At 49.8% G+C, this 142,230-nt stretch overlaps 1 protein-coding gene, 1 long non-coding RNA gene and 2 pseudogenes across 14 annotated transcripts; 1 reads left to right on the top strand and 3 right to left on the bottom strand.

Moving 5' to 3' along the window:
- The first annotated feature begins 7 nt into the window (after positions 1-7).
- Positions 8-103,716, top strand: LOC119623507 (uncharacterized). Of its 13 annotated transcripts, XR_012092450.1 has the most exons (10): positions 8-6,893; positions 8,296-8,447; positions 8,773-8,894; positions 9,046-9,163; positions 14,773-15,002; positions 43,334-43,418; positions 45,213-50,762; positions 51,696-51,813; positions 59,103-68,715; positions 88,276-96,869. It is a non-coding gene; the product is annotated as an uncharacterized lncRNA (long non-coding RNA). The 13 variants fall into 13 exon arrangements; XR_012092448.1 differs by lacking the exon at positions 88,276-96,869 and having other exon boundaries at positions 59,103-80,606; XR_012092449.1 differs by lacking the exon at positions 88,276-96,869 and having other exon boundaries at positions 61,367-80,606.
- Positions 14,742-18,816, bottom strand: LOC140711293 (uncharacterized). Its single transcript, XM_073014236.1, has 5 exons — positions 18,632-18,816; positions 17,517-17,680; positions 16,781-17,266; positions 15,749-16,028; positions 14,742-15,629 (listed from the first exon to the last, which is right to left on the bottom strand). The coding sequence occupies exons 1-5, from the start codon at positions 18,814-18,816 to the stop codon at positions 15,149-15,151; spliced, it is 1,596 nt and encodes a 531-aa protein (XP_072870337.1). The 3' UTR covers positions 14,742-15,148.
- Positions 103,717-137,033: 33,317 nt separating the features above from the next.
- LOC140711295 (SH3 domain and tetratricopeptide repeat-containing protein 1 pseudogene) lies at positions 137,034-140,097 on the bottom strand (annotated as a pseudogene).
- LOC140711294 (SH3 domain and tetratricopeptide repeat-containing protein 1-like) overlaps positions 137,034-142,230 on the bottom strand; it is a 13,061-nt pseudogene continuing 7,864 nt past the window's right edge.

The following is a 142,230-nucleotide window of genomic DNA, read 5'->3' on the forward strand; positions in this document are numbered from 1 at the left end:
AGCATTTGTGAAATCCTGCAAAGTGAGGGCAAAGACACCTCACTCTGGGTGAGGCCCTTATTAATAGTAGCCAGTACTATAAACTCACTCCTTTATTTTTCAAATTTTATAGAAATGTACTTATTTTTGAGACTGGGACTCACCATGTCACCCAGGCTGGAGTGCAGTGGGATGATCTGGGCTCACTGCAGCCTCAAACTTCTGGGCTCAAGCGATCCTCTCACCTCAGTCTCCCAAGTAACTGGGACAAGGTGCCCCCACGCCTGGCTCATTGTGTGTGTGTGTGTGTGTGTTTGTGTGTAGGTGGAAACTTGCTTTGTTGTCTAGGCTGGTCTCAAACTCCTGGGTTCAAGTAATCCCCTTGTCTTGTGTATTAGTCTAATCTCACACTGCTATGAAGAAATACCCAAGACTGGGTAATTTATAAAGAATGACCTAAAGAGTAAAGAGGTTTAATTGACTCACAGTTCTGCATGGCTGGGGAGGCCTCAGGAAACTTACAATCGTGGTGGAAGGCACCTCTTCACAGGGTGGCAGGGAAGAGAATGACAAGTGAAGGGGAAAGCCCCTTATAAAACTGTCAGATCTCGTGAGAGCGTACTCACTGTCACGAGAATAATATGGGGGGAACCGCTCTCATGATTCAATCACCTCCTACCAGGTCCCTCCCACAACATGTGGGGATTATGGGAACTACAATTCAAGATGAGATTTGGGTGGGGACGCAGCCAAACCATATCACCTTGGTTTTCCAAAGTGCTGGGATTAAAGGTGTGAGCCACTGTGTCCAGCCATAGAAACTTACGATAAGTCATGTTTCTTGTTTGAGAAATAGCTACCATGAGCGCTATTATTATTAAAGCTATATATTGTTAGAAAGCAGACATCTCACTGTATCTGCTGATTTTAAATGCATTGATCATCTGTTACAAAGTACGGTAAGCTTGGAAACGAGTAATTTAACAGCGGTAGATGATGCAGGTCGTAGTGGGCCACTTATGCATGGTGGTTGGATGGCAGGCTCCCTAGATTGGGCTGAGGAGACCCGAGGTCTCACCTCTGCCAGCGACTTGCTGTGTGTGCTTGGCCAGGTGACTCATGGCACCCGGACGGAGTGGGTGGCAAGTGTTGTGATCACAGGGACGTGGTATGTGATTGAGGGAGAGGGCCGGCTGGCATGACTGAAAGAGAAGACAGTTTCTTTCATACCGAAAAGTATGGACACTTACCAGGAGGCTTACCTAAAGTAAGGTCGGGGGCCAGAGTATGGAGCCACTGCCCCATCTCAAGAATAGCTACAACTTACTGTCCTAGGACAAAGGGGAAATGAGGCTTGAGACTCAATAATTTTAGTAGAAATCTGTTATATTTTACAATTTCACTTTTCATTTGTACCCAGCTAGTGATTATACTCTGTATCCATTTTCCACACAAAATCCCAAGGACCTTCAGAATCTCCTCTCGGTGTATTTGGACGCCACCTTTTTCCCATGTTTACACGAGCTGGATTTCTGGTATGTCATGAGTGATTAACTAGTTGATGCAGACTTTAGTATTTGAGTCACTGTCAGCTTATAATTATTTGTCCTCAGGCAGGAAGGATGGCGGCTGGAACACGAGAATCCTAGCGACCCCAGACACCCTTGGTCTTTAAAGGAGTCGTCTTTAGTGAGATGAAGGGAGGGTTTGTAAGTTTTCTTTCTTTTTAATGTTGTGTTCAGCTTACCTTACCCATGTACAGAACCATGATACAGACACATCTGTAAGGTGGTTGATTTTTATATAATATTCTCATTATAGGTGACATGTTCTTGGATTAGCTAGGTCAGTGCTGTGAGCAGAAGCCAGGGGATTAGCGGGGCCAGGATGCTGTCTCAGACCATGTCTGACGACCCCCGTGTATGATCTGCAGCGAGAGAAAAGCTCTTTTCATACCACTATCAACACATTGTCTTTTTCACTCATTCTTGCCCAAGTACATGGTGTACTTTCTAGAGGCTGCGTGGCGAGGTGTGTGACACGCACCAAGCTGCATACAGAGCAGATGGGGGAGTCCAGCTTCACCTCTGACCCAGACACTACAGAGGTTTGCAAAAAAGGCAACACAGCATCACTCTAAGTAGTCAGTTTTTTACTTTGTTATGAGAAATATTTTTCAAACATATTTATATTATCATGTAATGATGGCTTACCTTAATGCATAAGTAGTTTGTAAATGTCTCAGCTTTAATTTAGAATATAGAAAAATTATATAAACACACACAGGCACCTACACAGGCAAAAAAGCCCACATAATCAAAAGCTGCTTGGGTCCTCATTAAAACCCTTTTATGCCTCGTGTTCCATTATTGGAATCCTAAGCTTGTGGGAGTTATTTGTATCCTACAGCTCAAGGTCATTGCCAAGGTCTGAATTTTTACAAAAAAAATTGCAACCTCAGGCATAAATGGGTTAATTTTTCAGAGTGTAAAGGAGCCTTGAGACCATTCTGGATTAAGAGCTGCTGTCCTGGGCCCGTGTCTTCATGTCCCCTTGTGACTTTGACAACCTGCCTGTGCTGGTGTCCCTGGGGCTCGTGGGTGGCCTGCTCTCTGACTCCCGTAGCCCCCCTCAGCTGGTGAACTATTTCTTACCTTTCATTCTCAATTTGGTGGTCTTTTCTTCCAAGGAGCCTTCTTAAAACTCAAGTTAGGGTGAGAGCTTCTCCCCACTTCCCTCCTGGCTGGTGGGCAGACCTGGTGATCCCTCCAATTTGCAACACACATCAAAAAGTCCATTGTTCTCAATCCTTGGGTCCTGTGCATGGGTGATGAGTGATTGAATACGGTGTTAAACAATGCCTGCAGGGGTGTCTTTTTTTTTTTTTTTTTTGTTACCATTAGAACAGTTTTATTTGCAAAGTATTACAGGCATATGCACCAGAATGTGATCAATTGGCTATATTGTAAGTAATGTAGTATGTGTGTATTATTTTAAATGTATATATTCTTATTTATTTCACATTTCAAGACAGACAATGAGAGGATATTCCCCCAGCACCTTCAAAATAGACTTCTTCCCGACCACACGTACTCAGTGGTCTCCAGGGGTGACCCACTGTGCATCCCGGAGCTTATGTGGGAGAAGCTTAAGCAATTTCATACCACTCACTATCACCCAAGCAATGCTAGCTAATATTTTGTTGGAAAAGTTTGATGGTGGATTGTGGAAAGTTAACTTGTTTGTGTTCTTCCAATTTCATGACATGGCGTCTCTCACATTTAGCAATGCTTAGCTTCGAGCCTCTCCTTGGCATGGAGAAGTGCTCTTCCGATAGTGGATGCAGTCACAGAACCTTCATCACATCCTCACTTTCTGATATATCGCTTGTTTCTTATGTCACTAGTATAAGGTCATTATAGTAATAATATAGTTATACGTATCCTATAAAACACTAATAATTTACATATAAATGCTAATGTAAAAACATATTTGCAAGGTTAGTTTATATAAAAACAATTATGAAAACTTTCAAGTATACAGAAAAGTAGACTAGGATAATGAGCCCCTAAACACTTATCACATAATAGATATCCTTTTCCTTGTGAAGTTTTTGGAAGTAAATTATAAATGTCATCATTTACCACTAAATATTTGAATTTGTGACCTGAAAACATGATTTTTTCTTACATGAGCTAATGCCATTTTCAGTTTTAATAGAATAAAACATACTTTCATAAAACTGCCTATTTCTTATTCCATATTCACATTTTCTAGTTGGCCCCAAAGTGTTTGCTGCACAGGGTCCCACAGATCACACCTGATCAGCCCGGGTCTCTCCTGGGCACCCTCTCGGGGACGGCAGAGGAGTGTGCAGGCCGGGTTTCCTCCAGGCGCTCTCACTTTCCAGGTGTCCTGGCTGCTCCTGTGTGGTGTTGGGTGCCATGTTCCTGTGTTTCCTGAGAACTGGAACTTAGATCCAAAGCCTTAGTTTGAGTCAGGCTGCGCCTTTTTAAGCAGAGTCCCTCGTGGGGAGTTCTGCATTGATGGCCACATCCTACCATCGTGTGAGGCCTGCTTGCCTCCACCGGGGGGTCTCACACCAGCAGGGTGCATGCTGAGAGTCGGCCACCGTCTTGTGAAGATCTGCTTTCTCCCTTCAGCCACAGACCATCTGGTGCACTTGAGTTTCTGGTGTCCTGTGATAATTCCTCATCAACCTATTAATGGTTTTCATATTCATTGAGGATTATTGCCTGAATCATTTATTAGAGTTTGTGAAGTTTTCAAATTCTGTAATTCTTCATTCGTTTGCTGGACTTCTTCAAAGAAGAGTTCCACATCAGCTGGGGCTCTTGGGTTATCTTGAAATATGGTTCTGTGGAAAAGGCAGGGGCGGCTGCTCTCCCTGGGAAGTCCAGTTTGAGGAGGAGGGGTGGTGCAGGAACTACCTCTAATGTTGACAGAAGAAGCTGTCTTTTTTTTTTTTTAAAGACAGGGTCTGGTTCTGTCCCCCAGGCTGGACTACAATAGCATGGTCTTAGCTTACTGCAGCCTCAGCCTCCTGGGCCACCTCAGCCACCTGAGTAGCTGGGACTACAGATGTGCACCCCCATGCCCAGCTAGTGCTTATGTTTTTTTGTAGAGACAGAGTCTCGCCGTGGTGCCCAGGCTGGTCTCGATCTCCTGAGTTCAAACAGTCTGCCCACCTTGACCTCCCAAAGTGCTGGGATTACAGGTGTGAGCCACTGCGCCCAACATGGAGAAAAGAGTTCTTTCTTTTCTTCTTTTTTTCCCCCCAGTCGTCTTTGTTTTGTTTTTTAGTACCACTGTGACCTCACAAATATTTCTGTATATGTATATATTTGAGACCATGTGATCAGATGGAATTTATTTATTTTTATGCCGACATTTGCCACAGCTGTTGGCCCATTTTGGTCTCACTTCTTTGGTTTGTATGCCCCCATCCCCACCTCCCTAACGCAGGCACAGCCAGGCCTTCCTCCTCCAGAGGCTCAACTGTCTGTTTCCCAGGGAGCTCTGATTTCTGTGGCTAGTGGGGAAGGGCCTTTGGAGAGTAGCATCGGGACACTAGGGGTGGTGATTGCTCCTGGATTCTCTCAACCCCAAGAGTGTAAAATTTGTTTCTAAATTCTAGAATGAGAAATTTCTGAAGGTTCTTTAAGATACTAGTTCCCCAAACCTTAACCATAGCTCAGACAACATAGTAAAGAAAAAGATAAATTCTGTCATTGTACCCTTTTTCTTCTGGTTGAATAAATGTGTTATCTTTATTAACATGTATAACCTTGAACTTGTTGCCAAAAATTGACTTTTGTGAAATTGTCAGTTGGATTACTCTATTACTGTACCTAGGGTTATAAAGTATTTTAACAAATACTTCGTTTGGTTTTTGTCACATCTCTAGATGAAGTTTAAAATGAAAGATCAATTTCTGGCTAGGTGTGTTGGCTCATGCCTGCAAATTCAAGCACTTTGGGAGGCTAAGATGGGAGAATTGCTTGAGGCCAGGAGTTTGAGACCAGCAAGAGTAACCGTGAGAACCCATCTCTAAAACTTAAAAATTAGCCCACTGGGCATGGTAGCTCAAACCTGTAATTCTAGCACTTTGGGAGGCCGAGGCGGGGAGATCACCTGAGGTCAGGAGTTCAAGACCAGCCTAACCAACGTGGTGAAACCCTATCTCTACTAAAAGTACAAAAATTAGCTGGGTGTGGTGGCAGGCGCCTGTAGTCCCAGCGACTCAGGAGGCTGAGGCAGGAGAATGCTGTGAACCCGGGAGGAGGAGCTTGCAGTGAGTGGAGATGGCGCCATCGCACTCCAGCCTGGACGACAGAGCGAGACACTGTCTCAAAAAAAAAAAAAAAAAAAAAAGCTGGACATGATACACAAGGTGACCCCAGGAGACTCCTGTGCAGAGTAGAAACACACCCCAGCACTAAACTCAGTCCCTGAAGTCCCTGCGGGATTCTCCCCACCCCCCACCCCTGGGTCCACCTGTACCCACCTGGAAAGAACAGTGACACCGCCCCACAGCAGGAGCACCATCAGCGGCCACGGCACCCCAGGTAGCTGGGCCACCCCCAGGGTTTCACAGGTGGAGAGGGAGCCTGGGAACGTGCATTTCTAGCAATTTCCAGGTGACGGGGCACTACACTTTTAAAAATACACAATACTAGGTCTTGAAAGGACTTCTATTCACTTGCACGTTGGTGGGATGGAGCCCTACATTGCAAAGGGCTTTTCTTCACGTGTCCTCCTTGAGCTCAGGGGCTGGCAGCACTTGGTGGGACCTAGTAGGGCGTCCCTTGCTGACTGCACACCCACAGCCAGAGCCCAGGCCCGGATGATTCTCACAGGAAGCCCGCAGAGCTCCTGACACCTCCCTGGAGGTATGAGAAAGCTGAGGCTCTGAGGGGGATAAACTGATTACTGGAAGGTAACGACCTTAGTGAAGTGGTGAAGCTACAGGGTAAACCCTAGTTTTATTTCCTTTTAACTTTCAAGACTTCCTGATTTCCTCTATTACGATACCTGTGCCTTAGAGTCACCAATGGGAACTTGAAGGAAAATAATGCCTGCTGAGGCCAGATGCTCATTTAATTGCCTGGGGGTGGAGCCTGTTTGGTTCTAAGCCCTCCCTCTGAACTTCTGAATGGTGAGGACTGCAAATCAGCTGCCTCCTGCTGGGCCCTGCAGGGTGAAACCTGATGAAGCCCCAGGAACATTCAGTGAGGGGTTAGGAGGGAGGAGAACACGGGTGGATGAAAAGCAAGAAGGAAATGCACCAGCATTCACTGGCAGGCTCTGTCACCCACAGGACAGGGATAAAGACGTGCACACCTGCAGTGCGGACTTTCACAGCCTGGCAATGAGGGCTTTCAGCCTCACAGGTAAATGTCACCTGTTTCACCACCTCCTTAGGGCTGTTCTAGGGCCCCGGCACACAGCCATTTGGGACAAAGGGCAGTTTCAGTGTCTTTCACTCCACGCTCAAGCTACAGATTGTCCTTATAGCTCAGGTATCCTGGGGATAATCCATCTTGTTTTGTTTTGGTTTTGGGAGCCCAACCCAAGAATCAAATAACTTTCCTAAGGATTTCCAGGAGAAAACATCTTCCCACCAAAGAAGAACCTTACCATTTGGAAAAACACCTCCTGGTAATTTGCAAAAAAACCCAGTTTTCTGGGAAGTGATAATCTTGTCATGAGAACCAAAGATAAAGTTGGAGATAATGAGGGAGTGGTTACATAGGAAATATGTGGTCATTACTCTGATCAATTAGTAAATCACTTTCTTCATATGATATACTTTTTAACAGCTTCTTCCTTGAGTCAGTCATCCCCGGCCCACACCAGGGCCTAGCAAGAATGACTTAGGTCACCTGGCTTATTTCCTGGCTACTTGGAGGAGATGGATTTCCCAGTTTACAAATCTCAGCTTCCTGGGATTCTATTCTGATAAAATCTAAATTGTATTTTTTTAAAAAAAGGAATAGGCTGGACACGATGGCTCACGCCTGTAATCCCAGCGCTTTAGGAGGCCAAGGCAGGCAGATCACGAGGTCAGGAGATTGAGACCATCCTGGCTAACAGGGTGAAACTCCTCTCTGCTGAAAATACAAAGAAAACTGAGCCGGCCGTGGTGGCATGCGCCTGTAGTCCTAGCTACTTGGGAGGCTGAGGCAAGAGAATCGCTTGAACCCGGGAGGCGGAGGTTGCAGTGAGCCGAGATTGCGCCACTGCACTCCAGCCTGGGTAACAGAGCGAGATTCCCTCTCAAAAAAAAAAAAAAAAAGAATAGATGAACTCTAGTGAAATAATCTAGGTCTATCCTTTTACCTCCTCCGTTGTCTGGAGTAATAAAGCTCCCTGCCTCGCCCTCTCTCACAGCACTGAACTGCTTTTCCTGAATTTTCCCACACTGCTGATCACTCACTTGCTAATTTCGATGCATACATTCTTTTTGAGAAAGTCAGTTTGCCAACTCCTCCCACTGGTTTGTCAGAAAATGAGCTTACACTGCGCTGATCTCACTCCTGCTGCCAAACCTCCTTCTAGGGGTCTCTCCTTTGATAATGCAGGGATTATGTAGGCATGGGGAGGTGGGATACCAAGGGGGGTTTCTGTCGACGGTGCTGTTCCCCCCTCCCCACCCCCGCCGGTTCAAAGTCATCGAGCCGGGGGGCCTCTCTGACTATCTGGACTGTGCAGACCACCGTGTCTTCCGGTAGGGTCAGGGGAGGGCTTGAGATAAATCTGTAGGGCTCAACCACCAGCCACTGTCCACCTCAGGTGCCCCAAGCGCCATCTCTGCCGGGAGCTATGTGGATGCATCGGTGACAAAATGGAAAGCCTCTGGTCCTGGCGGAGCTTGTTCCAATCAGGAGAGACCCGAAAGCAAGAAACACAGTGAACAAATGCATGATGCCCAGGGGTGGATGGCCGTAAGCACTGAGGAGAAAAATAGCAAGTGGGGTGGGGGGTGTTAAGAGGGTGGAGGATGGAGATGGGCTGCCATTGACAATCGGAGAGCCTGCAGACCTGCCTGAGAGTGACGTTTGGGGAAAGAAGGAAAGGGAAGAAGGTGAGGGAGGTTAGCTAAGTGGACATCTGGGAAAGAGCTCAGGCAGCAGAGCGGCTGGGGTGGGGGCGCGCTGGCAGCCTGCTGCATTCCAGGGTCCTCTGTGTGGCTGGGACGGTGTCGGCCCTCCCCTGCCCATCCCTCAGGGCCTTCGCAGAAACACTCACACGGGGACCTTCTATGTACAGGCAGCACACGCCACCCATCGCCGTGACCACACTGTCCCTCAGAGGAGCCGCTGGCCACGTGTGTCCCGTCCACATGGAGATGTACTTGAAGATTCTTTACACACTGGGTTTCAAAGACTTAAGTATGGAAAACAGTGTAAAATATTAATAACACAATAACTGATTGTTATCAAAATAGTGGGCTGAATAGAAAATATAGTTTGTTTATTTATAGATAGGGTCTCACTTTATTTATTTATTTATTTATTTATTTATTTATTTATTTATAGATAGGGTCTCACTCTGTTGCCCAGGCTGGAGTGAACCGGTGCAGTCACAGCTCACTGAAGCCTCCAACTCCTGGGATCAGGCAATCCTCTCACCTCAATGTCCCACGGGGCTGGGACTGTAGGTATGCACCGCCACATCCGACTAATTGTTTTGTATTTTTTGTAGAGACTGGGTCTCGCCATGTTGCCCAGGCTGGCCTCAAACTCCTGGGCTCAAGTGATCCACCTGCCTTGGGCTCCCAAAGTGCTGGGATTACAGGCGTGAGTCATGGCACCCAGCGTCCCCCCCTCCGGACCTGCCTTTCTTTAATGTGGCAACTAGATCATTTAAAATTGCATATATAACACCCATGCAAGCCTCAATCCTGGGAGATGCTCCCGTTGGAGAAACCTTCAAGAAGCGGATCTGCCTGGATTTGCAAACGGCCCCTCTGGCCCCAGGGGGATCTGCTGTGCAGAGCTGCTCTGGACTCAGCTCTTCAATACTGCCCTTGAGTGTACTGGGCACCTCCTGACTTTCGACCAGCACAAAGCTCCTTATTAAACGCTGACAAAAATTCCTTCCATTCTAGGTGCCATAATGGATTCATTAATCTCCTATTGATAGCTTTTTGCTGGTTTTCCCACTTTTTGCTATTCTAAGCACTGCTGCGAAGACTCTCCTTTTACCCCACCTGCCTGTGTCTGCTGCAGCTCACATGCTCCGCCTTCCAGCTGTCATAGCTGAGTCCCTGGGTCTCCTCGGCGGGGTGTGTCTGTGGGCACAAGGCTGCCCTGCCACACGCCCCACCCCATAACCTTCCATCTGTGGCCGCTCCTTGTGAGACCCTAAACTCACGACCTCCCCTCCTGTCCTCTCCTCTCCACAAAGCCACCCTTATCGGAGACAGTCAGTCTGTTTCCCAGTTCCCCCAAGGCGAATCCAAAGTCCTCCACTGGCCCACCCACCTCTACCGACTCCTCCCTCACCTTCCGGTCAGGTCAAACGGCCCCAACCAGAGGCTCCCCGGGCCCTTTCATAAGACAGGAGCTTTTCTTCTCAGGTCCGGCTACAGGTACATTGTACCCGCACCTCACCGCAGGAGTGAGAGCCGCAGGGGCGGAGAGGGCTTAGTTCTTTTGCCTAAAGCCTGCCCTGACTCACCGAAGGCGGTCGTTAATGTGCGCAATGATTACAGAAACACAGAAATAAGGCTGGGGGTGGTGGCTCAAGCCTGTTATCCCAGCACTTTGGGAGGCCGAGGCAGGTGGAGCGCTTGAGGTCAGGAGTTCGAGACCAACCTGACCAACATGGTGAAACCCCATCTCTACTAAAGATACAAAAAAAAAAAAAAAAAGGTGGGCATGGTGGCACATGTCTATAATCCCAACTACTTGGGAGACTGGGACAGGAAAATCACTTGAACCCGGGAGGCAGAGGTTGCAGTGAGCCCAGATCAAGCCACTGCACTCCAGGCTGGGCAACAGAGCGAGACTCCATCTCAACGTCCCCCACCCGCTCCGCCACACACAGAAACAAAATCTTAATCGTAGTAAGACACAGCTGAAAAGATATGACGGAATGACTCCCCGAGGCTACTGGATGCCACTCCTTCAATCATTTTCCATTCAGAAAACTTCAGATCAGATCATTTACCTATGTACGTTAAGACAAGGGGTCCTATATTAATGAATCTTCTCCGTCAAAATCCTGGTCAAAGTCAGAAAACAATCCCACCGGACTCCTGGGAGCATCTGATGTTGGAGAAACCTGGAGAAGTGGAGAAGCTGATCTGCAGGATTTGCAAACCGCGGCACTGCCCCCAGGGGGACCCGCAGCACCGGCGCCTCCCCGTGAGAGTCGGAGCCTCACTGAGACCCACACAGTCAGGATCTGCACCTCCAAAGGCTCCCCCAGGCGGCTCTGGGCACAGGGAAGCTGGGAAGACAGCAAATGGGCCCCGGGGTTGGGGGGGCCCAGCACAGTCCAGCCTTTTCTCTTTTGCCTCCTGAAGACTTTCACTGTGGATGTGTGTTAGGGAAGGGGGGAGTGAAGAAAGAGACAGGGAGAGAAGATAGAGACTGAGTGATGCCTCCATTCTGCAGAGAAAAACACCGAGGCCCTATCTCAGCACTGGAGACAGTGGGGCCACGGCGGGACTTATTAAGTCTCTGCCTCTCAGTGCTCTGATCTGCCATGTGTCTGGCTGCCTCTTCCATCCTGACAAACACAATGACTGTAATTCCAAAGTACTGGGAGTTGGGGGTGAAGATGCAGAGAACGGAGGAGTGGGGAGGGAAACGGCAGCCTCTGGGCAGCTACTCTCTAATAAACACAAACACAACACCAGAAAGGGCTTGTAGAAAAGAAACATAAAATGCAACCCAACTACTGACACATGGCCATCTGTTCCATATTCACCCGCACGTTCTTAACAGAAACGCAACTGTGAACATGCAATCTGGTATCCTGACATTTGCCCTGACCAGGTTGTTACCGCATCTTCATCTTTGTAATTTTAATTGCTTCTGACGGCCCATCCGACTGGTCGAGCTTATTTAAAGAGCCCTGATTCTCCCTGATAAAAGGTTGGAGTCCTGTATCAAAAGCTTTTAGTTTTCTGTAACCAAGGGGGAAAACATGCTTCTTTTGAAAGATGACAAAATGTCTAGCTTCGAAGGGTCATCCGAGTATGGCACACAAGGTGGTCTGCATTCATAGAAAATGATGCCATCATATAAATCTCCCACTGTGTGACGGGGTGACACCATCACTCATCATCTGCCTCCCAGACCCAGTAAGTTTTGCAAAATTAATTACTGCACTTTACACTGAAAAGATCCCATCAAAGAATGTGTGTGCACAGGATGGTGAGGGGCGCCGGAGCTGTGTGAGGAGAAATGGCACTGTTCTCAGTTTCCTCTTCCATCCTACTGGGTTCTGAAGCATTGCTTCGGAGATTTTCAATTTTATCTTATAATTAAATAATATGAACTCTACTGGGGGAAGAAAAGCAGCCCATCACATTGGTATTAAGCCTTAATATCATTTTTGCCATCTTGACTCCTATCGCTATAAAAAGTCATTTTCTGTTCCCCTCACAAAACCACCCAAGGAATATTGCTTCAGATACCAAAGGTGCCCATGTGGGGCTCAAGCCTGGTGTCCAATAAATATGTGTGTCATTGACCTAATGCATGTCCAGTCAATTGAAACCTCACACTTCTGACTTCGGTTTTTAGGTTGTGATCTTGAAGTCTTAACAGTTTATACGCATTGATCTGAGGATATTGGAAACTTTTGATTAGAGAAGGTTGAATTCCTCTAAAGGACTTCATGAATGAAGAAGACAGCTAGAACCCCTGGTTTCCTGCTCCTCAGTGGAGATTCCAGGCGGGAGGCAGGCAGCAAACGCTTGCGTTCCTGTCAAGCGCCAGGCGTGGTGCTGGGCACGGGATGGACACCAGTGAAGACACAGCTACACGCAGCCCTGAACATCCCTGCAGCAGCCACAGGGCCTGGCCACACCAGGGAGCTCTGTGAACTCAGGGAAGCTGGTACACCTCGGGCATCCCTTGCTCATGTGTAAAGTGGGGATAAGTCAGTGCCCAGGATCACTGAGGGCCTGCCACATAACAGAGTCACTAAACGCTAGCTATTCTCACTAGGATTGGAAAGATTGAAGCTTACTACATTTCTGTGAACTTTCTATAAATACTGTATTGATGTTCACGTCACCACAGGCAAAAAGGACGCCGCTTTCGCATCCAGCCCACCCTAAGAATGCCCCTGGACTTCCCAGTACACTCAGCTCCACCAGGCACCAGGCCCTGCAGAAGCCACAACCTGTGACGAAGACAATGAGTCACTCTTGGTGTGTGGCACAGCGTGATGTGGCGGTGGGTACTTAGTCATGGTCAGTCCGCGATCCAGAACTGTGGAGCTTATTTTAGGTTGGGTGAAAATCAATTTAAGTTTCCAGATATGTCTTGGGACAACAGAAGATACCCAAAGAAGCAGGGAAAAAAATAAAAAATAAAAAACAAAAACCCACAGCCTGAGACAGAAGATACCCAAAGAAGAAGGAAAAAAAAAAAAAAAAAAAAAAACCCAGCCTGAGAAATACTTTCTTCATTCAAGGCCTGGGATGTCAGGAATACAGGAAAGATATTTTCAATTTTATATTATAATTAAATAATATGAACTCTACTGGGAGAAGAAAAGCAGCCCATCGCGTTGGTATTAAGCCTTAATATCATTTTTGCCACCTTGACTCCTATCGCTATAAAAAGTTATTTTCTGTTCCCCTTACAAAACCACCCAAAGAATATCTGCGTAATTTTGAGCAAGTTGGGTTTTGCTCACTTTTGAGCATTAACTAGAATAAGGAGCTTCACCAAGAAAGGCCCCTGAAAAGCATGGTGGAGGCCTGACATGACGGCTCAGGTCTGTAATTCCAGCTCTTTGGGAGGCCAAGGCAGGAGGCTCACTAGAGGAGGCCAGGAGTTCAAGACCAGTCTCAGCAGCATAGTGAGATCCTGTCTCTACAAATAATAATAACAATTAGCCGGTCATGATGCTGCATTCCTGTCTTCCCTGCTACTCAGAAGGCTGAGGCAGGAGGATCACTTGAGCCCAGGAGTTTGAGGCTGCAGTGAGCTGTAACGGCACCACTACACTCCAGCCTGGGTGACAGAGCCAGACATAAGTACTCTTCGTGGTCTAAGGGAGAGTACAATATTTGGAATTAGGATCTGTTTTGCTCCTACCACAATCGCGTATGCACCTCACTCCCTTACCTAAGTTATTTTTCTTTGTGAGTCTTTCTCCCCACTTCCAAAATGAGGGCATGCCTCTCTTGGGACCATGTATCTAGGCTTGGAGATAAGAATTGTAAAGCTCCTAGTATACAAAATATTTTCAACAAATGGTAGCTATGGTCATTTTAATATATTGAATTGTACCATAATTTCACATCTGACAGATAATTCCCCTGAAATTGATACTTGAATGTGAATGTGTTCTCTGACCTCCAGCTACAGGCAATAGTCTTCTATGTCAGGGAAAATCAAGTACTAATATAGAATCAGAATAAAATGGCAAAAAGAATGGGGGCACAACAGATAAATTCTCGAGGAATAACTTACTTAAAGGATTTGTAAATCTGTGGCAGCTAAGACCAGGCCCTCTAAGCACATCTGGAGGTGAACTTCCTTAAAAGAAATGGGTCCAAATGCTCCAACAGGTTCAAGATCATACCTCGGAAGGGTAAAGCTCTTTACAGAGTTTACAAAAAAATTGTGACTTCGGCTCTGCCAGGGAAAGAAAGCCCAGGCGACCCGCCATGGCGGGCTTTCCCAGGGACAGCCCAGGTGTGACCCACGTGGGCTCAAGGCCACCGTATTTGATGCCATCTGCAGAGCTGAGAGCAGCTGTCTCCCATTAACCCGAGGCTGTACCAACCAAGCCACGTTCCCACATAATACTGGTTTCCAAAGTACCTTTTTCCCCAGAAGAGAAGAGGCGTGGACTTACTAACCTCCAATATGTGTAACTCCTCCCAGGTGGCAAAACCAGGGCAACAGAGAACACGGAGATTCTGCCAATGTATCCTAATTTCACGTACCTGTACACAAACTCCCAAGCATTTTAGCAAGCTTTTGGACATGGAGCTCAAAAGAATGACCCATAAATACTTTCCAATACATACAGCATCTTAATGTGTTTTTCTTTCTTTTTTATTTTTTGTAGACACAGAGTCTCATTATGTGGTCCAGGCTGCTCTGGAACTCCTGGGCTCAAGCGACCCTCCTGCCTCAGCCTCCGAAAGCACTCGCATGACAAGCATGAGCCACTGTGCAGGACCCACAGCACTTAAATTCCAAAATCACCTTGAAACCCTGACCTTCCACCTGCCCTGGTGGCTTCCAGAGGTCAGTTCCTCTTCCCGTGCCGAAGGTTTCTTGTCTTTCGCGGCCCAGGTAAGGTCACTCCAGGTGCTCCCTCTGCTTCTGAAGGCCTTTGACTGAGAAGCCACTCTGGGTCCTATTAGGACCCCAAGGCGGCTCCATTCGTACTCGCACATCTCCCGGCCGGTTTAAGTCACGCTGGCCAGGCTATTTCCACTTCACTCTCCTAATTTCTCCAATCCCATCCTCTGCTGCATCACCTTTTCTTTCTCTGAGAACCCAACCCTGCAGGAGGAACGCTGATGCTGGGGTCCTTTAACTAGAACGCTAACGCCAGAGCACTTCCCCGGGCGCTGGGGGGCGGGCTGCCGGGCGGGGCCTGGCGCTGCCACCGGGGTGTCCCGCGGGGGCGGGGGCGCTGGGCCTAGGGAGGCTGCGCTGCTGGCTCGGGGAGCGCGCGGCGTACTGATGTCAGGGCCAGGGCGCATGGAGACGACGGGCCGGGCATCACGTAGGCGCTCGCGGCGGGCGGGGCGGCGCTGACAGCGCCCCAACATGCAGCACCCGTGCCGCCCCGCGCGCTCAAGGGCGAAGGGAAGGTCACCGGGACCGAGGGCGGGGGCCCATTCCCGCTCCATCCTTGTGCAGTGCGCGGTCCCGAAACGGGAGGAAATCCGCCATCCGCGCCTTTCCACGCATCTGCGGCAGGAGGAACCGGGAAAATAAAAATCAAAACCCAGCTCCGGGCGCGTCGCGTCTCCAGCCCGCGCTATCACTAAGGCTCCCAGGTGGCGTTCGCCTGGGAAGCGCCGATCTACCCGCCAGGGGCTGCGCGGCCTGGGGCGCTCCACCGTCCGGGCACCGGCGCCCTCACGTGCACCCGGGGCCTGGGGCGCGCAGTCTCCACCACCTCCGGCTCTTCAATGTTAAATGTCCTCCTGGCGCGCCCGCGTCGTGGACCCAGACTCGGGTCCCTCCTGGAGAGCCGCTTCCACATTGCAGGGCAGGGGAAACCCAGAGCCCGCGCCGCGGCGCCGCTGACGTCCCGGAGTCCCCGCTTCCTGGTCCTTCTCGTCCGCGGAGGTCTGCGGGGAGGGCCTGGGACCCATTTTAGTTTTCGGTTTTCTCACGAGCCGAAAGGCAACAGCACATGCGAGCGCAGGAAACCCATTTTTAAAATCTCCCAGCGGAAACGCGAGGGGCTGCCGGACCGCCTCGGAGACGCCAGGCGGGAACCCAGAGCACTCCCTCCGCGTCCCGCATTGCAGCAGCCAGGACCCCGCCCACGCCGCGCGGGGCACGAGGCGACAGGAGGCGCGCGGGGACCTGGCCGTTTCTTCCTCGACATGCTGGGGGGCGGCGTGGGGCAGAGTTGAAGGGCGGGGGGCCACTTAGGAAGTGATCGCGCTGTACCCACGCTTCGGAGGGGAAGCCCGGCCGGGTCCTACAGCTCAGAGGCAGAACGACTCCCGAGGGTCCTCCAGGCGACCCCCTCTGTCAGGCTCAATTTAAAACATAAACCGGAGGGCGTGGAAAGCTCACTATCTTCCGGATGGAGGTTCCTATCGCCATGTCCCTTCCTCCTCCGCCCCACCCGGCAAGGACCCGGGGGCTGCCTTGCTGGCTCACGCCGCCCCGCAGGTACCCCTGCCGCTGCCGGGCACGGGCTTCTCCCCAGTTCTCCCCATCGCTTCCCCGCTCTTCTCCCTGGTTCTTCCCATCGCTCCTCCACCTTTCCCCGCGTCCTCCCATCGCTTCCCCCCTCTTCTGCCCCATCCCCCAAATCCCCTTCGCCTTGTTCTCCTCGGCTCCGTCCGCCCCTCCCTCGCCGCCGGGAGGGGGGTGCGCACCTTGAGCATCCTCGCCTCTGGTCAGCACGCCGACTGCCTTGCCGGCCCCGGAGAGGTGCTCCAGGAACTTCCGCAAGGAGCCCTTAGGGGCCTGGGAGTCGTCAGTGTCCATGGCGAGGAGGTCGAGGGGAGCCGCTAGTCCCGGTGCGCAGTAGGCAATGTGGACCCTGCCCGCGCGCGCGGGAGTCGGAACTGCTGCCCCGCCCCGCCCCAGGGCCAATGGGCGGTGACGGGCGGGGCCCGAGCGCACGGGAGGGGCTGCGGGAGCGGGGGCGTGGCTAGGTGCAGGGAAAGGGGCAGGTGCGGGCGGGGTGCGGGAGTGGGCAGGAGCACCTACGCCGGGGTCGTCGTAGGTGGGGGCCGTGCTAGCGGTGAGGTGGGCCGCAGACGTGGGGATAGCGCCACAGGTAGGCGGGGTCCCTGCGGGTGGGGCCGCGTCTCTGGTGCTCGAGACTCGCGGGTGGGCTGGAAGGCTCTGGTTGGGGACTTCAGGGATACCCGGAGTGCCACAGGTGGGGGCAGGGGCAGCGTCCGGGGGAGGGGAGACCACAGGGGGGCGGGGGTCACATCGTTTGGGGGGCGCGCCAGGGTGGGGCGGGATAGAACGCGGGGAGCATCTCCCGGGCCGGGTGAGGGAGACCTTGAGTGGGCGCGAACGTCTGGGCGGGGGGAAGCCCTGCACTTGCGGGGAGCGCCGATGGCGGGGCGGGGTGGAATTGGGGCGTGGAGACCCCACCTGGATGCGGAAGTTCGCAGCAGGCCCGGCCGCTCCGGCGGTTGTTGGCGCAGAGCCCCGCTGCGCGCACAGCTTCTAGTTGCCGGCAGGATTCCTCCTGGGGCTGCGCTGGGAGCCTCCGGGCGTGGCTTCCTCGACCTTCGCCCCCAGGTATTCTCTGTAGTCTGAGGTCGGGAAGGACGAACGGAGAGTAGATCCTCCAGGTGGTGGGAAAAACTGAGCGCGGCGGGCTTAGCTATGACGAAGCTGCGATTTCCCGGGCCCACGGGGGCTGTGGCGTCCACTCGGTTCCTGCTAATCCCACTGTATTATAAGGTGGGGAGAGTCAGCTTGCATAGTGAAACCAAAGAGAGCTGCGAGATGGAGAGTGAGAGTGAGAAACCAAGAGAGTGAGACACACACACACACACACACACACACACACACAAACACACAGAGAGAGAGAGGGAAAGAGAGGGAGAGTGAGAGAGACAGAGAGAGAGACAGAAAAAGTCAGAGAAGCAGAGACACAGAGAGACATAGAAAGATAGAGAAAGATGAGGGGAAGAGAGAAACAGAGACACACAGAGTCTTAAAAAGAGACACAGAGAGACAGAGCAACCAGGAGAGAGACACAGAGAGGGAGAAACAGAGACAATTTAAACCAAAAGAGAAAAACAGACCAGAAAAGAAAAACAACTAGTAGAGCTCGGAACTGCGAAGGTGGCATCATTCCGTTAGTCTCGGGTTTTGCTTCCTGGGTTTGTGACATGGTCAGAGTCCTTGTCTTTGATTTCCTAACACAAGTTGTTAAAGTTGGAAGTGAGTGTGAAATTGAGTTAGTCTAGCTTTATTCTTTCACGGATGAGAAGTGAATTATCTTCAGCAAGGTGGGTGCAGGCGTGGTCCCCGGGGGTCACTGTGGTGAACAGGCTGCCCTTGTGGGCAGCCAAGTTCGTCATCACTGGGACAGAGCCCAGGACACTTCCCCGGCTGGCCAGCCTTTTCCTAGAACCCCACACATTGCAAAGGATGGAGTCCAGATCTATACCATAAAGAAACGAGGGTGGTTACAGAAAGCACCACGATCTCAGCTAAGTGGCTCTGAGCACCCCAACGTTGGGGCACCTCAGTACAGGTTGGGGCAGCTCAGGCTGTGCCCAGCAGGGAGGCCGGCCCGATCAATCTGCGGTCTCCACCCTGAGAGTGTGGGCTCCTTCCCCCAGCGCGGGTTAAAGCATCGTGTGTCCACCTGTGCAGTGACTGGTCCCAGTGGCCCTGGAGGGCTGAAACCCTGGGTCCCGCCACTGGTCCAGGGCATCCGTTTCCCCTTCCTGCAGTTCCTGTGTCTGTGTGTCCAGGGGGCTCCGATCCCTGTCTTAGGACCATGGCTGAGGGGACAAGTTCACCCGCTTTGGAGCTGGCCCGGATCTTGGTTCTGTGGATCCTCGCTGTGTGGCTCTGGAACAGTTCTGTCCTCAGGAGATGGATCCTCACAGCCGCCTCTTGGGGCCATGAGGAGAATTAATAGGACGACCCCCGGGTAGCTGCTCAAAGCCCTGTGTGGGGCCAGCCCTGTGTCTCCACCAGTTCCTTTGCTCTGTGCTCCCCCCCACTGTCACATCGCCAGCCTTTATTTCCTTTTCCTTGGACCCAGACAGCGAATGCTCCGCTGGTCTTGGCAGCCCCTTCTCTAGTCTGTCCTCAAATCACTTCCTGACGGACAGCCCTGACTAGCCATCAACGTGACCAAAACCCCACAAAATAGAACCCAACTTTCCTATTAAGCTGTACAGAGCTGTCCCAGCCCCACTTCCCACAGGCTGGCCTCATTCGCCATGGGATCCATGGTTCTCACCTGGGGCTGGGGGTGCCCCTGGCATCTGGTGGGGAGTGTCAGGGATGTCCCTCCAGGCCCAGTACAGTCCCCCAGCTGGTGGCCGGCAGACAGCAGCACCCAACCTGATGTCCCTGTGGCTTCTGGTTCCCCGAGGCTGGCTGTGCTTTGCTGCCTCTACATGCTCTCAGATGGGTGCCCTCTCTCCACCTTCACTGGTTAGCAGTGTTCCATCCATTAGAGCTCAAAGCACTGCCTCCCGGCAATGCAGCCCCTTCTCCTGGCCTGCCGTCTGCCTGTGCCCCGCGGTCTGTACCGTGTCCTCACGGACCGATCAGAGCGAGGCTCCCAGGGATGGAGAGGTTCCTGCTTGTGTCTGCTTGTGTCTCTGTCCCGTCTTCTCTGGACCTGGCACCGTGGCCTTTGCCGACAGAGGTCTTGGGTTGATTGTCAGTGAAGCAGACAATCTATATGGCTCTAAATGGCTGTGAACATGCTTGATTGGGTTATTTTAAAATAATTGTATATGTAAACATTTGAGTGTGACACAGGTGGATTTTTGGGCTAATGGTCTTGTTCTTCAGGGAGTAACCACAGGCCCATCCACAAGGACCATTTCCAGCTAATTTATGGAACGCTGTTCTACCTGGTTAATTTTCAACGTTATCTCAGCCTGAGAGGTAGGTCAGCATGTGACGAAGTTCACTGGTTTGAATCCTAATCTGCTCCTTAGGAGCTGCACCTTCCATGCCTTCGTTTCTTCCTTGGTTAGGTAGGGAAGGTATGAGCTACCTCAGAGTTGTGAGTGAGGCCTGCATCGAGTGACCGCATTAAAGTGACAAGGACTGCACCCGGAGTGTTGATATTTAAAGACCTTTAAACATCGCGATGCCGCATTTTGGTACCCAGGTAAAACAGCAAAGTTATTTCAGATGCAGACACAGACCCTCGGTGAGGTGGGGGACTGATGGCAGGAGGTGGACCACCGACCCTGTAACGAGGGCGTGGTCTGTTCGAGGCTGAACGAAGTGCACATCATTGCATGTACCACGGAGGTCCCTCTCGTGAAGTCCTGGAAGGGTCCATGTGGCTGAGCCGTGTGGTCTGTCCATGACGTCCGGCAGGAGCAGAGCTTTCGGGTGCAGCCTTGCTCTTGTGCGCACAGCCCTCAACGGTCTCAAAAGTCTGAGGCTTAAAGCAGGCTTGGGGTTTCCTTACACCTCCTGGACATCTAATTTGCCTGGCAAACATGTTTTTCTTGGGTGTAAAGGTGAAGGAGTGGGTGATTCTGGTGAAAGTGTACTAATTACTGCACTTCTGGGTCAGTGGCGCTTGGTTGAAGACACTATCTGCCCTGGATGGACATCTCTGGGGTGGTGAGAACCGGTGGCTGGATGTCGCGGGGTTGCCAAGAAGATGCCAATTTTTTCCTTTTTCCTCAGTAACAACACCCTACTTTGTTTAGGGAAGCAGTGCACCCAGCTGAAAATCCAATTCTCTTGCACGGCAGAGCGGCTGGTGACACAGGTCCAGATGCTGGGATGCTGATGGGGGGTCCTGGAGTGGGAGGTGTCAGGAGACTTTCCGGACCCACAGCAGCCCTGGGCTCTTGTCCGGCCTTCTTGCCCGAGGCATGACCCCTGGAGGGAAAGCAGCTTCGGGGGCCCGAGGGCCAGAAGGCAGAGTCCTGGTGTGTGGGGCAGGCCTGGGCCAGGCTCCTCGGAGGATGTCACAGAGCTGCTGCCCATGAGGGGACCACCCACCTCTGAGCCCCATGCAGATTTTCCTCTGTAGCCGAGCGAAATCCTGGTACGGTGAATGAGGCAGTCAGAGGCACCTTTTGTGGAAGGAGGACAAAGCTGGAGAGAAAGAGGTTTTCCTAAAGGCACAAGGCGCTGATTCTGCGTTAGGGATAATTCCTAGGAGTGTGGTTGCTGGTGGGTGGAAAACTGTAGCCAGAGAATAAGTGGGAGTGGCACTTGCTGGTATTTAACTGATTCGTTCACGAATGGTCCGAACAGTTCCAGAGAAAAGAACATTTCGGACACAGAAGTTTTCACCCTGCCTGACAATCAGCCTGACCGTGGGCTGTTCCATCCTTCCTGGGCGACACTGAGAGGGTCTCAGGCCCTTCCGACCCTGTGCTGGCATTTCCCCAGGGTGTGTGCCCCATCCCGAATAGGCTGGAATGCCTCTGGGTGCAGCTGAGCCTCTTGAAAAGGGAAGAGACATGTGATGTGCTCTGGCTGAACAGGAAAATGAGGGAGGACAGGGAGAGGGGCCTGGAGGTGAGGAGGATGGTGAGCAACACTGGGGACAGAGGACGTAGGGTAACACCAGGGACAGGGGGATGGAGGGTAACGCCGGGGACAGGGGCATGGAGGGTAACGCCGGAGACAGGGGATGGAGGGTAACACCACTTCTCCAGGTGCCTTTGGGGGATGCTGCCGCCTCTCGCACCCCAGAGTGAAGTCAACAGGATTCTGTCCCGAGGAGCCCCAGAGCCTGGCAGCTGGGATTGTCGCAGTATGAACCACTGTTCACTAGCTCTGCACCCTGGGACAGGCTCCCTGGTGTTTCCACCCTGGTTTCCCATCTGGACAGTGGGACCCTGAGTGTCCCCGTCACAGCTGCGCCCAGAGCCCTGGACTCCAGCGTGTCGTCGGCACTCATTAGCGTTTCTCTTGTTGTGGTCCGTGGATGAAGTGGCTCTCTCTTTGTGTGTTCACAGCCCTCCTGCTCACTTTACCTTCTGGGAACACTTTTTACATAGCTTCGTATGTGGGGAGGACTCGAGTGATTAATCGAATGTTTCATCAGGTGCAGTTCTTCTGTTTCCCAGTTTTGACACAACATTTGGTGAAATTTCCAGGGACTCCTGTGGTCAGCCTCGCGGTTTCACTCTGTCACTTTCTAATGCAGTATTCTTTGGGAGTCTTTTCAATTAAGCGCCATCATTTAAAAATAAGTTTTATAATATGCAGTTTCAGGTTAATTATTTACCTTTGGGTCTCAGGCAGTAGCTACCTACCTGTGAGTAGTCACAAAGTTTCACGCAGTTTTCTCTAGGCGTCCCTGGCTCGTAGCTCAGCAGGTCCCTTCAGATGAGTCAGCCAGCTGTGTACCTGCATGTTCAGGATACTTGTCAGGGGCCTTCCTCAGAGAAAGACCGACGCTTACCTCATCCTTGGGACTTTGGAGCCCACCCTGGAGAGACTCCAGCCACGTCCTAAGGGGCCGTCCGGGTCCCACAGGCTGGTGGGAGTGACTTCTGAGACACTCCAGACCACACTTTGTGTTCCTACACCCCACAAAGCCACTTAAAGTGCCGTGTTCTGGTGCTGTGTGCCTCACCAGTGTGCCACACAAGCCTGCACCGGGATCTGAGCGGGCGCTGCCTTCCTCAGGCTATGCTTAAGTTTTGGGGCAACTGGAGCACTCGTGGCTGTGATTCTTGCCACTGTCTGGGCTTCCCTAGAGGGTCTCACCCGCAGCCTGAGGACCACATCGGCAGCCACCGAGGAGCCGCCAGGTGCGGCCTTGGTCCCACTCAGTCCTTTTCGACTTTGGTGAGAGAGGAGACAGCAAAACTTCAGCTGGGAGCCCCAGGCCTTCTCTGCTTGGGGCCCTGGGACTGACATAGCACAGATCCTGCCATCCACGTGCTGGGGGCCCCGCTGTGCGGCTCCCTCCTCTGGTTAGGGGCTGCACCCTTGGGCTGGGCACCTCCTGGTTCTCACACTCAGGGGCCCAGGGAGGGTGGTGGATGAAGAGAGAAGGAGAAGGGTGGCAGTTTGAGCCCAATTGTGTTGGCTTCGTCTTCCGCCTCTTGTCCCTAAGTACATTGGCAAAGTTTTCCAGGTGAAAACTCAGAAGGGATTTTTAATGACTGGAATCTGTGAATTCCATGGAAGCCAAGTCTGTCCACCTCTTTCACCCACCTCATTTCTCCCCGTTGGGGCTGATTTTGGCAGCGTTCATAGGGGCAGGGACGGAAGGGGTGGGGGCCAGCCATCGGCCCTGTGTCCCTCCTCTCCTCCCCTCAGAGCCACAGCATTTCGGTGTCATCCCCTTCCCTGCACGCGTCCTCATGAAAACCAAGTGTGGCTGGAGGGAGATGCCTGCGCCCACTCCCGTGACCTTCCCGGCCAGCCTGGCTGCAGCGGCCTCTCGGCAGGCATCTGTCTGGTGCTGCCTCCGTGCCCCTCCCATCACCTGACGCTCGTGTTCCTGAATCTTCACACGTGTGCTCTGTGCAGCCACCTCACAGGCTCCCTGGGAACGGAGACAGTGTCTCACGCCGGTCAGAATGCTCTTCTCTGTCCACTGAATAGTCCAACACAGAATCATTCCTCTGTGATTATTTATGCTTTGTTATGTAGAACTGGAATAAAGAAAAAGTGAATTTAGACATTACAGCCATCAGGTTGAAGCTTAGTAATTGCATTAGGGAATTAAATGGAAGCATTTGAGCTTCTCGAGTTCTAATTCCACATCTTCATATCCCCATCACCCCATACCCAGTGTCTAACAGAGCTCTTGGTCTAGGAGTTTCTTGATAAATGCTTATTGAATTGAACTGGACTGAGCTTAACATTCCCACCCAGAGTTAGAAGCCAGTCCCTGAACAAATTGCATTTAGAATATGAGTTTGACGTTACTGTGGTAAGGGTTATCCTACACGTCATAATTCCTAGTCAATATCGGGTATTTAGTCAAATAGTCTCAAGTATAGAGAAGCATAGGCCTATCTGGCAAAAGGGCAAGGCACGGTGCTTTAGGTCCAGGTCCCCAATATCAACTATGAAAATAAAACATCAACTCCAATGACAGCCCTGTCTTCAGCTGGTCACTGTTTACACTGACAATTATAAACAGCTTGAACTTGCTGTCCTGAGAGGCAACACACCCTCCATTCTCTCTGCAGTGTAGCTGCCTTGGTGGATGGAACATGCCGCTCCTCCTTCCCTCTCCCTATCCCTCCCTCCCCCCTCCTCTCTCCCTCCCTCTCCCCTCCTCTCTCCCTCCCTCTCCCCTCCTCTCTCCCTCCTTCCCCCCTCCTTCTTCCTATCTTCTCTCACCTTTATCTCCCCACCTTCTCTCCTGGACAAGGGGCAGAAGAGAGGAGACCTCCGGAATCTTCTGCTTCATCCAAGCAGCTTGAGAGCAGCATCAACAGCTGCAATTTGGCTGCCGCAACAGGTGCCTCAGGGCAGCCTTTCTAATGGGAATCCTGGAATCATGTCTTTCCTTAATGTGTCCTAAAGGCTGGAGGACATGAAGTGAAACAATGCTCCATGCTCAGTCCTGTGATTTTGTGTAATTATTGGACTTACTTTGAAATTAAACTAAATGATACCCAAGGTGGAGCATGAAAAAAAAGAAAAAACAGGCTATGGTGTTTGAAAAGCAAACAAAACCATTTGGTTTGTTGTTTTGTTCTTAGACCTTCACAGGCTCCTAGGTCACACGTTTCAGTTTCTTAGCAAGTGACATTCTCTGCAGAAGCTGTGTCAGTCTCTTGTTTGATGATGTCAGCCACAGCAGAAAGAAGCACTCCGTAGGCCCCGTGCTCAGCACCTTGGCGTGAGCTCCTGCCATCTTCTGTTCATGCTCATCACAGCTCTGTGAAGTAGGCATCCTCCTGATCCCTGTGGGAGGATGGAGGATGGAGGCGGAAGGGTGAGTGATGGCAGGATCACATGAGGGGTCTCTCCCGAAGTAGGGAGGGGAACCGGCCCAGGACCTAACTGCCCATCGCATCCTTCTTCCTCCTCCTCTGCCTCTCTGTGACTGTTTGACTCAGGCTGCAGGGACAGACATAAGTATGTGCAGAGCCTGTGTGCACCCCTGGGAATTTGTGCTCATATTGGCAGGGAGGGATGTGAGGTTGTACAGAGCGTGTGTGCATACCTTGGCGGTGTATGCTGGCGTTGGCAGGGACAGATGTGAGCGCGTATGGAATGTGTGTGCACACCTTGGGGATGTGTGCTGGCATTGGCAGGGACAGATGTGTACAGAGCGTGTGTGCACACCTCGGGGTGTGTGCTGTTGTTGGCATGAACAGACGTGAGCGTGTACAGAGCGTGTGTGCACACCTGGGGGTGTGTGCTGGTGTTGATAGGGACAGATGTGTACAGAACGTGTGTGCACACCTGGGGGTGTGTGCTTATGTTGTTTTGTAACCGGCAAATACGTGGCCCCTTGCGTCGGGCGGCCCTGCGCCCATGCTGAGTCCATCAGTGGCCCTCGGGTTGGGGTCTCCATCTGCCCAGACAGCACTCGAGTGGCTTGAGGTTTCAGATTCTTCCTCTACGGATACTTGGGCCTCCTCAGGACCAAACATCAGAACCAGCCAACTGCAAACTACAAGAACGTTCAAATGCATCTTCAGTAGGAAAAACAAAAGCAATTGGAAAAATTTTCCAACGTGACCCCGTGGTTAAGCCGTTAGATACTCCAGCCAACAGATTGAGTCACTTTAAAATTCACACCAATTAAAATGGTTGTGAGAGTTGCAGACCTTTACCGCTAAACCTTGAAATAATTGAAGCATTCTGCTCCACTTGCTTACAAACTAGGGTTGAGGATACCTTTCAGTCCAAAGTAGCAACCTTGTAAATCCAGCTTAGATGCGAGGCTCCCACTGACACAGGAAGAGACAGTGGCCCTTGATTATTCTCCTGTGTTCAGATACTGTGTCATTTCCTTTTTTTTTTTTTTTTTTTTTTTTTTTTTTTTTTTTTTTGTATACTGATCATCACTTCTGCTTTTCCAATTCAAACTAAAGGGAGTTTAGTTCTGTTTTGGAGAAGCTGTGGTTAGTGGTTTCTTTTCATGGTTTGCTTAATCTCTTAAGTCTGGTGCTTACATTACCCAAATAGACTTTTCTTTAGTACGACAGTGCCATAACCCAGGGCTTCTCCCTCCATATCTGCTCCCCAGGAGGCTCCCTAGGAATGGGAGCTGGAGATCCAGCCCCTCTCCATGTGCCGTTTTCTTTGAGTCCAAGGCAGGTTTGGCTCAGAGAAGAAAAGAGGCCTCCGGGTTAGCTGCCTCTGACTGCTTGCTTGTGAAATGTTTAATAAGGCGACTTCCAAACTAATTTACACATTGATAGTTGTAGCTTGAAGTATCACCGCAGTCATAAGAGCTAGAAACACTCCCATAAAGTAGATAAGCAGAAAAAAAGCCATAGAAGTTTAATAAAGCGCAAATAAAATGGTGTTGTAAGAATGTACAGTGGGAAATGCTCTCAGTCCAGCCAGATCCAGCTGTGACGTCAGTCCAGCTGTGGTGTCCTTCTGTAAAAACATTCAGCCACATGTGGCCCTGATCGCAATCACTACTCTGAATTGTGATCCAGAATGTTCTTGGGGGCCGATGCTGGGACTGTTCCAGCAGTTGAGTCTGATTGGGCGTCACGGTGGTGATGTGCTTATCGCAGACAGCTGGGCTGAGTGGTGGCCACCCGTGCACTCGCCACGTGCAGCCGTTCTTCTGGTGATGGGGTTGCATGCGGCGCGGCTTGTCCACCTGGGCTATTAAAGTACAGGGAACCCAACCGCGGGCGGGTGCCTCCCGACATGGGAGCTGTCTTTTTTATCCAGGGCCCTCTGGCGCTGCAGACCCCTGCCGCCAGTCTGAGCTCACAAGGAGGTACCGGAGGGCTCTGCTGGGGCATGGAGGTCCCTAAGCAGGTGGTCACTTATTGCTTGTGGAGTGGTCCATGGCCTGTGAGTTTATTCTCGGGGTTTGTGTGGGCGAGGTTAACCAGTTCACAGCTGGGCACTTACCCCTTACACAGGTGACACTAGTTAAAGTGGAATCTATATTAGCTCACACAGGTGTGTCTGAGGAACTGGGAGGGTGGGGAGGTTTGGCCCTAGCACTAGAGCCTGGGCTCCTGACATTCTGCGTCTTCCTGTTGGGGGGCCGTCAGGGCCGCTGTGGGTCCTGAAGACAGTAGGTGCCATATGGACCAGCGGATGCAGAAGCTTCTAGAGGCTGTTGGGGGTAAGGAGACGGTCGCTTACCCAGAGCCAGCCCTGCCGTCACTTCGACGTTAGATGGTGGGAACTGTTTTGGACTCTAGCTTCCAGAAATGTGAGAAAATAAGTCAGTGTTTAGGGTGCTAAATTTGGGGTGATTTAGTGGAGAAATAGAAAACTAGCCCACAAAGGTGCACGCATTGAAATGTGCTCTCTCCAGGTGTTCACAGTGGTGTGAAGGGGATGGCATCAGGGTTCTGGGAACTGTGCAGTTCCACTGAAGGAAGGGGGTTCACCACGCCTTTCCTCATGTAACTGAAGGTATGTATGCCTGCCACACCGCCCAGGAGACAGGGACTGGGATTCTGACTTTCTTATGGGAACCAAGCCACAGTCAGAACACAGTGAGGGCTGAAATGAGCTTCCTACAGCCTGAACTGGGAAGAGGAATGGCAAGTAGCTTGTTTTTTTCTACACAGACCTGTCCTTTCAGGTTTTGTTAAGTTCTGGAAAAAGGGAGAAGCCAGGCACACCTCGGTGAGGGACAGTGTTTCTGGAGGTGTCACGGTTTCAGCCTTAATGTGGCCGTGTGGTTGGGAGGCTCAGAAACTGCCCTCCAAGGGCACTCATCTGTTCCTTATTGCAGTAATACTTCGTTTACAGAAATTACAGTGCGGGAGGCCTCTGGTCTGGATGGGTTTGTGTGGACCGAGGTCACGGGGTGTTGTCCCAAGTGCTTATCCTGACCTGGCAGAGGCTCTGTTTCCAAATAATTATTCTACAGTTTCAGAGCCTATACCTGAGTGATAGTCTTTTAACTTTGTTGCATAAAAGTAAAGTATGTCTTGAGGGTCTAAAAACCTATTTAGTAGTCATGGCTTTAAACTCATACATGGGGCTTTGGGATGGAGTGAAAACCACCGTCACCTGCGTGGACGCTGCGTGGTATTTTTAGCGTGGTGGCCTGCTCATGCCTTGAGCTCCATCTGCAGTGTGAGCAACAGCTGTGCATTTGAGAAATGTAGGCAGGTCAGCTTGCTCCTCCAGGGGCCTGCGGGCATCCGGGTGAGGGCCTGGGATGAGGCCACATCAGTGGGAAGGAGCTTGATTGTGTCAGCAGATATGTCTGCCTCTACAGGCCTGAAAGCCAGCCAGAACCCAGTTTTCCTTTGGTCATCTAATGCCAGAAAAAAACCCGTTTCTTGGAGATTCTCGTAATTTATATTAATGAACCATTTGACCATAAATAAAATGTTATAAATGCATGAGGCTTTACAATTTGGCAGATGTGTAACTCACATGTCATTATATCAAACTGTTGAAGATATTTGTTTCACTTGAAGGCTTTTAGCATTTTATGCGCAAACCAAATGCCAGTAGCATTTTGAAGGAGTATTTTGGAATTTTAAACACAGTGGGACAGTGCTGGGTCTCTGGGATGGTGGTGAGGTGGACGTGACCTCAAGCTCTTGGAGCTTGCAAGCAGGATTCCTAAATTGTCACACCTGCAGTGCTGGAAGTCAAAGTGGATTTCTGTAAATGAGGTATTAGTGCAATAAGGAACAGATGAGTGCCCTTGGAGGGCAGTTTCCGAGCCTCCCAGACACCCCAGGAGGAAGCGGGGTGGGAGGCAGTTACCCACCAGAACCTGGACGGTGTATCGTGTTTGCTGGTGGCCCTGCTTGGCAGGCCATTACGTGCAATAAGAAACAGGTGAGTGCCCTTGAGAGCGGTTTCTCGGCCCCCTTCAGAACAGCAAGTGGAAGACGCTCCAAGGTCGGGGGTGGGGGTTCGGTTATCCACAGGAGCCTGGATGGTGGAGCTGGGTTTGCTGGTGGTCCTGCGTGGCAGGTCATTACGTGCAATAAGGTACAGGTGACTGCCCTTGAGGGCGGTTTCTCAGTCTTCTTCGGAACTGCAAGTGGAAGACGCCCCAAAGTGAGGGGGGGCTGGTGGTCGGTTATCCAGTGGGGCCGGGTTTGCTGGTGGCCACTGCGTGGCAGGTCACTGCGTGGAGCGATGGGAGGTGAGTGGAGTGGGAATAGAGGATGCACCCTGCACAGCTACTGCTGGCAGTTGGCTCTGGTAGCAGAAGGGGCATAGATAGAGGGATTCCCATCAGGGGCAACACGACTGGGGTCCCACGTGTGGTGGATGCCGAGGTGTGGCTATATGTAATCTCAGTCTGCACAGCCGTCCTGGTGAGTGGGTTCAGTTACCTTCCCATCTCACATTTGAGAAATCTCGGGGTCTCACATCACAGCTAGGTGGGTTGGAACTAATGTCTCAGGCAGGACGTTGGCCCCAGAGCCCAGATCTTACCCGCCCCCATTCTTTTCAGTCCACCCAGCTTGTAGAGAGGGTTGTGTGGTGGTGGGTGGTGGCTGAGAAACCAACACAGTAGAAGGGGGGGAGGAAATAAACCAGGCAGGAGACACAGGCAGTGCTTGGGAGATCTGCACGGGGTGTGGGTGTGGGAGGCACCTCTGGGCCTGTGAACCCCGTTCTGTGCTCCTGGCTTGCCCAACCTTGGCCCTCAGCCACATGCTGCGTGCTTTAGGTAAAATCTCAGTCCCTCGTGTGGTGTGGGTATCTTTTCTCCCTGGCTTTGTCTCTCTTTAAATCACGGAGTCTCAGTGGGGATGGCGGGGTGGTTGGTGGTTCACGGAATTTGCCCTCCACTTCCCCATCCTTGTCCTGTCCTGTCTGGCCTGTTACCTGAATCTGTGTCTCTTCCGAGCCTGCAAATGAGTGGAGGCCACGGCAGCCTCTTGCTGACCGACCTCTCAAACTCTCTTATTCATCAGAATAGTGTTAAATGCTGATTCCTAGGCAACCCCATTAGATTCTACGCCTGCCTGGCATGGGTACTTTGGGGAAGGTACAGAAGGTTGCTGGGCTGTTCCAGGAGGGAATTTGCATTTGTAGAATGTCCACTGTGGTCTTTCCAGCACTCTACTTTCCACACACACACGGCATTAAACCTGGAAGACCCCTGGGTGCTGTGCTGGTGAGGAAGCCTCGGCTGGTTGAGGGGTTGCTGGGGCTCAGACTTGATTCCTGGGCTGGGGGCTGCGGGCTTATTCTCTTCAGTGGGCCTGCTGATGGGATGCCCTGAGAAGTCCTGCTGTGCGCTCAGGGGAAAGTGCAGAGACAGGCTCAGAAAAGACAGACCATGGATTTAAAAATTCCTACTGGAAAATCTTTTATGAGCAAAGTAATTTGCATCTAACTGAAGACAATCATTGCTTGAATAATTGGTTTGTTGACAAAGTTGATCCTATGAACAGATTAAAGTTTTCATTCATGCCTTATCTATAATGTAAATAGGAGCTATTACCACAACTTATTAGCTTTAAATTTCGTATCAGATTGCAGTCCAGATTACAAACGACTGCTTGATAATCTAATTGATAAAATGGAGGAATTTAGTGCTTGGAACCCAGAGTGAAGGGAACAGAATTGCTTTGGTTTCTCAAAAGCGTGTTGACTGAGTGGTGACCTGGGGTGAAGAGAAGTGGCTAGAGTCATTACACTCGAGGAGATGATCTGCTCCCGCCTTTCTCAGCTGTCTTCTGGACAAAACAAAAGGGTGATAAATGGAAAAAAATTCAGCACTGAGTTCGTCTATGCCCTGAGCTTCTCATACGGTCATTAATGGGCTGTATCTGTGAAGCCTCCATACAGGCACAAAGGAATTAGGCTAGAGTAAGGCGGCCGGCGACCTCTGGCGTCTGGACCGCGTGTCATTTCCTAAAGCTCTTTAGGGTGAAATGACAGTCGCAATGTCTGTTCGGAGAAGTGTAATCTCACGTATGAGATGCAGATTTTAAATGATGCAGATTTTAAACACCAAAGTCAGGAAGCTTGGTGGGAGTGGCTGTCTTCCAAGTGGTTTTCTGTGCTGCCATGGATGAGGCGTGGATGTGTCATCTGTTGGTGAGATCCACTGGTGAAGGGGCTAAGCAAACCATGGAGGTGGGGGGGTGTGAAGCTGCATCTCTTCTGGCATCCCAAGGAAATACATTTTGTAAAACTTGTGAATTTGACCCTGACCCTAACCCTGAGTGTTGAAGTCTGGTGCAGTGTCTTGAGCCCTCTTCTGCATTGAGGGTGAGTGACTGTAAATGACCGATTCCTCAGTGGTGAAAGTTCAAATTTAGCTTCCCTGAGGAAGCCAGACCTCAGTCACCCGTATCTCCATTGTAAACACTGCGGCCCCTACGCGGGTGGCTGCAAGTATCCAGGCCTTCCTTGGAGAAGCAGCCGTGAGGTGCTTGATGATTTGATAACATCAGCCATCTTCTGTCTAATCACGGTACAGATTCTCCTACAAGGAAATGGATCTGGTTTCTTCCCGATCGTTGGAAGAAGCAGCCCGCCTAGGGACTCTACCGTCCTCTGCACTTTCACAGCGAAGCCTGTGTCCGTCTCCAAGGAGTATCACGTGTGTCGTGGGAATCGCCTCCTTAATTCTTCCTGCTTTAGAGGGCTCAGGTAGCTCTGCCCGTTTCACCCGGGATGAGCAGCGGGTGGTCTCTGGCTGCTGTGGGACTAGGGCTTGGGGGTGCATCATCACATCCGGTGGCCTGCCAGGTGGGCATCATTGTCTTGCCTGTTGGCTGAGGCAGCTGTGATGTCATGGGGGTCATGCTTGTGTCAGGGCCAACCCAGTTCTTCCCATGCACACCTCTGCTGCTGGAGTGCCTTTCCTTATGATGATGTGTTGAATTAGGGTGGAGAATGCAGAGAAGCTCTGGGCCTCTCCTTCCCATTCTTACTCCCTGGAGCTGTGATGCCGGACAAGGGAGCCCATAGCCAGAGGCTCTTTTAAGTTTAATTAGAATAAAGATTTGATTACATAGCCAAACACATTTGGAAAGAACTTCACAGATTAAATTCCGGATTCAGCCCTTCAGGCCCAGTGGCCACGTTTCCGGGCTTAGCAGCTGTAGGTGGCTGTTGTCTTTCTGTGTTGGCTCAGCAGATTGGGACGTTTCCAGTTCGGCTGGCAGTTCTCTTGAATGGCTCTGCCTGTGGTGATAACACCTTGGCTGGAGAGCCTCGTGGGGATCCTTTAGGCCTCTAGCTACAGCCAGGCTGCATGGTTCCTGTGTCCCGCGTCCTCTGCAGACCCAGAACTATCCCACCACAGAGTCAGCGCTGCTAGACTTGGGTACTGTGTGCAGACAGCAGAGGGGCACGTCTGGGCCTTGCAGGGGCTGGGGTGACTGGCCTCCTTGGCCAGGATCCCGTCTCCAAGTTTTCAGAGGAAATGCATCCACCATCCTCACCGTGCACCAGAGGAAAACTGCAGGCTTCTCTGTGGATGGTGAATTGAGATCATGCAGAGTGACTAGGTTTGGACTCCTGACCAGCGTGAAACCTGATACCTTTCGGTGGAACCTGACATGCCTCCATGTGTACAATGCAAAGAGAATGCAGCGTTGTCAGCTTGAATCCAGATGTGCTCCCGTTTTGAAGTGGAAGGTTCTGGGAGTATTGGCCGTTGGTGATTGTCGTGCCATGGAGGACTTTGAATGCAGGCACTGGTTTAGGATAACCCTGGTTTCTTGGTCCTGTATGTGGGCATCCCTGAATATCCCGGGCTGGAGGAAGGCAGGGCAGATGGGAGGGTGACAAGAGGTCAGGTGTTTCCAGCTGTGGGGAGTGATGCCATCAAATGGCCGAGATCAGGTGACCAGGGACCAAAGCAGGGGTGCATGGAAATGCCGTGTTTTCCGGGGCATGTGGAGGACCTGTTGAACTCTATTCCTGGACAACAGTTCTTCCATTCTCAGGAATCTGTGCCATTGTAATTGAGTAGCAAATTCTATAATTGCTCTAAATACTTACTGTTAAGTCCCCATCCCAATTACCATGAATTAGCAACAGTGATAACAGTTTGCCTGGTCAAGCCTTGCCAAGAAAAACCAGTGGAACTAGTTTTAGTTGCCTCAAGTTCCCTCCAAATCGGATTCCTTAGCAGGTTATGTCCCTACAGCTGCTGCAGTTCCTCCTGGGCCTGGCAGGCACATTCCAGACATTCACATCTCAGCTCAGATGCAGGCGTGCATACTATAGAAAATCGCACTGCACTGTGATCAGCTTGAGCTGATGTTCTCTAGGTGGGAGGCGGAGGCCGAGGACCTGTGTGGGACTATCCGAGTGTCCTCTCATTGACTTGGAGCAGGTGCACATCTGTTCAAGAGTTTTTTTTTTTTTTTTTTTTGAGACGGAGTCTCTCTGTCGCCCAAGCTGGAGTGCAGTGGCCGGATCTCAGCTCACTGCAAGCTCCGCCTACTGGGTTCACGCCATTCTCCTGCCTCTGCCTCCCAAGTAGCTGGGACTACAGGCGCCGGCCACCTCGCCCAGCTAGTTTTTTGTATTTTTTAGTAGAGACGGGGTTTCACCGTGTTAGCCAGGATGGTCTCGATCTCCTGACCTCTTGATCCGCCCGTCTCAGCCTCCCATAGTGCTGGGATTACAGGCTTGAGCCACCGCGCCCCGGCCTCTTCAAGAGTTCTAATGGGGTGAAATTAGAAACATGAATTTTTAAATTTCACGTGTTGCGAACTCTGTTCAGTGATTTCCTCTGAAATGAGAGACTATTTGCAGACGAGGCAGTCAGCCTGCAGCGCTCCTTAGAACTGTCCTAGACCTCGATGCCGTCTTTTGGCCACTTCCTGGGTTGGGGTGCTCTGCTTGAAGTAAAACCACGTGGTCTGTGCATCACTACTGCAGCCAGTTCAACGTACACACCCACTGGAAGGGGGGCCGGATCACTTAACATTTTAAATGCATTTAACATTAAACCAGGAAGTCAGCCAGTGCTTTCTGTAACCAAGCTGCCTGGCTCATGGGAACCTCACACTTCACTTTTCGGAAGAGAATACTTGCTTCTGTGGAGTGTCAATATTTGTCTCATTTGTTGAGACTCTGCTCAAAGTGATGAACGTGTGTAAATTAGGACCTTTTTGTGTAAATTTGGCCACAGCTCTCTAGGCACAGTCAGGGGAGTAAATGACTGTGAAAGATGCCTCCTGATGTGAGCCGTGACCAGGCACTTTGGAATCTGGGATCCCATCTCCAGCCTTTCAAAGGACGTAGAGGAATCGGCCTGATGTGAGCCCTGGTCGGGCACTTTGGAACCTGGGATCCCATCTCCAGTCTTTCAAAGGACATAGATTAATATAAAATGCAGATGGGAGAGTTCATATTTTGGGCATCTCTGTTCTTTTGAAATCAAAGTGCAAAGAAAAAGTTTTGCCTTGAGATCTTACCCCATGCTTGTTTTTCTCCTGAAGTTTTAACATTTTCTTAACTGCTTTTTTCTCCCCCGATCCTTGGGGAACCTCTATCTTCGTATCTTCTTAAAAGATATGGTTAAATTCAACACTGAAATTTAAAAACATGCTTTCATATTATTTTTCTTTAAACTGATGTATCTGACATTGGTGAAGAACTATCTGGGCGTATTGGTGTATTTTTATTTTTTGGAGACAGTCTTGTTGTGTTGCCCAGGCTGGAATGCAGTGGTGTGATCTTGGCTCACTGCAGCCTCACCTCCTGGTTCACGCCATTCTCCTGCCTCAGCCTCCTGAGTAGCTGGGATTATAAGTGCCTGCCACCATGGCTGGTTCATTTTTGTATTAGTAGAGATGGAGTTTCAACATGTTGGCCAGGCTGGTCTTGAACTCCTGACCTTAGGTGATTCGCTCACCTTGCCCTCCCAAAGTGCTGGGATTACAGGCATGAGCCACCACACTCGGCCTGTGATATTCTTGATTGTAACTGTAATAGATCCCTTTAATAAAAACAAAATAGAACAACAACAACAACAAAACAACTGTCTGAAAAGTCCCAAAATTAAAGAGCTCACTTGGACAGGGATTTGGACACCAGTTGAATGGCCCAGCACAAACCATAGTTACATGGGCCACTCGGCCTGTTAGATCCTTAAGGTATTTGAAGTCATGTGGATATTTGCATTTCTGCTTTTGGATATCACGTCAGTATGAATCCGGCTAGTGTTTGAGGGCCAGGCTCAGATCCAGGAAAGCAAGAGCCCCTGCCCTCACGGCACTTCTCTTCCTTGTGTGTGTGTTTGGAAAATAGAAAGCATAAGATATTTTTTTCAATGAGCTGGGAAGATGGAAAGACAAGCTTAAGATGTTTACTTGTTCAGAAGAAGGGAATTGCAAGGAATACTCAGCTTTGCTGCTGCTGAAGGAGGCCGTTTCAGAGGTGGGGTTTCTCTGAGAAAGGTGGTAAGAGGCAAATAGGATTCCCCATCTGGTTTGCCAGAGATGGAGAAAGTTAGTATCCCCAAGACAGCCTCAGCATTCTGGCAAAGGCTTTGGAAAACCAGCTAGGGTGTGGGACCTTGTTGGCCGCTGGGTGGAAGGAAAACATTGCTGGTCCTGAGGACTGTACTGTTCTTCCACTGCTATAAAGAACCACCTGAGGCTGGGTCATAAGGAAAAAAAGGTTTAATCGGCATACAGTTCTGTGGGCTGTACAGGCTTCTACATCTGGGGAAACTTAGAGTGGAAGGTGAAGGGGAGGCCAGCATATCTTCACATGGCTGAAAGGGGAGAGAGTGAAGGGGAAGGTGCCATGCACCTCCAAACAACCAGATCTCAGAACTATCATGAGGACAGCACTTGGGGGATTGTGCTAAACCATTAGAAACCACCACCATGAGTCAGTCACCTCCCACCAGGGCTCACCTCCAACAGAGGGTTAGAGTTCAGCATGAGATTTGGGTGGGGACACACAGCCACACCATGTCAGGCTTCCCATTCTTCTCCTGCACGTGCTTTGCAAATGGTTCTGTCATTGCTTTTTATTTTTGTTGATACATAATATATGTACATATTTTCACAGTGCATGTGATATCTTATTCATCCCTATATTGATGAAATCTGGGTACTTGCGGTGTCTTTCACTTTAAGTATTTTCTTTTCCTTGTGCTCGCAATGTTCAAGTTATTCTCTCCTAGCTGTTTTGAAACACACAGTAGATGACCCGCTGCCATCCCCCTGCTGATTTATCAATAGTAGGTCTTGTGCTCCCATTAGGCTGTGTGTTTGTGCCCGTTACGAGCCTCTGCCCATCCTGCTTATGAGTGGGCTCTGCTGGGCCCTGTTGACCACCTACTCTTGGCCTCCGTGAGATCTGCTCTCAGCTCCTGCTTATGAGTGAGAACATGCTCCGTTTCTTTGCTTGGCTCGTTTGCTTAACGGAATGTCCTCCAGCTCCATCCATCCTGTCTTGGATGACAAGGATCTCAGCTGTGTGGTGGAGTATTGCTCCTTTGTATGTTCAGGCCACGTTCCCTTCATCCCCTATTGACGGGCACTCAGGTGATTCCGGACGTTGTCTGCTGTGGATGGTGCTGCATTGAAGCTGAGAGCAGTCACTGGCTTTATACAGGGGGGACGTGAGTATACTCGGGGGACGTGAGCCACTTTGATGTTCTCAAGCAGCCATTCCCCAAAGCCCTCCGTAGAATGCCGCATTCCTTTGTGCCCATGGCTTCTACTAGGATGAACAGCTGGGAAGGGGCTTTGAGTGAACGCTTAGGTTTCTGTCTTTAATTGGTACCCAGCTGCACTGGCCAAGTGGGGGTGCCAGTGACCCTGGACACTACCTCATATAAGGTCCAAAGATGCAGTTAGGTTCTTTTTTTTAACTTTAAAAAAAAAAACAAAAAAACACTTTTGACCTAGTTAAGCTATAGCATTATCGGTTAGTGTTTTTCATATTGGAAAGGTGTATATTTTATTTTCTAAGAAGGAAAGAAATCCTGTTAAATACTCTAACCACAGATTAAATCATGTCAAGGAAAGAGGTACTATTTTGGGGGAAAATGACCCCTTCATGTCAAAGATCAAGGAGATGACTTATATTGTTTAATTGAGTTAATTATGAAATCTTAAGCGGTTTTGAGAAGATGAGCTGTGGATGCTGCAAGACATGAGACTGATGCTGATTTAATGTTAGTCAGCCCTAACAGAATGTGGCTGATATTTAAAGCTTGCTCCAGTATTGCTTGATAGATTGTAAGTTAATGTAAATATCTGTTTGATGTTTTTATTTTACAAAATATTATTGAGAAAAAGTTTGACAGCCAAGGAACCGCCTTCAACCAATTTCTTCCTAATTTCTATCACCAGAAAAATTTGTCTTGTTAATTCCAGAATTTACTTTTGGAAAGTTCCTGTAAGGAGAGCAGAGGTATTGGTGGTTGAATGGTGACTTGAATTTAGGTGAAGATCGTTAAATATTTCATAGTCATGTTTGTCTTGGTGGTTTTAGCAATTTTATATTAAATTTAGAACTGCGAGTCAAACCAAATCTGTTGTTTTGCTTTTGTGATACTCCTTTGTATGACTATACTGGTAAAGAATGATAAAATGTGTATAGGGTATTTTTTCTGTGTAGATATTAGGATTTTTAGGGGAACAAATTAATCATTCTTCTAATAGGCATTGTGCTGTGTGTTGGGTCCTTTATATATTAGTTGAATCACTATAATGAGGACCACTTGAAAGTCTATTTCTATACAAGATCTTTTATATGCTGACTTGTGTTATGCAAAATCCTTCATCCTCTAAGAAGACTAAGCAATGGGTTGGAGGAGAGGTTTAATCACCCATTAGGTCTATTCCAAATGCCCAGAATTGAATGCAAGTATGAATTATGTTTTTGAAGTGGGGTGTGTGTGTGTGTGTGTGTGTGGTGGACTCCTTTTTAGGTCATGGGAGGGAGGTAAAGCAAAGATCAGATTTGCTGATAAACATTTGTGCATATGCTAGTGGAGAAGTCATATGACTTGACTGCACCTGCGTACTCTGATTTTGGTTTCATTAGTGTCCGTAGCTACAAACCTCGCCTGCCTCTGGGACACACCCTGAGGGGCTGTGGTGAGGGTTATGACAGAGTCGTGTATCTTAGCGAATGACACAAACGGTCTTGTGGGCCTACTTTGGCTTTGTTTGAACCTGTAGATTGTTAAACTAAGTTTAACATTTTGAGGATTATAAATTGTGATTCTTGTCTAAGAAGAGGTTTCTGTTGTCTCTGAAGACAGGAGCCCCAATACAGATGGTCCCTGTCTCAAAATGGTTACATTTGTGATTTTTTTTTCAACCTTGTGATGGTGTGAACTAGTCACACTCAGTGCATTGTTCGGCCCGAGATGGGCTGCCTCTGGATGAACCCATTGTAAGTTGAAACTATTATGTCAAATGCACTTTCTATTTAGGATATTTTCAGCTTACACTGGGTTTATAGGAACAGTTTCATCCCATGGTAAGTCAGGGAGCATATATGCTCATAAAAGTAGAGAGGATCTCATAGATACCATGAGATATAATGTCTCTGATGTTACAGAGATACGATGAAAACAATCAAGTGGGACTTGGAAGCCTTGAAGGGACTCACAAGGGTGGCTCCTGGAATGCAAACGTGAGTGCCACTGGCTTCTGGATGTGACATCTGTGTCTTCTGCTTAGCCCAGTGGGTTATTGGCTGCTCCCGAGGGCAGAGAGGTCCAGCGTTCCTGTGTTTAGGTGTTTGAGCTGCCTTAAGAGACTAGGTCAATTCTCACTGGTGTCTTCAGGGCTTTAGGTCTCCTGAACAAGCAGGAGGAAGCACGACTTTGTAGAGCTTTGGAAATCTCAACGGACTTCAGGGCCATCCCCCTTGGCAGGAGAGAGCCCCACTGGAGGCGAGCAGAGTGCCGTGCAGGCCTGTGCTGGGCCCAGACGTGTACGGACATTGTGAGAACCACAGGACACAGATCGGTCTTGGTTCACAACTGGTGTCGATGGCCACGCAGCATTTCTTCCAGGTACATGAGTGTGGGGACTTGGGTTTTGGGGTGTGCGTCGTGGTTGCCTAGTTGCTTGGAAGACCACTATTCAGACCCCAGCCTGAGTCACCGTGACAGGCCTCCCACTTCACACGACACATGGAAGCTGTGGCGTCGGTCACTGATGTCCACCAGCTGTCAGATGTGTGTGTGTATCTTCCCTGGCCTCAGGATTGGTCTTGTTTTGAGGTTATAGTAAACGTTCTTCAGGAGGGGTTTTGGATTTTTTATGTTGTTTGCAAGGAGGCAGCAGGGAGTGCTTGAGCAGTGAGATCCCCTTCCCAACCAATGCAATTTCAGATCACAGCAGGTAATTAGGGCTGCGGAGCTGTGGGATCACCTACCCAACCAATGAGACTTCAGATCACAGTAGGTAATTAGGGCAGCCGGGTGGGTGGCAGAACCCTGAACTGTGGCTGTTTCTGGTGTCTTGCCCCGGGCAGAGAGTGTTGGGGCCTCCGTGGTCCTCTGTGGGGTGGGTGGAGCACATGAACTGGGTGCTGCAGGGCCGTGGCTGGCTCCCCAGCCTGGGGTTTATGCAGGACTCGTTCTGAAGACAACTTGGAACCCAGAAAGCAGCACGAGGAGAATGGGTTTGTGCGTTTCTGGATCCTGGGTGCTTCCCAGTCTCAGACGCTGTGCAAGCTCTGAGGGGTCTCGCCAGGAAAACTTGCACAGTCGGCCCCCAGGGTGGAGTGGGGCTGTAGCAGGTCTTGCAGGAGCTGGAAGTGGGGGTGAGTTTCTCGCCAGCGGGACTTTTCAAATGGGCCCAGCAGGATGTATCCGTGGAAATGGTGCCACCTAATGCAGGGCTGCGGCCATCAGGGCCTGAAAGGCTACAGCAGGCTCTGTCTCTGCTCTCTCTTGAAAGAGCCTCTGCACGGTTTTCCTTGGTCTTTGTCTATTTGAGGGACGCTTTCCCCTTTGTTGGGCTTACCTAGCCTTCTGAGCTGCCTTGTTGAGTATGACGAAGCCCTGAGAAGGCATTTTTATTGCATAATTATGTTATCCTGGTGGCTGGATAAATGACCTGCAAATGTGGGTGACTCAATAGCTCTGAGGGTGTTCAGTATCCAAGACAAGTGGGAAGGAAATGTTCAGGCAGGCGTCAGAGGATCTGTTCTCTGCTACACACTGGGGCCCTGGTTTGCTAACAGTCTTCACACTCGATCCAAAATGGGATAATGAAGTCTCACGGATTCGGCTTCAGCTGAGAGCTGCCTCCAGCACAGTCTTGTGTGAGTCACAGTTTATATGTTTGGTGCAAAGGGCGGGCATCAGTTGATCTTATTTGTGGTGGTGCTTATGGTGGCTTTTCCGTAAGGAATTTAGACTTTATTAGCTTTGGCAAGGGAATCCTGAGTGATAAATTGGAAGAATGTTTCAGGAAATTCTGGAACCTGCAGTGAATCTGGAATCTGTATGAAATTGAGATTTGGATTCTCACGATTTCCTAATGCTACCCCGAAACCCAGTAGTTGACATAGTCGTAGAGCTTCAGTTGTGCTGCACCAGTTCCCCAATTTGAAAGGAACACGTTGCTTTCATCTAGAATGTTCTGAGCTCTGAGTGCTGCCGGCGGAGTGACCAGCTCTCTGCATCAGAGGGGAAGCCAGGGCTGCGTTCACGGCGTCGCGGCAGCTGGGAGCTGACCCCGGACCTCAGACACGTGTGATGTTGACCATTTTCTGTAAACTCCAAGGGTGTAGTGGTCTCCTTGGTGTTTTACAGTCTTCTGAAGCTTTTGATGTGTCTGCACTTTATAGATTTTTCAGAAGTAGATGGCCTTTTCCCACACCCTTGGGCTGAGTTTCATCAGAGGCTGGTGTGTGGGAAGCACCACACCCACATTCTGACAGGGAAGACTCTGGTGCCCAACTGAGGTCAGAGTGGAAATTTGTTTTTCCTTCCCTCCAGTCTGGTCCAGCTGCTCCCTGCTTGGCCAGAAGAAAATCATGCTTATCCAAGTCGTAGGCAAACCCCTAAATCAAACATTTGTCTTTTTTCTTTAATATGCCCATTTAGTTTATATGGGATAATAGATAGAGAAATGTCTTTTAGGGAAAAATTAATTTCTTTAATTACAGAGAACTTTGGATAAAAACTGCAATCAGGAGTCTATTTTGTAATAAGATCTAGTTAAATACCACAGTGGAAAGCTCCTTATATTTGATCTTATACTTGGGCCTGGTGTGTGGCCGCACGCTCGTACTCATGACGCCACGCTCAGCTGTGAACTACAGGCACGGTACATACTTTGTTGTTGCTTTTTTGAAAGTCTTATTGCTTGGCCTCTCCAACTCAAATGTTGAGTTACGTTGATTCTGTTCAGAATGTTCATCCCTCCGTCTAGGGTCCAGTCGTCCATCTCAGAGGAGGAGACCTGAGGATGAGATAGAGGCCAGAGGGCTGTGGGGTGAGGGCGGGTATGGGGTGGGGGCCAGAGGGGCATGGGGCCAAGGGTGGGGCAGGGGCCTGAGGGGTGCAGGGCTGAGGCCGGGGCAGTGGGAGAAGCGGTGTTGGGCTGTGAGCCAAGCTGCATGGTGGCCTCTATGAATTGGGAGACTCCAGGCAGGAACACAACCTACTGACCCCTTGACTTCAGCCCTGGGACTCCTGAATTCCTGGGCTGAGAGGAGGTTTGCATTTGTGGTAATTTGTTGCAGCAGCAATAGGAAGTTAATGCATTGTATCTGTTCTTCACCTCCAAACCTTTGAAAGGTAACCCTGTTGTATCGGCCTTTTGTGTGCCATAAATTCTAATGAGATGGTTTGTAGGAAATAATGGACACAAACGATGGCAGAACAAAAAGTTGAACAGAAGCAGTGTCTTCTGTGGTTCTGTAGTTTGGGTCTGTGAAGTTAGATTTCGGTCAGAGAGTGTGTGGTCTTGTTCAGTGTATACCTGGAGTACTTGTTCAGAGCTCCTGGGGGAGTGGTCTTTAACACTGTTAGCATTAAAACTCCAAGCACATCAGGGCCAGAGTTCCTGAGTCAGTGTTAGGCGACCTTTGAAGAAGAGTGGGCATGTAGAATCTGCCCACTTTACTAGTATGAAGCAGCAAAATCTTTTTTTTTTTTTTTGAGATGGAGTCTCGTTTTGTCACCCAGACTGGAGTACAGTGGTGCGGCCTTAGCTCACTGCAACCTCCGCCACCTGTGCTCAAGTGATTCTCCTGCTTCAGCCTCCAAATTGCATGATTTATTTTCCTGTTTTATATACTTAGTATATGCAAACTCTGCAAACTTTATTAATACAAATGACATGCCAGAACTTATGAGAATCCAGCATTTTCCCATGCAAATTAGTAGTGATGTGGAATTCCTGGGCTGGTTTGGTTTTATAAGACATAGGGGTGGATTCTTTGCCTAATTTCTGTGGAACTAACAATTGTTAATCACCCAGCACTCTTACCTCCCCCAACAGCTCAGGTGAGGGTGGTGTTACCCCCGCTGTCATGATGAGAGGCAGGAGACTGAGGCTTAGGTAAGCAGGTGACACATTACTGTCCAGCCCCACCCACCCCGTAGTTTCCTGCCATGGCTCAGCTATCTTCCCGCAAGAAAGGATAGACACCCTGATGCTGGGTAGAATTCCTTGTGAACCCCTTTGCATCCTCCAGGGAGTTCTTGTTTCACAGTGGTGGCTCATGGGAAGGCCTCTGGCCCACTGAGAAAGTGACTCATGTTGTGACATTACTGTCTCTCTGTCCGGTTGCTGTCGATTGGGTGATTTGTAAAGAAACATTTATTGCTCACAGCTCTGGAGGCTGAAAAGTCCAAGGTCAAGGCAGTCCAAGGTCAAGGCACCTGCACATCTGGTGTCCCGGGGCCTGTGGCTTACAGACGGCAGCATCTCACCGGGTCTTGCGTGGCAGCAGACGTCTCGTCGGGACTCACATGGTGGTGGAGCAGGAGGGCTCCTCCAGACCTCCAACAAGGATACCAACCCCAGTCCTGAGAGCAGGACCTCCCAAAGTCCCCATCTCTTAATGTATCCCACCGGAGATGGTTTCAGCATGAGGTTTTGGGGACATTCAGGCCAGAGCCATTGCTCTGCTGTGGTGTTAGGGCTACATGGCATCATTACTGCAGCAGAGCCACAGCTTCTCATCTGTATTTGCTGCAGGAGGAAGACGCAGGTGCCTGTGCAAGTTGTAGTTCGGTGCAAGAAGTGGAGACCCTCTGGGAAATCTTAGCAGGAGGAACTTGAGGTATTGAGAACTGACACCTTAGGACTGTAGTTTTCTTCAGACTGTAAAAACCTTGGTGTGTGATAATACTGAACATTTCCTGAGCCCTGTGATCCTGTAAAACAGTGGTGGTTAAGACATTCCCCCTCCCCACAACTGCGCCCGCACTTTTACTGCAAGAAGCCCCTTCCCATGTGGTTTAGGCTGACTTGCAGATGATCATTTACCGAGGACAAGGCCAGACACAGGCCTTCAAACCCCCGTTCTGTGCCTTATAAGTGATTAGCTAAACTGCCTGTTCCCACTGATCAATCACCTCCCACCTTGAAATGGTTCTTTGTGGTGCAGTTGTGCCTAGGGGGGTGGACTTGTCTTTGACTGTTGCCTTCCACAGAGGACGGTTAGGGTGGGCAGGAAAGAATTCTCTGCTACAGGTCTGCATTCCAGGCTGTTTCCAGAAGTGGGAATTCTTGCGCCCTGGAGTCTGGGAATGGATTTCTAGTGTCCCAGCTTCAGGTGGAGTTGAAATTGAGTGAGACAACCCACCACACCCATCTGGAGCCAGGAACTAGAGCCATTTTTAAAGTGGCAGTTTCTCCATAAGATTACCCAAAAAATGCACTCAGTAGGTTTCTTTCTTATATGCATTTGGCCATCTAAAATGGGAATGGTGGTTTTTTGAAGCATAGATGTAGTTTTAAATTTTGAGTATTGTAAACCTTAATGTAGCTTCTTAAAATGTTTGCCTGATGATCTGGAGATTTACTAAACCTTTGGAGTAGCAATAATGAGTTGATCTATATGACTTTGCTTACTATGATGCAATGAAAGTACTCTAATTAAAACCTCTGCAGTTGGGTCAGCAGACGATTGGCCAAAACAAATTCTGCCTTTTGAGTTTCTTTAACCAAACGAGGGAGTAGAGTGTAGGCTGAAGTGGCAAATTCATTTCAGAGCACGCCAGAGCCCTCAGTGACTGAGCAGCCTTCTCAGGTGAACGTGTAACGTGCCGTGAGTCTTGGCAAGCCTGGCTACTGATGTGTGCACGTGACACCACAGAGCCACACCTAGGAAGATGTGGTTTCTGTAACAAGCTTTGGAAAACCAAAGTTCAACTTAATTATCCAACTTTGTTACAGAAAAAGCTTAGATCAGATGGCCAAAGACCTGATTGTTTCATGGTTGAGACATGGTTATAAAATTGCCCTTACTTGGTGCCAATCAGTGTTGGTCCACAGTGATACTCCTCCAACCTCACTGAATAGTTTGGAGACTGATATGAGACTGTGAAAATCTCCTTAAGATGAAAAGGGCTCTGGGGCACCCGGGAATATCCGCACACCCGTGGCCATTCCCCTATAAGGTGGAAAGGACGGCTGGGTCACGCGGGAGCATCCGCACACCCGTGGCCGTCCTCTTTAAGATGGAAAGGGCTGCTGGGGTGCCCCGCAATATCTGCACACCCGCGGCCATTGTTCCTGTCCCCCTTTCTGCTCAGTCACCTCTGTGTTCCTGCTCATGAATAGCTCGTCCCCTGGGCTGGTGAGGAAGGAGTGGGAGGTTGTTCTGAGGCTCTGTCACTGTCTGCCATGTCATGAGCTGGGCAAGGCAGTGGCAGTGACCCTGGAGGAGTCTGGTCAGTGAGAGCTCTGGCAGGAAGTGCCGAGGCTTGAGGTGGCTCTGCCAGTCGTAACCAAATGTCTTCCCTCTTATTTCCATGATTCCTTCTAGTTCTGCACCTTGCACTGCAGGGTCTCTGTGTGTCTATAAATACACATGAGTTATGATACAGTGTCTCTTTCCCCTCTGGAGCAGGGCCCGGAGAGTGAAGTGCAAGAGCCCCTTACTGTTGGATGCCCACCAGCACGAGGCACTGCCTGCCCTGCTAACGAATGCCTACAGCGAGTCCTGGAAGCCCTCTTCTGAGCACCTGGCCTGTTGATGGTGTACACAGGAGACAGATGAGCTCCCCTTGCCCCACCCTGAGCAGAGACTGGGCAGGCGGTGGCAGCACTGTCCGCCATGGTGCATCCTTGGTGCATGGAGGAAAGTGTGTTCACCCTTAAAACACAGCCCATCCTCTCAAAGGCAGGGTGACAACCACATTTACATCTGGAATCTTAAAAAAGGGCCCGTCTCCCTGAGAGAAGAATGTGGATGCGTGTGTGTACCTCCTTTTTTTTTTTTTTTTTTTTTTTTTGAGACAGTTTCCCTCTGTCACCCAGGCTGGAGTGCGGTGGTACGATCTCAGCTCACTGCAAGCTCTGCCTCCCGGGTTCATGCCATTCTCCAGCCTCAGCCTCCCAAGTAACTGGGACTACAGGCACCTGCCACCACGCCTGGCTAATTGTATTTTTAGTAGAGACGGGGTTTCACCGTGTTAGCCAGGATGGTCTCGGTTTCCTGACCTCGTGATCTGCCCAACACGGCCTCCCAAAGTGCTGGGATTATAGGTGTGAGCCACCGCACCGGGCCGTATGTGTGAACCTCTTTACAAGTCTTGCTTGACCTTTACATTTAAAAATTATTGAAAAACTTAAGGATGTAACTGACAAGAACTTTATAGGTTTCTCCAAGTAACAATTTGGAAAAGTTAAGTGAACCCATAATGTGTTTTATTTCTGTGAGTCCCACACTTGGATTTTTAAATGTGGGCAAAACATCTGTATGTTCTTCAGTCTGATTTCCGTGAAATCGTGAATGAAACGTGCTGAAGTTGCCGTGCGGATTTTGTTATGTGGCGGTGACATATGGGGGCTGGTCATTAAACAACTGGAGGGATCCCTGTCCTTTCTGTACTCCTGTTGGACCCTAGGCACGTGCTTGGGTGTTTTCTGTGTGTGTGAACAAGATGAGGACAATTTCCAGATTCACACGGTGGTATCTTCTCCCTTTTCTGTTAAAACGTGTCTTCTGCTGCTTCTACATAGACAAAATGTTTCTTTCTCTAGCCTGTCTACATAAACGCTGTTTAACAAAAACTGTATTGTAGACATGTGAAGCTGAATTCCACATGATAAAGCAGATAGAGATGACTGAGTATACTGTTTTGTGGGAGGAAGGTTTAAAATGATTTTTAGCTTTTTCCCTGAAACAGGGAATAATTTTAACTTTTTCCCTGAGATAGGAAATAATAAAATGGGAAAATAATTAAATTTTCCCATTTAATTGTTAGACTATATTTAATAGATTATTCATATATTGCAAGGGAAAAAGGAACTCGATCACCCCATGTACCCAAATGAAAATTTAAAGGGTATGGGTGAATTCATTTGAACTCCTTTAATTTGTTTTTATTTGTTTGTTTTTGACAGTCTCACTCTGTTTCTCAGGTTGGGTGCAGTAGTACAATGACAGCTCACTGCACCCTCAACCTTCTAGGCTCAAGTGATTCTCCTGCCTCAGCCTCCCCAACTGCTGGGATTTACAGGCGTTAACCAACACACACAGCTTATCACCTCTTGGAGACTAGCTTTGAGTTTGGGCATTCACTGAACTATATTTTGGTTAATTCTCAAAGTTTGTCACTGTTTATCTTTAATTTGATAAAAATCTACATGTATTGTGAAATGCATTACATTTCCTTAGCATTTATGGATTCCCTGTTAGTGGGGCAGAGACATAGAAGGGCAGAAGGCATTCGGGCATCATCAGGGTTGCAGTTGAGTGCTTGCCCCGAACACACTGGGGCTCTGGGCTCTGTGGCCCTACGGGGGTCCTCTGTCCACTGAGGGGCCGGGTTACCTGGAAGGTCCCTCCAGCCTCTGCCATTTTGCCCTTTTCAGGTTAACATCTCATCGTTGTCCTGGACAGCACTGCCATTCATTCACTGACCCACGAGTGAACAGCTGGTCAGTGGCCAGTGCTGCTTCCTGCAGCTTGGAGGTGGTGATGTGATAACACTTCCTTGGAACTTGGTTCTTGGTGTGTATTAAGGGTTCAGTTGTATGTTTCTTTTTAATCTGCACCTCTGAATTGGTCTTTTGATTGCAAAGAGATTGCTTAATGGATTTGTTTCTGAATATTTCGTGGATAACACGAGAACCTTGTTTATCTGCGTGTTCATTTAATGTGTTTTTGCCAGGCATTTAAATGGGTGTGTTAGCCCTTAGCCCACTTTCTGTGTGTGGTGGAGTCATTGAAATCATTTATGTGAAGTCTCTCTTCTATTAAGGCCGGAGGACGTGGGGTGGTGTCTCCCTAAACTAGGGGGAAATGACTTGTTCTGCCCTCCCCCCTGGGAACGCTGGTGTTTCCAGGTCTCTGAACTTGGCTCCCACACTGGGAGAGTGGCTGTGGCTTCTGGAGCCCGTTTTGTGTGGGACTGACTCCTTCACTTGCTTTGTTCCCCACCGTCTTTGCTGCTTTATGATGCAGGGATGAGGAAGTTGGGCCCGGGGGCCTTGCCTGTGCCTGAAGGGCCCGATGCAGAAACACCTCGTGGGAAGGATGTTCCTTGAGGGCAACTTTTGGAGTCTTTTCCTACTTTTAACTGAGAAGTAGCTATTCACATGGTTCTTTTCTGCTAGTGTGTTTCAAAATAATTGGTGTAGAGTTACGAAGATGTCCGAAACACCCATGATCCACTCCGGGCCAGTGCCAGACATTGAGCTCAGATGCATTCAGACCACATTCAGATGCCAAAGATTCTTGCTTGGTTATTCTCAAACTTATGAGAATCTAAAACGCGAGCCACGGTATGGATTTTCTCTTGAGCCCCCATGACTTTGCCTTGTATTTTGGGCATGAATGACTTCATCAAGGGGAAAGAATTTGAGGAAGGAGCCTCTGAGGCTAGGAGGGGGTGGGAAGGGGTGGTGGGAAGAGGAGGGAAAAGGAGCTGTAGAGGGAAGAGCCAGGCTGGGGCTGCGGCATCTCCTCATGTTGCTCCCCCATCCCTGGCGCGAGGCCCCAGGGACTGACTGATTTTCCCACAGGAAACGTGTTTGATTGCGTGTCTGTTTTGTGGGCTGGCCATTTGGATTGAGGGAATGTCCGTGTTGTGATTCCTTATTGATTCGAAGGTTGAAAAGGTTTGTGCTCAGTACACGGGTCTCTTGGTGCGATGAGAAATGTGATCGCAGCCGCCTTCAGGGTGGGGAGAGCCCTTGAGGCCCTCAGTGGTGGCCGGTGTCGGCCTTCGTTTCCCTGGGTGAGCTGCCCTCAGGGTGGGAAGGGAGGTCCTCGGTGGTGGCCGCTGTTGGCCTTTGCCTCCGTGGGTGGGTATTGCTCCATCCCCGCCTCTCCGACTCCTTGCCTGGCATCTTCTTCGTTGGAGGCCGTGATCCATCAACCTTGTCCACGCGTGTCCTGTAGACTAGTGCTGACTGTAGGTTCAGGAGTGGTCAGAGAGGCCCTCGTGATGCGAAGCTAAACGTTTAATGATGGCGCTGCTGAGTGCATTAGCCGCGTCACCCCAAGTGTCTGGGTAGGAGGGAACCGCGGGGTGGAGGGAAGACTGGACAGATGCGTGCTTTCCTCGGCCCCTGGGAGCACGGCCAGGTCCGTGCTCAGACCTCCTGGTTTCTCCCATATTTCCATAAATAGCAAGGGAAGGACTCAGGGCACCCAGGGACCTCAGGGGGTGTAAGCTGTGTCCTCGCGTGGCCCCAGCTGTGACCAGTGATGTTATTCTCTTTAACCTCAGGCTTATTTTGTATAAAAACACAAAGGGACACAAGTAGTTCAAGGGCCTCTGAAGACTTATGTAGTTGTTAATAGGCCTACTTTTATGCTTTCTTATGTATTAAGAGCAAATCATGAAACAAACTCATTTCTGTTTGAAGAAATCTTGACGATTCTCATTTTTGTGGCAAGCAACATTGATTCTTTGCTTAGTGAGCATTAGTGCCCTCCTGCCCAGTGCTGCTGCCTGGCGTGTCCTCGCACACACCTCTGTCCATTGGTCTCCATTCACCTTTCCGCCTAGAATTGTAGGAGGGGCGCTAGGATCTTAGGGCTAGAAAGAAACTCTGAAGACCACTTTTAGGGGTGGCTTCTGGTCAGGGCTTTCCAGAGAGACAGCCAGCCGGGTGTGCATGTGTCTCCAGCGGGAGGGCTGTTGCAGGGGCTACAGAGTCCAAGAAGCCCCAGGACCCACAGCCTACAAGCTAGAATCCTGGGAGAGTGTGGCTTGAAGACTTGAGAAGCGGAGGGTGCAGATCCCACCCGGGTCTGAGGAGCTGAGACCCAGGAGCACGGGCTGCAGAAGACAAATGTCACTGGCCCGTCAGCCAGACAGGTGGAGTGAACCCAGTTTTCCCCGCCTTGCTGTTTCACTCGGGCCCTGGGTGGATAGGGTGGTGCCCCCCACACTGGCGAGGATGGGTCTCCAACTCAGTCCAGAGGCAAACATGCATCTCACAGAAATAATGCAGAACCAGCCATCTGGGCACCCTGGGCACGCTCAGGTTGATGCACAAAACCAACGCCGCGCGTGGCCCTGACGTCTGCGTGTTCGCATCACTCCACGCACATTGCTCGGTCATCGCCTCGGTGAGTTTGTAAGCTCGTTGTGTGGTTCTGGGGCTCTTGGTCCCGGTGGTGGTGGTGGTGATGACAGGCTCCCCACTACCCCAGCTCAGGTATGGAAGGTGATGGCATCAACGGCTCCTTGTTTCTCAGACACTTGAGCGGGTGCTCTGTGCAGCCATTTCCACCTGCAGCAGCATCTGTTCCCTATGCCGATTCCATTCGGAGTGTGCGCCTCCCTTCTGTTGAGGGTGCAGCCTTCTTTCAGGGAAGAACTGTGTCCTGTTCGCCTATATCTCCTGTGGTATATCTCATGGTTGAATAAGTAGCTATAGGATACCTCGGTGGCTGAATGATAGGTTCATTGGAAAGAAAACTTTATAATATTTTTTTCTTTTTGGGATGGAGTTTCACACTCAATGCCCAGGCTGAAGTGCAATGGCATGATCTTGGCTGATTGCAAACTCTCCCTCCCAGGTTGAAGTGATTCTCCTCCCTCAGCCTCCCAAGTAACTGGGGCTATAGGCGTCTGCCACCATGCCTGGCTAATTTTCGTATTTTTGTTAGAGACGGGGTTTCACCATGTTGGCCAGGTTGGTCTTAAACTCTCGACCTCAGGTGATGCACCCACCTCGGCCACCCAAAGTGCTGGGATTACGGCCATGAGCCACCACACCCAAGAACTTAATACCTTTTTTTATTTTTTAATCATAATGGGCTTGTTAAATGCTTACGTTAATGTTTATTTTTAAAAATATTATCTGTGACCTTTCAGCTTTTCATAGCACTTCTTGTGTGAATATTTAAAAAAGGCCCTTTACTCGTGGAGGAGAAGCGGTTATCCCTTTCAGCAGAGGGAGATGGAGGAATACGCCCTGGTGGGTCTGAGCACAGGTAGTCACCCCAGCCTTGGTGCTTGCTTAGGTCTGTTCTCCGTTCACCGTAGCACATCCACTCTCATTGTCAGCTTAAAAATAAGCTTTTTTCTCTTTCTAATCAGAACAGTTAGTTTGTTAACCATCACGTTAAGGTATCGAGAATGATAGCTTTCAGGCCTCAGATATGATACAAGTAATAAATGCAGCTGACCCTGAACAACATGGGTTTTGAGCTTCGAAGGATCACTTATGTTAATTATTTTCCAACCAATCCTTACTGAAAAAACCTGGCTTTGTGGAGGGCTGATGTTTCCTACATGCGGTTCCATAGGGTGGCCGCCGAGTCCTGTGGATACGTAGATTTGGGTAAACTCGGGGGGTGTTCTGGAATCCATGTCCCTGTGTATACAGAGGAACAACTGCAGCTTTTTAAAAGTTTGTGTCCTGCCTTGTCCTAAAAAGGCTCCAAGGTGGATGCAAAATTATTTCATCCTTTTGGTTTTCTTGGTGGGATACTGATGTTTATTCTTCAGTGTCTAAAATCCTGAGTGAACAGAGTTAGTGCTTCAGGAACAAAGCCAGTCTGGAAACACATATTGAGATATCCACCTTTTTGTCATGGTTTCACAAAAGGCCATGATCATATTTTATTCGGTTGAACTGTAGGAAACTGCCAGTATTTGCTGTTTTTGGCCTACAAAATGTCAAGTTTGTACGATATTAAAAACCAAGGATTCTTGGATGGGGAAAATAGGAATCGGTGAGAACCTGAAGTTGTCTGTCATGGCCTCTGAGTCACAGGTAAATAAACCTGTGTGAGGGGAAGTTGGCTGTACAGTATTTTCCTTCTGTTTTGAGACTGTCAGAAAAAGGAAAGTTCCATTGCGTTGGGTCCCTTTTCCTCACCTTTGCTGCAGAGGGGACTTGCCATTATTCCTCTTGTTTCCAGTGCTCAGGAGGCTGATGCCACAGAGAAGACCTGCAGGTCGATGGATGTGAAACAGGCAACGGACACGCTGTGCACCTTGGGACGCATCTGAGAAGTACGTGCTTGCAGCAGGTCTGAGGTGAGGGCGTGTTCCATCTCCTCTCCCTTCTCTGGCTTTGCAGGCCTTTGAAGTTGGTACTGGAAAGTGAAATTAGTTAATGCTGATTAGCTCCAGGTCAAAGCCAGGGGGCCGAAGAGACCCGCCCTTCACTCGGGGCGTGAAGCATTGGGCCCTCCCATCAGGAGGCAGCAGGGACTCAAGAAAGCCGCACATGCCCTCAAGTTCCCTTATGTTGAAATTTTTTGTACTCGGTCATGCCAAGTCATTTGGGAGGTAAAGGGGGTTTCACATGGGGGTGTGCAGTACTGTTAGGTGTCAGGTGCGAGAGTTGAATTTGTAGAAGCTGTGCGGATAGGAAAGGGCCTCAGGGAGTGCTGTTTACACGGAGCCAATTTAACGCGAGATCTGTGCTCTGCCTGGGTCCGTGTCTGACTGGTGTCTCCCAGTCTGCAACAGGACGTTGACGTGACTCGGCGCCATCGTCCCACTCTGTGTAGACGTCTGAGGATCTGTGCGCTGCTGCTCTGTGAGAATGAGTTGTGATAATGAACTGAGAAACAGTGAACAAACCCTGAATTGGTTAGCACTGGTTCCACGGCCACTTCTGCCGTGGTTGGAGTCATTCATAATAAAGTGTGCTGGACTCCTATGCAGAGCTCTGAATTTCAGAGGCCCTTTAACTCGGCAGCTAACCAGCCGCTTCCTTCAGAAGACATTTGAGTCCCCTTTACCTACCAGGGTGACTCTGGGAGTTTGAAGATGAGTGAGACAAGCCCTCCCTGCCGTGGATTTTACTGTCCAGAGGGGAGACAGATGTGGATGGTGAAGGGGGCCCTATCAGAGGTCAGCGCACGTCAGTTTGATTTCCTCAGCACTTGCTGTGTTCAGGCGGTGCCCCGGGCCACGTGCAGTGCATGTGGGGACACTGCCCATGGCATCCCAGGCACAGCTAGCATCTGCGCCATCTTCATACTTGGCTTGAGTTTTGGGGAAGTACCGAGGATGGCTTCTGCCTTTGCTGGAGAGAGTTGGAAGTCAGGGCAGCCCTCCACAAGGAGATGATCGCCAGCTGATTCCTCAAGAAAGAGAGGTGGTCCCTACATGGGCAGAGCAGGGCAGCATGCACAGACCAGGGTGTGGGGTCTGGGGCATGTGCATCTGAGTGGGGTCTGCTGGGAAATAGCAGGGGTGAGGTGTGAAGGCAGTTGGAATTGACGGGATAAATTATCACTAAGGCGATGCTGGGAAAATATAAAACTGGGACTCTGTGGTAAACGTGGACTTAGGGTGACCCTGGGCGTGGGTATTTTCAGGCTCTGAAGGCAAAGATTTAGGAAATTGGGGCAGAGCTGAGTCCCAGATGAGGATGAAGACCACCCTTGGGATGTTGAATGAGACAGGGGTGGAAACCCAGTGAATGTCGTGGAGTCAGTCCAGGAGGAAGGCAGTAGAGGAGACCGGTGTCCTCAAAGGCCCCGTGGGGCCTGCTTCTCAAAGTGCTGGGATTACAGGCATGAGCCACTGCTCCCTGCCAATACTTTTAAAATTTCTAAGCTACTCTCTCTCATACCCACTCCGGTATTTTTTTTTTTTTTAGACTAGGTTTATGGCTATATTTTTTCCAAGGGAACCAAACAGTTACCTGTTTGAAGTACAAATAACACCGTGTTTAAAAACCGAAAATGCCAATTTGCATAGAAGTTTCCAAATACCCAGTTGGTTTGAGCCTTGCATTGCAGTGTCACTACCTGCTCTTAAATTTCTACATGATGTGTAGATAGTGAGGCAGGGACGGCTCGTACATCTTCAGGTTTCGATTCTACTAACTTGGGCTATATTTTCATTTATTTTGGCACATCTGTGGGTGTGGCAAGCAAGGCCAGGGTATTTATTTTGAAGCTTGTCCAATAGCAGTTGGGAAGATTTTCACATTTTTAGAATTTTCATAGTAATAGTTATAATTTACAAAGAATTTAAAATTGTGTAGTCATTATTTTGCTTTTTTCTAGATATGCCCTGAAACGGGGTTGCTAACTATCATTCTACATCACAGGATTCAGAACAGGACCATTTTGGAGCAGACGCCTATAATCGAGGAATTCCGCCTAGTCAGTTCACTTTAAACTTGTTTAAAAGGTTTTCTTTATCCTAGTTGGCACCTGTGGCTATAGTTTGTTTTCACTGCTGAGGAATATTCCAGGATGGAAACTGTAATTCATCTGTTTTTCATATCGGTGGACATTTGGATTATTTTGGGAGGGTGTGTTTGTCTATTCAGCCTTCGTTTTTTCAGGATTTTTTGTAGAAGATAACGTAACAGTGTAACATCCTCTGCTATGGAGCCAACACGAACCCTGATTACAGCCACACAGACTCTCACACAGACTCTCAGGCCTTGTTACCAATGCACAGAATCATTTTCTTAAGTTGAAGCACAGTAGCAGAACCTGAAGCCATGTGAACGGGTCCTCCGATCTCACACTTGGAATTCACTTTTTATTACTATGTCTGCTAATTAGGAAGCATATCAATTATACAGAAATCTGAGGATATAAAATTATATGTTTATGACAGAAAAAAACCTTATTTAATACCCTAGAACACATGGCTATGTTTTTCCCTCATGGCCCACCACTGTTTTCTTTGCTTGAAATCGGAAATGACACTTGAAGGCGGTTTTCTAGCCACTGTTAGGCTGGCATAGTTCTTCAGAGACAGAGGATGTAAAGCACATGGAGAATTTCTGTCTGTGGAATGTGATTTCCCGGTCACCTCATTCAGGCTGCCGCGGCTTTCCCCTCTGGCTGCCTGCATCATGGGACGTCTGAGGAGGTCCCTGTTTCATCCTCTGAAATTCGGAAAAGGAAGGAGAGGAGGGTGTGCAGGGTGTGGTGCATTTGTGTCGGTCCTTCGAGGTTTTATTTGGAATCTCGGCTGCCTTGTTGGTTCCTGCCTTTATGTCCCTAGCTCGTGGCTTTGTCCTTGTGTCTAACTCACAGGCAGACAGATGGAAAGGGAAGTTGTATTCAGCCAACAGCTTGATCTTATTCTCAAGGCTCAAATCGACTGGGTATTTGGAGACTTCTGTGCAAATGGGCATTTTTGGTTTTTAAACACGGTGTCTTATTTGTACTTCAAATGGGTAACTGGTTCTCTTGGAAAAAATATAGGCATAAAGCTGGTTCTTTTAAAAAAAAAAAAAATGGGAGTGGGTGTGAGAGAGTGGCTTAGAAATTACACCAGTTATGGTTGGGCGTGGTGGCTTACGCCTGTAATTCCAGCACTTTGAGAGGAGGACGCAGGTTGATCCCCTGAGGTTAGGAGTTCCAGACCAGCCTGGTCAACATGGTGAAACCCCGTCTGTACTGAAAATATGAAAATTAGCCTGGCATGGTGACAGGTACCTGTAATCCCAGCTACTTGGGAGGCTGAGGCAGGAGAATCACTTGTACCCGGGAGGCAGAGGTTGCAGTGAGCCGAGATCTCGTCACTGTACTCCACCCTGGGCGACAGAGCAGAAACTCCATCTCAAAATTAAAAAAAAAAAAAAAAAAAAAAAAAAAAAAAAACCCAAAAAAACAAAAAAAACCCGGTAATGGAAACCTGATTGCGTCATCTGTGATGGAGATGGCAGATTATTTCATTTTTAGTGGCAGGATGAATGGGATATGTTTGCAGTATTGATCTTGACAAGGGAAATGGTGAGAACCAAACGTGCCTCCCAGCTTGGGCCTCGCCGTTGGCAGAAGACCCTGGCGGGCAACAGACTGGAGACTGGGAGAGCGAGGGGAGAATTCTCACGCTGTGACGCTGGTGCAGTGTGTGCTTCTGGACTCCTGCTGGAGGGAGCGGCCCCTTTGCCTTGCAGGCTTTGGTGCTGTGGAGATCTTGGGACGTGCCCCTCCTGGCACACCTGTGGGTGTGGCGAGGAGTGCCAGGGCTGAGGCACAGGTGTTGAGCCCGGAACGTGGGACGGGAGAGGCTGCACATGCCGGCAGGCGTCTGCTGCAGCGGCCGGGGGTTTCCGCAAGGGGGCGGGGCGTTGGTTTTCCTCCTTGAATTTGGGTGGGGAGGGTGTCCTGGGGTGCTGTGTCTGCACTTGTGTTGCTCTGAGGTCAAGTTGTGGCCCCGAGTCCCTGTCCCTCTGCCAAAGTGAGGGTTTGCCCATTTTCAGGTCAGATTTCCCTTGGGTCCGGGCCTCTAGGAGTGGGGGGAATTCCAAGGGGACGTGAGCACGGTGGACGCGCGTGGGCCTCTTCCTCTTCCCCCAGCTCCTGGGCTGTGTGTGAAGAGCTGCCCAGCGGAATCACCCTCCTGCCTGGTGTTTCATTCACCAGAAATCGTTCTCACTGTGGACTCTTGAGTCAAATGTGATCCAGGAATGGAACGTGCTGTTGCTGGATGCCACACACAGCATCAGGAGCCTAGTTGGGGATTATATGGTCTTACCCCACACCTTAAAAGTAAAGACTATAGTCGTCAGGCCTGTGAGCCCAAGCCAAGCCATCGCATCCCCTGTGACTTGCACGTATATACGCCCAGATGGCCTGAGGTAACTGAAGAATCACAGAAGTGCAAAACTGAACTCACACAAACGTGGGGCCCGGTGACCCCAATCCTGGGTATTTACCCTAGAGAAACAGAAGCTGATGTTTAAGAAAAACTGTGCCCAGATATTAATAGCGCTGTCTATAGTTGCCCAAAACAGGTTACAATGTGCCACAGCCATACGTGGAATAATAAACACCCAGCAGCCCCGAGGCCTGGCTGTTGATCACAGGACACCCTGGGTGCACCTCCAAGCACGATGCCTAGGAAATCATGATTTTGCAAGTGTTTTGCCACAACACTCGCAAAAGACAGACCCGGAGGATGGGAGAACACAGAGAGGGTGGTTGCTGGGAATGGGAGGGTATGCTTATGAGGCCTCGTGAGTGGGTTTGGTGCTGTTGGACTGTTCTGTTTGTGTGATGATTATGGGAATATTTGTGCCGAAATTCACAGAACTGAACACTGTCCGCTCTACAGCAATTTTTAAAAAGCAGTAACATGTTCATTTTCAGTACTGTTTTTAATGGAAGATGGAGTTTGCAGATGATTCATTAGGGCAAGCCTGTCTCAGGAGTTGCTAGATGATTCGTTAGGAGCCTGTCTCAGGGCCCTTGGGTTGGGTTGGGTTGGGTTGGGTTGAGTTTTGTGGGGTGGAAAAGCATTTCCTATTGTGGACAGTAGCATGGGGCATGAAAAGGATATCGCCAAGGAAACATGTAGAATCCTTTGAAGAAACATGTGTATTTCTAACTTCCTATAAGATAGAATTGGAATTTATAATGGTTTTGTTTTCTAGAGTCTTGGTAGAATAGGGAAGACAGTGTAATAAAAGCTAATTTTGAAATGAAGAATTTTAAAGATTTTTAACAACAATAGCTCTAGGAAGTCAGCCTGGAAATGTTTTTAAAGATGTTCAGTAGCAATAGCTCTAGGAAGAGTCACCCTAGAGTTACTTCTTGAGCATTGGTTTCCTGGCTGTATCTTCCGACTTTCACTTTTAAGTTTTGCTGTGAGTTGGGGATGTGTGGGAATAGCCATCCCCAGGTGTTGGGTAGGAGTGGCCCTGCAGGGGGGTGCATGTGCCCCGAGGCCTGAGGCACTGTTTCAACCTAGCTTGAAACATGGGGACTCTTGTCAGTGGCTGGAGTAAGAGTACCAGCCTGGCAGGCTGGGGAAGCCCCGGGGTGGTCTGGGCACTGTCCTCCCTGCCTGCCGGATGGTAGCTGGAGGAGCTCGAAGGCTGCCTGCCTCGTGGCTGTCAGTGCAACAGCCCCTCCTGGCCCTGGAGCAAACTTTAGGTCTATGAGTCTCTGTGCAGGGACTTGCCTCCTGGGATCTCTGCCACTGTCCTGAGGGCCCTGATGCCACTTTCCCGGTGGGACCCAAGTCTCAGGCAGCTGCGACCCCAGATTCTGTTGCTTTCTCTGCCGTCTCATTCCAGCACGAGTGCTCACCTCACTCAATGCAGAGCCTCAGGTTCCCTCAAGATCCTCAGAGATGGAATCTCCCAATTTAACAAGATAGTTGGTGACAAGATTTGAGCGACACTGATTTAACTCAGCTTCCAGAGTTTAAGTTCTCAAGACACAGTCCTGCTCCTTCCCGGGCCTCATCCTGTGTGGCTGGTGTGGATGCGGGGTTTCCGGAGGGTGGGGCTGAGGCAGGTCAGCAGAGGGGGATGGCTCATTATTGATCGCTCAATGCCTTGAGGATAACTAGGATTAATGAGCTTTATACGGTTGTAGGTTTGGGGTATATATATGTATGTATATTTTCAAATGAATTGGATTTCACGTGGGGCAACCTACAGCAGTGTGGCCTCGCCTGGTGCTCAGCAAGCCACCTGCTGACATTGTTACTGTGTGTGTTCCCGTCATCCCGCGAGGTGGACACGGTTATCACCACATTTTTCTGACATGAAACTTGGAGAGGAGAGGGTTTAGGAAACTCCTGAAGCCACACTGTCAGCAGGACCCAGGTGGTCTGGCCTTAGACCCTGCACTGTTTGCCCCTCACCACGCTGTCAGCAGACCGGGTGGTCTGGCCTTAGAACTCACGCTGGTCGCCCCTCCCTGCCACGTTGTGGGGTTTTTCCTGCTTCTGGGCAGCATTTCATAGCTTGTGAAACAAGACCAAGACTTACTATGAGTGGATATGCCATTATCTGAGATCCAGAACGTTTCCTGGACCTGGCGTTGCCAATGTCACATAAGGGAAGGTAAAAACATTTTCATTGTGGTCACTGGGGCTCCTGAAATGGTATTTTTCCCAGTGAAAGTTTACTCCTAAAAATCTTTTAACTCAATACTATGTGAACAGGAAGAAATGTGTTGGGCTCTAGTTAAATGTCTCAGAGCCACAGAAGTAAATAAGGGCACCTTCTGAGCACAGCCTCCCGGAGGAGGCCAAGGACGTTTGCCTGGAGGGTTTGCCATGAAGCAGGACTTGGGCAGGGCTGGTCTGCCTAGGGAGGCCTCTGCCATGATGTAGGTTAGTTGAAGTAGTTGAGGGGTGGTGGCGTGAGGTCAGTGGTCCCCGAGGAAGCCCCTAGCAAGGCCGGTTTCCGTGGGATGGAAAACTGCCGTTCAGTGGCTTTAATCCTGGCTTCACGGGTCTGACATACAAGCCTGCACTTGGATACTTGGATCCCAGCCAGGTCAGATGGCCCTGAAAGGACATTCGGACTGTGATGGCTGCACCCATTCTCAGCATCTGTAGGGTCTCGTATGTATGTGTGTGTTTCCATTTTCTTTCAGCACAATTTCTGCCAGTGAAGTCGTGAGAAATAGAAGGAAAGGTGGAATGAAGATGTGATTGAGGAAAGTGTGGTGTGGTCTTCGACCTTATTTTGCCTTGGTTGGTGCTCAAGAACTCCACCTGACCTCAGAGCTGAGCGTTTCTGCCAGGAGGTCCTGCCTTTTATCCTGCCTCGAGGCCTGTTGAGACACTCCAAGAAGCTTCATTAACAAATTGCCTTTTCCTTTTACAGCAGTTGGATATATTTGCAGCAAAACAAAGGAATTAACCCCCCAATATGGTGATGAAATGCATTTAAGTATAGATAACATTCAGTCTTGAAGGGCCTGGGATTTGAATCATCTTTGGGTCATGTAACAAGTGGTGTCGGTGATTAAAATCTCCTGACAGCTTTGTTCTGCCGCGTTCCTCAGTTTTGAATGATGATCTTCCTGGTTGTACCTTGGAGGGGCGTTTGTGTCAGTAGAGAGCAGAGTGCTGGTTCCCAGAGGCTGGGAAAGGACAGAGGTGAGGCCCCTGAAGGACGCTGGTCTTCCTAGTTTAGGGGTTTGGGGCTCAGCTACCTTCCTGGGTCCGTGTAAATTATACCCAGGATCATTTTCACTCGCCCCACTTTAGTTGAGCATTGGAGCTTCAGGATATGTGTGCCCACGTCACCTGGGCCGTGATCCTGGAGTTGGGTGAGACTGATTCCCAGGTTTATAGAATTACTCTGGGATTATTGAAAACAGAAGCACTTGAGGCATTCATAATGCTATTTCCTGAACGTAATTTATGTTCAGTTCTTCAGAAACATTTATCTGAGGAAGCATCTATAATTTTTGTTTTCTGCCACTCAGTGCTAGAAAGAACTGTGCAACACTCAAGTGAGTGGCATTATTCCTCTCCCTCCACCATGCAAGCAAGATTAATGGTACCTCTGGCTCCCCTCAATCTTCTCATCTGCGGGGCACCTGGTGTGGCAGTGTGCTGCCTTCCGTCTTCTTTTTGGGGAGAATTAGTTGTGTTTGTGTGTGCTGCTCAGCTCAGCCTGGTGCAGTTGTGTGGGTGAGGAGCTTGGATGCTAGGTGACCCTCCCAGGCCTGCCTCCCACCTCCCTAGGCCTAGTTTTAACTGACAGATAACCAGTGTGTTTTGGAAGAGGACAGCAGCAGGGCAGGAGAGAGTTTGTTCAGACTTTCTCCTTGCACTGATGTTTGAGCCTTCATCCAGCCTGGGCCCTTCTACAGAGCTGTGTTTGTGTGTCGCAAACCATTCCCTCCCAGTAACTGTACTTTCAGAGGTTTTGAAATGTGACTTAACTCATCTTCAATTTAAGCGTACTATTAAATTTTAGTGTTGAAACTGATGTATTTTATGGCCTTTATTTGATTTCTCTTGATTTTTTTTCCCTATATGAGACACAGCATCTTAAGGGAGACAGCCTGGTGTTGGCCACCTTTCCTAAGGATGGAAGTGAATTCTGAAAGCCCTTTATGTAAGCAGTGAAATAATCAGGGAATCGTTATTATAGCTATGCCTGTCCATGTAAAGCGAGCACGACTCATAAGCAGAAAAAAGTGCAGCCCAGGGCCAAGGTGAGCCCTAATGCTGCCTGTGCCTCGCCTCCCTGCCATGAGGAATGGAAGTGCAAGCGCAGGTGGTTGAGTTAGCCTCCAAGCCCAGCCTGCGCCCCCCTCACATCCCTCTGCATCTGCAGGGGCACAGGCCGTGCTGCCACCCCTCGCTCAGTGCCAGGGCTGATGCGTCAGGAACAGGGGGTACTGTCCGCCCCTTGCTCGGTGCCAGGGATGATCTGTCGGGATCCCTCGTGCTCATCTGGTCCTCATGTCTTCATCACCAGCCTCCTGCTGGTAACGGGCTTGTTATTTCCTTGGTATGGGTAATAACATACCCATACCAACGTATGTAATAACATACCCATACCAAGGTGTTGTGGGGCGGTGCTCAGTCCTCCGAGGGAGGGAATCGGCCCTTAGCCGATTCATATTCAACAGGACCGGGAAATGGGTTCTTGTTCCATGTCCTGGATCCCAGAAAGCCCTTGCCCTGGACCCTGTCATGCCCGGGGTCTTCCTGAGAAACGCTGGTGCCACTGGAGCACAGCCCAGCCCCTTCTAGTTTCTCCGCTTTGTAACTGCACTTGTGTTTAGCAGGTCTTCCAGGACTTAGACGCTGCTTGGTGTGAGCCAGGTTTTGTGTGGAAAGAGGACAGATCCGAGGTGGCAACCAACCAGCCCAGGACCATCTTTTATGCTTCCAGATTCTGTGTCCAAAAACTCACCCGTGGACATTGAGGGTGATGCATTTCTGCCCCAAGACATCTGTGGACTCAGCTGGAGGGATGGAAAGGATGTGGAGCCTCTTCACTCCTGACCTGGGCTTGGACCTGCTGTGCAGCCTCTCAGTGGCACCAGGGCTCCCTTGTGTCACAGCGGCCTCGGGTTGGTGGCACTGCTCTGACGGACGTCCCAGGCTTCATGATGGTAGGGCCTGTTTGTGCCATGGCAGCCTCCGGATGGTGGCACTGCCCCAGGGTGTCCCAGGCTCCAAGGCCAGTGTTCTGTCCAGCGAAGGGAAGTTGTACTGTAAGGTCTAGTCTCGGAAGGTGCCTGGGATTCTATTCTTCAGAGCGGTCCTACACTTACCACAAAACAAGCCAGGGGAGGCCCTGCCAGAATTTGCAGCTGTGTTTCAGGTTGTTCCACAAGGCCTCTTTTATTTTGGCCTACTCAGGTATATAATTCTTTTTCTCTTTGGTTTTTTTGAGACAGGCAAAAAATACCTTTTTGTTGCCCAGGCAGTGGTGTGAGCACAGCTTACTACAGCCTCAACCTCCCAGGCTCAAGCGATCCTCCTGCCTCAGTCTCCTGAGTAGCCAGGACCCACAGGCACATATTCCACGTGTCCCCATGCCTGACTTATTTTTGTATTTTTTGTAGAGATGGAGTTTTGCAATGTTGCCCAGGCTGGACTCAAACTCCTGGACTTAAGTGGTCCAGCTGCCTCAGCCTCCCAAAGTACTGAGATCACAGGCATGAGCCACCGTGCCTGGCCAAGTGTGTTTCTAATTTCAAAATTAAGAGGACCCAGAGTCAGTTAATGACGTCTCTACTGGAACATGCTGCTTATAGTGCATTAGGAAAAATCCAGAACTTGGTAAAGGAGCTGGACAGACACAGCCCTTCGAGGTTGTCTGATGAACCCCTGTGGTGTTTAACCATGTGGAAGGATGTACCGTGTCAGACTCACTGTTGTCGGCGGGCTGAAGCCCAGGTTTCATGAGGTTATGTGTCAACTTGTAGTCCTTTCTCTGGCAGAGGTGCGAGTGACTTCTGCTCAGTGAGAGGCTCATCTCAGGGACTTCATGGCCTGAGGGACGGCAGCCTGTTTGAGCTGATCGAGCAATCTCGCGCTACCCTTATTTTCTGAAACGCCTATGAGTGACTTCTCACATGGTCTTTGAAGCGGCATCATGCCCGCGCTCCTTGGTAACAATCAAATGGTTTTTTTGACCCCTCGTCCCTTTCTTTGGGGTGTTCCAGTCTCAGTTCTCATGTGTTCTGCTTCTGCAGGAATTTCTGAAGCTGCTGAGTGTAGAAAGCACTGAGGAGGCTGTGCTCCCACCCCTGTGAGCCTTCCAGGCATCATCCTCTGCCCTTGGCGCGGCAGCGTCCATGACACACTGAGGAGGCTGTGCTCCTGTCCCCCGTGAGCCTTCCAGGCGTCCTTCTCTCCCCTCCAGGGGGACAGGAGGAACCTTTCAAACCCTTCTTAAACTTGTTTTCATGTCTTTGTTTTAACAGATTTCTTTGCATCGTCTCCCTTATCCAGAAGTGAGGGTGAACGCTGAGTTATTCACGGGAGTCAAGAAACCACACGCAGCCCAAAGTGACGTTTGTTTCCCTGAAATGATTTGTGTGTGTTCACCTTAATATGCAACTCAGTATAATAGGTGTGTTTTGAGGAATGACTTTAAATTACCCAGGTAAAAATGTGACAGTTAAATTTCATCATCTGTGCGGGTGTCCACAACCCCCTTCTGTGATTGTGTGTGAGTTTGTGACTTGTGGTTATTTTTGAAGAAAGAAAATCTGCTACTGAGGACTTCAGAGGGTGTGCTGGGATTGTGTAGGGTGGACATCGGGGGCTTCAATGTGTGGCTTCCTTGAAGAGGTTCAAATTAAGGCTGAGAGTCCCTACTCCAAAATGCTTCAAAACTTGAAACATTCTGAGCTTCCTCATGACACTCGAAGGAAATGCTCTTTAGAGCACTTTGGATTTGAGGCTGGGGATGCTCAACTGGAAAGTGAAATATTGCAAGACCCTTCTGGCCCCAGGAGCTTGGATAAGGACATGGAGGGGGCCTGTGCCAGGTATCCCTGGAGTGCGAGGCAGCCTCGGCTCACTGAACTGGTTTTTTGTAGGAGCCACAGAAGGGAAAGAGGGTCAAAGTGGCCATGCCTGGCTCCTGAGAAGGCTGGACCAGAAGGAGGTGGATGCGGAGGGCAGTAGTTTAGTTCCCAGCGTCCGGGGCTCCTGTCCCTGGTGGAGTTGAGAGCCTCCTCTAGTTGTGACCTCTCCCCTGTCAGCAGCCACTGAGGCCTGAAGGGAGAGGGGGCTGAGGAAAGGAGGAAGGATAGGCCTGCTTCTGGAGAGGGCCAGCATCGGCCTGTGCTAGCCTCGTGTGTTACTCCTGCTTCCGGTGTGCACAGCCGTGCCTCGTGGTGTAGCGATTCCCGGGATGCACAGCGCTCTTGTCTGCATTAATGTCTTTGTCTCCGACCCTTGGAGGCAAGTTACCTTTTTCCCCAGTGAAAAGAGTTAGAAAATCTTATAGAAATGTATTTGCTCTAATGTCTGTTTTCCGATAAGACAGGAGGATCACTTGAGGCCAAGGGGTTGAAGACCAGCCTGGACAACATAGCAAGACCCCATCTGTATAACAAAAATTAGCTGAGTGTGGTGGTGCGTGCCTGTGGTCCCTGCTACTCTGGAGGCTGAGGTGGGAAGATCACTTAAGGCTACAGTGAGCTGCCATTGCTCCACTGTACTCCAATCTTGGCGACAGAGCCAAGACCCTGTCTCAGAAAGAAAAGTTAAAAAAAAATTCAGAAATGTCATTTTCCTTTTAAATCATCCCAAAGGAAAAATCGTTTTTTCTAAGAATGTAAAGGGTAACTGACACAATTCTTTCCTTGCATTGTTTCTCCTTTTCAAATATTTACAGTAGTCCGTCCACATCGTCTCTCATGTCATTACAATGTCACAGGTGTCTTCGAGGTTAGTGGTGTTTTTCTGTGTCGCACCTTGGAGAACTGCCAGCATGAAACCTCTTACCACGATTGTGCACATTGTTTGTAGTCCCAATTAAAATCCTCTCCAGAGAAGCCTGTGCTGCTTATTATAGCAGAACTTTGTGCTGAAATGTGCATTCAGCTAATGGTTTTAAGTTCATATCTGAGATGATGCTGTGTAATTCCTGAAGCGTATGGGATCAGTAATGATTGAAGATAATTCTGGCTGATGTCATTTAGAGGATATTTTTCACTTCAAGTTAAAGCCTCCTTTGCGATAGTCATTTTGGGATTCATTTAACTATGTGCTTTATTTCATAGCTCAAATTTTCATTAGTCATTTCATACCACAGGATTTTGAAAGCAGTTTTGGCAAAATCTTTCTAACAAAATGTTTGCTTATGACGTCCCAAAGAACAGCACTCAGAATTGCTGGTAACTGTGGTACATTTTAAGGCTGATGATAGAAGTCACTTGAATGGTAAGCGCTGCTTTGTGAGGCAGATGGGGTTTGAATCCCGACCCTCCTGATACACCAGCCCTGACCCTGGCCTTCTCTCCTCTCCACTGGGAGATGAGAAGGGTGCCAGCATCCACCTCACAGGCCGTCCTGAGAACCTGGGACTAAGGGCTTATGTTCCTCTTGCAGGTGGCACAGATGTGGGGGCTCGACGATATACACACTGCAGGCTGCCAGTGTCAGGGTAATCCAGTTTTAGTCATAAAGGTGGGATTTGCTTTGCTCCCCTGCAGACCAGGTGTGCTGCTGCTGTTGTAGCAGGTGTGTGGATCCTCTTGGGTGGTCCTCAGGTGGACAAGGAGTCACCGATTTGGATTCCCAGTGTTAGATGTGAGGGGGGACCATGGACCTCATGTGTTCAGAGGAGAGGAGTAAAAAGCTTCCCTTGTATTTACAGAACTGTCTATCCCAGGAATGCCAAACCACTGGCTTTCACCTGACGCTGTCGTAGGTGACACTGTATGGAAATGAGGACTTATGTTCCGCATACTTGAGCCAGTACCCATCTCCCTCCAAGGCCGTGGCCGAGCCCTCCTGATTTCGCTGGGTTGCCAGGCTGGGGATCTGTAAGCCCAGTGACGTCTCTGGTCTCGGCCCCTGCTCCCCGTGGGGACAGGAGGTGGCTTCAGGAGGCTGGTGATGAATGCCTGAATGAAGCCGACTTGTGACTGCAGTTCTGTCTAAGGGCCTCCCCGGGTGTTAGATGTCAGTAAATGACACCTGTGTGTGGATCTCATGTGATGAGAGAAACAGTGGGGGAAACCAAAGCTTGTGGAGTCTGCAGGTTCTGGACTTGGGGGTGTGTGCACCTGTGTACTTAGTGAGGGGTGTGATGCCTGGAATGAGTGTGCACGTGTGTCACGTTTGTGCGTGTGTGGTGAGTGTATTTAGCAGGTGTGGGAGGAGTGAGCATGTTCATGTGTGTCGTATGTATTTGAGGGTGTGTGGAGTGTGTACACGCATCATACTTGGTGAGTGTATTTGAGGGTGTGTATGGAGTACATACATGCATTTGTATGTATAGTATTGGGTGAAGCGGTGGCATGTGTGGAGTAAGCATACACACGTGTATGCTGTGTGGGGTTTCTACGTGGTCCTCCCCTGAGCCTGCTCCTGGGCCCTGCTGTCCTGGCAGCTTTACAGTTTGGTGCGTCTTTGATTCCGGACGATTCTGGAACCAAATTCTGAAGCTGTGATCACAAACTTGCAGCCCTGGAGGACGCTGGCTCGTGGAGCCGGCACGAGGGTCTCTGTGCTGGCCTCTCCATGGGCTGGGCTCTGTCCACAGAAGAGCATGTCTGATGATTGAGCTGTGCGGGTCTGTGGCTCCCTAGCCTCAAATCAGCCCTCGGTTCTGTCCCACCTCTGTTTTTCTTGCTGAGGGGCTCCAGGAAATGGTGCCTGGGATGGCGTTTTCACTCTGGGGTTGCTTCGCCAGCTGCCCAGGTGCTGGCTGCCTGAGCCCTGCTGCCATCCTGGGTGGACGGGGCTATCGGGGGGACATCCCTGAGCACCTGCGGGAAGGCAGGTTTAGGAAGTGCCAGAGGTGAGTGGCTTCCTCCCACACTTGATTTTCTGGAAAGTTCTGGGTCTCATATTTTTCCCTAAGGGAAGTTAGAAACTGAGTTTCTCTTTAGGGGAGCATCTTTGCGGCGTCTGTTGTTAGAATGTTCTCCAGGTGTGAAATACTCGGGGCTGTATGTGTTTGGGAACATCCGTGTCCTGAGCAAATTCAGTAGGGAATGGAGAGAGGCCTCCTGTCACCTTGGCCTCTGTTTCCAGCTTGTTGAGGGTTGACGGCTGCTGGTATCCCAGGGAGAGTTAAACACTGGGTGGTGTGGGATGGGAATGTTTGCTCTGACAAGGACAGTGGGAAAGCATCTAAACAAACGTTGCTGTTCTCCAGGCTTCTTGGGGTCGAGCTTGTTTTGTGGGGTTGAGGGAAAGCTACCCTTGTTCCTGTTCCTCACCATTTGAAAGGTGTCCAGAGCTCATTCCTCTGGAGAGGTGATGCGCATGAGTGGGGGTCAGGTCGTAAGCTCCGAGGTTATTTGGGACCTGTCAACTGATTTCCTGAACACACAGGTGCTTGGTAAACGTGTTCCTGATTAGCTAAAACATTTCAACACGACGTGATAGCTGGTGGTTGTTTAAAGCCTATCACAATTTCCCTGTTACTTTTTAAATGCCTGTTGAATAAGGGAGGATTCACATATTTTTCTTTTCCTGTCTGCATACTTGATATTTTGTTTTTTGTTTTTTATGTGGGTGTGCAGCTAACAGGATTTAGAAGCAGCCTCAGCCCTGGGTAGACTTCAGGACCGCCTCAGTCAGTGCTGAAGGGAGGCAGGGATTTGGGGGCTACCTCCTCCATAGGATGGACACCAAGGGCCAGAGGTCAGCAATCTCAGTGAGGTCACAAAAACGGGCACACCCAGCACCCTGGCCCATATGCCTCTCCTTCACCTTTGTCTCTGCTCAAAGCTGCTCTCCTGGGTCATCACGGGTGATCTTTAGGCACGTGCTTGGTTCTTGCCGAAGTGGCATCTGGCTGTGGTCAGTGTGGGCCCTCAGGACTTCCATGTTTTTGGCTCACATCAATATTGGACAGTGGTGTATGTTTGTTTTGGAGTGGTAGATCCGTTGGATTTTGGCTTTGCCAACTCATTTAAAACCTGTTCTCCTAGGCACGGGGACCCTCTCATAAGCCACATGTTCTCCTGGGTTCTGGGACCCTATCATAAGCCGGTGTTCTAGGCGCTGGGACCCTATCAAACTGCATGTGAGGGATCTCGGAGGTGCTCCTTATGAGGATCCTATGACTGACCTGAGGTGGAACAGTTGCAATTCAAAACTACCACCCAGAAAAATTGTCTTCCATGAAACCCATCCCTGGTGCCAAAAAGGCTAGGGGACAGCTGGCCTATCGAGGGCTAAGATGTCAGTAGATTTTTGGACTTGGGCCTCAGTTGAAGAGGATTAGATTTTGAAAGGTGGGGATTGAAGGCTTCTAAAGGGCAGGTTTTCATCTCCAGTGGGGCCTGGGCAGAACTGGGTAGAACTGACCCAGAAGCTGACAACTAGTTAGGCTGGCTCACTGCCTGTGTCCTGTGTGTGCAGCCTTGCTGTTTATTCAATTGTCTCGTGGTGTTGTGGATTCCATCCACAGCCTCAGAGTAGTGGAACCCATTACTTCAAGGCTGACCTTATTTAACTTTATCAAAAAGACATGAAAATCATTTAGTATGAACCTTCCAGATACCTGTATCCTTTCTTTTCCCAGAGGCTTTTAAGTATTGCAACTTAAAAATCTTCAAAAATAACTTGAAAGGAAAACCTCTAAGTACACTTTTGATGAGGACCCTTGACAGCTTTAATACGTGAAGTAAATTTCCTTGACTTTTGTATTCCTAGAAACTCGTTCTTGTTCGCAGAAGACTTTGTATTTTGTCAACAGTGGCCACTGTTCGGTGACCATCATACCTGCCGTGTCTCATTTAGAAAGTTGGATGTGGATGTATTAACTTTTCAGACACACAAACACTTGGGCTGTTTGTTTTTGGTTTTGATTTTTTGTTTTTTTTCCCCTCCAGCTGAATTCAAAAAAGGGAAATGAGCAGACAGAGTAAGTACCCGAAAGCGTCTAAGTGGCTGGGTGGAGGATCCTACTATGGTGTTGGATTGTGTTCTGTCAGACATCGGTCCTCGAGAAGCTGACTCTGAAAGGGCTGGCATTGCCCTCACCATGGGACATTCATCTGTCTCACCAGAAAATGAAGAATCTGCCAGAGCACTGTGAGTCAAATTCAGTCAGAAATCGATTAAGAGGCTTTGTCTCAAAGGCCAAAACATGAGGACACATTTTTAATTTTTAAGGAGTGCTTTATCATGAGTCAGTCCTGATGTGTATTGCATTAGGAAACCTCTGAACTTCCACGGTCAGGCCCAGAACTCTGAGGGAAAGTGGTTGTGCCCTTCCCATTGTTTTTATTTGAAAAAAAATTCATTTAGGTAGAACTGGAAGCCTTTCTGCAGTGTTAATACTCATGACCTGTTCTGGGTCTCGGTATATGTGTACTGTATAAATGTACATGTTTGTATGTGGTGTACCTATACGTGCATTTCCACTGTGCATGTATTTACAATGTATAGGTATGTACACTTCATATGTGTCCTACACACATGCATGCTGTAGGCATGCATGTACACGTGTATATGTGTGTATCTATGGGCACTATGGTTATATGCACACTACTTGGACACCTATCTGTTCTGCATGTGTACATACATGCATGTATTTAATGCCATATACATACCTGTGTACGTACACCGTGTGGGTATGTGCACATTATTTCTGCAGATGTATATATACATATGTGCACACAAGCATGCATGTACACTATGCACACTGAATAAACTTCTGGATATGTACACACTGATACATATACATGCTGCTTATGTATGTACACTATTGCATATGTGTATATGCTGTATACGTTAGTGTACTGATGTACATTGTATACATGTGCCTATGTGTACACTGCGCATGTGTATGCATGCTGTAGTGCACCTACGTACATTGGATAAGAATGCATGCTATATGTATGTGTATACATATAGCAAATAGCATACCTGTGTACATACGGATGTGCATGTGTATGCCATATGCATGTACATACAGGTTATAGTATACCTGTGTACACTGTGTGCATATAGATGGGTGTACATGCTATGCGTGTGCATACACTTTAGCGTACCTGTGTACATTTGCTATATGGACTAGTGTATGCTCTATGTTTGTACACACGTAGTGGACTTGTTTGTACACTATATATATTTGGATGTACACTCTATACATGTACACTACATGGATCTGGATGTGTGTGCACTCTGTACACATGTAGTGCACTTATGTACACTATACATATTCGGATGTGTGTACGCTCTATGAAGGTACATGTGTTACAGTGTATCATATACGTACACTAAGTGGATGTAAATGTGTGTGTGCTCTATGGCACCAGGAAAAGGGCTCCCGCAGGGATCCAAGAATGCACCATCTCGTTGGCATCGGAGAGTGTAGGATGAAAACAGTTGTTTGTTGCAACCTAGTTGAAATTTGGCAGGTTACTCTACCCTTTGCAATGATTTAGGAATAGTCACTTCATTGATGTGTGTGTTCCTGAAATCATAAACAGCTCTGTGAGGTGTGTCTCATCCCCAGACGAGAGAGGGAACCGAAACAACAATGACTCGGTCACTTAAGTGAGGTAGAACTAACATAGCAGCTGTCTAGCTTTCTGTATTATAACTTTGTCAGCAGCTCAATGAGAAATCGGTACTCATCAGGAAATGTGTCCACTTTCTACTGTTCTTTATTCGTGGCGTATTTCCTTCCTCGTGTTATTCCTCACGATGTAGCAAAATCCGTCCTAGAGTTGTGAATATAAACAGTTCATGACAATTGTAGTATCTTCTTTGTTAACATTGAAAACGATATGTAAGTTCATCTTCAGATACTGTTTGGAAGGACGAGAAAGAAGATATTTAGGACAAAAGAATAGAGAGCTTTCAAGTAAACAGGGAAAATAAGGACTTTGTGCAAAATATTTCCAAATTTGGAATTTGAGAACACTAAATCTCACATCTAAGATCATAGGTCGTTTTTTGGGGGGGTTTTAAAATTAGTACTTGGTTTTCCATGCCTTTGGGAATTTCAGTCCTGATGGAGGATTGCAAGAATAATCTGATTTTTCAGAACAGAAGGACAGTTTGTCTCAAAGGTAAATTCCAGGTTCTACCATAGAGAAATAGAAATTGCTGTCAACTTTCTGTAAGGTTCTTCAGTTCTTTCCTCTTCTGTGGTTAAAAAACCATCTCTGGGTTTAGTCTCAGCCAAGTTCCTCTTATTAGGTTGCCTTACATTTTGCACAGCTGTTGAGAGTCTTCATCATTCGTAGTTAACTTGTCAAAAGCAAAACTTTGTACTAGTTAGATCTGAGCACCTTGAAGGCAGGGCTTTGTTTTATATTTTTAATAAGCAGCAGGGTGATGGCAGGACTGAGGCCCTTCATCCCATCATGCGTTCCTCAGAGCTTTCAGAGTTCTCACTGCGTGCCGAGTGTGGTGTTGGCTGTGTAGCGTTTAAATAGGAATATGAGGTTCTGCGACTTGGTACGCTCTTACCACCTTCATAGAGAGCTTGGTGACAGCTTAGCATGACAGCTTGCACACCTGTTGTGTATACTTTATTACGGCCCCACAGAAAGGGTATTGATTTAAACGTGACTAATTTCTCGTGTTTATTTTTGCCTTTATTCCTAGTTACAGTCCCGATACTTTTTCTTCCTTTAAAATCTTGCTAATCGCTGGTGAATTAGTGATAAACTATATTTATGTGTTCTGTAAATCTAGCGATTTAATTGGAGGTCATTATTCTTGTACCATGTGTCAGTGCTATGTCAGGATGGTTCAGTTTTACGTTGTCAAAGGATTAACTAGAGCAGGATGCAGTCTTACTGGAACTTGCTCATTTATGAAATATAGGCACTTTATTTTTTGTTATACTCGAGGTGTGCTCAAATGTAAACATTTTGAGCCGTGTTAGAAGGATATACAAGATTGTAATGAAGAAATCAACAACTTGATCAAGTACCAGCTAATGAACTTTGTTTGAAGTTTATGGAACATGGACCTTGGCAATCAGTTTTCATCTTGACCTTTTATTTTTTTACTAGAATCTTGGTCTGTCACCCAGGCTGGAAGCGTGGAGCACAGTAGTACAATGTCCGTTCACTGCAACCTCTACTTCCCAGGTTCAGGTGATTCTTATGCCTCAGCCTCCCTAGTAGCTGGGGTTACAGGGTGTGTGCCACTATGTCTGGATAATTTATTTTTAGTAGAGATGGGGTTTTGCCATGTTGGCCAAGCTGGTCTGCAACTCCTGACCTCAAGTGATCCACCCACCTCAGCTTCCCAAAGTGCTGGGATTACAGGTCTGAGCCACAATCGCTGGCCTGATCTTCTGTTCTAATATTGGTTATTCAGTCTCAATGATAGCGCCTGGTTGTATTAATTTGTTGTAGAAAGCACAATTGCAATGAATCTGGTTGTGTATGTACGTGCTGACTTAGCGATCATGGCTGCACTGTGAGGTGGGCATTGTTCCTGAAGGAAGGCTGGATGGGCAAGTCGGGGCTTAAATACGGGACTTGTGGGCAGTCACTGTTGTCCCATGACTGAGATCAGGCCTGTCTGTCGCCTGTACCCTGAACTCTTAACACACGAACAAGCAAGTGTCAGTCGGTGCTCGAGTGTGATGTGGCCTGTGGTGTGTGCCTCTCAGCCTTGTTTGGCTCGGGGTAACAGGGCAACAGCTCCGTCCCTCGTGCGGCTGCCTGGGAGTCCCAGGAGAACCCACTGATGCCGTTTATAAATGCCAGACATTGAACGTTCTCCTTGGTACCAGCACATCTGGAATCGGACAGTGCAGTTAGATTCTCGGCCAACAAACCTGTACAGGAGTGTGTGAACTCTGCCTTTGCTTCTCCCGGACAAAGGTGAATTCCTGGTCACTAGTGGATGGCAACAGGTGTGGCCTCAGGAGCAGCACGGAGACAGGCACCCGGGTGCAGGAAGAGCATCTGCAAGAGGGGTCGGGGAACGTGACAGACGCACGTGCGAGTTTAGCTGCTACCGTAGGGGGTATGGGGTGGGTGAGACCAGATTTTCTCATTGTTGCCCCTTTCTGAAAAGGACCCTGAATTGACTTCTCTGTGGCTCCTCGCGCCTCCTTGTCAGGTTGGAGGAGACTGGTCTCCTGGCTCAGGCCCTGCTTGTGGCAACACGGAAGCTGCTGTTGCTTGCCCTGCCCTCCCTGTGATGTCCTCTGTGCTGTTGTCCGGGAACAGTTCTGTTGAGCAAGCTTGGACTCTGCTCCCTTCTGCTCTTGGATTTCATGTCTGGAAGGCTTGTGTTCTTTCCTGATTTTTGATGATGCTGAGCTATGATTTTGCAAGGATCACACGTGCCCATACAGGGAGAAGCTCCTTTGCAAATTTAACATCTTGTCGCTCTCAAGCAGAGCTTGCTATCGAAGTTGACAGACTCCTGTGTTTTTGTTTTGGCAGAAACTGAATTTCAGTCCTAAGACAGCTTCAGCACACTTGATCCTAGCTCTTCTCTCTCACTGCTCCCCTCGTGTGTGGCAGAAATCATATGCCCTGAAGTTTACCAGTCCCTTCATTTGAAAATCAGTTAATGTATGCGATCCTCATGAGAATTTTACTTTTTATAAAAGCAATCGCAAAGACTGGGTTTTGTGAAACCAGTGTTTTATGTGTATATTACTTGCACTCACAATAAACTTTGTCTTCTAAATATTTCATGTTTCAGATTAGCACTGGAATCATGCCCTGGAGTAGTTTTGCTTTTCTGCTTTTATTTTTGGCTAAGGTAAACTTGAGAACATTGTGATATTAGGTGTAGTGAGCCCTTTTAGCTGCTTCTATGTCTGTTTTCCTTTAAGCCAGAACCAGCAGACGGATACCAGTTTGTGAGCACCTGGCATCTCCCAGGCCTTTTCTGGGTCTTCCCTCCACTGTCTCGTGGACAGAACAGTCACTCGTGGAAGGTGAACCTGAGAATCTGTGCGTGGAATTAAGTAAATGTCATAGCTCTCTTCTGTGATGAACTGAATCACATTAAGCCCAGTAAATTGTAACAGCAGGTTTTGCACATACAAAGCATTGAACACCAGGACAGGTAACCAGGCTGCGACACTTCTGGTCCTGCACAAGACCTCCGGTATCACAGCACATTTAACAAATTGGCTGCATTGAGTGTTTGAAAACGTTGTGTATGTACCATGTCCGTGATTTTCGAGGGCCTGGAAAAACACCTCTGTGGTTATAGCAATCTTGATCGATGGGAGCTTAAGGTTAGTACTGGGGCAGACTGTGTTTTAAAGAATCAAGGTCTCTCGAGTATGTTTCGGTTTTCCCATGAAGAAGAAAGATGTTAGCTGTTCTTTCCTGGACTGTGGCTATCAGAGTGCCTCACCACGGTCACTCACACGTTTAGTTCATTTCCATTTAACCGGGCTGGACTTGGGCCAGAGTACTTCGGTTGTCAAATGTCATATGAGGCTGAGGAATTGTCTTCTGCTTCATCGTTGGCATATGGAAATACTGTTTTTCAAAGCATACTCTTTCTTATTTGTGTTTATATAAAATAATAGAATGGTTATTTTAACTGTGCAGTTTCCTATGCTTGCTTATTTAATTGCGGAAAGATAATGGTTTTATTTTGCTAAAATCTGTGCTAGGAATTGTGCAAAATCTTTGTGAAATACCCAGTTTACTAGCTTAAGTTACTGATATTTGTATAGAAAAGAAAAAGCCTATTGCTAAAAGGAGCATTGTCTTTATCGATGCAAAAAGTTTTAGGCTTATTGGCCGTGTAGTCAGTAAAATGCATCAGAATGTGGCGAAAATTGAGAAAAGCGTTGAAGTTTTAAAATCTGCTATGCAGTTTTCTTCAACTCCCTTGCAAGATACTTAATTTGAATAAAAGACAGAATAAAGTGTTCCCATTGAGGAAAGTGGCAGGAGGACTGTTCAGAATGTGTTCTGAATCTGAGCAGTCCTGCCACGCTTGTCTGTGATGTGGTGGTGTCCATGGTATCACTTTTACAGAACTTTAAGAATGCTGCTTCTGTGAATAAAATACATTTATTCTTAGCATTTCAGTTTTGAGTTTTGAGAAGTGTAAAACGTGTTAATGCTTTCTTTCCCTTACAGAATTTGCTTGTTCTTTTTTTTTTCCTTTTTAAATGCCTACAAGACTCTGAAGCACATTAATCACTTAAAAAGAAAAGAAAAAAAAAAAGTCCCGGGCGTGATGGCTCACGCCTGTAATCCCAGCGCTTTGGGAGGCCAAGGCGGGTGGATTGCTTGAGCCTGGGAGCTTGAGATCCAGGGAACCAGCCTGGGCAACCTGGTGAAATCCCGCATCTACTGAAAACACACAAATTAGCTGGGCGTGATGACTGCACACCTGTAGTCCCAGCTACTCCAGAGGCTGAAGAGAATTGCTTGAGCCTGGGAGGCGGACCTTGCAGTGAGTGGAGATCATGCCCTTGCTGTCAAGCCTTGTTGACAGAGTTTGGACCCTGCCTGATAAACAGCAACGTTCATAACGTATGGGTGAACTGCCCGGCTGCTCTGTCTAGAGTAGAATAAATCCAATTACGTTTTTGTCTTTTATTAGCATTGAAATTTTCTTAATCATCCCTTCGTTTTCATTACATTGTAGCAATATATTGCTGCTTAGAGTCTGGAACAAGTAGGCTTCTCTGGATCAGGTTCTTACTGGATTTCTAAAACTTAGAATGATTTTTCCCCTCCTTGGATGTGACTTACAGAATTTTGCCTTTTGAGGTGATGTGTTGCATTTGATAGCGGACACAGGAACGCCCGAAGAATTCACTTACGGGGCTAAAATATACGTACTTTGTAGTGTTTCCCTCCTAGAATGAAAACGGTACCTCTCATTTGGGATCGATGATGCTATTTGCTGAAAACATTTTAAATTGTATTTATTTTAATTTTTTGAGACAGAGTCTTGCTCTGTCGCCCAGGCTGGAGTGCAGTGGCACGATCTCGGCTCACTGCAAACTCCACCTCCCAGCTTCACACCATTCTCCTGCCTCAACCTTCCGAGTAGCTGGGACTACAGGTGCCCGCTGCCACACCTGGCTAATTTTTTTATTTTTGGTAGAGACGGGGGGTTATCACCGTGTTAGCCAGAATGGTCTCGAGCTCCTGACCTTGTGATCCACCTGCCTCGTCCTCCCAATGTGCTGGGATTGCAAGTGTGAGCCGCTGCACCCGGCCGAAAACATGTTTCTTGACTGCCTCAGTCCTCATTTGGGTAGTCTGTTCTTTGTAGGACATTCAGGGAGCGGGGACATCTTGAGTCTTGAAAGGCGCGCTCTGTGAGATGGGAATCTTCCGGCTGCTTTAATCACATTTAATGTGATTTAGGGAATCCTGCCGGTTGTCATTTACTGGAGAGCGCAGTTTCCTGGCTGCCCTGGTCTTTGAGGGGAGGGAGACTGAGGGGTCATTTTCCCACCTGGACCAATGTGTTTATTAAACCTGGCTTGTGTATCCTTTGGATCTTTTTATGAAGGAAAAGCCACATCTGTGACTTTCAGATGAGTGGAAGTCATGTTAAAAATATATATATATATGTGTGTGTGTGTGTGTGTATATATATATATATATATGGCTACTATGGAGAAGTTTTGTCCTTGTGACCTGTGAATACAGTCACAGGAGAGCAGAATGTTCACGGTGTGGGTGCCTACAGTGGACATGCAGAGTCACATTCTTCACTAGTATTATGTTAAAAAGTGACAAATAAGAGAAAAATATTTTGCTCATTACAACCTTGGTAAGAAGCTGGCAGCACTCTTGTTTTTGGAGGGGTGTGAAGGGAATATTGAGAAAGTGTCATCAACATTAGACTCACTCTGCAAATCCTGTGCCAGCTGGAGTGAGGACCCCGTGATGGAAAGATGCACCCCTCTGCCCCGAAGGAGTTGAATCTTTGTGACGCTCAGGATGCATGGTTCATCTCTATATAAAGGCAGAATGTGAAATGCCGTGGAGGCTGAGAGAAGCGATGTGGTTAGCAAGTATGAGTGAGACGTTTGGGACTTGTTAGCACCTGGCGTGTGTGCAGCAAGCTTTGCTATCTGCACATGTGTGATCCTTAGAACACTGGCGTCTGGAGCCGTGGGGGCTGTAGAGGGCCCCAGCTCCCGGCGGGCTGAGGAGTTCCCTGTTACCACCAGGATAACCGTGATTTTGAAGGCTGTCCCCAAGTCCTGGAAGGGGCTCCTTTCAGAGAGGAAAACACCCCAGAGCCTCGGGCAGAATTCAGTGATTTTTATTATAATGTTGCTTAGATTTCGCAAACATGAAACCGAGAACGTATTTCAGAATGCTTATGATTCTTTTGTAACCATGGAAACAAAGTAATTTGCAGTCGATGGACAGTTTTCAGAAGCTGAACGGCCAACATCATGAGCACGGCGCTCTCCCTACCGCCCTGGGCCTTGCTCCGGTTTGCTGGGGAGGCTTTGCAGGGCCTCTTGGCTGGGATACCTCTCTCATGTCCCATGTTGCTACCCCTGGTCACAGCCATACTGCTGGGCACCTGCGCCATGAGGACACTGAGTGGACACGGAGCCGCGGGGCAGCAGTTGGTCAGGAGGTGGCATCCACATGGTCCGAAACAGGTTTCTGTTCATTAAGAATGATCATTGCAATAGAAACAGAGTGAAAGAAAACTCTACTGACCTGAGAATGCGTCAGCTGAGTTGCATAGGGAAGTGCAGTGAAGAAGGTGAGGGCTGAAAGGAAATGAGGGAGGGAGAGGAAAGGAGAGAAGGGAAGCAAAAGGGGGAGGGCGGATGGGAGTGAAGAGGGAGATGTGGAGGAGGAAGAAGAGAGAGAGGGGTGGGCAGGAGCCTGGGAAATGTGTCCCAGAGCCGGTTCCTGACCGTCGTGGGTGCATCAGAGCTGATCTTCCAGGAGAGGTGGCCTGGGAGGGCTGACCCTTAGGAAGTAAGGGCCAGGGGGAGCTGATTTTTTGGCCCTCAGCGGGGCTGTTGTTGACCTGAGATACAGTGGATAGTTTTCCTGAAGAGGTCGTCTGCACAGCCACCATTAGCTGCCAGGTTGGAGAGAGAAGTGCTCCTCCCCATGGGTTCTATTTTGTGGATTTTTCCCAGTTTACCTGAGCAGCCTGTCAGTGGAAATGTCGGGGATTACTAACATGTCTCCATTCTACAGAGCAGTCGACCAGCTTCCGATCCTGTAGTTGTTGGGGGCACCATTCCCGTCCTGTCAGTGCCGGCCCAGCGTGGAAGCCGCAGCCCGAGGCGCTGGGAAACCTGCGGGGCTCTCGCTGCCGGGGTTCTGATGGGAGTCGTGCGCTGGAATAAAGATGTCCTTAGGGCAGAGCCTGGCGAGGAGGGGGTGCTGCTGTTGCAGCAGTACATGGAATTTCAAATGACAAATGAAACAAGCTTTTAATTATGACCAGAGTCCTATGCTCTGCGTTTCTTCAAATGGAAAAGTTGTGCTGAAATGAATTTGCTGTTAATCGGTTGCCTCATGCAAGACGCAAGACGGAGGGCTGGGAGCAAAGTAGAATGTGGACTTACCTACAAAGCTTCCTCCTCTCAGACTATAATCAGTTGCATGGTGCTACACAGGAATACGTGAGAATTCATGTGAGAAAGGTGATGGGTGCAGACCTGTGTGACCGGCAGGTGTGGGGGTAGGTTTGAGAGAAGCTTTTGGCTGAAGTGGTGTCAAGTGCAGGTGCTGAAGTGTGATGTCTGTCTGGATGGAAGAGCACACGCCTCTGGGCTGCGGGAAACAGATAAAGGAGGAGGTGAGCAGACGTGAGTCGTGTCTTAGGAATGGTAGCAATTCAGGCAGACCCAGGATCAGGCTCCCACGGGGGAGGAGTGGATATCAGGACCCAGGGAACGTGGGGCGGGGGTCATGCCCAGGCCTCTGCGGGTCTTGCTCTTGTGTCAGCAGGGCCCTGTGCTTGCCCTCCTTAAAACTTTCCTGATCCATAAAATGGGCACGACAAAATCCACCTTGTGACACTGAAGCTTAAATGAGATGATGTACATGGTGCCTTCCTTCCCTTCCTGACATATCATAGACTCACAGCTATGGTAGCAGCGACAGACTGGATGGAATGCTGGAGCCGCTTTGCGCCTGGTGAAGCCACATGGATTTGTGCAGTGCTGGCGACTGTCTGAAAGCCTTTGGTCATGGAAGTGGCAGCCTGGAGTGGCTCTTGGCATACTTGAGTCTGTGGAGTGTAAGGTTGACTGGAGCTCCGAGGCCATTGATACTATCCAGGGGTGAGCTGATGAGGCCCTAAAACATGGGGGAAGGCCGAGAGGACTTGGCTGCCAGAAGCATTGTAGATTTCTGGCTTTGAGAACTTGCTGACTTATGGACATAGGAAGGTAAACCCAGATGGCTCCAAAATTGTAAGTCCAGAAGAAAGGTGGGAGGGTACAATTGCTGACTAGGTCATGGTTGCCCTGTCCCTTTGTTTCTGGCCATCGTTTCTCCTCCCTCCCCCTGCCTTTGTGGGCTGGAGGGCCTGAGCCTGCACAGCGGTGTATTTCATGATGACAATGGCCGATTATTACCCTGCAGTAAGAAGTCTCTCCATTTTATTTGGCAGCAGTAGTTAAATAAATTTAAGGAGTGATGGTGTAGTAGTATTTGTTTTGTTTGTGCTTTTTTTTTTTTTTTTAGTGTCATTTAACTGAATGTTATTTCCAATTTCGCTGATCACTTTGAGAGGCCAAAACATGCTTTGATTTGTTATTTTGTGTTTGAGCTAGTTTATTGCCTCACAGGAATGCCAATTCTGTTGTCACACATCTTTAAGTATCTCAAATTGTGTTACTATAATACTTACCTGAATTACCTCCCTTATTTTGGCTTTTAAAAATCTAAAATCTGTGTGAAACACAGGATGGAGCATCTCCATTGAGGGTTGTTGGGAAGTGTGACTTTTCCTGGCATGCTTGAAAATCAGTGACATTATTTTATAGAAACACTTTGTAACTGACACCAAAGCTAGAAGCTCCTGTAAAGGGCAGAGTAGGCAACATGTTATACTTTGAGGGCCACAGAAGTCTCTGCATATATTTCTTTTGTTAAAACTTCAAAGTGTAAAAATCACTTCTGGTTCCCTGGCCAAGGCTCGGTCGGGGATCATGGTTTGCAGACCCTTGACAGCAGCTTAGCTGAAAACTGGTCTCCCATGCAGTGAGCAGGAGCCCACCTCATTGCTTCAGCCAGAAAGATGCTACCCTCATGCTGGAATTTACTTCAAACAAACTTGAAAGCTCTGGCACCGCTGCTCATTTCCATACTGTTGCAGGCTATCTAAAATACGGAGGATGCCTTGGCGTTTTGATTTTGTTACTCCTCTGGAAGGGCTCTGAGATGGCTCATCGCGAGTTAGACATTTGCAGAAATGATCAAGCAGAGCTGCAGCCATCTTGCAGATCAAGTGAAGTTTTTTCTGAAAGCTTGTTATAGGCTTAAATTTCTGATCCCGTTCCATCCACTGATCTTGTATGATTGGTTTCTTTTTGCACCCATTTGGGTCTGTGAAGCATCTCCCCACCGTTGTAGAACTTTAGCTGTGATTTCATTCGTGAGTCGGTATCCTCACTCCTCTTCTGTGAGGAGAAAGCGCTGTAGCTCCTGCGTGGTTTCCGGCCCCTCCCTGCACGTGGATGGATTGGGAGGTATTTGTGGTGTGTGAACTTGCTACCCCCAGAGGCTCCTTGTTCACTCCCCTGGACCATACTCTTCCCTACTCCCATGGACTGCACTCCTCCCTCCTGGTTCATTCCCCAGAACACATTCCTCCCTCCTCCTTCCTGGCTCACTCCCCTGGACCACACACCTCCCTCCTGGTTCACTCCCTGGACCACACTCCTCCCTCCTGGTTCATTCACCGGACCGCATTCCTCCGTCCTCCTTCCTGGCTCACTCCCCTGGACCACACACCTCCCTCCTGGTTCACTCCCTGGACCACACTCCTCCCTCCTGGTTCACTCCCTGGACCACACTCCTCCCTCCTGGTTCACTCCCTGGACCACACTCCTCCCTCCTGGTTCACTCCCTGGACCACACTCCTCCCTCCTGGTTCACTCCCTGGACCACACTCCTCCCTCCTGGTTCACTCCCTGGACCACACTCCTCCCTCCTGGTTCACTCCCTGGACCACACTCCTCCCTCCTGGTTCACTCCCCTGGACCACACTCCTCCCTCCTGGTTCACTCCCCTGGACCACACTCCTCCCTCCTGGTTCACTCCCTGGACCACACTCCTCCCTCCTGGTTCACTCCCTGGACCACACTCCTCCCTCCTGGTTCACTCCCTGGACCACACTCCTCCCTCCTGGTTCACTCCCTGGGCCGAACTCCTGCCTCCTGTTTCACTCGCTTGGCCGAACTCCACCCTCCTCCCTCCTGGTTCACTCTCCTGTGTCCCCACGCCTCTCTCCTGGTTCACTGCCCTGGGCCCCCACACCTGCCTGCTGGTTCACTGCCCTGGGGCCTCATGCCTCCCTCCTTGTTCACTCCCCTGAGCCTCCACTTCTCCCTCATAGTTCACTCCCCAGGGCCCCCACTCCTCCCTACTCCCCTGGGCCACATTCCTCCCTCCTGGTTCACTCCCCTAGGTCCCCACTCCTCCCTCTTGGGGGTGTGGTAGTTTCTGCTGTGCTTGTGCCAGCACGATAAGGCTGAGTGGTAGCTCCAGGGCTATGGCTGCTCACGCAGCTGTGGCGTTAGTGCAGAGAACTGCGGGGATGCAGCTGCCCTTGTTGTGATGCTTCGAGTGTCACAGTCGGTATGGGAAACTGGGTGGGACGTGGATGTCCCAGGAAGGGACAGGAGCCTCCCCTCAGCCTCTGTCAAACACTTCTCAGCCAGGCATGGTGGCTCATGCCTGTAATCCCAGCCCTTTGGGAGGCCGGGGTGGGTAGATCACCTGAGGTCAGGAGTTGGAGACCAGCTTGACCAATGTGGTAATTTTTGACACATTAAGGATTAAGGAAAATGACTCTCACTCGTTTGCCTTGCTTTTTAATTGATGATTGGTGTAGCCCAGTAGTCTGAACTTGTTAAGCAACCATTCTTACTGAAAGACTAATGTTTAAAAGTCTCTTCCTCTGGACACGTCTTTGGCTGCTGTAATCAAATGCAATGTAATCAAATGCAATGTAATCAGCACTGGTTAATGGCTTTCCTTGTTTGGCTAACAAATGCTCCTCAGAAACTTTGGTTTCTTGTTATTTTCATTTATAATTATGTTTTAAGCCTTCTAATTCTTCTAGCTTTCCTGCGAGTTGGGAATAATTGTGATGGGTGCTTAGTTTGGGATGTTGACGTATACTCTATGCCCAGCTACTATGCCATTGTGTGAACACTGATTTGTCACTTTCTCATGAAGACTGATTTCACCTAGTTTGGTAAATTCTATTAATTTTAAGGAAGGGGGTGGAATGCAACTGCTGTTAGGAGGCTCTTTTAACGATCGGGGAAATGTTGCCATGATTATTACCGTTACAGAAGGAACATACAAATACGTGCTGCCTTCAGTCATGATGAATATGTAAGTCCGCGTCTGTGACTGCAGAAAACAGCAGCCCCAAATCTTAAAATCGTGTGGATGCACCAAGCCCATGTGCAGGGCACTGTGGAGCAGCCTGGGTTAGCCGAAGTTGGCCCACAAGCCCTGAGGGATGGTGTCTGAGTTATGATAAGGCTCTGACTTGGGATTAAACAGACCTCCAAATACTGTGATATTCTAAACAAAGACATAATACTGCCCAGGGAGCCCAGTGGGCACCTGTAGGCAGTGTAGGTGAGAAAAGGTTCCAAAGAAGATTCCTGCAGCTCAGCTAGGAGGATTCTGTAAGGCAGTAGACACATCAATGTTCATATGGGAGTGTTGAGCTATATTCATTCCTTTTAAGCAGCCAGGCTTGTGTGTGTTTTTAGGGGCACTCACATGGTGCCCCTTCCACCCTCACTGCTGGTTGTGCCTGTTTGATGTTGCGGATTTCTGTGTTAAGTGTGTCCACTCTCCAAATGTATCTCTGTCTCTAGAATATTTTAGAGTAGACCATTTATTGTTTAAACGCTTGCATTTAGTGAGGAAGAAATCTTTAAAACGGGCCATACAGACCCTGCTATAAATGTTGAACAATGGAATGTGTAATGTTTAACACGTAGTGTTTAAAGTAGAAGACAGTTTAATTTAGAAATCCTGTTGGAATGCCAGTTTAAATTACCACCATCCATATGCATATGGAAAAGAATGAGAGTGAATGTACAGAAATGGAATTTTCTCTGTTTTGTAGAGATTCTGTAATGTATCAGGTACAAGCCTCACTTCATGATTTAAATGCATGAAGCTGAAATTACAAAACTTGACAAAAACATGCCTTTGAATAGTGAGCCTTTATCCTCCTTGAAATAGTGATTCATTCACTAAAATGTCCACCTGCAACTTTGTCAAACACATTTGTTGCATTAGTTCTCAAGTGAGCTCAGTTTTCCAGACAGGGAGATGATTATTGCTTAAAGTTTGTCCTGATGATGTTGGTGAACAGGGAAAATCCTATGATGTGGATCCTCTGCGTGTGTTACACATCAGATGCGGCCTGCCCAACCCTCTGCCTGTAACTGGGAACCTTGACTGTCGGGATCATTGTAGAGAACCTTGAGGAAAGCAAAACAAAGAGCCTCTGGAGTAGCAAAAGATGTAGCTGATTTCATGCAGTAAAACTTACACATTTTTCTTTAAAATGCATCCTTCGGAACCTCAGTTTGCTGATTATTTTAGAATCACTGTAGTCTGCTGACAGCAGTCGTGGGAACAGGTGCGTGGCCTGGCTGGTGCAGGAGGGTCTCAGAGCGGAGCCACACTGCTGACACCAAAGGAGGGACTGGAGCCATCACGCTCGTGACTCATGCAGATGGCCTTGGCTGACCTCCAGAAGAGGAAACGTCAGTATCCAAGGAGGAAAAAGTCTATTAATTTCATGAGTGTTTGCCTTCACAATGGCTACAACCCTGAGTTTGTGGCACCTGCTGTCTCTGGAATGAGGAGTCTTCCCTTCCTGGCAGATAAGCTCTAGATGGGAACAGGAGCTGTGGTTGCTGGATTGAAGAAGTTTCCTTCTTGGGGAGGTGGCCTTTGAGCCTGACATGAAGGAAGCTGTGACTGGCGGGAAAGGGCCTTGGAGACAGTGTATTTACCAGGAGGGTCGGTGACTGAGAACCATCCTGTTCCGAGTGTTGCCATTCTGGTTCTAGAGTAAACTTGGGGAGAAACAACAGCCAAAAGCCTCGAGAAATATTCTGTGATGTTGATCACGTTTGGTAGATTTGTTGCTGAGACTCTGAAATGAGAAGCCCTGGAGGTGCAGGTCTATCAGGCCGTGGGACGTGGGACAGTTGCTGCTTCAGGGGTTGGAGTCCCCGTGCCAGAGGCTCACTCCTGCAGAGACTTTTGCACAGTAGGCAACTGCTGCCTCTGGTTGACTGTGAGTCCCCCAGATGAATACCCATGAAAGGTACCATGTCAGTAAAGAGTCAAACTCTGTGAAGCATTTGGAGATTTATTCTGAGCCAAATGAGTTACCATGGCCCTTGATACTACCCTCAGGAGATCCTACGAATGCATTCCCGAGGTGGTCAGAGCCCAGCCTGGTTTTATAGCTTTTAGGGAGACACGAGACAATCGATCAAATAAATGTAAGATGTACATGGGTTTGGTCTGGAAAGGTGGGACAACTGGAAGCAGGGGTGTCCAGGTCATAGGTAGATTCGAAAATTTCCTGATTGACAGTTGGTTAAGAGAGTTGTCAGATAAGGGGTTGTGGAGACCAAGGCTTTGTCATGTGGAGGAAATCCTCCAGGTAGCTTCGGAGAGAATAGATCGTAAATGTTTCTCATCAGACTAAGCGTCTAAGTTCTGTCTAATTCCAGAAGGGAGGTGGGGTGATGAGGCAAGTCCGACCCCCCAGCGATCATGGCCTGGACTAGTTTTTCAGATTAGCTTTGGAATGCCCTTGTCAAAAGCCGGGGCTGTTCAGATGGCCAAAGTGGTTTCGAATTCTAATGTTTTCACATCCAGAAAGTGATTGTGTTTTTTTCTGTGGATGACAGCCAGTGTGGTAATTAATATTTTATTAGCAGACTAATTTGAAAGTCAATGTGTTTTCAAGTGTGTTAATTATTAAATCATCAACAAACAGAGAAGGGCTTACTTTGAAACCAGCCTGAGACTCAAGAGGCTCGGCAAAGAAAATGATGGACTTGGGAGAACTGATTCACGTGTTTACTGCGCCAAGTTTCAGGCATTATGAGAAGTCTGTGCTGATACATTGTGACTTGAGAACTTAAATCTTTTTTTTCCTTTAAACGGTCAGCATTTCTGTCTCCTGTGTTTTGTCTTCCTGCTGTGGAGCACTTTAGGTTTGTGTTCACGTGGCGTTGTTCCCTGAACCACCGGCTTTGCGTCTCCTCCGTCCTGTCCGCCTTGATCGCGTCTTCCCCGCCCCGTGGGTTTTATCCTGAGGACTGTTCTCCGCTGTGTGGAGTGGAGGATCAGTGGACAATGGCTTTACCGACTCATTTTCTATGTAGCTCCCAGTTTCTCAAAATCATAATTGTCTTGGATTCCCTGTGAAACTGGGAGTCAGGCCTTGGGCACAGTGCTGGGTGGCCTTGGGTGCAGTACTGGCGCAGGAGGGAGAGATGAGAATAGGAAGGACGGGTTTGTCAGGGGAAGGAACCCTTTGCCGCATTCCTGTGTCTGTTTTAGGTTAAAGATGAATGGCCGGGTGGTGGGTGTCTCCCCTGCTGTGGCTGGACCTCGCTGTACTGAACCCTGAGCAGGGGCTCCAGGAGCTGCCTCCTGCCAGGCCGGGGCCACAGGGCTGGGCTGCTGCCTGTGGGGTGGGTTGTGAGGGCTCGTGCCAAGTTGCAAGGGACTGCACTGCTCCTGTGTGACCTGAGGGGCATGGGGGAAGCTGGTCTGTGCTCGTTACCTGGGAGAAGTTGAGCTCACCTGGGCCAGAGCCTCTGTGGACGTATTAAGGCAGAGGCCTGGAATTCCTGCTTTCCCCAAACAGCAAGAAAGCTCAGTGTTGCACCTGCTCTGAGATGCCCTCAGCAGCCATATATAGTTGACTTGAACATGAGGGAAGGTGCCAATTAACCCGGCTCTGTGGAGAGCATTGAGGAGTCCAGGCCCTGGGCCCCGGGCTTGGTAATATGTTCCTTCCTGAACAAAAAACAACAAAAGATCCCTGTGGTTGATGCCGACTGCGTGGGGTAGGACATGCCGAGCTTGCGTGGGGCTTGCCCCTGAGTTTCCTTGGTGCTCCTCCCAGCCCCCACGGACACCAGCCTTTCCAGGCCGAGGCTTGTCCTGTTTAGACCCTCGTTGGTGGGGTCTGTGGTCCTGGATCGAGGGCCCAAGCACTTCTTTCATGATTATAAATGATTCACCAGAGACACACGGCTGCCCCCAAACATCTCACGAGCATGAGATACAGCCAGTGTCGCCGCCGCAAGCTCATAATTCTCGTGGAAAGAGGAAATTTTACTTTTAATGTGCTCGTGAGACTCAGATGCAAATATTTAATTCCCGTTCAACTTTCAAGACCTTGAGAACCTCTGAGATTCCTTGAAAGCTGTTTCTTTGCCCCACGACTAACTCTCTTGTGGAAGGAGGCTGGGGTGGTCCGCGGGGTCTGGGGTCCTGCTGCGTTCTCCAGGATTCCTTAGGTTTTCAGCAGGTGGAGCTGATTGACTCTGACATTTCCATTATATTGTTCTTGTGTTGCCTCAGTTAACTTAGAATAATCAGTATTTACCAGAAATAATTGATGGTGAGATGGGAATTATTGGTGATTCCCTGACATAGATAAGTGTGTTACACAGTGTCTGATTTCTGAGATGTTGGTCCAAACCTTCTCAGCAACACACTTTGAAGGGTAGATTCCTGTGCAGGAGAAGCTGCTTTTCCCCGAGACGCGGTGGCGGCCCCTGCACTAGCATGGCAGGGTGGGTCTGTGACTGGGCAGGGCTGGACATGCTCCTGTCCGCCCCGGCGCCGGGCGCCCACCTCCGCACCACGTGTTTGTCGAGGGTTGCCTGCCTTTGTTCCCCCAGCTCGAACTCATAGAATGGTATACCTTCCTTGACACATTCCTGCATAGAGATGATTAGATCTGGGGGCTGAATCTCAATCTGACATGCATGTAGGTAAATTATTCACGTGAATGACTTGGGTCCTCCACGTTCAGGGTCAGGAGGCCCGGGGTGGGTTTGGAGACAGCTGCCTGGCCTCAGAAAGTTTCTCTCAGGGCCTGTTTCTTTCTCTAGCAAAGTAAATGATGCCTACCTCACGGGGCTTGACACACGCTCAGTACTCAGATGCTGTCTGGTCTTTATTATAGTTAGTATTTGGGGAACAGCGTGGCTGGTAAGAAAATGCATTATCTTTACAATTTATAGAATGTCACACAAGGCAAGCGTGAAACCGGGACTCTACCCTAATCTGAAGATGCTGGTGCTTACTCTTCTCCTTAAGCATTTTGTTGCAATTCTGGCGTGTGTCAGCCAAGTCATATGACGGCACCGCATGCGTGATGCCAGCTCAGTTACCTTGGAACGGGGAGCCTGAGGCTGCCAAGGAGCATCCCTCCTGCCTCCAGCCTTCGGCGGTTTCTCTCTCTCTATCCTTCCCTCTGTCCCTCCCTATCCCCCACTCCTCCTTACCACTCCTGATCCCCTCCCTAGCCCCCTCACTTACTCTACAACAGACACCCAGACTTTGACAAATCCCATCTGGGCCTATTGATCACTCGGCTGGGAAACCAGAGGGAAAGGGGCCCAGTTACTACAAAAATAGAGAATTGAAATAGAATGTGAGCTACTTTTGCATATTTTTTATTTTAATCTGAATATAAAAGGCAAGTATCAACACAAAATGGGTGCTAACTGCGCCACACAGCTCCAAGTCTGCCTTGTCAGGGCTCTGTGGCTTCCCACGCCCTGGCCTTCTCTATGAGCGTCTGGACATGCCGTGGCTGCGAAAGGAGCATTCAGTTATGGTCCTTTGAATGTTGCAGAGTCACGTTTAATAAAAATCTTCACGTTTACCCACAACCAAGTCTTCATTTAATAACAGGTACTGCAGGTCTCTGGGTGGCCTGAGCCTCTGTTTTAGAAGCAGCCACACCATCCCTGAGGGGCAGGTCTGTGTGGGCTGGCAGGCGGCTTGGTCCTTGGAGCACAGGGTGGACCTAACCCAGTCCTGGCATTGGGGGGGCCTTGCAGTTCTAGAATGTAGTGATGCAATCTGTGGCATAAATAAAAAGCCTCATGTGCCCCCATGAGAAGCTGGGGCTTCCCCTCAGTACTGTGGTGTGCTGTGTTTGTGATCATGCAGATGTAAAAGTGTGAGGGAGATGTCTAAAAACTAGGCTCCCAAAGACAGCCCTTCATGTCTGGTGCTTTCATGTGTGTATGTACACCTGTTTGACGAGTGTACACCTTCACGCGCGCACCTGTTTCATGCATGTACACCTGTTTGTGCATGTGCCTGTTTCGCACTTGTGCCTGCTTCGTGTGTGTATGTGCCTGGGCATTCACCTTGTATTGCATCATACGTTGTATTTTATAGATTTTTTTTTTTTCAGTTTGTATCGTGAGCTTGTAACGACTTCGTGAAGAAAAGAGGGGATCCTGGCAGCCTTTGGCTCTGAGAAACGTGATGTCACGGGAACAGATGAGACAGCCCGGGTGAGGCCGGCAGAGGCCATCGTGGCCTGGGAGTCCGTGCACATCCACTGTCTGTCGCTGTGTGACAAGTGACCCCAAAACCTAGGGGCTTAAGGCAAAGTACACGTACGACTGTACAGCTTCTTCAGGTTGCAAATTCAGGGCAGCCTTGCTGAGCGGCTCTGGCCCAGTCCCCTGGTCACCGTGAAGATGCTGTCGAGGGCTGCAGCCATCTGTAGGCTCAGCTGGGCTGGAGGTTCTGCTCCAGGATGCTGTGCTGACGTGTCTGCAGGCAGAGGCCTGGTCCTCCACACCTGGCCACTCCCTGGGGCTGCCAAGTGCATTCCTGCCCAGGGCCGCTTCTTTCCCCAGAGACGTAGCAGTGCTGGTTTTATGCCCAGCGTCAAGGTGGCCGGCTCAGGAGCAAAGACTTGTTTCCCCTACTCAGCGGCTACTCCTGCAGGGCTGGGCGACAGTGGAGGTCGCGCAGGAAGGTGTTCGCTGAAGACCGTGCTCTGTGACTTGATGGGTGTTCCTCCCAGGAGGGTGAAATGGAGACTGGACGCTGGGAGCGGCGTCCTGCGCGACCCCGCATGTAGTGGGCTCACAGCAGAGCTAAGTACTTCCTTTACAGATACTTTTCAGAGTTTGCCCGCCTTTAGATTCTCTGATTAACGTGTCTGAGGAGGGTCCCAGGAGTCTGCCACCTGCCAGGCCAAGGAGGTTCCCTACATGTGGCTTGTTCCCTGACACCCTGAGAAACGTGACTCAAGAGGATCACCCGAGTTTCCTAAATGGGTCACCTGCCTTCTCTTCCCTTTGCTTTCATGCCTCCCCCAGGGTGGGTCAGTCCTGTCAGCCGCAGCGATACCTGCATGCTGGGGTTACAAGGAGATTGGGGGTGTGTCTGGTCCCCCAGGGAGATTCAGTGACTGAGGATGCTGTCATAGCAGCCAACATGTCCTTATTGTTTTCACTTTTAATGAAGTTCAGTTACTAGGTTTTCTGAGGCACAATGATGTTGTTGTGAAAAATTGGTGATCAGGGAAGCAAGCAAGTGTGGGAAAATGATCCTGCCCTTAAATCTAAAAAATGATGAAACAGCAAAGCGCCTTGAAGAGCCCATGAACCTCCTCATGGGGCAGTGAGGAGACACTTCAGTAATGGCTTTAAAAAAAATGAGATCATACTGAAGAAAAGGTACACTAAATTTTGGGTCTCCTATGGGTAAAGAGATTGAGGTTTACATTTTGGAGGCATGCTTTGACATACTTATTTATTTTTCTTTGTTGGATTTAGAATTAGTTGAAATAATTGTGGTTTTTTAATTTTAAAAATTGGGGTATATGAAGTCTAAACTCTTTGTGACATTTCTGTACTGTGAGACTCCACATACAAAAGAGAAGCCCAGACTGTCTCTAATGAACCAGAGAGAGGTGGTCATCTCCTGCAGGCCAGTCTGGTCTCCAGGCATCTGGCCATCCTCGCAGTCTTGGGCACACCTGCATCACTGGTGCTTCCTGCCAGACTGTGACTCTGCCCAGGTTTCAGGAGCACCCGGAACAGTTTTCCTAGGGGCTCCTGCTTTGTCCCGGCTCCTGGAAGCACAGGCTTTTGATGAAGGACTCTCCCCACTGCCAGGCAAATTGGTGATTGCCCCACAGTCTGTATTTCTTGCATGGGGCGCAGAGAGTCTGGGCGTGGTGTCGTGGCCCTGGAGCCAGCTCTAGGACTGCATGGCGGCCTTGCCTCCACCCCTCATCTGGGAACAGGGCGGTGGGGAGGAGAAGGGAAGCAGGGTCTTGCCCCTTCTGCGTCTCGAGAACACGAGAACACATCGTCCCATTGCCTCGCACCATTCACAGCCCAAGCTTGTGTGAAGTAGTATTTTATAACCTCCCCTGACAATGATGTATTTTATATAAGCAGCACATAAAGTGGTAATTTAATACCCTATCGAGCAAGATTAAACAATAAGGAGCAGATATCGCTTTAGAAAAGTTACTTTATCCAGGAAACATTTACCTACTGCAGGTGAATGTGAACCATGGCTTCCTCCTCGGTGGCTCCTGACGAGCCTGTGAGATTCTGTCCTGTTCACCACTGTTAGTTATAAGCTACACCTTTCCTTCTATGATGTTAGTTACAAGCTCTACCTTTCCTTCTGCGATGTGTATTTCTTGCCTGCTCACCACTGTTACAGTTACAAGCTCTACCGTTTCCTCTGCGATGTGTATTTCTTGCCTGTTCACCACTGTTAGTTACAAGCTCTACCTTTCCTTCTATGATGTTAGTTACAAGCTCTACCTTTCCTTCTATGATGTTTATTTCTTGCCTGTTCACCACTGTTACAGTTACAAGCTCTACCTTTCCTTCTGTGATGTGTATTTCTTGCCTGTTCAGCACTGTTAGTTACAAGCTATGCCCTTTCTTCTGTGATGTATATTTCTTGAAGGCATGGACTAAATCCTAATTCCACAGTATTCGATGCACACACTCAAGAGATACTTGTTTGAATGAATGGATTAATAGAAAATAGAAGTGGTGACTTCACTTTATTTCATTATGTCAAAGTTTGTTTACATGGAAAATTTTATGGTCCTTTGGAAAAACAGGGCCTCTGTGCAGGGTTGGTAGAGATTGTGAGAGTGCCGCAAATGGCTCTGTGGCTCTAGGATCACAAAGGTCTTCAGGGACTTGGTGGCGGCACCTGTGTTGAAAACTGAGTTCTGCAAACCCATTCGAGTGACCTGCCAGCACACACAATCCTACTTCCCAGTTGATTTCTGCACAGAGGCTTCTCCTGAATGCCCCAGGTGAACGTGGGTTTAGCCAGCACTGCTGGGCTTCCACAGCAAGCCAGGGTGCTGCAGGGATGAGAGAGAAGAGGGGCAGGACCAGGATCTTCCTGGGCCCCAGTGCCCGTGTGGGGATGCTGCCTGGCCTGGCTTTTCTGGGGGAGGTCAGGGAAATGATGGCATGGAAGGACTGTTGGCATGAGCTCCTTGCTCAAACATAGATCCCCAGGCCTGTGTGGGAGGCAAAATAGAAATTTATGTGGCTATCATCAGTAACATAGCAAATATGGGCTTCTTCCCTAGGGTGACTGACCCTCTTGCTCATCTGCTGAGCAAAGGCCAGGCCCGGCCTTCTGGGCCTCCACAGTGAGCTTTTCCCAAGCTCTGTCCACTCCGTGGAGATGACTGGAGCCAGGGCAGACATGGGGTGTTTGCTACTTTTTTTTTTTTCTTTTTCGAGACGGAGTCTTGCTCTGTTGCCCAGGCTGGAGTGCAGTGGTGTGATCTCGGCTCAGTGCAAGCTCCGCCTCCAGGTCATGCCATTCTCCTGCCTCAACCTCTCGAGTAGCTGGGACCACAGGTGTCCGCCACCACAACAGGCTAGTTTTTTGTGTTTTTAGTTGAGACGGGGCTTCACCGTGTTAGCCAGGATGGTCTCCATCTCCTGACATCGTGATCCACCCGCCTCGGCCTCCCAAAGTGCTGGGATTACAGGCGTGAGCCACCGCACCCGGCCAGGTATTTGTCAGTTTTTGAAAGCTACATTTAAAGAATGAAATGGACCGAACAGAATTACTTCCTTTGAATATTTAATACTTAGTCTACCAGAACACTTAAATATAGTCAATGTATTCAAGTAATAAGGAAGAACTTTCCCTCTGTTTCCAAAGCAAAAGTATAAACAACCTTTTACTTGGCAGGGATTTCACTATGTTTCTGAAAAGCCAGGAAGCACTTTTCCTGAAATAGACCCGTCTCTTCCTCTGCATAGACCCTATGAACATTTTAGCTACATTTCTGCTGTATGTGGATGTGATAGATTATAGAAAATTCCTTGCTACTGGAACTTCATGATGCTTTCCTTTTAAACGTCAAATAGAACGTATGGATAGTAAATCTCAGGCTAGTTGCGATTATCAGTCTTGATAGAGCTTCCACCAAGAACCTCTGTCAGTTACAACAGAAGGTGTCTCCCCAGCAACCCGGCTTAGATAGCAGACTGAGCCAGGCTCACCCAGGATTCAGTGCAACGTCTTCCAAAGCTGTAGCCACTGCTCTTGGAGGAGACTTGAGAAGTCCTCCCTTTGATGCCTGTGCATGGCTGTTTTCAGATCACAGCAGCTGCAGCAGCATCTCGGAGGATGCCGGCAGGGGTGTCCTGAGTATTGACACCACGGCAGAGGCCTGCAGTGTCTGAATGAAATGGGCCGTGACACTGAGCAGCCTAGAGGAGTCCACAGCCACGTTTCAAAGGTGCAGTGGCCCGAGGTGAACCCCAGAGCACTGAGGAGCCTGGAGTTGACCTGTCACGATTCCATTGAGAGAGCTGGTTGAATTCTGTACCTGTGCGGGCAAAAGATGGCTATTTGCGCTTGGCCCCTTCGCAGGCCAGGGCTAGGGAGGTTGTCTGCATAGCTAGTGGGAGCTTAACTCTGTGCACACTCGGGTCCGAGTCCCGCTCCTTTCTGTGAGCCCAGGGAAGGTAGACATGCCGAGCTCTCCTGGAAGAGGGCCCTGATGAGTCAAGCTGAGCTTCAAGATGGTCGGCGTTGTGGTGTGCCTGGCGGGATCGGAGTCGGTGCATGCTGAGTGGGGGCCCGGCTGCTGCTGTCGCTATTGGGCTCAGCAGACGCTGAGGGGGACGTGGCTCCTGTTGTACTTGGTGTTTTTCTCCTCACAGGAGTGGGTTTCCCTGCAGTGAAGGTGTCGGTGCTGTGACAGGTAACCTGGCAGGAGGAAGGCGCTCATGGGGTTGTGCCCCGAGGCCCCCTTCCTCTTGAGGAGCAGGAAGGGGGTTTGGGATCCTGCTTCCGGCTGCACTCCCTTGCTAGGTTCTTGGCCTCCGGGGCCGGGAGAAGCTGAGTGCAGGCCTGAAGCCTGGACCCTTTCCATAGCCTCTGTGGCGCTTGTGGTGCTATGCGGGACGTGGCCCTTGGAACTCCAAGCCCTACCCTGGCATGCTCGCCCATTGGGGCGTCTCGGGCACCTGCTGTGTGCTAGGCTCCGTGGTGGGTGGGCGGTAGCAAGGGCTGTGGGGTAGAGGCGACACAGTACGCGGATGATGATGAGAAGCATCAGGGAGGCAGTGAGAGCAGAGCTGAGACCTGCAAGGAGGGGACTGGCTGTGGGTGTTGGGGCTCAGGGAGCTGCCTCTACCCAGAGCCACAGTGGCCAGTGAGGGCAGAGCAGGGGACCGAGGCCCAGGGAAGCCGTGTGTATGGTTCGCATCAGGTGTGCAGGTCTGCCGGGCTGGGCCTGGGGTCCCAGAGGGAACGGAGGGTCCTCGCATCTCCCTCCTCGTGTTTCCCTGTTGCTTCCTGGTCAAGGGATGCTTCTTTTTTGCAACTCTGGCAGTTATTCTGCATATTAAGAGAAGTTTCACAAAATCGTAAGGGGAGAGGCTGACTAGGGATTCATTTTTTTTTTTTTCGCCCCCTGATTTTACACGGAGGCTTCTACTATCCCTTAGTGTGGAGGCAGAGTGCAGATGCTCTACAGTTTTCTGTCTAGGAAGATAAGAGCTGCTGGGAAGTCACAGATCTGATCATTGCAATAGCACTGACATTTTTAAGTGACAGAATGCTGATGTCTATAATAATCAGAGTAAAACTTCAGTAGCTTCAATATAAAGATGTCGAGATGATCTTAGAGCCATTTCGTCCTTAGAGCCTTCTGCAGTGTGGAGTGTGACATCTCTATCAGCTTCTGGTCAGTGGCCACCTGTGGGTAACTGAATGCTTGCAGTGTAAATGAGAAACTGAACTTCTAATTTTCTTTAATTTTAGTCAAATTTAAATAGCTATATGGGCCGGGCACCGTGGCTCATGCATGTATTACCAGCAGTTTGGGAGGTCGAGGCAGGTGGATCACGTGAGGTCAGGTGTTCAAGACCAGCCTGGCCAACAAGGCGAAATCCCATCTGTACTTAAAAGTATAAAAAATGAGTCTGGCATGGTGACAGGCGCCTGTGTTCCCAGCTACTCGGGAGACAGAGGCAGAAGAATCACTTGAACTCGAGAGGCAGAGGTTGCAGCAAGCCGAGATCAAGCCACTGCACTCCAGCCTGGGTGACAGAGAGAGACTCTGTCTTAAGAAAAAAAAAAAAAGATTTTAAAAAAACCCTACATGCCCCTAGTTGCTTCTGTAGGAGACGGCATGGTTCCAGAAGGTAGACTTTGTGTTGAGGACTCTGCAACGTCAGGCTGGAGACAGTCTCCCTTCCTAGCAGCGTGGGCCCGTGGGCTGCTCTTCTACCAGAAGGGATGGTGGAGTCTCTGGGAGGTATCTGTGGACTCAGATCTGTGTGGATTAGTGACTTGTGTTACTCACAGATACTTAATTTTATGGGTAAATGAATACCTGGACTGGCTGCAACTTCAGGGCGAGATTCGAGAGTAGGGAGTGAAAAGTGACGACAGAACCCTGGGCTTGTCCTGCCGCCCCCACGACTCGGTAGGGGCCCCTTCTAGTCTGAAGTCCCAGCACGTGGTTAGGGTACCCCTCCCCTCTGAAGCCCCCAGGAAGTGATCGGGGCACCACTCCCCTCTGAAGCCCCAGCACCTGGTCGGGGCCCCCCTCCCTTCTGAATCCCCCAGCATCTGGTCGGGGCGCCCCTCCCTTCTGAATCCCCCAGTAGCTGGTCGGGGTGCCCCTCGCTTCTAAAGCCCCTAGACCCTCCTGGCCTGCGGTGCTGCTTCTCCAAATGCTGCCTTGGCTGTTTTCCAGGAGTCACCTGCACCCCAGCAGGTTGCGTGTGCTACTTCTTTTGGAATCTGGGGTGTCGGTGAAGCTCATTTATCTTGTCTTCCTCCTCATGTGCCATATCTCACCTATTGTCTGTCCGAGTTCGTGTGAGTGCGTGTTGTGCGTTCTCAGGCTGTACTCGGTGCTTAGGTGACAAGATCGTCTTAGAGCAACGGACTGTGTACTCCAAAGGACGCTGTGCATGAATTGAGACACAGTTTACTTGTGGGGTTTAAATTTCCTGGGTGTTGGAGGCAGTTACGGGGAAACAAGGTCTAAAAAAGCCCTTGGGGATGAGGAAGGAAATAATTAAAAAGATTACTTTATACAAACTTAACAGTTGATTTAATTTGTAGGTGAATCTCGCATTTTGGGAACTACTAAAGCTACTGTTTGTGGGGATTCCTTGATGAGTTTGTTTTCTGTCAAGTAGAAAGTAAAGTGGATCGGTTTTGCTTTTAATTCTGACTGACTAGAATCTACTTCCTTTTTCACCCCTTTCATGTTAGGATGGGGATTGGACTAGAAGAGCTGTAGTATCTCTTTATTTCTGATCTTAAATGAATTTTTTCTTTGCTCACTGTTTTTGTTGTTGTTGTTGTTGTTGTTGTTTTTCGTGAGCTACTGTTTTTTCCTTCAATACACTGTTCTACGGGTTGGGAAATGTGCTCAATTTGTACCGTGCTTTAAATGTGCACAGTGGTTCTAAATTGCTACTTTTCGTTAAAGTTAGATATAACATCTTAATTAAAATGTCATCTATAAATCAGGTACAGTCTGAGGCCTGGAGACCCCTCTTGTCACTTCCTTCCCGCCGTGTCTCCTTCCCTGGCCACGTTGCCCCTGGCCACATCTCCTTCCCACACCACGCCGTGTCATCCCCCCACCACGTCACCTCTGGTCACATCACCTCCCTCCCGGCCACATCACCTGTGGCCTCACTGCCTGCTTCCCTCCCTCCTTGGTGGCCACCATGGCTCCTGCTGTCTGCCCTCCTGAGAGTCTGTTCGAGACTCCTTCCCCGTTTTCTGCTCCTAAGTGGGTCTTGGGGCCTGGATATTTCACAGGATGCAAGTTTCTTCCCTTCCAGCAGCGGGTCTCTGAACGTCAAGTCCAGAGAGTGCACTAAACTATCCTTACCCACCTGGAGGCCCCGAACCCTGATCACCGACCACCAGGGCTTTTCTGCAGGGTGTGGGGCAGACTCATGCGTGAATTGGACTCAAAAGGTGCTTCCAGGAATCCTTGTTTTAAGTGCACTGGAGCAGAGATGGGGAGAGGGGACCTCCGGGTTTGCTCAGAATTTGGCCCTGATCACAGCCAACGAGGCAACATAAGCTTCTCCTAAATGAAGCATTCCATAGACTGATTTTACACATGACAGTTGTGATGGCTGGAAAAGGCTTCACACAATGAGTGAGTTTGAGCTGCATTTGAAGGAAGAACAGGTCTCTGCAGGTGGAAATGAAAGATCAGGGTGACCCAAGTCATCAGCTGTAGCGGGGGGTGGGGTGGTGCGGACTCCCCATGGATGGTGGGCATCGCTGTAATTCAGGAGAAGGCAGGGGTGCGAAGCAACAGCACAGCAGCATTAAAATTCCCCTGCAGAGAGGAGACTGAGATATTATCACATGTATACAACTGAGAGATGATTTGAGGATGATTTCTGGGAGCCTATGGGAAGATCACGTGCTCATCATCAGTTCTCGGGATCTCTTTATGAAGTGAAAACAGTCATGCCTCTGCCTATCTTGTAAGCTGTTAATATCAAATCGGATAATCTTCAGCGAGCCTTGTAAATGCTAAAGGTTATGACAGACTGTTCCAGCACCCTTGTCTCTATCCTCCTTTCCTCCTCGGTAACGTGAACCCTGCTAGGTACCTCACTATCTGCCTGGCTTCCTCCTCCATAACGTGAGCCCTGAGTACTTGCTGGGTACCTCGCTGTCTGCCGTACAGCTGGCTGTAGCCTTGTCAAACGCACTTGGCTGGCACATAAGCAGAAGTGCTCGCCGGGCCTTGGGAGGGCTTTCTGACATGTGGGTGCCTGCTTTTCCCTGTTAGGCTGGAGCTGCAGGAGCCCTCCTAGACCAGACAGAGGACCAAGGCTGTGGCCTCGGGGTGGGGGTTGGGGGAGCTCCCTGGGTTTATTATGTGGGTGAGAGCAAACTTCAGTCCCGCTGCGGCATCGGGATTCAGGGTTCCTTCTGGAATGTTCTGAGTGAGAAACAGGAAGTGTGCACAGGTGCGTCTTTTGCGGATTTTATGGTTATCTTGAGCGAGCACTGGTGCCTCTGAGCTTTGAACCTGCAGAACCACTTCTTCCACTAATGGCCGCCTTTATAGAAGGAATGACTTACAAACGATGCCACTTCAGATGGAGGTATTTGCAGGTGTGGCCTGAAAAATGAACAAAATGACTTTCATCTCAAGGAAAGTTCCTTACATTATTCCCAATGATAGACATTTGAGCTTTCCAATGAGTATTAAAATATAAAAATCTTGTGTCCACCACTTTCTGATGTGACCAATGGTGATATTGATGTGTTTTTGTTTGTTTGTTTGTTTTTTGATATAGAACAAAATGTGGAAGTTGCTCATAATTCTGAACCAGTGTTTTCTAACCAATGTGTGATTACAAAATCGTGTGCTGGTAAAAGTCATTCAAGTGTAGGATGGACCAGTTGACTCAGAAGGAATTGGGGCAGAAAGGCCCGTCGGCCAGAGCACAGACTCTGCGTTGCAGACAGCCTGTGCGGAAGTGCCACTTATTACATTTTGCAGCAGAGAATACCTAAAATGATCTGAAAACACAATGAAAATACTGCTTCCTACTTGTATATCAGCATGGGGTCGGACTTCCTTCATAAACTTGAGCCACGGCTCTGCAGCCCACTGAATGCAGATGCAGGCATGAGAACCCTGCTGTCTGAGGTGCAGAGATGTTAGGTGTTTTCACAGCAGCACAAACTGTTGCCACGCTGCTACTTATTTGGGAAAATGGTTTCTTCTTGAAGACTGTGTTAAGATGTAATGACTTTATCGTTGTAAAATAAACTAAATTGTTACCTTTTTTTTTTTTTTTTTTTGAGACGGATTCTTACTCTGCCACCCAGGCTGGAGTGCAGTGGTGTGACCTCAGCTCACTTCAACCTCTGCCTCCTGAGTTCAAGCGATTCTCCTGCCTCAGCCTCCCTAGTAGCTGGTACTACAGGTGTTAAGCACCATGCCAGGCTAATTTTTGTATTTTAGTAGGGACGGAGTTTCACCATGTTGGCCAGGCCGGTCTCGAACTCCTGACCTCAAATGATCCGCCTGCCTCTGCCTCCCAAAGTGCTGAGATTACAAGCATGAGCAGCCTGGGATCAAGGTGCAGGCAGGTTTGGATCCTCTGGGGCCTTACTCCATGCTGTGTAGACGGCGTCCTCTCTGTGTCCTCACAGGTTTCTCTTATGTGCGTGCAGCACTGAGGACTGTGTCTAAATTCTCTCAAAAGAATACCAGTCATACTGGATCAGGGCCTACTCTTAAGATCTTAGGTGACCTAAATTTCCAAGTTAAAGACCTGTATCTAAATACAGTGATATTTTGAGTTTCCGGGGTTGTGACTTTAACAAGGGAATCTTGAGAGGGGGGACAGTTCAGCCCATGACACCTTTAGGGAAGAATCGTGGTGAAACCGCTACGTTGGATCAGGTAATGTTTCCTTGGCTGAGACGTTTAAAGCTATAACAAGCAACTGAAGGGAAAAAGATGGTATCAAAATTTAAAATGTTCATTTCAGAGGATACTATTAAAGTAAAAAGACAACCCACAGAACAGGATAGATTATCACGATAAGGACCTGATATCATGAATATATTTAAAAGCTCTTAGTAAAAATCCAATTTAAAAATGGACAAAGGATTTGAATAGACATTCTCCAAAGAAAGACATATAAATGCCTTAAAAAGCACATGAGATGTTTAGCAGAATTCATCATCTTAGAAATGGAAATCAAAACCACCGTGAAATACCACTTCACAACCACCGGGATGGATAAAACCCCAGTATTGGACAGTGACATGGAGGTGAATTTGGGAAAAGTGAAATCTTGATATATTGCTAGTGGGAGGGGAAGTAAAATGGTACAGTTGATTTGGAAAAGTCTGGCAGTTCCTCAGAAAAGTTGAGCATGAAATCACCGTACAACCCAGCAATTTCACTCCTAGGCATATGCCCAAGAAAATTGAAAATATTTTGCAAGAATCTTCATAGCAGCATTATTCGTAGTAGTAGAAACAGTCCAGGTATCTGTCGACAGGTCACTCACTGTGAGATTCCACTCACCTTGGACGTGAAAGATGTCAGCACCGAAGGTCACGCACTGTATGATTCTCCTCACAACAGGTGTCCAGAATGGGCAAATACAGAGAAACGGAAGTCGGCTGGCGACTTCCAGGTGCTGGCGGAAGGAAGGAGCAGGTGCTGACTCTTAATGGGTTCAAGGTTTCTTTGGCCCGTGGTGAAAAAGTCCCAGAATTACATACTAGTGGTTGATGTGCAGCTTTGAGAATATGCTAAAAAGACTGAATTGTATCCTTTAATATTGGGGCTTTTATGATTTGTAAATTCCTTTCAATTTCAAAAGGAACTCAAGAACTTCTTTGGTGTTGATATTTGGATTGTGAAAGAGACAGTATCCAAAACAAGTTACTATGTAACTCACGTCCCCAGAGTTAAACTTCATTTTCTGAGGATCTTAAAGGAAGTGTTTGAGCCTAGGAGACACAACGATCCTATACTAGATGTTACACCCCATCTTACTGATTTCTATCTCACATAGCCGTATTCAGGGAATACCGACACGTAAACGTGAGCTGAATGCTATGCAGAGGCACATTCCTCTTACCCGGATGATCTTTAGTGGTGCAGTAAGAGATGGGGTCATAGCAACGTTAGTTTAGCTAGTTTAATTTCCATGGCAACAGGAATTTGGCACATCTGATGAGTTAGATGTCCCTGCACAGCTCCTAACGAGGTTGCCCATTTCTGTGTGGTGTCTGTGTATATTCTTGCTGTGGAAAAAAGTGATAGCACCTGCACAAACAGTTGCCCGGAAACACGCACGAAGCTGGTGAAGGCAGAGGACAGGTAAGAGGGAAGCATGGCTCAGCCCTGGCAAAGAAGATCGTTATTCCGAACGCAGTCAGGTGGAGAGTCTTGCTGCTGGTGTCTGGGAAATGTGTTGTGTTTGCTTCTATCTGAACAGCTGGACCTGAGCGTGTCTGTGCTTCAACATTTAATCTGTACAGTATCCTCGGCAGGGCGTGTAGCTCTGTGGCAGAGGACACCCCGGCCACAGTGGATGTCAGCGGCGGTGGCTGGACTCAGGGTCCGTGAATGTTGCGTGATCGAACATGTTTGGTTCATTCTCAGCTCCTGCCCAGGTGCCTCCCGAGCTTCGGGTGCTGTGGCTCCCCAAACCCTTCCCATCTGTGTGTAGCATGACCACCACCTTCCTACCATGTGTTTGTCCTACCACGGCTGCCGTGTCTAACGGACACTTTGCTTTCCAGCTACTTTCCTATAATCAAAACCCTTGAACGACTTTGCCTGCGTTTCAGAGATGACAGGGTATTAGTTTTTCATGATTACTCTGAGGATTTCCAAAAGCAAATGAAACTTATGGGATGTAAGATATTAGAAGTGACAGTAATTATAGATGGCTTTTCTCAGTTAGTCTTTTGATTGTGGTAAAATTACATAGCACTCTAAGTGTATGGTTTGGTGGCATTAAGTGTGTTCACACTGTTGTGCCGCGGTCACCGCCATCCATCTCCAGAACTTCCTGGTCTCCCCACGCTTGAAACTCGATCTACCAAACACTAGCTCTCTTTCCGCCCCAGCTCTGGTAAGCAATACAGATTGCTTACAAAATAGGCTTTTTCAGTAAGAGAAGGGGCAAGGAAAAGAGCTCTAAAGACTGTCTTGAGATTTGAGGAAGTGTTTTATTTGTTGCTGTCTGGTTCCCAGTGTAAAGGAAGTATTGAAGACATGGGAAGGCGAAGGTCTGTGACCTCAGGAAGTGCTGGACTGGGCAGCTTTCCTGCTGTACCGGGGGCACTTGTCCTCAAACCTACCTGAGATAATCGCATGAGGATGGTGCTGCCTTGTGACAGCTCTGAAATTGGTCTCCTTGAACGTTGTCAAGTACATAAGCTTTGGCGGTTACCATCTAGTGTCTGCGGGAGACCTAGAATTTGAACATTGTTGACTTTAGAACACACTCATTTGTATAACACTCTACCTGTTCTCATCAATGTGTTCTCTTTTTTTGCCTTAATATTCTGTGTTGCGGTAGCAGTAGTTGCAGCGGACGCTACTTCTGGTTCATGGTCATTGTCCAACACAAGCTTCTGGAAACCATGTGAAAAATGAAGGGGAAAGTGCTTTTCTGCAAAGGCTTTTTTTGAATATCTTGTTTTTTCTAGAATATCTGTTGTGGTGTAAAACGTTTTCATATTTACGGTTTTGTAACGTGTTTTACACTAGTTAGCTTTAAAACCTCCTGTTTTTGCATGTCATGGGGCTGCTTTGTCCTGTTATTCTATGATATAGCTGGTTTGCAAAACTATTGGTTATTTCCCTTTAAAAACCAAAGCAGCTTACAGATAGAGTGTGATTCCTGTAAGAATTTAATTGTAAAATTGATTTGTGTTCAATAAGCTTACCGAAATGACTAGATCAGTGGACAAAAAGATAAGAACATGTCAAGTCTCTGGGCCATGAAGGACTTCCAAATAATACACATGATGCACAGTAATTTCTTAACAAAAGATTAGATTTAGTACATAACTATTTAAAACCTCCACATTTTCTATTACAGCCATTCCACAGTGCCCATGGGGGTGGGCTGCAGGACTGCCTATGGCATCCGAGGTCTGTGGGTGTTGAGGTCCCTGCTCTAAAATGGCATGGTGTTTGCATATGACATACGCACATCCTCCTGCAGACAGTCATGTCAGGGTTGCTGGTATCAGCTATGCCATGGACATGCCATGGGAGTAGTTGTTTAATGAATAATAAATTCTGAATGCTTAGTACAAACACATTAAAAAATATTCTTGATCTATGATTGGTTGAATCCACAGGCCTGGAACCCCGGGAGAGAGTACAAACTCTAGAAGCAAAACAAACAAAGAAATTGAGGTCAGCAGTGACAGGTGTGGGATCACACTGAATCTCATGTGTTTTGCTGTGTGTGTCACTGTGTCCCGTGTAAACAGGAATCATTTGTAGCTTAAGGTAAAATAGGTAACAGGAAACATTACAGAATGGGCACGAAGGCGCACCCCTCATTACCCCGTGTTACAGCCAAGTGTCTGCCTCCTGGGGAAGGATCTGTTCTGTGGGGAGACTTCCAGATGTGTGAAGTGAAATGCCCTCCGAGAAGCGTGGCTTTGGCCGGAGCACATCAGACGAGAGTTAGCGTGGCATGGAGTTTCCACAGTGCCCCTCAGGCCTGCTACTTCTCTCCTCTCCCCCCACCCCTGGCCCTGACTCTTACCAAGGGAGGAAAGTTCAGCTCCAGTTGAGCCCCGCGCAGGGCTGTGGATCTCTAGGGCAGATGCCACCTTCGCCTGAATAGGCTGTGTCAGAGGAGGGTCTGGCTGTACTTGAGCTGTGAGAGATGCTCTCAGAGATCCAGCATCCTGAAAACCCAGGTGCTGAAGGTTCCTCCTCCACCGTCCTGCGGGGAAGGGGGTCTTATCCTGCTTCCCCTCAACCCGAGCTGACTTTTGTCTGTTCTGTACACCTAGTTTTTCAGAGCAGTTATTGTTAATCATCTAGCAGACAAACACCATAAGGTGACAGCCTGGGAGGGTAGATGGGGCTGTGGAAGATAGTTTCCTGAATAACAGTGTTCAGATTCCTGTTTTGCCGTCATTTGACCCAAGGCCTCCAGATAATTGAAATATTGTCAGCAAAACACCCATTTTGTATCTGAGTTTTTTTTCATGTTTGTTTTTGTTTTTGTTTTGTTTTTAAGGAATGGGTGCAAACTTCTAACCAGGGACCTGACAAAAGAGAAGGATTTCTTTTCAAAGTGAAGGTCGGGGATGGTTGGCATTTGCCATCTGTGACGAGCAGGGACCCAGGCTGCTTCCCTCCTGCCGCCCGACTCCTGCTGCCCGACTCCTGCCCCTTCAGCTCCTGCCCCTCCAGCTCCTGCCCCTGTTCCCACCAGCAGGAAGAGGAGCAGGAAGGTGCCTTTTCCCCTTTAAGGGGATGAGGTGAGAGTTGCACCTGCCATTTCGCTAGTCCCTGGGGTGATTCTCCAGCATGGGTGGGAGTTGGGTTTGGAGGCCTGAGCCCCGTGAAGCCGGGATTGCTTTTCCCTGAGCAGTGGGAACCTAGACTCTGGGAAGTGGGGTCAGAGGGTAGCCTTTGCTGCATCTGCAGGAGGGGCCTCTCGTCCCAGTTGACATCTTCACTGCAAAAGGGGGTGTGGGCTTCATGGTCCATTGACAGAACGTTACTTGTTTTTGTTTGTTTTTTAAGCACATTGAACCCTAATTCCTTTGGCCTTTACTAAAGTGGCACTTTGTAATTCCACATGATTTCATCGTTATACTCGCAGGAGAGAATGCTTCCTGTAAACCAGAAGGATCTCTGAGACGGTTCTCGGCCCATAGAGAGTTCCTTTTCCCAAGGTTAAAGACACAGCCTCAGGCGGGGTTGAGGACACACTGCGACAGCCTCAGGAGGTCCTGGACATGTGCCCAAGGTGTTTGGGGCACAACTTGGTCTTACACATCTTAGGGAGATGTGAGACAACAATATATGTGAGATGTACGTTGGTTTGGTCCAGGAAGGGAGGGACGGCTCGAAGCTGGGAGGGGTTTCCAGGTCACAGGTAGATCAGACAAATGCGTTTCTGGTGTACCTTTCCAGAGGAAGCAGTCAGATCCGCATTTATCTCCGTGTGCAGATGGTGACTTTGGGTTCTCTCCTCTGTCATGAGGAATTTCCTTGTGGATCGATTGTGAGGGAGGTACATGGCTTGTTTTTTTCTCCCCCAGTATCTGTCTCTGTTCAGAAAAGCATGGGAGGTAGGTTTGCCCTAAGCTGTTCCTTACGTTGAGGTCCCTTTAGCTTAGTGATTTTGGGGTCCTGAGATGTATTTTCAACTTCATGTTTCTGAACACACTGGCACTCTAAACAGTGTTGTAGGAGGCATCTAACTTACTTAGAAGAAGAATCTATTTGGAAGGACTTGAGCACCTTCATCCGTGAGAGAACCAAGCCTTTGTTTAGTTTGCTTTGCCCCGAGGCTGTTACTCTGCCCTGGGCTGTGCGGCCTTAGAAAGCTGTGCCCCTCTGAGCTCCTGCCTGTGGAATCGGTGACTTTGAAGTTAATCCAGCAGCTACATGTTTTGGAAAGCAGATTGCCTCTGAAAGTGTTGGTGATTATGATTCTAACACTAGAATTTCAGTGTGTATTTTCCACCCTTCTTACTTTGTCTCCTCATACACTGAGATGCTGCTGCATTTGCCCTTAGGCTTCACAGAGGGAGGGTCAGTTCTGACCCTATCTTAGATATTGACCTTTGAACAGACAGAATCGGGATTCAGAAAAACCCTTGAGCTGTGAGAGTGTGCTGATATCTATGTAAGTGGGGTTCATGTGTCAAACTCAGGTTTAAGAAAAAACAATTCTAGGCTGGGCATAGTGGCTCACACCTGTCATCCCAGCACCTTGGGAGGCTGAGGTGGGCAGTTCACTTTTGAACCCAGGGATTCGAGACCAGCCTGGGCAACATAGCAAGACCCTGACTCTACAAAAAATTAAATAGGAGTGGTGATGTGCACCTGTGGTCCCAGGTGCTCGGGAAGCTGAGGCTGGAGGATCACCCAAGCCTGGCAGGTTGAGGCTGCAGTGAACCATGATAGCACCACTGTGTTTATGGTGCACTGTGCCTGAGTGACAGAACAAGAACCACCACCCCCCAGACACAAAGTATCAATTCATGTAGAGGCCAGTTCTGCTGGGACCACCTGTTAAGGCTACTCTGGGCCTCACGGTTTTAGAAGGGTCTGTTCCGGGGGCGAAAGGGAGTGGCTTGAGGGCCTATAAGCCAGTTCTTGTGGTTCAGCGTGATTGCGGATGTGGAGATGGGGGCAGGGCTCTCTAGGGCATGAGTGGGTAAACCGATGGGCTTCCAGGATAAGTCCCTGTGATTTTGCCTGGTTTACATCTGTCCAATACAAATCCACAGTTTCTTACTCTAGAAGCTTCTGCTGGGGCTGATGGACTGGCCTGGGGAGAGAGGGTACCCTCAGAGCCTCAGGGTGCCATCTGGTTTAGGCAGAGCACTTAGTCACCTAGATCTAGGATTTATGGCACTACAGGGGACTCATCACACTTGGAGCAGCAGCCATCTGCATTCTAGACTTGGTTCTAGGCGAAGTACTTTGGAGTCTGTTGGTACCCTGTGTTCTTTTTATCTGTAAAACAAGTTAGAGTTATAACTAGTTACAACCTATGATTAAAATTTTACTACAGAATATGGCAGTTGTGGTGGAGCCTGGCCAGAGACCCCCACTCTCGTACGCTGCCGCGTGCTGGGGTTGCAGGCGTTGCCTGCATCAGCTGCCCCTCCTGGCGTGTCTGTGTTTTTGACACTGGTGCCCATCGAGGCTCGGCCTGTGGGACTTGTACAGCCATTTTTTTTTTTTTTTTTTTTTTTTTTTTTTTTTGAGACGGAGTCTTGCTCTGTAGCCCGGGCTGGAGTGCAGTGGCCGGATCTCAGCTCACTGCAAGCTCCGCCTCCCGGGTTCACGCCATTCTCCTGCCTCAGCCTCCGGAGTAGCTGGGACTATAGGCGCCCACCACCTCGCCCGGCTAGTTTTTTTGTATTTTTAGTAGAGACGGGGTTTCACCGTGTTAGCCAGGATGGTCTCGATCTCCTGACCTCGTGATCCGCCCGTCTCGGCCTCCCTAAGTGCTGGGATTACAGGCTTGAGCCACCGCGCCCGGCCTGTACAGCCATTTGTCTCTGTGTTCCTCTAAGGTTTCGCAGACTTCACTGTCCCGTGGCAGAGCGTACAGTATCGGCTTGCATCCTGATCTCCCCAAACCCCAGGACCGGTCAAGAGTTCCTGACACACAACTGCAGAGGGCCCCGTGGTGTGGATTTGCGGGTGACACAACCTTTCCCCAGTTCGGCCTTCATCTCCAGAGTTGGCTTTAGGGTGATAGAAGCTTCCTTCAGACTGGGGGTCCCTGAAGCTTTGGTGCTAGGAATTCGGTGACCAGCACGGATGATACCTCGTTTCTCTGTATTTTTAGCAATAGTTGTTAACATGACCACGAGATGTACAGAGGAAGGAAAAAGGAGGTTTTCTTTTCAGAGTAACACTCTGTGCTTTGGGAAATGTGGTCTCGGGGGAGCTGTAAGCACACGCCCCTCAGGAGGGGAGGAGGCCGCGGTGTTACACGTTCCGGGGTTTGTTGGCTGTGTGTGTTCATCGGGCTCATGGAATGTCGGAACGTTTACAGGGAAAGTGGGGTTTGTTCATCTGGTTCGTGCAATGTCTGAACACCTATAGGGAAAGTCTAGCACACATGCAGTGAGTTAACCTGTAACATCCATGTTCACCTTGGGGCAAGTGTAACATTTGAAATGAGGTTGACTGGGCATGTCATGTACAAAGGTGAGCTGTTGGGCGCAGACGTTTATGCGCAGCCTCAGTCACAGCCAGGACTGGCTCAGGGTCTGCAGCTTGTGGCGGGAAAGGACACCCACGAGGTCATTCTGTCCAGTCGGGGCTGCCAGCAGGGTCCCAGGGTGGGGCTGTCTGGTCAGCCAGCGTCTGGAGTCCACCCAGGTCCCGTGGGCAGCGTTCCTCTAAACCAGGCTTCTGATTGTGGAGGAGTCTTCATGCTGGTTAACAGACTGTACAGGAGTAGCGCCGTGGAGCTTTGGGGTCCACCTTCCCTATGATGCCGGTTACATTTCTCTCCGGATCTCATCGTAGCCACAGAGAGTGCACCTCGTCTGACAGCAGGGGTTGCCGTGTTGATATAGTAATTTATTGTATTAACCTTTTTATTACTATTTTATTAACTTTTTTTTCTTTTTAAAGAGATAGGATATTGCTGTTACTCAAGCCAGTCTTGAACTCGTGGCCTCAAGCAATCCTCCCACCTCGGCCTCCCAAAGTGCTGGGCTTATATACGTGAGGCAGTGCACCCAGCCTACAGCCATGTTTTTAAAACTCAGCACTTTAAAAATCCTACTCCTTTCACCCCCTGAAGCACGCTGGTTAGCCTTGTGCAAACTGGGGTGTCAAGATCTTGGCCCCCCTTTTATTTCACCCTTTGACCTCAAGTTCTGATGAGAACAGCAGTTACAAAATGGGCATTAGGTGATTCTTCTGTTACTAAAGCCAGAATTCTCACCAGTTAGAGATGTTTGTCCCCAGAGTCCCAGGAAGCTGTTTTGAATCAAGCTGGTAGCAAATAAGTAAGGAACTAAACTCTTGGTCCTCTGCTTAGTACCGGGGGAATGGGTTAGTTACTGATACCCTTTGATCTGTGCTCACGTGCTGCATCTCGTCACGGGAAGCAGAGTCACCCTGTGGAATAAAGTCCGGCTCACGGTGGCACGTCGAGACCCTCTGGGCTGTCAGTCCCTTTTACAGCGGCAGACTTGGAGACTCAGCATCGCGTGCAGAGCCCGGGCAACCGGAGTGCACCCACCTTAGAGACCACACGGCCGGTTGGCAAGGTGGACGTCCGGGCATATGGCCCTGACAGGCCGGCTGCGAGGTGAATTAGGAATTCGTTAGCAAAGAAATCAAACTCGCCTGTGGGTCCCAGCTACTTGGAAGGCTGAGGCGGGAGGATTGCTTGAGCCAGAAGGTCAAGGCCGCGATGAGCCATGATTTTAATACTGCACTCTGGCCTGGGTGACACAGGAGACTCCGACTCAAAAAAAAAAAAAAAAAAACAAAAAAGCCAAACCTTACTCTTCATAGCAGGAGGGATAATTTATCAAAGTAACTGCCACAAAATCTTAGATGATGTCGGCCTCCATCAGCTCCTTCCTACCTGCAAACTGCCTGCTTTGACGTTGCCATCATTGGAGATATGTTAGGGACTTAGTATGGATTGACACCCATAGGACAAGCAGATCGTGGAAAGGTGGGAACCAGGGCTGGGAGGATGGTGACCACGGCCAAAATAAGAACCGTGGTGGGCTGGGAGGTCCATCTTCTGTCTAAAGTGTTTTTAATAATAACAAAAATAGTGTCTCAGGAGCATGAGAGGGCAGGCCACAGACGCGGAGAACATATCTGTAAAAGACTCATCTGATAAAGGCTGTTATCCAAACCATGCAAGGAACTCTCAAAACTCAACAAGAAAATGAATAACCTGATTAAAAATGGACTAAAGACCTGGACAGATACCCCAACAAAAAGATTCACAGATGGCAAATCTACACATGAACAGATGGCCCACGTCTTATGTCATAGGGTGAGGCGTCAGAGTACACCCATCAGCCTGACCAAAATGCGAACTCCGACACCACCATGTGCTGGTGGGTGTGTGAGCATCAGGACCCTCACTTATCTCTGGGGGAAGTGGGGCAGCGGCTGTGGGAGGCAGCGTGGTGGTTTTCCTTGGAACTAAGCTCTCCGACCACAGGAGCAATCACAGTCCTGGACGTTTACTCAGAGGAGCTGAAAGTTTACTTCCATGTGGAAATGTGCACACAGATGTTGACAGCAGCTTTGTAATTGCCAAAACTGGAAAGCAACCAAGATGCCCTTCGTAGGTGAATGGATAAACTGTGGTATGTCAGATACTGGGATATTATTCAGCACTAAAAAGAACTGGACCCCTAAGCCATGAAAAGACACGGAAGGATCTTAAACACATGTTGCTAAGTGAGTCTCCAACCTGGACAGGCTGCCTGCTGTCTGAGTCCAACCACAGCACAGTCTGGAACAGGCAAAGCTGTGGAGACAGTCAGTCAGCGGCTGCCAGGGGTTGGGGAAGGGAGAGATGAATGGGAGGAGCATAGGGGATGTGGAGGGTGGGAAACAACTCCAGGTGGGGCTTTCATGAGAGATCAATGCCGTTCCACGTCTGTGAAACCCACAGAGTGAGCAGCAGCAGGCCGAGTCCTCGTGTGAGCTGTGGACTGTGGGTGGTGGTGCCATGTTGATGCGGGTCTGTCGGTCGTACAGGCATGCTGGTCTGGCGAGGGCAGGAGAATGATGGAGGCTGAGCCTGTGCTGGGAAAGGAGATACCTGAGGACTCTCTGTACTTTCCTCTTGATTTTGCTATGAACCGAAAATTGCTTTTAAAAACGTCTATTGAAAAGGCAAACAAAAGAGTACTGGCCAGACAGCATCTGTGTGAGGGTGTGGCCTGTGTTCTACGTTCAGAATTTCCCTGTTAGAATACACATATCTAAATTATTCAAAGTTAAACCTTTGCAGTCAGTAACTCACTACAAAGTGACAGTATCAGCTTGAGCGCTGCCAGGATGGCCAGGATCCTATATCCTGACCAGCTTCTCCCCTTACAGGTGCAGTTGACGTCCATGGCCACATCCCAGAAAGCAGTAGGGCTGGAATCAGGAGTCAGGCTTTGCGGGACAGAGAGGAAGTGAGATCTTGTAAGCACGTGGCTGAGGGTAGGCAAGGAGGAGCCCGTGGCAGGGAGCTGGCAGGGATGACTTTTTGATCAGTTGTCCTTATCGCTGAGGCCTTCTTAGACTTGGGGAGTTGGGAGTCCTCACTCTTGGGCGCCTCAGAAACCAAAGGCTGCTCGTAATCCTCAAGTTCCAGATGCCTCAGGGGAGGTACCTGGGTTGTTGGCTGCAGTTTCATTATTTGCTGCTCAGTGGGATTTGCCCGCAGCATTTCTGGTTGTTTTTAAGAGCTGATGTTTGAGCTATTTAAAATCACATATGGATGTCGATTTATCTATAAAAGTTAAGAATGGAATTTGAGTTCAAAGAGTTGTGAAAATGCTCAAGGTTGTGTACTAATGTATACATTACATTTGTGGAAATATCTAAAAGTCTAGGATTTATATTAAACACTTCTCTTGATTTTTGTAATATCTACCTGTCATTTTTCCATTTGATTCATAGATGTCAGAGGGCTTAAATTTTGAGTGTCTGAATTCACTGAAATTAAAACTTCTTACATCAAATGTAATTAAACTGAATGTAGCCAACAGTGCATGTTTTTATAAGTATTGATTAAAATATATATAAAAACACATATCCATCAACATGCAGATGGGGGCAACATATTAAACCATGGAAGTAGAATTAGTATTCTTTGTTTTCTCAGAAAACAAATTTTTAAAAAGCCAGGGGTCTTATAACTTTCTAGTTTCCAACTTATTTGCCCTAAAGTGGAAGATTAACAGCAGCAGAAGAGGAGATCCTGGGCCAGTGCAGGCTCTGGGAGCAGCGGGGTGAGTGCTGGAAGGAGCTGGCTGGAGGCAGAGCAGGGAGGTGATCAGGGAGGCCAGGATGGCCTGAGGGCATGCTGCTCAGTGAGTGAGAAAGGGTTCACGTTTCCTGGAGAACCCTTGTCTCTGCCCATGGAAAACCCAAACTCCTTCCAACTGGGATGTGCATCTCATGTAAAAGTTGTTACTCCCAGAAAGAAAGCCAGTGGATGTAGAATTTTTTTGTATACAGAAATTACTTGAAATTTGTTTCTAACCTTATCCTTTTCTTCCACCATCTTAATGTCCAGTAACTTCCTACAGGTGACGCACACATCTTAGGAGAGCGCTGTATTTCAGTTGCTGTTGGCTCCGATGTGACTTTGTGGTATCTGAGGTTCTGGCTCTGAGGTTCTGCCCAGAACGTGGCTCCTCCCTGCTGAGCGTTACTTGTTGAAGGCCCTTGTGGAAACTTTCCCTGTCAGCTCGTTGACCGCAACAGTCTTGGTTCAGAAACCTTGGACCTCCTGAGACTTCACACAGCCTTCTAAATTTTCTTGCGTGACCTTTTCATTTTAGTGTTCCCCATTAATTCAGCTGTTTTCCAGAATGTAAGTAAGCTGCTGGATGCAGGGTGGGGGGTGCCCTCCGTTGGCTCTGGGGAGAAGCATCGCTGTTTCTCCGGGTGGAGCTTCCCGGCCATCATGTTGTGCTCCAAGACGCAGCAGGGTTCTTTGGCAGAAGCAACCGTCGAAGGCCCGCGTCTCAGTGGCAGGGTGGCTGAGGGTATGCAGCCTCGCGGCCATACCGGCCCCTCCCCATCAATGGCACCACGGAGAGAAGCAGGGGGAGGCCTGGGATCTGTCTCCAGAGTCACAGCTATGCTTCCGAGACTGCGTCGTCCGTTTGTAACTAGACAAGCAGAGAAAGTGTTGGAGATAAGCAGGAGACGGTGTCTGTCCCTAATGTGCTCAGGCGTGCCCTTGAGAGGGTCAGGTTTCTGTGCAGTTGATCCGGACTCAGCCTGGCTGTGGCAGTGCAGGTGACTGCTGGGCTTTGGCAAGACTGCAGCCACTGTCCGTCTGAGATGGCCCCCTTCCCAGGTTCACGGTGCCAGCTGGGCGCCCAGGCCTGATTTCCCGCCAGGACGGAGGCCCTGTGTATGTGTTGGGGGAGGGGGCGAGGAAGGGGAAGGTGGGGTCCTGCTTTATTGCCGTATCCAATGCCACGCGGGGTTAGCACTCAGGAAACACGTGCTGTGTGCGTCAGCGATTAAGTTCAGAAACCTGGAAAATTCAGCAGTGTAGTCTTTGGGCATGCAAGACCCGTTCAGCCCTGGGGCTCTTTCTCAGAATTTCCTTCCATGGCATCCTCCTCATCCCGGGGGCCTCTGTCCCCGCATGGCTGTTGGCAGCTTCACAGCTTCCTCTGCCTCCCCTCCCAGGCCCTGGTGTGGCTGGGGCGGCTAGTGGCTGTGTGGACACCATAGCCAGTAGATCGTTGGTGCCAACGCCTTGGGCCTGGGTTACCTGAGCCAAGGACTCCAGTGCACGGCTGAGCTCACCCCGAATGCCTGGATCGGAAGGCCTAGGCTTGCAGAGGGCTGGGAGTTGGATATCGAAGGACAACTGCAAAGCGGAAGGGGAAATGGGTGTGTTGGATGGGCAGCTGGAGGAGTCTGTGCAGAGCCTGGGACCCGGAGTAGACGCAGAGCTGGCATAGGGAATCCGGTGACACAGCCGCCGTGGAAGTGGACAAAGTTACAGGCCTCAGATCGATATGGAGGGGCTGGTCTAAAACGATCCTCCTTTTCCTTTAATCCTAACAACTGCTGGCTTACAGGGTAGGGGAGTGAGATCTGTGGTGGTGGCGAAGAGAGACAGGGATTTTAATTAAATCCCTCTTTCTAGGAGGGCAAGTAGCCATCTCTGTAGGACAGTGAGCATTTTCATCTGAGTCAGCTCAGGCTGTTGTAACGAAACACCATTGACTGAGTGGCTTACGAACAACAGGAATTTGTTTCTCACAGTTCTAGAGGCTGGAAGGCGGGATCAGGATGCCGCAGGAGGGGGTTCTGGTGTGGGCCGCTTCCTGGTTAGCACACACCTGCCTCTCTGGCCCTGACACAGTGGGAGGGTGAGGGATTTGCTGAGCCCCTTTCTGAGGCACAAACCCCATTCACGGGGCTCCAGCTTCGGGAACTCATCACCTCCCAAAGACTTCCTGACAGCATCGCATTGAGGGTGAGGATTTCAACCTGTGTTTTGGGGGACGGGTAGGCAGTTTGTCACCGTCACCTTCTTTGTGAACTTCTGACTCAATATTGAGTCTGTATTCGGCTCTCCAGGGGACAGAGCCTATGTGGACACTGAGCAAGGTCAGAGCTGCAAGCATGTACACATTGAGGGCAGGGGAGCTGCCAGGGGTGCAAGAACGGGTCTTCAGAGTCAATCGGAGCTGCTTTCCTGGCAAATGTACTCATAAGCTATCCTGGCAGCATTTGCTCTTCACGAAGAGTCGATCAGGCAGTGCGGGCAGCAGGCAGTGTTGCCAGAAGCTTGGAACAGATGGGCAACGGAGAAGGGGCAGAGGCCACGACCTTGGGGTGGTCAGCAGCGCCAGGTGTCTGCCCTCCAGGCCTCACGCCTGTGACTGTGCAGAGACCGAGCCGACCGGGGCTTGCCAGCCAGTGTGGCTCTCATGCAGGTGATTATCGGGGTGTGCTTTCTATGTAATGTTCCCCCAACTCCATGCCCACCCCACCAATTTCTGTGTTTAGCAGAAATCATGCTGCGTTTCCTTGATGAAGTATTGAGTTTTCTATGGAAGTGTAGGAATAGCACAATTTGGCTCACGTCAAAATACTTTGCAGTGAAGCTGCATGGAAGAGGATTCTAGGCTTCCATTTGACGTTTTAGAGAATGCCTGAGTGTTACAGGACCCTCTTGCTTGTTAAAAACCTCCAGATGAGAAAGGCTACTGGTTAATAAAGGAGATTTTTTACATTAGCACAGAGAGGGTGGCTTGAGATAAATTCAGGGTAACGTAGGTGTGTTTGTAAGTCGTCAAAAGCACCATCTCTGTGCTGGCGACACATGTTTTCTAGTATTGATTTTCTGGAAAAGGATGACTGGCATTCGGTAGAATCATTGCAAAATTCACCTGAAAGGCGTCCACATGGTGCCTTGTTTTCTCCTGACATTCTGGGCACCACGAGGAATTATTGTTGTCCTCACCACTAGCGGGGGACTTTTCCTGAACACCTGCTCCTCTTTGGCATTGTGGGTGTGAAGGGGTCAGAGTGATCCTGTCTTCATGGAGCTTTCAGACACCACAGGGACAGTGTGGCACGAGTGTCAGGCTCGGGTGGGAAGGACGCTTTCCCCAGAAAATAGCTGCCGATTCCAGGATGGCCTTCAACCCCTCCTCCCTCTGTTCCTCCGCCTCATGTCTGAATTAAGGCTGTTCTATTGTAGCGGGGGTGTCATGTTAACTGCAAGTGTGCTTTTGTTCTGGGCAGCAAGTAAATTAATGGTATATTTGCCAAGGACAGCGAGGTTTGATTTGATGAACCCAGTGGGGGAAAAGGAGAAGGGACGTGGCTGTGTGGGGATGTGTGTGATGGGAGCAGAATAGAGTAGCCATGCAGGCTGGTGGGATGGAGGGACCACGCCCGCATTTCCATGGGGTCCGTCGATGTTTGTGCCACTATACCTGAACCTCTGTCTCTACTTCTAAAACCTGCATAGTGAGGAAACTCCTGATGGGCCTGAGTTGTTACTTCCTGTGACCATTGCTGGGAAGTGCCTCGGACGCCTCTCTTGGCTGGTGACGGCCCCAGGCCTGGACAGTGGGTTCGTCCTGGGCTCTGCGAGGGGCTTGGGCTCCACACACAGCAGGCACCTGCTCATTTCTTTGGACGTGAGATGTTGGCGCTCGGCTTGGAGGCCACCGCGATCTGGGTGTGGTCAGGACTGGTTCATCCTTTGGGGGGAGAGCGCCTGCCCGGGGGCCCCTCTGAGGTGCGTAGCCCTGCACTGACCTCACAGGATGCCCTGTCCTCCGGGGACTTCCGGCCATTCCCCTGGACCCTCAGGTGTTGGGAGTCAAGTGTGGTGTGTGTGTGTCACGGGCGGGGGTGCTGAGGACACCATGTGTCTGCTCATTCGAAGACACGAGATGCTGCGTGGGCTCATTTCCAGGGCGCCGTTGGCATCTAGGGGTGTGTGGGTGTCTTTCCACTGGCAGGAAATAACTGGTGGCCCATGTTACCTTTTTTGTCTTTTTTTGCCAAAAAGTCCTAATGCCAACGTTGCTGTCCCGCTGTGGGAACTTCCCGTCTCAGGCTCACTGGTCCTCCTGTTTCTGGGCTGTTGCAGGGTTGTGTTGGGATAACTGTGTTAACTTCGTTTGAATTTTCTTCATGTTCTTTTGGAAGAAGTGTTGACAGCTTGTGCTGCTTGTTCACCCCAGAGGCGAGGGTGTCCTTTAGGCCTGGAGGAGCACAACCCGTGCAGACAGGTGCTCAGCCTCGGCCTCTCCTGTCATTCGCAGCCCTCACAGCACGTTTGCTCTTCGCTCCTCGTGCACACGGCTGGGGTTACAGGCTGCTCGCTCTGCTCTTTGAGATCCTCGGAAAAGGTGGTGTTTACACTGAAGGAGATTGGGGGTGTGCGGCTGATTTTAAATATGAGGAAATGACGGTAATAGAATGAGCAATGCCTAGCACTTAGTCTTGGGCTTGAGAAATTGTGTTTTAGAAGCAAAGTATCCCCAACTCCAGTTTTTTTCAAATGAAATCTTTTAAAGAGTTCACAAATATAAAAAGCCTAAAACTATGCAACAGAGGGCCTTGAGCCCAAGCCACTGCCACCTCTGTCTCCAAGACACCTCAGAAACTTGTTCTTCCTCCTCAGAGAACACCCCTTCTGCTCTCCCCTCCACATTCCCCCTCCACACTCCTCCCTCCACAGCCCTCCCTCCACAGCCCTCCCTCCACAGCCCTCCCTCCACAGCCCTCCCTCCACAGCCCTCCCTCCACAGCCCTCCCTCCACAGCCCTCCCTCCACAGCCCTCCCTCCCCAGCCCTCCTTCCCCAGCCCTCCTTCCCCAGCCCTCCTTCCCCAGCCCTCCTTCCCCAGCCCTCCTTCCCCAGCCCTCCTTCCCCAGCCCTCCTTCCCCCCTCCTTCCCCCCTCCTTCCCCCTCCTTCCCCCTCCTTCCCCCTCCTTCCCCCCTCCTTCCCCCTCCTTCCCCCTCCTTCCCCCCTCCTTTCCCCCTCCTTCCCCCCTCCTTCCCCCCTCCTTCCCCCCTCCTTCCCCCCTCCTTCCCCCCTCCTTCCCCCCTCCTTCCCCCTCCTTCCCCCCTCTTTCCCCCCTCCTTTCCCCCTCCTTTCCCCTCCTTTCCCCCTCCTTCCCCCTCCTTTCCCCCTCCTTCCCCCTCCTTTCCCCCTCCTTCCCCCTCCTTTCCCCCTCCTTCCCCCTCCTTTCCCCCTCCTTCCCCCTTCTTTCCCCCCTCCTTCCCCCTTCTTTCCCCCTTCTTTCCCCCCTCCTTCCCCCCTCCTTCCCCCTTCTTTCCCCCTTTCTTTCCCCCCTCCTTCCCCCTTCTTTCCCCCTTTCTTTCCCCCCTCCTTCCCCCTTCTTTCCCCCTTTCTTTCCCCCCTCCTTCCCCCTTCCTTCCCCCCTCTTTCCCCCCTCTTTCCCCCCTCCTTCCCCCCTCCTTCCCCCCTCCTTCCCCCTCTTTCCCCTCCCTCCTTCCCCCTCTTTCCCCTCCCTCCTTCCCCCTTCTTTCCCCTCCCTCCTTCCCCCCTCTTTCCCCTCCCTCCTTCCCCCCTCTTTCCCCTCCCTCCTTTCCCCTCCCTCCTTCACCCCTCCTTTCCCCTCCCTCCTTCACCCCTCCTTCCTTCACCCCTCCTTTCCCCTCCCTCCTTCACCCCTCCTTCCTTCACCCCTCCTTTCCCCTCCCTCCTTCACCCCTCCTTTCCCCTCCCTCCTTCACCCCTCCTTTCCCCTCCCTCCTTCACCCCTCCTTTCCCCTCCCTCCTTCACCCCTCCTTTCCCCTCCCTCCTTCACCCCTCCTTTCCCCTCCCTCCTGCACCCCTCCTTTCCCCTCCCTCCTGCACCCCTCCTTTCCTCTCCCTCCTGCACCCCTCCTTTCCTCTCCCTCCTGCACCCCTCCTTCCCCCTCCTTGATCTCCAGGGTAAGCAGATCGATAACGGGTTATAAACACGGAAAGGTTTTGGAAAAGCCGTCGTCCACTTTTCAACTCCATCTCTCCTGCCCGGAAGATGTAGGGAGAACCTGCCTTCAGCCCATCCTCATCCCGTAACAGGACAGAAAACCAAGAGGCAGAGACCCAAGTCCTGTCAGTGCCCTCAGGAAACCCCCCGTTTCCTCCTCATGGTGGAAGTGGAAACCATCCCGCTGGACTAGATCTTCCCGGAAAGCCCCTCCACCCTGAAAGCAAGGAATCTGGTTTGAACGCCCACACCTTGTTGGGGCCATCACTTTCTGCAGCTGAACCCTGTGTACGTGGCCCATTAGTCTTGCTAGTCCGGTGTTACTGGGTCCTGGGAGTTTCTGTGGGCTGATGGCAGGTGTTTACCATTGTGTTTAGAGAGAAGAATAGAACTTTATTGTGTCGAAATCAAACGATAACCATTGCCATGTGATTCCTTGGGTTGGTTGGGACCGGGGATGCTCACAGCTTTTTCTGAGGGTTAAGTTATTTTTTGAGACACTCTCGCTTTGTCGCCCAGGCTAGAGTGCAGTGGTGCGATCTTGGCTCACTGCAACCTCCGCCTCCTGGGTTCAAGCAATTCTCCCTGCCTTAGCCTCCTGAGTAGCTGGGATTATAGGTGTGTGCCACCACGCTCGGCTCATTACAAAAATGTTTAAAACAGGCAGGGTTTTGCCATATTGGCCAGGCTGGTCTCGAACTTCTTACCTCAAGTGATTGGCCCACCTTGGCCTCCGAAAAGGCCGGGATTACAGGCTTGAGCCACTGCGCCCGGCCTGATCCTGATATCTTTGAAAGCTGCCTTCATGTACCAAAAGCCAGTCTATGTTTGAAAATCAGACTTGAAGAGCCTAGCAGAAGACGGATATACTTCAGCTAGGTAAATAACTATGCATATGTTAAACATATGGGCCAAAATCTACCCCAAATGTTAACTCTTCTGCTTTACGTTTTATATCCATTTATGGTTATTCTTTCAGTATTAAGATTTTTAAAGATTCTTTTGATAATTATGGACAAATTACTAAAAAACCTCAGCTGCATTTGTAACACTTTAAAGTACTAATTGGATGATATTATTTTTCTCAGAGGCATTTTGGATAGCTACATAATTAAGGTTTATCTCTTTGCCAGAAATCTTTTTTTTTTCTAGATCAGAAACCTGAAAAGAAACAGTCCTTTGCATTAAGTGCTATTTCACTGTGTGACAATCTATTGTTGAATGTGAGAACAAGATCATCATGTATTTTTGGGATAATTCTTACTTCATAGTGATAATGCTAAGTGTTAAAATTATGGAACAATTTGTTTCTTTGAAAATTACTGTTTGCCTGCTCATCAGGTGGGAGCTGATGAGAACGTGAATGTAGAAATTAAATTGTATTTAGCTTGCAAAAAAGAAGTTTAAAAAAAAGCTTTTTTGTTTTGTGCTACTACTGAAATTGCTTAGCAGTGGAAATGAGGTAATTGCAGGCACCTAGAATTTTATATCCTTCACTTCCACGCTGGGAAGAAATTCTCCAACAAGCACAGCAATGTGACATTCTGATATAGAGACTCCTAGGCATCAAGCCCCATGGAAGGGGTGGTGATTACATGAGCGTTGGCGTTGATGCGGGGCACCCTCCAAGTTGGACGCAGGGAGCGAGCAAGGGCAGAAAGAACAGGCCCCTCAGGTGCCATGAGAAAACAAAGTGTTGGCAGCAGTGGTCGTGAGGGTTGGTGCCAGGGACCAGGAAGACGTGGCGGAGGGAGCATGTGCCTCAAGGCAGCCGTGGAACCCGCGGTCCCTGCAGTGAGGTCTGGTTTGCAGAGGACGTGGACGGCCACGCGGCAAGGCCTACAGACAGCTTGGACTTGGTTGTCTCAGAACTCTGGTGGGTGTTGCAAACGGCCCCACAGGGTTGCAGTGCACATTCTACGGACAGAAAGACGACGCTTGGAACTGTTCCCGGCACGAAACCAGCGCCCTGCGAACACTGGCCACTGCTGTCGTGACTGAGTGCTGTCCTCACTCAGGACAGTTCTGAACCTTGCTCTGCTCAGTTCACTTAATTGTGAACCTTGCTCTGCTCAGTTCACTTAATTGGGCCAGGAATGGGGTTGCCCTGCCTTCAACAAGTTTGACGCATTGCACGAGGACTCAGTCGATAATGTATTCTGTAAACGCGCTCTCCCGCCAAGAGTGAGCGAAGCCAGGGAGTGGGTGGTTCTTCAGTATTAGCCAGTTGTTTGTGTCGGGGCCAGTTGTGCGGCTCCCAGAGCGAGTGTGACCAGGAAGCCTCTCCCCCCGGAGGTGGCCAGCGTTCCTGTTACACGCGCCGTAAGCAGAAGGTGGGCACTGCTGGGGAACTTGCTCATGTTCCTGTTTTCTGATTGGAAATTCAAGGTTTCTGAGCATCCTACGTCAAATTTGTACATTGCTGAGACTGTACACATTTCAATACTTGTTTTTTTCTGCTTTTCGGATCTATACAGTCTGGCATTTGGCCGTGGCTTCCAGGACAGACTGGATGCAGAGCGAAGTCCTCTCCTCACTGTCAATGTTTGCCGATGTCTTTTTGTATAAAGTTTGTATTTCTTGAGACTTTCAATTAGGTTTTTGCTTAACTAGACTTTTAAAATTGCCATGCACATAATTCTACCAGTTACAATCATGAGCTGACATGGGTTTTTGGTTTTACTTTGATGAATGTTTCACATTTGCATGCTGGATGTGGGGGCGGAGGTCATTTATCTGCTTTTCATTTCCTTCTTGGTTATACTTAGTGACTTTCAGGTAAGGTGTGGAAGGCGTGGTACAGAGTGAATTGCAGGCCGCACTGTGGTTGGTGGAGGACAGGCGTGGGCTGCAGCGGCGTACACAGTGGATGAGAGAAAAGAGGAGACTTCCATCCTCGAGGGAAACACACAACAATTTAAAACACTGATCATCTAGCTTACATGAGGTCCAACAAATTCAGTTTGCAAAGTTTAACTTCCAAGTTAATGTAGTAATTTTTCCCCTAAGTCATTAATTTAGTATCTTATGTTTAAATACATTTTTTTGTCTAAAGCAAGTCATAAATTCTAAAATGAATGACTAAACATGGAATAATTTTGGCATACAGCGCCTGAAGAGAAAACTGCCAGTATGCTAAAATATTGCATACAGATGCTTAAAAAATCGAATGCAGCATTCTTACAATGCATGTGCTTTCAGCATGTAACTTGGTGAGTAGTTTTAAGCTCTATTTGTAGGAATGTGTATCTTGAATATTTCAGGGCACCACTGCAGATGTGTGCGTGAGATGTACAAATACTGAATGTCCTTCTTCCTTCCCTTAAATAAAAATTAGCTCCTTTTTTTAAAATTTAAATTTAAATTTTTTTTCAAGTAAACTCTTGCTCTTGTTGCCCAGGCTGGAGTGCAGTGGCACAATCTTGGCCCACTGCAACTTCTACTTCCCCGGTTGAAGTGATTCCCCTGTCTCAGCCTCCTGAGTAGCTAGGATTACAGGCACCCACCACCATGCCCGGCTAATTTTTATACTTTTATTAGAGATGGGGTTTTGCCATATTGGCCAAGCTGGTCTCAAACTCCTGACCTCAGGTGATCTGCCCACCCCAACCTCCCGAAGTGCTGGGATTACAGGCGTGCGCCATCGTGCCCAGCCAATTCCCTTCTGTACTGATTTATACAGTTGTTTTTACTTTTCGTTTTTTTGAGACAGGGTCTCACTCTGTCGCCCAAGCTGGAGTGCAGTGACGCAAATCTTGGCTGACTGCAGCCTTCCCCTCCTGAGCTCAGGTATCCTCCCACCTCAGCTTCCTGAGTAGCTGGGAATAGACACATGTCACCACGCCCAGCTAATTTTTTTTTTTCTTGTATTTTTTGTATTTTTAGTAGAGACAGCGTTTTGCCATGTTTTCCAGGCTGGTCTTGAGCTCCTGGACTGAAGCGATCTGCCCGCCTCAGCCTCCCAAACTGCTGGGATGACAGGTGTGAGCACCACATCTGGCCCAATTTTTTTTCCTTCCAGGATTAGAAGGAGACTTTCAGAAAACCCTTCAACCTTACAAACTTAATTTTCCGTAATAATATGCCTCTAGGATAAAAACAAGACAGAAACAAAGAAGTGTGTGTGGACTACAGTTAAAAATTTTTAAGGCAATGTAGCTTAGGAGAGTTGACATTTACAAAGAGCAGGAGGTCCATTCAGTGCCCTCTAGGCATTGGGAACGGCGGGCTGTGGGCAACCCTAACGTGTGCGGCGTCCTGAGACGTGATCGTGGCGCTCACGCTTTTACCGAGGGCCTCCCCCCGGAGTACCCGAGGCCCTTCTTCTGCAGTCGGCCAGCTAGGCAGCAGCTGCTGGAGAAGGAACACACAGTAAAAGACAGATGTACACGGTGTTATTGTGGCAGAGAGGTTAAAACCAGGCTCACTCTGTTCTTACTGTTTTAAAAAGCTACTAATGAAGTCCTTAAATATGTATTGCATTTCAGGATTTTAAAGCAGTGGTGGATGTGTCTGTGTTTCTCTCTAGCTCCCGTTCGGGTGCTCCCTGCGAAGAGAGCTCAGAGATGCCACGTTTTCTTGTTGAGATGACGGGGCCTGGAGAGGTGTGAACCCCGTGATGGGGGTTGACTGACCTGTGGGGAGGCTGGGTCAGCGTGGGGATCCACCCCCACTCCAGGTTCCTGTAGGAAATCCACAGTTCTAAGTCTTTCTGATATGGGTAAGATGAACCTGGAAGAGGTGTTATTTTTTAAGAAGTAAGTGCCATGCTCTTTTTTCCTCATACTTCTCCGTGTTTAAGCAGCATTGAAGGATAAGGCACTACTAGCATGTTGGCTTGGAAACAACCTTGTTGGTTATTTTACGTTGAATCTGATATTAAGGTTGTCTGGTAACAGAAGTTTTCCTTTAACAACATGGAACTCTGTTGAATCTGTTGCCCCATTGGCTGAGCCGTCTGAAGTCGGTGCGGTGGCAGCTGAAAACGCCGCTTCCCCTTGGAGGAAGCCTCTGGCTTGGCAGGAGGCACCGCCCTTGATTGAGGGAGTGAGGCGCCTTTGCAGGGCCCCCCACACCGCACCTGCGGTTCTCTCCTGCCCCTGTTGGCTGGCCAAGCAGCCTCGCGACAGTGTGCTCAGCGTGAACGTTCACGGGGCAGGTCAAGGCTTTTGTTCCAGAAACACTGACTTTGGAAATGGCCAGTCGTGTGTGTTGAGCATGGCGAGAAAGACTTACGTGTGTTTCAACTTCTTGAACAAAGCAAGTTGATGTTTCGAAGGCTAATGACTTTGCTATGATCAATATTCAGGAGAAAATAGGGTTTGATGAAATAGAAAGACAGGAGTGGCAAGTGACATGCTTGTGCCCCGTATGACTAAGCGATGACCTGGCCCTTCCACACCATGGCCTCTGAGCAGCCAGCATTGCAGATACTGGGTCAATTTAGATGGGACTCCTGGAACTGTCAGCCACCCGGGAGAAATACGAGTAGTTCTGTGTGCCCACGATCATGGTTCCCGCTACTGTGTCCAACAATGTGCCAGGTTCCGATTTCAGCATCGGGGCAGACACAGCCCTGAACGCTATCACCGACGTAAGTCCGTGTGTGCCTCAACAGACGGGCGCCGGCTGACGCCAACCCGAGGGCCCCGGCCCTTTTTATCTACCAGTGCGCTAGAAACAGCCTTTTACAAATACCATGAATGAGAGCTTCTCGTTATTCCTCCTCCGCTAGAAAATGTTTTTAGACTCTGAGCATTTTTTATCTCATTCTCAAAAAATTTTACCGCCTCTTCTTCTGTGTGGCCACCAGCGGGGACGTAGCATGGCCAATACCCCGGGAGTGCCCGTGAGTACCTGCAGTGCTGAGGAGGGCTGGGCCGCAGTCTCCTGTGATTGCACCAGCATTAAAATCTGCTTTTTTTTTTGTAAATGCTGAGCCTAAATTTTCTTTAAACCTCCAATACCCATTATGATGAACCCCTGCCTTGATGCTGAGGGTAGAAATTGAACTGAATATTTTATAATTGTAGTCATTGTCCTGAACGCACCATTGCATTTGTTATTTCTTCGGTCTTGGCTGTTGACCTCATTTTCCCCTGTGTAAACCGGGGATGTTAAATTACATCTAAGGCAATATTGGGGCTAGTTGAGTATTTTGCCAAGAGACAATAATAAAACATAGAAATATATTCTTCTGGTTTTTTTGTTTCGTTTTGTTTTGTTTTGTTTCTTTGTGAGACAAGGTCTTACTCTGTCACCCAGGCTTGAGTGCAGTGTTGTGATCTCGGCTCACTGCAGCTTCAACCTCCTGGACTCAGGTGATCCTCCCACCTCAGCCTCCTGAGTACCTGGGACCACAGGCACGTGCCACCATTCCCAGCTATTCACGTGGGAGTCTGAAGATCCGTACCTAATGCAGGAAGCATTTCATTTTTTTTTTAAATTTTAATGTCTAAAATTTTTCGCTAATTCTCAAGTTTTAATTTTTCTTGTCCAACTTAGTTCTCACGAATATTTTTCAGTTTTTCTTTGCCTTTTTTTTTTTTTTTTTTTGTAAACCCTTGGCATGAAACTTATTTCTAGCACTGGTAAATAAAAAAAAGCATTTAACATACAGCACCTGTAGTAAGTAACGTTTAGCACTCGTTTCTTGCTTTTCTGAGCGTCTTAAACTCTCTTCACTTTCTTTGCGAAGGAAATCTGCCCAGGTTTTCCCGTGTTCACTGGCTTTGGGGGCAACTTTCACCTTATTTTTGGCAGTCACTAATCTCTGACCTAGACGTTGCTTCTGTTCTCCTGGTGATGGGTGTCACGGCTTTGCTGCTGCGGGGCCGGCCCGGCTCTGGGCTGACCTTCACGCTGGGAACATGGACATGAGTGTCTTGTTTCAAAGAGGGGATTCCAGCATGGCTTTCGCTGCTCTTTCTCCAGCTTTAGCTGGATTTTTGGGTCTGTGAAAGTTGGGTGTGCAATGGGAGGGATTGAAGCTTCTTTTTTTTTTCTCCTAATTGTTACCTAATTGAATCTTACCCAGAGAGAATGGGTGAATTTGAGAGCAATCACTGCAGTTAGTTGAGCATCTGAAAGATGTGGGACAAAGCTGGTGTTGCGCTCCCTGTGACTTTTTTATTTTCAAGTTTCCACACAAAGTAGAGGTCCTTGTGGTATGTGATGTACACTTCCAGGCTTGAAAAAAATCTCTCTTTAATTCCAGGGTCCTCTGCTATAAATAACTTTCTATTTGTTGTTTTTCAGTTTGTAAATATGTAACAAATGTGTAGGGTCAAAATTTGAAAACCGAAATACGTGAGGCAAACACCCCACAAATGATCAGTTCCACCCGCTTTGACTTCCCTTGGAGGGACTGTGTGATTTATTACGTGATTGTTTTAAATTCAGTTTTTCATTCATTCGAGTTACTCAAAGCTAGGTTAAACAATTTCATTTTCTTTCTTTTTTTTTTGTTTTGTTTTTCTTTTTTTTTTTTTTTTTTTTTTTTGAGACAGGTCCTCACTCTGTTTCCGAGGCTGGAATGAAGTGATGCAATCACGATTCACTGCAGCCTCCACTTCCTAGGCTTAAGCGATCCTCCCACCTCAGCCTCCTGAGTAGTTGGGACTACATGTGCATGCCTGTAGAAATAGAATAATTTTGTAGAATTACAAAATTTTAATTCTGTAGAAATAAAATAATTTTTTTTATTTCTACAGAAACGTGGTCTCCCTGTGTTGCCCAGGCTGGTCTGAAACTTCTGGGCTCAAGCAGTCCCCTTGTCTTGGCCTCTCAAAGCATGGGGGTTACATGGATGAGCTACCGCGCTGGGCCTGAAGTTAACTGATTACAATAGAGAAAGAACTGGAGCGTGTAGTTAGTTGAGGCTTCCGTTGGCCAGGCACAGTCACCTTGGTAAGGGTATGTGTGTGTCCTCATTGCGCTTCTGATCCTGAGCTCCGAGGAATGAGGCTGTCTTGGGAGTGCTGTGCTTCTAGTCTCGTGATGGGTGAGTGACGCCGGCCGATCGAGGTCACCCTGGCAAATGCAGCAGCTGCTTAGGAGCCGGGACAGGGATGAAAAAGCTGCTGAGGGTCCCTCTGTGGACGCCTGAAGGGAGAGGGACGGAGATGTGAACATGGCAGCTGTGTTCTCCAGAGTCCTGTTTACTGACGGCCAAACAGGATGAAGCCTGAGAAGGTTTGGATTTGGGTCTGAACTGGGCTCGTCTGGCCATAGAACAGGAGCTGGTGACGAACTCAGGATATGAGGGTGTGAGGCGACTTGATGTGGATGGCTCCGGGTCGCTCCAGCCACTGTCCTGCAGCCGTCGGAGGCTGAGGATGTGTGGGAGTGAGCGTCTCTTCCCTGTCCGGCCACACCCTCTGTGCCCCATGACTCATGGCCTGGTCCTGGGCAGCATTTATGTTTGGGGTCTGTGGATGGCTCCAGTTGTTCAGTAAATTCGGTGATTCTCATTGGGATGATTGTGCCCCAGGGGATGTTTGCACCGTCCAGGGAGGTTTCTGGTTAGAACTGGGAGAACGGATGCTCCCAGCTTCTGGGGCTGGAGACAAGGGACACCGCGGAAAGTCCCTCCAAGCACAGGGTGGGCTCCATAGTAGGAGTCTGGCTCAGGACGTGGCCGTGTTGTGCTTCAGAAGCCTTGGGCGGATCTGATACGGTGAAGTCATCATCTTCTTTGGACACGTGTGTCCTCATCCTCACTCGTGATTTCCTTCTCGCCAGCATTGATGCTTAGCTGATGCCACAGCCCCTCAGAATCTATGCGGTGCTGGTGAGTGGGTCTTCCAGGCAGAACAGAGTGAATGAAATACCTCAGAGCAGGTGTTACACATTCTCAGGATGTGGCTGCAGGGAGTTTCGGTTGGACTCCTTTCATTCCCTAGCGCTGGCTGATGCATTACTCTGTCCTGTAAGCTTGATCAGGTCACATCAGAAACACAGTAGGTGGGTGCCACGCTGCCATCAGGTGTCGCGAAGGTGGCGGTGACCACAGCATTGAGAGTAATTCCTTGTCATAGTGCCCCCCCCCCCCCCACGTACCCAGGGGCCCGGCTGTGTTCGGTCTTGAGAGTTTTATGCTTTTCTGGGCAGGGTCTCCCCTGTCTTGAAGCTTCCCTCCCCTTTTTTGGAGACTGAAGGAAGGAGAAGAGGAGCGATAGGGAAGGAGGGGAGAGAGGATTTGCAGCAATGGGTCCATTCCCACAGATTTCAATGTGGAGTTAAGGAGCCGAGACCTCCCCCACCTGCCCTCTTGTGTGCCTCAGGCACCAGGTTACACACACCCTCTGGCTTCCAGTGAGGGCTTCTTGGAGAAGCAACCAGCTCCCCGCAGCCAGTCTTGGTCAGTCCTGAGCTAGGGCATTCCACAGTAAAGGAGTGACATCACCTGTCTGAAAAGCATAAGGAGCCCCCCACGTGATGGTGCTGACGGGGCCACATCCTGGGCACCAGGCCAGCGAGTATCTCCAGATGAGTGTTTCTGGCTGGCAAGCAGGCTGGCATTTGGATTGAAGTCCTGCACAAACTGCCATGGCCAGAGCCTGCAAGGCAGAGCCTGTACAGAGCAGCCCAAGAGCTGGGCATGTGCTGGGCCTGGGTGGACGTGGAGGCCATGCCATGGGGCGTGGGGGACCCTGCTCACAGCTCACCTCGTGGTCGCCCAGCACTGACCCATCCACCTTACCCTCCTACCCACCACGCTGTGAACTCACCTGCCACAGATCTCCACCCACTGTCGGAAGCCCTCGGCCCACACGGACTCCTGGCCTTGGGATGCTTTGGGTTGCACCAGGGCTGCAGAGCCTGGGTCGCTCACTGTCCAACTCTCCTGGGGCGATGTGGGCCCCGCCCCGCGTCCCAGCAGTAGCATTTCTGCAGCAGATGTGGGGATATTCACAGGAAGAGGGACACGTCCAAGTCCATAAACAGTTGGTTTTGCCGCCAAGTGGATGACAAAAATACCTTGCTGTGTGGGGCCGCTTGGAGGTGGGAACAGTGAGCCTGTAGACCTGTCCTGCTGTTACCTTGGTTAACACCTTGAGGTGGAGTCTGGGAAACCCCGGTGCACATGGGCTCCAGAACCGCTCCCCTTTCTGACACCAGAGCCCATTTCCCAGTGGAACCCCAGAGCAGCAACTCGGGCTCTTGCTCGCCTGTGTGGCTTTGTGTGCGGCTTCCTGCCGGTGAGCAGAGATGTGGCGTGGGGCTGAGTGTGGCCCGCCGGTAATCCAGCTGCCTGCCTCCTTCCCTGCCTGAGCGTGGAGGCTGCCTCTGCACGATGAAGGCTGTCACTTGGTGTGGTCCTTACAGCTGTGTGCCCATCCCACTGATCGTGGCCTGCCTGCAGGAAGCTACAGGAATGGCTTTGCCTTTAAACCTGCTGACCGCCCCGGCCTCCCTTACCCACGATGAGATGCCGAGAGCTGAGCTGTCCCGCTCGTGACTAACTCGCCACTGCCTGCAACCTGCTCTGCTGCCTGCCTCACCCCCACCCTGCTGTGCTGCCTGCAGGCCTCCCCTTTCACGAGGACCTGGGCTGTGCCCAGGCAGTCCCCTGTGTCGCTGAGGCCTGTCCTGCTACCGCACAGCCTCCAGAGCTCCCCTCGGCCCCTTGACCCGCATGAACCAGCTTCCGCTGGTGATTCAGGCCCCTTCTGTCCCTTCCTGGACCTCAGCGCAGGCCCTGGGGCTGGCAGGTGAGCACCCAGCACCCCCCGCTAACCGCTTGGCCCTGCTGCTTCAGGCTTACGAGAGCGCGTGCGACATGGCCGAGGCGTGAGGCCGCCGCCAGGAGCTTTGCATCCACCTGTGTGTGGTGCCGGCCACGATTAGCAACAATGTCCCGGGCACAGAAATAAGCCTGGGCGCTGACACTGGCCTGAATGCTGTTGTCCAGGTAAGAGAACCCCGTTTCCTCCCATTGCTTTCTTTCATTTATTTTAGCAATTTGTTTTTTCTGTGCTAAGAATGAGCCAGATTTATTATTACTCTTCTCCACCCACCCCCACTCTTTATTAGCTTGACTTTATGTCGATCACACTGGCCAGAACAGGGTAAATTTTTTAGCTTCTCTGCCTTAGGGAGAATCTGTCTTTACTGACTAAAAGTGAGATGATATATTCAGTCCTAGGGGTCATGTTTCTATCCCACCTAGACTAGGGTATCGGTGAGCACCATTTCTCTGGAGCCTGCCTCTCCTGCCTGCATTGACTAGCGAGGCTGCAGGGCCAGCTGTGGGAGCCTGCAGGAAGGGGTTTGAGTGCGTGGTACGTAAGAGCTCTGGGACACAGCCGTGTCCACTGGGGGCCGCTGCCTGGAACCACAGCCTTCCTGGTGAGATGAGAGGTTCTTGAGAGAGCTGAAATCAAGTCCTCCTGGGCAGGCAGCTTCACCAACATGTGCTATGGGAGGAGTGGATCCTGCCGGTCATGGGCGTGGTGCTGACAGCCACATGGTGGCCCCTCAGGTCCCTGATAAGCTGACCCACCTCTATGGTCATGAGCTGGACATGAGGACCTGTGGGAGTTTCACAGGCCTTTGCTGCGGAGAGGGTCCTCACTCAGCTGCAGACGGGACGGTGGCCACCTTGGCAAGTAGGGTCACATCAGTGGCTTGTCCGCCTTGTGCCTTCTGAAGAGCAGCCACTGTCCTTTACCTTAGATCTTCACGTCCAAACCATCTCCGGAGTTTGCGGTGAAAACTCCCAGCCCTGTTGGATACTCCTTAGTTCAGCTTGGCACAGAACCTCGGAAAACAGCAGTTCTGTTCCGGGTTCAGCCTCCTGTGCCTCCTACTCGAGCTGAGGGCCATCTCTCTCCTGGGCTTCTCCTTGTCGTGTTCCCTGGTGCTGTGCTGGCCTTGCAGAGGCTGGCCCAGGCTCGTTCCCTGGACTTTCTTGGGCCCCGTGCTTGTCCCCTGTTCATTGAATGCCGTTAGGTTCGGGCCATCGCTGGCTTAGCTCTCCTTTAGCACCTTGTAGATGTCCACACATGCTTCCACCCTCGCACCCCACACGTGGCGCAGCACAACCCCGGCCAGCGGCTGTGCTTTGCTGCGGGTCCCTTGCTGTAGCAGGGACGGGACCCCCACCCCCTGCCCTGTCTGGCCACCGACTTCAGTAGAGGCTCGGCTGCCGTGAGGGATAGCAGTCATGGGAAAACTGGCCTCCCTGCAGATTCACAGAGCAAAGTGGTTCTCACAGAGAAGTCAGTGGCTTTTTTCTACCTTAACGCTGTAGCAAACGCCACCTTATCTTTCACCACCAATTTATAGTTCTTTACACCCACGGAGCAACGTGCCGGTGATGTTTGAACTGTAGCCTGGGCTCTCGCTCCCATGGGACTCCTTAGGGAATTTCCTAGCAGGATCGTGTGTGTGCCCTTGCAGGGGGTTGTGTCTGCCAGGCACATCCCATTGTGTGGCAAGAATGGCTGAGGTCACAGGCTCTGCCTGACGAGTGCGGCTCACAGCTGCTGTCCACACAGGGCCACGCTTGGGATCGGCTTTTTTCTTGTCAGTGCTACTTTGACTAATTGCCTGAGGCACGGCTGGAGTGACTTGCTATTTTTAGAGGCTAATTCAGGCTTCAGATGCCATCTAGGTAATGAGGAGAGAGTTCAGGAAAGCTGTATCTAAGCTCCAGCAAAGGCGGGTTCTTCCATCCCAGCTTTCACTGCGTTTACAATGAGAGGAGCACACGGTCGGGGGCGTGGCTCAGGTGTCAGGGCTGCGCTGTTCCACGCACCCACAGCAGCAGCCTGGCGGGAGCAGAACTCAGACACTCTCGGGCACAAATCAGCCTCTTGGGAGAGCTGTTTTGCCTGCGGAATTCTTTTGCCATTAAGTGGTTGATGTCATTCTTTGAATGAGTGACAGTAATTCCCCACCTCAGGGTGGGCTGCGGGGGAGATTCAGTTGGAAAAATAACCCATGAGGCTTTGTGCCTCTGGGGGTCCTGACGCCCCACCCACATTTTCCTTCCCATGCCCAGGATTCTCTAACACCAAGGGCAAGTCTTAAAGCCTTATGGCATCTTAAGTCTTAGATCGCAATTAGAGAGAGAGCCGGTACAGGTGGAACAGTGACACCCTCAGAATTTTGCACTGGCCCTTCAAGAAGGCAGTTGTGGGCTCTTTGGACCCTTGACGGGCTTCTGTCCTCTGTCCTTCCTAAGCACAAAGACAGGAATTCTTCCCATTGCCTGTTTCTCTCCCCACCTCGGCTTCTACACAATGCAAAGTGGCCCGCTAACTAGAGCCCGTGTTCAGTTTTGAATACATCAACCAATTATTTTGGGAGAAAAAGAATCTGTCAAACGAAGTATAGGTTGGAATGGTTTAATCAAGCCTGTGTTTATTCAACAAAGTGCGCTTTTAAATTTCATCCGAGGCACTCAAGTGAACATTTCCCAGTGGGTGTTAAACTTTCGTGCACAGACTCTCATATGGCTCCCAGTCTCAAGTCCACACCCCCACTTCATGCTTTTACTCTTGGCTGAGTCCCATGGAGGCCGGTTAGGGAATCCTGCAGGATCAGCCCTTGACCTGGACAGACGGATGGACAGACGACTGGCTGGGGAATACTGTGCTTATGTCATTCAGTGACAAGTATTTCTTGAGCGCCTGCTGTTTGGGCTCGGCCGGGTCCTGCTGATGGTGCAGTGGTGTGAGCCCAGCCCACCGTTCCTGCCCTCATGGAATTTGCAGCCTAGTGAGGACTGCAAGTCAAATAACCACGAGGTAACTGCAGGGAGAGACACCGGGGTGATTTCTATGAAGAGAGAACATGAGGTGCCCCGAGAGCCCATGACAGAGGGAACTTTGCGGTCCTAGAAACCAGGCGGTGTTTTCCTGAGGAAATGGCATTTCCCTCTGGGTCAGAGCTGAGGAAGGTGCCTGTGTGTGTCCCGTGGCCGCTGTGACCCTGACCATACACCTGGGGCTGGAAAATAATACTCCCTCTCCCACAGCTCTGGAGGGCAGGAGCCATGGACTGAGACCGGAGTGTTTGCTCCAGGAGAGTCCCTCGTGGCCCATTCAGGTGCCCAGAGCTGCGGGCCTTGCACGCCTTGTTCCCTGGCGCCGCCTCCTCCCATGTGGGTGTGCAGCATCCTGCTCCAGGGCCTTCAGCCTCTGCACCCCTCATCTGCCGATGCAGGTCGTGGCACTTAGGGCCCACCTGGGTAGTCATCAGAATTCACCTTTATCACCGCATGAGGGAACAGTCCCAGGTTGCAGGGATTGGGACCGGGATTCCTTTGGGGGTCGCTCTCCCGCCCACCACTGTGCCTGAATGTGACGCACACGGCGGCCAGCGTATCCAGAGGCCCCAGGAGGACCTGGGGTGGCTGGAGCTACAGTGGGACCTGGTGTCAGAACCAGGCGAAGCAGGGATTCTCGAGAAAGGCTTGACGTGTACTTGAAGTGAGCAAAGGGTTTTGAATGACTGGATCAGATTTATGTTTTTTATAGATGGGTCTCCAGTCTGTGCGAACAGATTGGAGGGTGCCGGGGTGGGAGCTGAGGCACAGGTAGAGGCCCCGCGAGGTGGGGTCCAATAGCCATCCCCTCTCCCCTCCTTGGCTATTGGGAGCCATGGTGGACTCATAGCCTGTTTAAGATATTGTGAGTAATATCGTCTCCCCCTCTGGAAATAATGAACTCTTTCACAGACGGGTGTACACCTTCAGTGTATTGCTCAGGGAACAGTGATATAATTAATTATTAAACGTCAAGAATCGATTGTAATAATTATCAGTAATACTATCAATTAAAATTTTACCATTAATATGGATAATTATTTTAAATAGATGATGTCAAATTACCGTTTAATAATTATATCATTTATTAATGTTACTAATTTTTAATATTATCGTTTTTTGCCAGCATCACTCAGTATTGATTTAAGATTAATTGTTGATATCTTTATTTTATTAATAGTGTTAATATTAATACTCATCGTTAATATTTTTAATCAGTATTAATATTTAGTATCTTTATTGTCATTATTAATCTCGATGATTAACATTAATTTGTATTATATTTATTAATATTAATAATAGACTTGTTCCTCATATGCGGTGGGTAGAAGATGATATTCCTCCCAATATCGCAGAAAGTGTACATTCCTCTATGATGTTTTTCCTAATAACCAGGGGATAGAAGATGATATTATTGAAACTACCGCAGTGTGTGTACATCCTTTCGATCATCTTGTTCCTTCTATCCAGGGTACGAGAGGATGATATTACTCCCAATATCGCAAGGGACCTGGACCTCCACTGTGATATTTTCCCTCACATCCAGCCGGGGAGAGGAAGATATTACCCCTCATATCACAGGGGTGTACATCACCTTGTGATGTTGTTCTGTATATCCTGGGATGGAGAAGATAATACTAATGGCAATATCGCAGGGGTTTTACACACCCACTATGCTATTGTTCCGAACAACATGGTATGACTCCCAGTATCACAGGAGGGGTACATCCTCCTGTGATATTGTTTCTTATATTCAAGGGGAGAGAATGATATTACTCCCAATATCGCAGGGGTTGCACACACCTCCTGCGACATTGTTCCTAATATCCCGAAGAGGAGAGCATAATATTACTCTCAATATCTCAGCGGGTGTACACCTCGTTTGTAATATTTTTCATAATATCCAAGATGGGAGAGGATGATAAGACTCCCAATAGGCCAAGAAGTGTACATCCGCCTGTGATATAGTTCCTAACATCCAGGTGGGGATAGGATGGTATTACTGCCCAAATCGCGCGAGTTATAAAACCCCTTCGATATTTAGTCTACGATCCTGTGGGGAGGGGATGATATTACTCCCAATATCAAAGGAGGTATACACCCCCTTGAGACACTGCACCCAATATCCACGTTGGGTGACGATGACAATATGCCCAATATCGCAAGGGATGTACACAAACCCTGGGATATTGTTCCTTATATCTAGAGTGGGAGAAGACACTATTACTTCCAATAACACAGGGACTGTGGCTGTGCACCCTTCCTGTGATATTATTCTTAATATCCTAGGCAAGAGAGGATGATACTACACCCAATATCGCAGGGGGAGTAAACCCACCCCGTGATGTTGTTCTTAATGTACTCAACCTCCCACCTCCAGGGATATCGTTTCTAATATCCAGGGGAAGAGAGGATAACATTATGCCCAATATTGCAGGGGAGTGTGCACACCCTCTCTGATGTTGTTCCTAGTATCCAAAGGTAGAGACAATGATGTTACTGGCCATATCGCAGGGGGTGTACACCCTTCTGTGATATCATTTTTGACATTCAGTGGGGGAGAGGATAACATGAATCCCAATATCGCTGAAGGTGTACAGACCCCTGTGCTGTAGTTTCTAATGTACAGGGATGAGACAAGAATATTGCTCTCAATATCACCGGGGGTGTAACCACCCTGCCCCCTGTATGTTGTTCCTGATATGCAGTGGGGTGGAGGCTGATAGTACTCCCAATATCCCAGAAGGTGCACACACACCTGTGATATAGTTCCTAATATTCAGCGGGAAAGAGGCTGATTTTACTTTCGATATCGCAGTGGGTTTACACCGCCCCCAACCCCGGGGTATCTTTCCTAATATCCAGGCGGGAAGAGGATGACATGGCTGACAATATCGAAGGGGGTGGACACCTCTACTGTGATATGGTTCCTGATATCCGGGGGGTGAATGGATGATATGACTCCCAATAACGTAAGAACCGTACAGCCACCCTGGGATTTTGTTCTTAATAACCACAGCGGAGAGAGGATATTACTACCAACATTGCAAGGGGTGTACCCCCCTCCGGTGATACTGTTTCTTATATCCAGGAAAGAAGATGGTATTACTACCAATATTGAAGAGATATACAACCCCTATGGGATATTGTTCTAAAGATACAGGTTGAAAGAGGATGAGACTCCATCCAATATAACAAGGGGTGTACACACCTCCTGTGATGTGAATCGTAAAACCTAGGAGAGAATGACATTGCTTCCAAAAACACACGGGGTGTACACCCACCCTGTGACTTCGTTCCTGTCATCTAAAGGAAGAGATGATGATACTAGTCCCACTACTGGAGAAGGTACACACCCCTCTGGGATATTGTTCCTCATAACTCGTGGGGGAGAGCATGATATTATTTCCAGTACGACAGTGGCTTGACACCCAGTCTGTGATATTGGTTCTGCACACCAAATCTGTGCCCCTCATTTCCCATGCATTCTCTCCACACTTTTGGAACCTCGGGGGAGGCTTTGTCTTTGGTTACAGATGAAGAGACGAAGGGTCTGAGAGGTTAAGCAAGTTTGTTACTGGAAAGCAGTTCCGATCCAGACCCCAAGAGAGGTTTCTTGGATCTCACGTAAGAAAGAATTCCGGGCGAGTCCATAAAGTGAAAGCAAGTTTATTAGGAAAGAAAAGGAATAGAAGAATGGCTACTCTGGCCAGGCGTAGTGGCTCACTCCTGTAATCCTATAACTTTGGGATGCCGAGGCAGGTGGATCACCTGAGGTGAGAAGTTCGAGACCAGCCTGTTCCAACATGGCAAAACCCTGTCGCCACTAAAATACAAAACATTAACTGGGCGTGGTGGCAGGTGCCTGTAATCCCAGCTACTAGGAAGGCTGAGGCAGGAGAATCACTTGAACCCAGGAGGTGGAGGTTGTAGTGAGCCAAGATCACGCCACTGCATTCCAGTTCAGCCAATAGAGCGGGACTCCATCTCAAAAAAAAAAAAAAAAAAAAAAAGAAAAGAAAGAAAAAAAGAATGGCTGCTCCATAGGCAGAGTGGCCCCAAAGGCTGCTGGTTGCCCATTTTCATGGTTATTTCTTGATCATACGCTAAACAAGGGTTGGACTATTCATGAGTGTTCCAGGAAAGGGGTGGGCAATTCGCAGAACTGAGAATTTATGCCCTCCCTTCTGAGACCACGTAGGGTAACCTCCAGATGTTGCCATGGCATCTGTAAACTGTCGCAGCGCTGGTGGGAGTGTCTTATAGCAGCTAATGCATTATAATTAGCATATAATGAGCCGTGAGGAGAATCAGAGGTCACTCTCGTGGCCATCTTGGGTTTGGTGAGCTTTGGCGGACTTTACTGCAACGTGCTTTATCAGCAAGGTCTTTATGACCTGTATCTTGTGCCGACCTCCTATCTCATCCTGTGACTAAGAATGCCTAGCCTCCTGGGAATGCGACCCAGCAGGTCTCAGCCTCCCTTTACCCAGCCCCCATTCAAGATGGAGTCGCTCTGGTTCACGTGCCTCTGACAAGTTGGCCTGGGTTGAGTGTTCCCTAGTGTGTGGTTGTTGGAGCTGTTCCTAGGAGTAAGAGGTATTGCCAGTAGGAAACAGGTCTCTGTTAGCCCGGGGGCTGGCACTCTGCACCAGTATGTCGGCCTCATTTTAGTGGTGACAAAACTGGGGCTCAGAGACATCAACTCCCTCATCCCGACCCCCAGACTGTCAGTGGTGGGCTGGGGTTTGAATGTGGGGCTTGAAGACCCATCATCTCCTCTGGTCCCCCAGTCTCTTCTGCCCAAGAGGAACAGGATCCCAGGATCCAGGCCCCTCATGGCACCAGCCAGGGTGGGTGGAGATGGGGAGGCAGAGTTCCAAAGCCCCCCGGACTCTGAGGCAGGTCGGGGACCAAGAGCAACCCGGACCTACGGGCCCCACCCCGAGAAGAATGGCTGCAGGCCCGGCCCAGCGGGCAGGAGGTCTGTGTCCTCACTCAACGTGACGGCGCTTCCGGCTGCTCCAGCCAGGCCGTGCTGTCTTCAAGTTTCCAATCATGCGGCCTCCTCTCCAATTCCCAAACCCAACCCACAGAGACAGCGATCTGGGGTCTTCGTGAGGTTTGTCAGCAGCTCTGACCCGCTGCTTCCCACCAGCCCCGCGGCCGGTTCTGGAAAGCTCTCTGCTGCCCCCTGCTGGGGAGGCTCAGGGTAGGGCTCTGGCTGCAAGCATGGGGTCCCAGAACCTCCTGGCTCTGTCACCTCTGCTGGGTGGAAAACCAACCCAGGATTGAACCAGCAGATGGGTGCCTGATTCCTTATTATCAGAGCTCCGCCCACTGGCAAGTCTCTCTCGGGGCCTCAGTTTCCCCTTCCATTAAACGAGGGGCTTGGGGGATACCAAGGAGGGGTAACTACTTACTGAGGATGGGAGGTTTCTTCTGGGGAGATGAATACATTTTGAAACTAGATGGCGTGAGTGGTTGCACAGGACTGTGAATGCACAAATGCCACCACATTATTCGCGTTGAAATAGTTGCATGCGATGTGAAAGTCACCTCATTTGAAGTGTTTAAAAGAGGGGCCTGGGAGAGTGCAGTGTACGTGAGAATCACGTGGGACACCCATAGTCTCTGAACCTCTGTTTTCTTGTGTAAACTGGCAAATAGACCGTGTGAACTGTATTCCCTGGGGCCAAGAGATTCCAAGAAGGAAAACCTGGGATTCCTGGCTCTGGGATGAGGTCCGGGGGCCAGAAGGGGAGGGGCATGTGGGGATGGCTGGGGTCAGCCCAGATAAGGCTTTCAATACTGGGTAGCAGCGTCTACACAGGTGGAAATCCCTGCATCTCACTTCCCGCAGGGCTGACCAGTGGCCAGAGGTGGGACTGGCCAGGCTCGGCCCAACCAAGTCTGGGAGCAGAGGAGACTAAGTGAGGGATCCCCGTCGCCACCCTCACTGGCCTGTGGCTCTCCTGACACCACAAGAGAGCTCCAGGAGCTGACCTTGGGTCCTAATGGGGGACACCTTCCTCGCTGCAGGCTGGCAGGGTGGTGTGGTGGTCAGTGTACTGGGCTCTTCGTTTCCACCCCTACCTGCTGTGTGACGGTGGGCCAGACACCTAACCTCTCTGTGCCTCTATTTCTTCAATGGAGCCCCCACATTTGGGCATAGTGGCCTGAAGGTTAAAGGCAAGGGCAGTACGAGACCTGCAGTAAAAGCTCTGAGCAGGGAGAGCAGGGAGCTGCCCAGGGAGTTCCACCACCATCTCCCCTCTGGCCGCCGAGGAAACCGAGGCTCATGGTGACCTGGCCCAGGTCTGTTGGACTCAGGGTCCTTCTCATCCCCAAGATCAGAGGGCTGCCACAAGGGAAGGAGCTGGCCCCTAGACCCAGCCCAGGAAGCACACAGGGAAGGATGCCCTGGGGACTTCGGTATGTTATTGCAAAAAAAAATTTATTGCTATATGAACCCTGCTTTCATTCCTCCATTTCCCAGAAAATGAGCCATGGGAGACACCAGGAGAGGCAGGAGACCATCCTCCTTGCACAATACCCACTCCCTTGGATGCTGTCCTCAGCGAGGGTGGCTGGGGTCAACCAAGGGGCCCACCCGCAGTGTGGCAGAGGAGGTAGGTTGACCCTGTGGACGTTGAGCTCGGTGGCAAAGGTCCTGGCCTTCTGGTAGAAGAAGAGCGACTTCTCGCGGTCCAGGAGGAAGTTGTGGGAGATGGTGGCCAGCCGCGTATAGATCTTCAGCTGTGCCTTCTTGTTGCCCAGGTCCACGGCAGCTGCCAGTGCCAGCTGGTAGTACCCGGCTGCATCAAATGGGTTCTGAAGGGGACAGGCCATGCTCAGCAAAAGGGGGACTCGGAGCCCATCTTCCCAGAGGCCATTCCTGTCTCCAGGTCATTCCACATGTCCAGCCAATGCTGGCTCACCCCATGAACCCCGAAGCCTGTGACACTGCTGTGGTCTCAGCTGCAGGAGGTGGGGACGACCCTGATACCCCTGGAAGCCTTCCTGACTGTCCCTACACCCCACTCACCCCAAGCCTCCTGCCCCAGTGCCACCCTCTCTGCAGGCAGTGGCTGCTTTCCCCATGGGCTGAGGTCAGGGCAGATCGTGCCTGCTCTGAGAGTTCCATGCAGGACCCGTGGCTCCAAGCCACAGCAGGGGCACAGTGTTGAGTGACCCAGGCTCCCTTCTGGCCCCTGTCCATGCTGACCATTTCCAGGCCCTCCAGGGGCCAGGCCAGGTAGAAAACCATCTCACAGGTGTCCACTCTGGCAATGTTCCCTGAAATATTGACGGAGTGTGACTCCCCAGACATCCACTCTCATTGTCAATGCATCTTTGGCTCAAACTCACCATCGCTGGGATGGGATGCCGTCTCCCAGACCTCCTCCTTGACCCTCCCATCCCCCACCCGGCTTCTCCCCAGGCTCCTCCTCCACATGGGGGTCACCTAAGGGACCTCTCTAAGACCCATGCCTGGCCTGTCCCTCTTTACCATCTCAAGATGGCTCCCAATGACAAAGTCCAAGATGCAGCAGTCCATTCCCTCACTGTCCCACCCCACACACAGAGCAGGGGCGTGAGAAGGCCCCAAGTCACCGCCACTGCTCATCCAATGCCCCCAGCCCAGCCGAACACTGGACTCTGTGCTGGGTGCGTGGCTGAGCCTAACGTCCTTGCTCCCAGTCTGAGGGCCTTGGGAGTGAACACTGACCACACAGGGTGGTCCGGGCTGTGGCAGAGGGAAGCCCAGGAGGTCCCAGACTCAGCCAGGGGTGAAAGGCAAAGGCTTCCTGAAGGGGTGGGGACTTCCCAACTAAACAGGAAGGAGCCAGCCAAAGCATATGTCTCTACATGTGCCTGTGTGTACGTGTCCCTGTGTGTGTGCGCGCACCTGTGTGTGCCTGTGCCTGTGTGCATTTTCATCTGCCTGTAGTGTGTACAGCAGCTACTGAGTGGCAGGCTGAGCCAGGACACACCTAATCCACCCTATTCCAGGGCTCACTCTCATGTGTAGACTAAAGGGGACACCATTTTAGAGGCAGTTGGCAAAGATGCCCATTTACCCCTGCTTCTCTGCCAGCCTTCCAGGTCCCATCCAGCCCGGCTTTTTCTCCCACTCCTCTGGGCCCTGGGTCCAGAGCCTCCTATACAAGGAGGAGGGTGTAGCCTTGGAAAGACAGCCGCCCTTGGGGAATTCCAAGGGGGCCTCCCTGTGGGAAGCTGGCCTGCGCTGACAGCATACTCACGATGAGGCCCAGAGGGCTGTGCATGGGAAGGAGGTGAAGGAGGCCACTGTCCCCCGACCCCAACCATGGACTTTGGCCTCTCAGGTACTACTTGGCGCTTTCCTTTCTCCTGGACAGGCGGAGTGGGCGGCAGGCTTGACCAAGAGAGAGAAAGGCCTCTTCTGGGAGGCCCGTCCCCCTGGGTCCCAGGCAAGCCCCTGAGCAGTGAGCAGCGTCCCCCTGGGCCTGACACCTGGCACCTCCATGTCTGGCTGGGACTTGGGAGGCCACAGGGACCACATCTGACCACCAGGTGTCGCCAGCACTGGGCTGAGGCATGTCGGGCCTCCGTAGGCCTGCAGTGGGGGATACAGGGCAGGGTCTTAGGGCTGCCCCGCTCCTCAAGTTGTTCTAAGGCCTCCAAGATCTCGGCCCCTGGACTGGAGTGCCCTGGCCCCTCAGCCCATAACGAGTACTGACGCGGTGCCGGTGTGATGCTAAGGAAGGGCGGTGCCTGCGGGGCAGAGGGGTGGAGACAGCCCAGGTCTGAGTCTGCCAGTCCTAGCTCTCCAGCCCTGCAAGGCTGGGGCAGACAGAGCACAGCACGTCCCCTCCAGACACACCCGACCCAGCAAGGCCTCAGCCTGGCTGGCTGGGGCCCCGCCCCACTGCACCTGCCCTGAGCTGGGGTTTCCCTGTTTGTGAACCCAATGGTAAGATACTGGTCCCACCCCACCCTTCCTGGGTGATGTGAAGATTCAAGGTGTCTCGGGACTCCAGGAAGGAGTTGCTCCGTGCAGGCTGGCACCCTGCGCAGGCTTCCTAGAGGAGGTGCCAGGATTTGGGTTGGATCTTGCAACGTGGATTCAATGTGAGGATGATGCTGTCCTCCGAAATGTCCTTCTCCCGACCCTATTTTCTTTGTTAAATGCACCTTGACACTTGACTGTCAAGACTCAGCTTTGATGTCACCTCCTCCAGGAGGGCCTCCCTGACTACAATCCTCCTCCTTAACCCAGAGGCCACCATTGCCCACTCATGTGTCAGCCTCCCCGGCTGAGACTGAGTTCCTGAGGGTGGGGCCTGGCCATCTTGGGAGCTGAATTGTATCTGCTAACCTTGCTGGCTCCTCCAGCCGGGCATAGAGCTCCAGGGCGGCCACTGGGCCATTTCTAAGGAAGGCTAGAACCCAGGCCTCGGGTCTGGGTGGAGATCCCACTCCAAGGGGACTGGGAACACCCCGAGCCCTGCCCCTCCCTCCCACCTTCAGGTCGTAGAAGATGATGTCACGGAGCATCAGGTACACCTTCACGTAGTAGAGGGTCTCCTCGTCGAACCCCAGTGGCAAGTTGCAGAGCTACAGGGTCTTGAGGTAGAAGTGCTCCGCCAGCTTGTCATGGCCCAGCCGGTGGTAGGCCATGCGCTCATTCAGCCGGTCCCCTGGGGTGCAGGCCAAAGGGGCAGGTGTGAGGACGTGGCTCCCTGGGGCAGGCAGGGCACAGGCCCCTCAGGAGCAGGTATACAGACCCCAGGCAGCACTCGTGGCTTGCCTCCAGGCACCTGTGGTCACCAGACTCACTTTCCCGTCTGGAAAGCAGAATTAATAAGGCCTGCCCCTGTCTACTGTGAGGCTTTGGCAAAGTCGGACCTGGATGGCCCAGCTCTGTGTCTACACATAGCCACCTGCCTCTGCTCACTGGTTTTAACCAGGGGAGCCCATGCAGTTCAGGTGCTCCCGGGTACCCCAGCTGCAGGCAACCCACAGATGTGACATCTGACTCCTCCTGGGTGTGTCACGATCAGATCCCCCTACCTTGGGAAGTCAGCTGCACACCTACTGTGTACTGGTCCACAGGACACAAGGCACTGGCACATGTGGCCTGCCTAGGGTTCGCTGTCTCTGGAGGGGGACAGACGACCCTGGCACAGCACCAGGGGATGCCCGGCCTTAAGGGGCAGACTGCTGGAAGGGGAACTGGGATTTTATCAGCCAGAGAGCCGTGTGGTTGATGACGGTGGGAAAGGCACAAGACAAAGGGAATATGCCACTCAGCCTGGCACATACAGGGACCAACGAGATGCCTGGCATGTCTAGAAGGCAGAGGGCACACTGGGCGGCCCTTGTGGTCAGCAGCGGGAACAGGCAGAGGAAGCAGAGCTCAGTCAGGCAGGGAACTCTGCACTGCGTGAGAGACCTCGGGCTGTTCCTCACAGCCGGACGGGGAAGCCAGTTGGGCAGATCTGCCTGCCTGGACAGGAGACCAGGAAAATCCAGCAGCTGTTTCAGCTCCTGGCCTGCAGACCCAGAGGCTGGGCTCTGGCAAAGTGTGGGTCCTGGCAGGGTGGGGGCTCAGGGGACGTACCCAGAGTGATGCTGAGTGCTAGGACCATGTGGGCAACCTCCAAGCCCTCCTGTGGCTTCTCCATTGTGACCAGGAGTGCCACCAGCTTGCTGCACAGCTGTAGCTGCGGCTCCACCCTGCGGTTGTCCGTAGTCACTGCCAGGGGCAGGGCCTGGTCCTACCACACAGGCAGGTGGGGTCAGGTTTCCCACAGCACCCACCTTGCGCAGAGTCCTCGTCAGAGCTCAAACATGTGCTTGGAGCTTCCCACACCCCAGCTACTCCTGCACCTCGACACAGCTCTGTGCTGTGGGATAACACATAGTTCAGACACCCAAGTTGGGGGCTGAAGAGTCACCTGAGGCCCATCCAGCTACTCCCGACAGCCTCAAACCAGCCTCTCCCACCTGAGCACTGGGGGTCTGACTGGGGGGAGCCAACCTCCTCTCTGCTCTAGAAACACCACACTGATCTGTGCCCAGGGCTGAGCCACACTGTGAGCTCAGAGGAAAGGAGAAGTCGTCCCACTTCGGGGTACATGCAGACCTGGGCCTCCCACTGATATGCTGTGTGTCCTTTGACATGTCCCTGTGCCTCTCTGAGCCTCAGTTTCCTCATCTGGAAGATGGGGACAGGACTTCCCACTCATGGTTGCTTGAGGTCATCAGGTACAAGGGTAGAGCAATTGTCACGTCCAGGCTCCGAGCGTTTTTCCCGGGCAGCGGCATGGTCATATGCCTCAGACCACCAGGTGCCCCACTGAGGCCCACCCACATCAGCCCACAGGCCAGCTCACTCGGTAGAAGGACATGCCTTCCTCCTGCTCCCAGGGCCCATTGAAGAAGATGTCTCCAACTGCCTCAAACAGCTCCAGCCCCAGGTTGGGGTCGCCTGTGTGCACGTCCACATTCTGTGCCACCTGAAAGGAGACAGAAGTTCGCTCCAGACCCACACCTAGCAACGTGGCTACGCGCACCTTTGCCAGCCTCTTTTCTCCCACACACTACAGGTACACCTGAGCATTTTTCAGACCCTGTGCATGGAG

This window comes from Chlorocebus sabaeus, unplaced genomic scaffold, assembly GCF_047675955.1.
Source record: "Chlorocebus sabaeus isolate Y175 unplaced genomic scaffold, mChlSab1.0.hap1 unalloc_scaffold_523, whole genome shotgun sequence".
Lineage (NCBI taxonomy): Eukaryota > Metazoa > Chordata > Mammalia > Primates > Cercopithecidae > Chlorocebus > Chlorocebus sabaeus.

Bases quoted from the DNA above. Each gene is read 5' to 3' on its own strand.
- LOC140711293 (XM_073014236.1), bottom strand. From the start codon at position 18,816: ATGCCCTGGACCAGTGGCGGGACCCAGGGTTTCAGCCCTCCAGGGCCA. The intron at 17,681-18,631 runs GTACTGAGGTGC...TCCCGACCTCAG, and splicing joins AGCCTGAGCTGCCCCAACCT to ACTACAGAGAATACCTGGGG. The intron at 16,029-16,780 runs GTGCGCACCCCC...AATGGGTCCCAG, and splicing joins CAGAGGCGAGGATGCTCAAG to GCCCTCCCCGCAGACCTCCG.